This window comes from Strix uralensis, chromosome 32 (assembly GCF_047716275.1).
Source record: "Strix uralensis isolate ZFMK-TIS-50842 chromosome 32, bStrUra1, whole genome shotgun sequence".
Taxonomy (NCBI): domain Eukaryota; kingdom Metazoa; phylum Chordata; class Aves; order Strigiformes; family Strigidae; genus Strix; species Strix uralensis.
Window position 1 is genome coordinate 797066 of NC_134003.1, and position 132389 is coordinate 929454.

General features: G+C 55.8%; 11 protein-coding genes across 34 annotated transcripts in view; 4 read left to right on the forward strand and 7 right to left on the reverse strand.

Annotated features, from left to right (window-relative positions):
• Positions 1 to 3345: 3345 nt before the first annotated feature.
• Positions 3346 to 10191, reverse strand: SSR2 (signal sequence receptor subunit 2). 2 transcript variants are annotated; one of them, XM_074853416.1, is made up of 6 exons: positions 9825 to 10191; positions 5826 to 5980; positions 5155 to 5253; positions 4673 to 4781; positions 4474 to 4551; positions 3346 to 4157 (listed from the first exon to the last, which is right to left on the reverse strand). In XM_074853416.1, the coding sequence occupies exons 2-6, from the start codon at positions 5978 to 5980 to the stop codon at positions 4047 to 4049; spliced, it is 552 nt and encodes a 183-aa protein (XP_074709517.1). In that variant the 5' UTR covers positions 9825 to 10191; the 3' UTR covers positions 3346 to 4046. The 2 variants fall into 2 exon arrangements, with proteins under 2 accessions (XP_074709517.1, XP_074709516.1); XM_074853415.1 differs by lacking the exon at positions 9825 to 10191 and adding an exon at positions 7663 to 7800.
• Positions 10192 to 12873: 2682 nt separating this feature from the next.
• Positions 12874 to 22585, forward strand: CCT3 (chaperonin containing TCP1 subunit 3). The gene is made up of 14 exons (XM_074853180.1): positions 12874 to 13009; positions 14240 to 14301; positions 14782 to 14832; positions 14928 to 14990; positions 15569 to 15665; positions 16065 to 16182; positions 16368 to 16554; positions 17848 to 17997; positions 18471 to 18603; positions 19068 to 19149; positions 19687 to 19867; positions 20133 to 20378; positions 21420 to 21551; positions 22225 to 22585. Exons 1-14 carry the CDS (start codon positions 12979 to 12981, stop codon positions 22327 to 22329), a joined length of 1638 nt encoding a protein of 545 aa, XP_074709281.1. The 5' UTR covers positions 12874 to 12978; the 3' UTR covers positions 22330 to 22585.
• A 217-nt stretch (positions 22586 to 22802) lies between these two features.
• Positions 22803 to 27734, forward strand: GLMP (glycosylated lysosomal membrane protein). The gene is made up of 6 exons (XM_074853181.1): positions 22803 to 22895; positions 24143 to 24400; positions 24694 to 24876; positions 25023 to 25241; positions 26139 to 26416; positions 26703 to 27734. The coding sequence occupies exons 1-6, from the start codon at positions 22818 to 22820 to the stop codon at positions 26869 to 26871; spliced, it is 1185 nt and encodes a 394-aa protein (XP_074709282.1). The 5' UTR covers positions 22803 to 22817; the 3' UTR covers positions 26872 to 27734.
• A 1732-nt stretch (positions 27735 to 29466) lies between these two features.
• TMEM79 (transmembrane protein 79) lies at positions 29467 to 33812 on the reverse strand. The gene is made up of 4 exons (XM_074853215.1): positions 33681 to 33812; positions 30493 to 31320; positions 30080 to 30293; positions 29467 to 29815 (listed from the first exon to the last, which is right to left on the reverse strand). Exons 2-4 carry the CDS (start codon positions 31223 to 31225, stop codon positions 29611 to 29613), a joined length of 1152 nt encoding a protein of 383 aa, XP_074709316.1. The 5' UTR covers positions 31226 to 31320; positions 33681 to 33812; the 3' UTR covers positions 29467 to 29610.
• Positions 33813 to 34741: 929 nt separating this feature from the next.
• SMG5 (SMG5 nonsense mediated mRNA decay factor) lies at positions 34742 to 67689 on the forward strand. 2 transcript variants are annotated; one of them, XM_074853409.1, is made up of 22 exons: positions 34742 to 34929; positions 41384 to 41482; positions 42113 to 42236; positions 42897 to 43053; positions 46714 to 46803; positions 48109 to 48198; positions 49075 to 49153; positions 49729 to 49854; positions 50308 to 50376; positions 52298 to 52506; positions 52648 to 52785; positions 53883 to 54584; positions 56422 to 56591; positions 56853 to 56928; positions 57606 to 57781; positions 58834 to 58992; positions 59212 to 59271; positions 60200 to 60359; positions 61309 to 61399; positions 62006 to 62080; positions 62404 to 62542; positions 62904 to 67689. In XM_074853409.1, exons 1-22 carry the CDS (start codon positions 34853 to 34855, stop codon positions 62985 to 62987), a joined length of 3150 nt encoding a protein of 1049 aa, XP_074709510.1. In that variant the 5' UTR covers positions 34742 to 34852; the 3' UTR covers positions 62988 to 67689. The 2 variants fall into 2 exon arrangements, with proteins under 2 accessions (XP_074709510.1, XP_074709511.1); XM_074853410.1 differs by lacking the exons at positions 61309 to 61399; positions 62006 to 62080; positions 62404 to 62542; positions 62904 to 67689 and having other exon boundaries at positions 59195 to 59271.
• Positions 67690 to 67811: 122 nt separating this feature from the next.
• PAQR6 (progestin and adipoQ receptor family member 6) lies at positions 67812 to 74000 on the forward strand. Of its 4 annotated transcripts, XM_074853413.1 has the most exons (8): positions 67812 to 69312; positions 70496 to 70604; positions 70839 to 70951; positions 71717 to 71922; positions 72001 to 72127; positions 72359 to 72455; positions 72569 to 72713; positions 72878 to 74000. In XM_074853413.1, exons 2-8 carry the CDS (start codon positions 70554 to 70556, stop codon positions 73147 to 73149), a joined length of 1011 nt encoding a protein of 336 aa, XP_074709514.1. In that variant the 5' UTR covers positions 67812 to 69312; positions 70496 to 70553; the 3' UTR covers positions 73150 to 74000. The 4 variants fall into 4 exon arrangements, with proteins under 4 accessions (XP_074709514.1, XP_074709512.1, XP_074709513.1 ...); XM_074853411.1 differs by having other exon boundaries at positions 71717 to 72127; XM_074853412.1 differs by lacking the exon at positions 70496 to 70604 and having other exon boundaries at positions 71717 to 72127.
• Positions 74001 to 75166: 1166 nt separating this feature from the next.
• Positions 75167 to 76032, reverse strand: BGLAP (bone gamma-carboxyglutamate protein). Of its 2 annotated transcripts, none has more exons than XM_074853336.1 (4): positions 75947 to 76032; positions 75626 to 75670; positions 75459 to 75525; positions 75167 to 75308 (listed from the first exon to the last, which is right to left on the reverse strand). In XM_074853336.1, exons 1-4 carry the CDS (start codon positions 76020 to 76022, stop codon positions 75179 to 75181), a joined length of 318 nt encoding a protein of 105 aa, XP_074709437.1. In that variant the 5' UTR covers positions 76023 to 76032; the 3' UTR covers positions 75167 to 75178. The 2 variants fall into 2 exon arrangements, with proteins under 2 accessions (XP_074709437.1, XP_074709436.1); XM_074853335.1 differs by having other exon boundaries at positions 75167 to 75311.
• Positions 76033 to 77092: 1060 nt separating this feature from the next.
• Positions 77093 to 80929, reverse strand: PMF1 (polyamine modulated factor 1). 4 transcript variants are annotated; one of them, XM_074853333.1, is made up of 5 exons: positions 80706 to 80929; positions 80483 to 80588; positions 79934 to 80034; positions 78601 to 78796; positions 77093 to 77676 (listed from the first exon to the last, which is right to left on the reverse strand). In XM_074853333.1, the coding sequence occupies exons 1-5, from the start codon at positions 80912 to 80914 to the stop codon at positions 77617 to 77619; spliced, it is 672 nt and encodes a 223-aa protein (XP_074709434.1). In that variant the 5' UTR covers positions 80915 to 80929; the 3' UTR covers positions 77093 to 77616. The 4 variants fall into 4 exon arrangements, with proteins under 4 accessions (XP_074709434.1, XP_074709432.1, XP_074709435.1 ...); XM_074853331.1 differs by having other exon boundaries at positions 79865 to 80034; XM_074853334.1 differs by lacking the exon at positions 77093 to 77676 and adding an exon at positions 78091 to 78306.
• Positions 80930 to 82062: 1133 nt separating this feature from the next.
• On the reverse strand, positions 82063 to 94707 carry SLC25A44 (solute carrier family 25 member 44). Of its 13 annotated transcripts, XM_074853061.1 has the most exons (7): positions 94621 to 94689; positions 93074 to 93203; positions 91984 to 92005; positions 90152 to 90262; positions 89075 to 89809; positions 85258 to 85385; positions 82451 to 84719 (listed from the first exon to the last, which is right to left on the reverse strand). In XM_074853061.1, exons 5-7 carry the CDS (start codon positions 89694 to 89696, stop codon positions 84528 to 84530), a joined length of 942 nt encoding a protein of 313 aa, XP_074709162.1. In that variant the 5' UTR covers positions 89697 to 89809; positions 90152 to 90262; positions 91984 to 92005; positions 93074 to 93203; positions 94621 to 94689; the 3' UTR covers positions 82451 to 84527. The 13 variants fall into 13 exon arrangements, 5 of the variants coding, with proteins under 5 accessions (XP_074709162.1, XP_074709161.1, XP_074709160.1 ...); XR_012626710.1 differs by lacking the exons at positions 91984 to 92005; positions 93074 to 93203 and having other exon boundaries at positions 82451 to 83359; positions 83714 to 83770; positions 83867 to 84719; positions 89075 to 90262; positions 94621 to 94707; XR_012626712.1 differs by lacking the exons at positions 91984 to 92005; positions 93074 to 93203 and having other exon boundaries at positions 82451 to 83359; positions 84270 to 84719; positions 89075 to 90262; positions 94621 to 94707.
• A 915-nt stretch (positions 94708 to 95622) lies between these two features.
• SEMA4A (semaphorin 4A) lies at positions 95623 to 109103 on the reverse strand. 2 transcript variants are annotated; one of them, XM_074853056.1, is made up of 15 exons: positions 109041 to 109103; positions 101658 to 101798; positions 99925 to 100085; positions 99737 to 99799; positions 99544 to 99642; positions 99039 to 99147; positions 98800 to 98916; positions 98535 to 98665; positions 98278 to 98447; positions 98048 to 98198; positions 97719 to 97908; positions 97517 to 97632; positions 97267 to 97433; positions 97069 to 97181; positions 95623 to 96961 (listed from the first exon to the last, which is right to left on the reverse strand). In XM_074853056.1, exons 2-15 carry the CDS (start codon positions 101794 to 101796, stop codon positions 96327 to 96329), a joined length of 2361 nt encoding a protein of 786 aa, XP_074709157.1. In that variant the 5' UTR covers positions 101797 to 101798; positions 109041 to 109103; the 3' UTR covers positions 95623 to 96326. The 2 variants fall into 2 exon arrangements, with proteins under 2 accessions (XP_074709157.1, XP_074709156.1); XM_074853055.1 differs by lacking the exon at positions 109041 to 109103 and adding an exon at positions 103242 to 103392.
• Positions 109104 to 109660: 557 nt separating this feature from the next.
• Positions 109661 to 132389, reverse strand: part of LMNA (lamin A/C) — a 25670-nt gene continuing 2941 nt past the window's right edge. For both annotated transcript variants that reach the window (XM_074853070.1, XM_074853071.1), the window contains exons 2-12: positions 116267 to 116423; positions 116012 to 116137; positions 115728 to 115898; positions 115513 to 115638; positions 115087 to 115307; positions 114793 to 114997; positions 114543 to 114650; positions 114289 to 114408; positions 114103 to 114201; positions 112239 to 112493; positions 109661 to 111126 (exon numbers count right to left, since the gene is read on the reverse strand). In XM_074853070.1, the coding sequence (XP_074709171.1) occupies positions 111094 to 111126; positions 112239 to 112493; positions 114103 to 114201; positions 114289 to 114408; positions 114543 to 114650; positions 114793 to 114997; positions 115087 to 115307; positions 115513 to 115638; positions 115728 to 115898; positions 116012 to 116137; positions 116267 to 116423 (1621 nt within the window). In that variant the 3' untranslated portion in view covers positions 109661 to 111093. The remainder of the gene's footprint in view (positions 111127 to 112238; positions 112494 to 114102; positions 114202 to 114288; positions 114409 to 114542; positions 114651 to 114792; positions 114998 to 115086; positions 115308 to 115512; positions 115639 to 115727; positions 115899 to 116011; positions 116138 to 116266; positions 116424 to 132389) is intronic.

Below are 132389 nucleotides of genomic sequence, written 5' to 3' on the forward strand. Positions count from 1 at the left end.
TGATACGATAGACAGTATTGAAATTATCTCCCAAACTCAAGAACTCTGTGTGGATGATTCTGCCCTGGATTTGGCTGAGCGAGCTCTGCACATCAGAGGTTTACGTGTGAGATAAACTCTGCTGCTGTAGTCCCACAGTTGTAATCCCAAAGCTGTAATCCTGCTGCTTCTTGTCTTGATATTTCAAGGGAAAGGAGGTTTGGTTTTATGATGTCAGCTAGCAAGAATCCATGAGTTTTAGTCTCTGTGTGAATTCTCCTTTCTGTAGATGATTATCACATTCCTGTAATTTGCAAAGTGGTCTTTTTGCAGAATTAGAACTTTCCCTTGAATATTATGAGCTTGACGTTTGCAACCAAGTTATTGCACGTGGTGGGTCTGACCTTCTTCCAGTGGTCTGGAGGTGAAGATGGCCACTGTGAGAGCAGAGCAGGTGGGACAGAGCGATCTTGTCTTGGCTCACCAGAGTATCCTTCTAAACAGCCTTCCAGCTAGCTCGTCTGTCCCGGTATGTGCCCATGCTCTTTCCCAGCTATGACCAACCTGATTTGTAGTAAAAGAGACTGTAAAGGCAAACAGGAGTTCTGCGGTCCAAGTCTGAGTTTCTGAGATGTCTTTAACTCCTCAGAGGAGTTACTTGGGCTCTCTGAGGATGTCTGTATCCTCTTCTAATAAGTTGAAAATCTTGAAAGAATTCTTATAAAAGAACAAAGATGTTCACACGCGAGCTGCATCTGGTCTTTCTAAATGCACTATCTATGTTGTGGAAGATGGATTTTTAGGTAATAAGAAAATGAAAGCTTGATTGTAAAACTTGCACATTTCTGTTTGGGTTTTTTTTGGTTTTGATCGGGATCATACTTCTCCTTTAAAATATAATTGGATCCATTAAGTTGGCAGTGGGCATCTAACGCTTAAGGGCAGGCCGTGTCTTTTCAAGTGCATTGATTTGAAAATTGAAGTTGGCTTGTCTCTGTTTGATGGGCCGCTCTCTAAATCAGAGTAATTAACTAAACTAAAGATTAACAACAGAGAGTGGGCCTCAGAGCTTGGAAAGCGTGTGTCATGATTGCCCTTGTGCCACTTTTGTGCTGCTCGCTGAACTATTTTTGTTGGAGAGTGTTTGGATTCAGGAATTAGTTTTTACATGATACTGGATACTTCGGAGGATGAATAATGAGAGCCTTTCTGCTTCAGTCACTAATTCCTATCCAGAAGAGTTTCACAGTGACCATAAGTGCTGGCTGCCTCCTGGCTGTCCTCCATTCTGCACTGAAATCTGTTTATTGGCAGCAGAAACATTTCTCTGGTACAGAAATTACCACCACAAGCACTCTCATTGCTCTAGGACAAAGCGTAATGCAAACTTCAGGTTTCCAAGCCAATTTAGGAGTGCTTTTGTTATTAATCTACAGATTAATAACTTTTGATAATAGAGTTGTGTTTCTTAATGAAAACTGTGTTACCACTATTAGTTGCTGTTGATGGTTCTCAGGAGCAAACCACATGTTTTATTTCAGGTTTCACTGTACCCAGGAGACAGGTGGATACTGGAACTGAAGTGAGAGTATGTGATCCCTGTGTGATCACTACAGGAGTTTATGACACAGACAGCACTAAAGTGTATTTATCTGATGTGAATATGTGTTTAGTTAACAAAGAGCAGCTGCCAAAGGGAGTGCCATGATGAATTGTGTTAGAGATATTTAGCACTAAGATATTTAGCACTAATAAGGAAATGAGAGAGAGAAGGAGATTAACCCTTGCTGTGTTACTTCAGTCTCTCACACTTCTATTCACATTTCATCCACTCCTTACTGTGTTAGAAACCTCTACAGAAACACACGATTCTGTGAGTGTTTGTGGAAAGGGCACCAGGTTTTCCAAACTTCACTGATCTTTGTCAATTTGCAGAACCTGAGAATAAGTCACCACTTCTCTAAGGATCATTTTGAAGAGCTCCTGTCTTCTCATAATGGGTCTTACCATATAGTTCAGCCCCCTTTAAGTCCTGGGAGGCCGCTCTAAGGTCTCCCTGGAGCCTTCTCTTCTCCAGCTGAACCCCCCAACTCTCTCAGCCCGTCCTCACAGGGGGGTGCTCCAGCCCCCCGAGCATCTTCGTGGCCTCCTCTGGCCCCGCTCGAGCAGGTCCGTGTCCTTCTGCTGTTGGTGCCCCCAGAGCTGGACCCAGCACTGCAGGGGGGTCTCCCAAGAGTGGAGCAGAGGGGGAGAATCCCCCCCCTCGCCCTGCTGCCCACACTGCTCTGGATGCAGCCCAGTTGTTCTGGTAACTGAGGCACAGCGCTCACTGCAGCACGGCCTGGGATTTCTCAGCTGTCACCACCATCCCGCTGAGCGTCCAACAAGCGGCCGGAGCAGGTGACACAGTGCCCAGGCACAGCCCCCCTCTGCGAACAGCCACTGCCTCCCTGCCCGAAGCTCGGGGCAGAGATCACCCACCTCTCCCCCCTTGCAGGGGCTCACTGTGCCTCTACCTCCCCCGCAGGAAAAGGGCCTTGTGGGCCCTCCTTTCGCCCTCTCTTGGGGAGGAGTGGCTGAAAGCTGCCAGTCAGAGAGGGACCTGGGGGGGTGACTGATTGATAATGAGCCAGCAGTGTGCCCAGGTGGCCAAGGCCAATGGCATCCTGGCTTGTACCAGCACTAGCGTGGCCAGCAGGGACAGGGAAGGGATGTGACCCCTGGGCTCGGCACTGGGGAGGCCGCCCCTCGATGAGTGGGTTCAGTTTTGGGCCCCTCACTCCAAAAAGGCCATTGAATGACTCGAGCGTGTCCAGAGAAGGGCAACGGAGCTGGTGCAGGGTCTGGAGCACAGGTCTGATGGGGAGCGGCTGAGGGACCTGGGGGGGTTTAGTGTGGAGAAGAGGAGGCTGAGGGGAGACCTCCTGGCCCTCTGCAACTCCCTGAAAGGAGGGTGCAGAGAGGGGGGAGGAGTCTCTTGAGCCAAGGACCCAGCGGCAGGCCAAGAGGGAATGGCCTCAAGCTGCGCCAGGGCAGGGTCAGACTGGCTCTTAGGAAGGATTTCTTTGCAGAAGGGGTTGTTGGGCGTTGGAATGGGCTGCCCAGGGCAGGGGGGGAGTCCCCATCCCTGGAGGGGTTGAAGAGTCGGGTTGAGCCAGCGCTGAGGGATCTGGTGGAGTTGGGAACGGTCAGGGTGAGGTTCATGGTTGGGCTGGAGGAGCTTCAAGGGCTTTTCCAACCCAGATGATTCTGGGATTCTTCTGTTTATTCTCCTGATAGCGATTTATTTTACTGACTGTATGCCCATCAGCGGCTCCTGAAGGCAGCCAGCTGCCTCCAGGACTTCCTGGTAAAAGAAAGGCAGGCTTCTTTCACGGTGTTCATTTTATTACAAAAGCCTCAGTACCTCAACACACCTCCACCCTTACAGAGCAACCGGAAAGAACAGAAACACAGCAAGGAACTGCTCACCAAAATACAATGGGGCTTCCTAGAGAACAAGCATCGACAGGGACCTCCCATGCCCCAGCTAGCGAAGAAGCAGCTCTAACGCCTCTCGCAGAAGGTCTATTTGCCCCCAGATCTCCTTCCTAGCAGCATTCCAGCGAGGCAGGCCATGCTCGGAGGAGCGGGACCCTGAGGTTTAAGACATTGGAGGAGGCTGCAGCAGGCCAAGAGCCGTTTGGCTGAGCAGAGGCTGGAGGGCAGCACAGATGTCAGAAAGGCCGCAGAGCTGCGCCCCCCAAACAACCTCCTCTACGTGTTCACACATTTGTATCACCGAGGCACTGGGTCTGCAACGGAGCGAGGTGTCTCCGAATATGCAGACAAGGGAGTTTGGGATTTTCGGTTGGTTTTTTTTTTTTTTTTTTTTTTTACTTTTACTCATTTCTTTTTTAAGATGTAGAAGGCAACACATCACTGCCATGGAAGTGATCAATCCCCTCTTGCCGACAGGGCTGGGGCACAGCCCAGGGCAGCGCTTTGCTGATCCCAACACACCTGCTGTTCTGGGTGCTGGGATGTTCTTTCCTGAGCTCTGGGGTGCTGGTGGCATTTGACTTTGCTCAGTTCTTTTTGGTCTTGGGGGTGTCGTACTTCCTCTTGCTCGAGTACCACAGCAGCAGCGGGATCCCGATGGAGGGCAGGGTCATCACACCAAAAGCTGCCCAGTCCAGCTAGAAGGAGAAATTGTTAAAAAAAAAAAAAAAGTCAAATCGTACAGGTGAATCTTGCAGCCATCAGATCTAGTCTCAAAGCTTCTGGCTCAAATCCCACAGTGCCAGCTCCTTCAGAGAGGCAGCTGGGATGAAAACTCTTTGATTTTTCTGTGATAAGTTTCTGGACAACTGATACAGATTCTTTACAATCCATGTTGGTGTTTTCCAGGTGACTGCAGCACCAACAAAACACACCACAAAGTGGCAAAAAGCCGCTGTGCTGGGTTGCAGAGTTGCTGCGATGCAATTTCAATTACCAACGAAAGGTACTTACAAAGTGAGGGGAGAACCTCCTGTCAAACTCGCGCTGAGCCAAGATTCCTCCCTGCCCAGGAGCACTAGTGAAACCAACCTGAAAAAGTCAGGGGGAAAAAGATATTTGCCACCTTTCCTTCTTGTAACAGAGCCCGCGTGGTGTAAGAGTGCAGGGACACGCGTCCCCCTGTAACAAGCATCCTGAAGAGTTGACTCACCACAACCTGTCCACCCTCCTGCGCCAGGTACGTGATGGTAGCAGAGGTGAAGTTGAAGTAACCAGCTTTGAGAGGCCGCAGAACCACAGTGTGGGACACGTTACTCGCTCTGAGAGCCGTGAGTTAAGGAAAATAGTTGCATTTCATCAAAGGAAGAAGAGTGAGGAGATAAGTAAAGGTGGATGAGTCAGTGCTGCTGACAGATCCGAGTCCTCTGCGGTTACAGACGTCCAGACCCATCCAAGGCTGCTCCAGCTGCTCCTCCCTCCCAGGCAGATGAATTGCACCAGGACCTGGCCCTGTTTGCAAGGAACTTCTTTATTTTAACAGCACCTTCAAGGAGACCAGAGATTTTAATTCAACGCCCTGCCCAGGGTCTGGCACGCTGGAATTTCAGTGACAATGAAGGAAGACGGGAGAGCTACAGGATGCTCAGGGGGAAGGAGGAGTGACAGGAGAAATTTCACAACATGAAAAGATACGGAGCGATCCTGTCCCACTTGACGTTGAGCATCCCAGAGACAATGCCAAAATCTTCCGGGGGGAAAGAATCATCCGACAGCTCCACATCTAAAGCAGCACTAAATGCAACAAAGAAAGGGGTGAGAAGAGTGTCTTAGACTTTGCATTCTACTCACAGGGAACTGCACCAAAGAGGGATGACAGTTCCACACTGAGACTTCAGCAGCTGCAAGAACTGATTTTTGAACCATAAAAAAATCACTAATAGAAGATGGAGAGGAGAGTGAAGGTGTATTACAGGGAGACTGCAGAAAGAGGAAGGCAAAGCTGAGAAAAATTACAAAAAAGGTAGGAATCCAGATGTGAAAAATAGCTCACAAAGCCAGGAAAGGAAGGCTGCGTGCATGGGGAGCAGAGTGTCACAAGACACAAAAGTAACTAAACCAAGCTGGACCAACAGCCAGAGCAGCCACGAGGTGAAAGCAGGAAACAGCAAAAGCAGGGACAACAGAACAGGAAGAAAAAGGCAAATTGCAGGGTCAAACCTTCAAACGCTGTAGGTAAGCTCAGAGTTAGGGAGAGCAAAATTAACAGCACATCATGGAACCTAAAATAGTCTCAAACCCTGCAGACACACACACACATGTAACGTTTGCTCCGGGTCAGTACTAGAAGCCTGGACAAGGTTTACCTGGAGCCGACGTTGTAGATGTTGTACTGCAAAGTCAAGTCCTTGCCCTCCACTGCGTATCTGTTTAATAAAGATTTGGAGGCCAGGAGCCTGGCGCCTTCCTCACAGTGGGCCACATAAAACAGGGCAAACACAGCGAGAATGAGGAGCTTCATCTAGATGCAAATGAAAATGGAATGTCATTGGTAATTTAATTACAGAATCATCTAGGTTGGAAAGGACCCTGAAGCTCCTCCAGCCCAACCATGAACCTCACCCTGACCGTTCCCAACTCCACCAGATCCCTCAGCGCTGGCTCAACCCGACTCTTCAACCCCTCCAGGGATGGGGACTCCCCCCCTGCCCTGGGCAGCCCATTCCAACGCCCAACAACCCCTTCTGCAAAGAAATCCTTCCTAAGAGCCAGTCTGACCCTGCCCTGGTGCAGCTTGAGGCCATTCCCTCTTGGCCTGCCGCTGGGTCCTTGGCTCAAGAGACTCCTCCCCCCTCTCTGCACCCTCCTTTCAGGGAGTTGCAGAGGGCCAGGAGGTCTCCCCTCAGCCTCCTCTTCTCCACACTAAACCCCCCCAGGTCCCTCAGCCGCTCCCCATCAGACCTGTGCTCCAGACCCTGCACCAGCTCCGTTGCCCTTCTCTGGACACGCTCGAGTCATTCAATGGCCTTTTTGGAGTGAGGGGCCCAAAACTGAACCCACTCATCGAGGGGCGGCCTCCCCAGTGCCGAGCCCAGGGGTCACATCCCTTCCCTGTCCCTGCTGGCCACGCCAGTGCTGGTACAAGCCAGGATGCCATTGGCCTTCTTGGCCCCCTGGGCACACTGCTGGCTCATGTTCAGCCGGCTGGCAATCAACGCCCCCAGGTCCCTCTGACTGGCGAAAGGAACACGAACAGGACAACTAAGCATTCACGTGCAGCAAGACATGAGCAAGTGTAAACTGCACAGCGATACTGATACAGGATTATCACAAGCTGGCAGAAAATTACCCTCCTCACAAGCCTGCAACTGCCCCCAAAACACTTGTACACTTTCTGCAGGGATGCAAGAAGTGGCACAGCGGTGTCCCCGACCAGCAGGCATGGAAGAAGTGACAAAGGTTTTCTCCCTTTTCAAAGCCCCGCAAGTACCACTCCCCTTTATCACATCTCAGCGATGGGCAGAGGTCTCAGATCACAAAACCTCTTCTAGTAACTTTCAGAGCAAAAGCTCTGGCAATTAAGTTTCACCAGTTTTAGCAATTAACAGTTAATTGCCATTGCCAAGCACAGCAGCTTTCCAGCAGCGTCTTACACAACTTCTCCCCAGCAAATTCTGTATTCTTCTCAGAGAATACCAGCTCCTCATTTTCAACATTTCTGCTTTCCTATTTCCAGCCACTTTCCTATTTCCAGCCACCAACTCCCTCCAGCGGCCTTTCGTTGCCCACAAGTCCCTGCTTCAGGCCACGTCTCCCTTTCCCCAAGCCCAGAGGACGAGGAGACCACACGGCCACTCTACGTGCAACCCCTCAGGAAACCTGATGGGCTTTTAAACGCAAAAACTGCTCCTCACGCGGCAGAGCCTCCTCCCCTCTTAATACCCGCGGACCCTTCAGTCCTGCCCTGACACAGCCTTCACACCAGCATTTCCCCCCACACAGCCCGGAGACCCAAAGATAAGCTCAGAGATCCTGTTCCATGCAGAACAACCCCCCGGTTTCACCAACTGCTGCCCGCGGGAGTCCCGGACACGGACGGCGAGGCCACCGCCACAAATCCGGGGACACGCGCACGGGGACGCGTCACTCCCCGGCGCCCAGTCCCTCCCCACGGAGCCCCAAGACTGCCCGCGGGCCCCTCACCGTCGGTGCCCCGCGGAAGACCGAGTCAGCGCAGAGGCCGCGGAAATACCGCGAAACGGAAACGGCGTCTGCGCGGCGGCCCCGCGGCACGCTGGGAAATGTAGTATCGACCCGCCACGGCAGGGTGGGGGGGGGGGGGGGGGGGCGCGCGCTCCGCGCATGCGCAGAGCGGCCTCCTGCTCTGTGGCTCCCCGCGGGGGGAGGCGGCTTGAAGCACCGTCCTAGGACCTGCGGACAGAATTCCGGAATCCTCTGGGTTGGAAAAGCCCTTGAAGCTCCTCCAGCCCCACCATGAACCTCCCCCTGACCGTTCCCAACTCCACCAGATCCCTCAGCGCTGGCTCAACCCGACTCTTCAACCCCTCCAGGGATGGGGACTCCCCCCCTGCCCTGGGCAGCCCATTCCAACGCCCAACAGCCCCTTCTGCAAAGAAATCCTTCCGAAGAGCCAGTCTGACCCTGCCCTGGCGCAGCTTGAGGCCATTCCCTCTTGGCCTGCCGCTGGGTCCTTGGCTCAAGAGACTCCTCCCCCCTCTCTGCACCCTCCTTTCAGGGAGTTGCAGAGGGCCAGGAGGTCTCCCCTCAGCCTCCTCTTCTCCACACTAAACCCCCCCAGGTCCCTCAGCCGCTCCCCATCACACCTGTGCTCCAGACCCTGCACCAGCTCCGTTGCCCTTCTCTGGACACGCTCGAGTTATTCAATGGCCTTTTTGGAGTGAGGGGCCCAAAACTGAACCCACTCATCAAGGGGCGGCCCCTCCGAGGTGTCGGAAAATGATAAAGGAGCAAAAACATAGCAAAAGACAAAAAGGCAATGTTTCTCATACAATCTGCAGCTGAGAAGGTTTGGTTTGGTGACCAGGATCACTATTGCTATAAACAAACTTACGGTTGCTTAGTTCTAGAGTAGAACTATTGTATTGTTAAGATTTATGATCAACAGAATGGCGATCTGAAATTGTGCTGTAGAAAGTACCTATTTTTGTGTCCTTTAGGTGAATTTAGCTCATTGTAATAGGAAAACCACACTTAAGTTACAGCTTAAGTTACCCACCTCTTCAGGAAGCCCCCCACTCTTTGAGCACACATACATTAATAGGTAGATACTGTGACTTTAAAGGAATAAAACTAACAAAGAGGTGATATTGTGATAAAACACTAAGCAATACTTACGTGTAGAGATGTGTGTTTGTGTGTTCAGAATCAAACAAATACAGTGCATGTTTGGAACTTGGTGTACTGGCCACTGTGGCTGCCCAGCACCATTTTCTGTGTAGAACTGTCACAAATGTCACTCCAAAAAGGCCATTGAATGACTCGAGCGTGTCCAGAGAAGGGCAACGGAGCTGGTGCAGGGTCTGGAGCACAGGTCTGATGGGGAGCGGCTGAGGGACCTGGGGGGGTTTAGTGTGGAGAAGAGGAGGCTGAGGGGAGACCTCCTGGCCCTCTGCAACTCCCTGAAAGGAGGGTGCAGAGAGGGGGGAGGAGTCTCTTGAGCCAAGGACCCAGCGGCAGGCCAAGAGGGAATGGCCTCAAGCTGCGCCAGGGCAGGGTCAGACTGGCTCTTAGGAAGGATTTCTTTGCAGAAGGGGCTGTTGGGCGTTGGAATGGGCTGCCCAGGGCGGGGGAGGATTCCCCATCCCTGGAGGGGTTGAAGAGTCGGGTTGACCCAGCGCTGAGGGATCTGGTGGAGTTGGGATCTGTCAGTGCTGGGTTAATGGTTGGACTAGATGATCTTCAAGGTCCTTTCCAACCTGGATGATTCTGTGATTCTGTGAAATATGAATTTCTTGACTCTGTGTTTTAACTGGCTCTTTGCACACTGGGTGAAGAACCCTGGTTTTGAGACAACATGAGGAGAACACAGAGTGCTGCCCCTGCCCTACCCCAGACCCCACAGCCCCAGGGGAGGGCCCCAAGCCCCGCAGCAGAGCCGGCCCGAGCACGGCAGGGACACGTGGCAGGACGGGCTTGCACCAGGAAGGTGCAGCTGAAGGAATTCTCCTTGCCAGGACTCAGTGTCCCCTTAGGCAGAAGGGGACAAGTGGCCTGACCCTGTGATTTGGGTTTGCGGGAGGCTCATTGCTGAAGTTAGTGCTTTGGGAAAGAAAACAAAGCTGCCAAGCAAGGGTGTAACGCAGGGAGCCAGAAGGCGGCCATACCTCCCCTCCTCTGACTACTGCTCATGTTTCTCTCCATCTGTTCTTGAGGTCAGTATGATTCTCCTCTTATCTTCTTCTTGAAGAGCTTTGGGAACAGGAGGGACAAAGAGGCGCCGTCCCCACTTTGCTTTCAGTTAGTGACCAGCACGTAGAGCAGAAGCCCGATGACCACCATGACTCGCAGGAGCACCTCAACGAGGAGCAGCAGCACACCGACGACGATGATGGCCAGCAGCTCTGCCCAGCTCACCAGTGCTGCCAACTCCATAGAGGCTCTGTGAAACGAGGGAGAAGAGGATGAGAGCAGCGAGCAGGATCTGGGTTAAATTCCTCAAACATCAGGTGGGACGCCTCTCCTCGTGCACAGACCCAAAACTGTATCTTCATGTATTAGGGATGCTCTGTTTACCCAACCCCACGCCAGAGAGGCTCCACCCTTCTGTTTCCCACAGATTAAGAAATGTCGTGACCTCCCTGTTACAAAACCAGTAACAAAACCGAAAGCCACTGGGCCTGATTTTCAGTGCTGGAGGAAGCCTTGAGAGGTGACCTGTTCCCATGTTTCTCAGGCAGTTGCCTGCAGACCTCTGGTGGGAGAAGGGCCACGAATCCCCACCTCGGAACACATATTCTCCCTCACGCACACAAATGAACAACCCATGAATCCACCTCTCCAGGGCCCAGACACTGGCTCCATGTATCAGTTCTTTATCAAAATTCCCCACTCCCAACCTTTCTGAAAAGTTCTCCATACACCCACTTTCGTCTTCCCCTGCTGAAGCACACACGGCTTATCCAAGCTGCAGACTATGGAAAGCATCACAGAGCTTAAATCAACGTACACTGAGGTGGTGTAACCTTAGGCTGGGCTTCTCTTTCCCACACCTCAGCAGGGTTTGCTGCAGTGCCAGGATAGACTAGGACCCCATCACTGAGAAAATACCAGTCCTTGGCCTAAGAAGCTTAGAGCTTCTAACAAAGAGGCTTGAATTTTGCTGCAAAGCACCTTACTCACGCAGCTGCTGGCTATCAGCGGTTAATGCATCCAACCTACTTCTACATGTTTTTATTCCTGGCTAACTGTTGGTGGGTCTGTGTGAGCAGGTAACCATGAGAGAGGAAGACAAAGCCTTGTTACTGAGCTAAACAATTTGAGGGGACGAAAATCCCAGAATCCCAGAATCTTCTTGGTTGGAAAAGACCCTGAAGCTCCTCCACTCCCACCATGAATCCCACCCTGACCGTTCCCAACTCCACCAGATCCCTCAGCACTGGGTCAACCCGACTCTTGAACCCCTCCAGGAATGGGGACTCCCCCCCTGCCCTGGGCAGCCCATTCCAACGCCCAACAGCCCCTTCTGCAAAGAAATCCTTCCTAAGAGCCAGTCTGACCCTGCCCTGGCGCAGCTTGAGGCCATTCCCTCTTGGCCTGCCGCTGGGTCCTTGGCTCAAGAGACTCCTCCCCCCTCTCTGCACCCTCCTTTCAGGGAGTTGCAGAGGGCCAGGAGGTCTCCCCTCAGCCTCCTCTTCTCCACACTAAACCCCCCCAGTTCCCTCAGCCGCTCCCCATCAGACCTGTGCTCCAGACCCTGCACCAGCTCCGTTGCCCTTCTCTGGACACGCTCGAGTCATTCAATGGCCTTTTTGGAGTGAGGGGCCCAAAACTGAACCCACTCATCGAGGGGCGGCCTCCCCAGTGCCGAGCCCAGGGGTCACATCCCTCCCCTGTCCCTGCTGGCCACGCCAGTGCTGGTACAAGCCAGGATGCCATTGGCCTCCTTGGCCCCCTGGGCACACTGCTGGCTCATTACCAATCCCCCCCAGGTCCCTCTCTGACTGGCAGCTCTCCAGCCACTCGTCCCCAGGCCTGTAGCCCTGCTGGGGGTTGTTGTGGCCCAAGGGCAGCACCCGGCATTTGCCCTTAGTGAAACTCCCCCAGTTGGCCTCAGCCCATCGCTCCAGCCTGGCCAGGTCTCTCTGCAGAGCCTCCCCACCCTCGAGCAGATCAACACTCCCACCCAACTGGGTGTCATCTGCAAACTGACCGAGGGTGCACTCGATCCCCTCGTCTAGATCATCAGTAAAGATGTTAAACAGGAGTGGCCCCAAAACAGAGCCCTGGGGGACACCACTCGTGACCGGCCGCCAACCAGATTTAACTCCGTTTCCCACAACTCTTTGGGCCTGGCCATCAGCCAGTTTTTTACCCAGCGAAGGGTGTGCCCATCCAAGCCATGAGCAGCCAGTTTCACCAGTTGAATGCTGTGGGAAACGGAATCAGACAAGCTGGAAACTTTTCTAGGCACACAGGCTGTGAAAGGCCAAGCGACAGCGGCTTTGTGCCCTCTTGCAATTAGCACTGAACGACTGGAGGGGCCGGACCCACAGTGCATCGTGATAGAAATGGTGCTGTGGGGACGCCTCCCGGCTGCAGGGCGAGGACCTCAGCTCCGAGGGGACGCTAGAGCCTCCGCGGCACTGGGAGGGTCTCAGGTCGCACCACGAGACGCCGAAGGGGCCGCGGCCGGGGAAGGCCGCGACGGGCGGCCGCGGCCTCAGAAACTACCGCTCCCAGCGTGCCTCGCGGCAGCGCGCCTCTCCCATGATGCACCGCGCGGCGGGCGAGACCACAGCACTGCCGGGAAAGGGGGTGGGCGCTCAGGACTTCCCTCCCACACGGGCTCTCAGAGGCCCCGATCCGCCTCCCAGCCGGCCTGTGCAGCCTCACATCCCGCAGCCGGGGACTTCCAGGTGCAGTGGGGGGCGCAGCAGGAGAATGTCCCCCCTGCGGCCGCCCGATGGTGGCTCCTCCCCCCCCTTTGCGTCAGTGCAGCGATCCCCCCTCCGGCGGCTCTCGGCGCCGGGATTCCACGCATGCGCAGTACCGCGCGGCACCGCCCAGCGCTGCACGGCCCCATGCGCTGGGGCGTCACTTCTCAACCGACCATGCTGGGAGGGGCGGGGAGGGGAGGGGGGGGGAGCGCCGCCTCCTTATTGGACGCCGGGCCGGCGGCGCTGGGCGGGATTGGTCGATGCGGGCGGGAGGCGGGGCAGGAGGGTCGCGGCCCGGTGAAGCGGCAGTTCTCGGCGCGGCTGCCTCGCGGTCGCTGTCTCCAGAAGGTTCCGCGCCCGCCGCCGCGCTCGAGCCGCCGCGATGATGGGCCCGCGCCCCGTCCTCGTGCTCAGTGAGTGCCGCCGCCGCCCGGGCCGCGCCCCGGGGCTGGGGGGCTGAGGGCAGGGCGCCCCTTTCCCTTCTCGCGTTCCCCGCCGCCATGTTGGGTTCCCCCTCGCGGCCGGGCGCTCCCTCACAGACGCTCCCCCGGGGGGTTCCGCTGGGCTCCGGCACGCCCTGAGCTCCCCCCTCGCTGTCCCTTCTCACTCCCCGCAGACTCTCCACTGCCCGGTCCTGAGGGGCCGTGCCCCGCCCCCCCCCAGCCGCCGCTCCACCCGTGGCCCCGCTTTACTCCCTGCGCGGGAGGTCTCAGGGCATCGCAGCCCCCGCTCCTCATTCCGCCTTTCCTGGCGGATCTTGACTCCTCTCAGCTCTTATTTCTCCTCGCGTGTTTTTCCTCACGTTGCTTTGTGCTGGCCCTTTGAGCCCCTCACACTGCGTGATTCACCCTCCAACACGAGGCTGTCCATGGGGGTTTATTTCTGCTTGGCTTTCTCATTCTCACTCTCCATCTGCTCCGCTCACCGGCAGCCCAAGAGAAAGGCTTTGCAATAGGCCTCCTTACCTTCTTCTTGGTGCTGCTTTTACCGTTGCTTCCTTTTCTTCTGTCTTATAAATCTATTAGCACAAAGATCCACTCCTGAAGTAAATCTGTGCTCATCCAGCCTAGGCTTGTAGTAACAGAAAAGCAGCACCAAAACTAGAGATTCTTCAGGGCAGACCCTTTTGACAGTTACTCCCCAAATACAGTTGTCAGCCTGTGGCTGCTCACCCTAATCTACCACAGGCCGAGCAACACTAGTGTATAAAACTTAATTTTAAACCTGTGTTGTACTTGACGTGAGCATCTGTAACTTCTTTTTGACTGGAAACTGCAGCAGTTCCTAGGCTGCGTGGGATCTTGCAGATCCTAGTGATTCACTGCTGTTTGGTTTTTCTTGGGGGAATAGGTTGTATTTTAGGGTTGGAAAGTTTTGTCTCAGTTGAATTGTGATGCTAATCAGGAATTCTGTTATAATAAGGAATGTTGTTTTCACTGACACTTCTCTACGAATACGTTTTCTTACAGTGGCTGTGGTATACTGTAAACTCTTAATTTAGAACTGATCGCGTATCAAGTGTGTGTGACTGAGAGGGTATCTTTGCACTGTCAGTATCACTGTTTCAGTCTTGGAGTTCTTGGTAAGAGCAGATTAAAGTTTATTTATACTTTAATATTTTTTTTTTTTCCTGTGTGCTTTAGGTCAGAATATGAAACGTGAGTCTGGAAGAAAAGTCCAGACTGGAAACATCACTGCTGCTAAGGTACCATATTCTTATGTCAGGCTATTTGGATTCTTTTTCTGTGTGTGTGTGGTATTTACTGTGTGTTATCTTTTTTTAGTGTATGTGCTATATTTGAGAGGGAAAACTGGCTCTGAAGCATGTTTTCTGTAGTCTATGTGAATCCAGAGTAAAGCAGCATAGAAAATGAATTTTCAGTGTTATAATAATAGGTGCAATGTAACTGAACGTGGAGGGGTTTAACCCACCAAAACCTCTTTCTCTGCAAAATTTGTAAGTGTGTAATTTCTAACATCTGATTTAGATAATAATTTACTGTGGCGCCAGTGCCCTTATAACCCCCGTGTTCTCACTCCCACACAATTCTGCTGCATCTAAGCAAGCGCAGGATCATTGGGTCACTTAAATTTTGCACTGGCTGCTTGTGTCATGTAGACTGTGGGTTTTTTTTAGACTTTTCCACGCCCTCCTTTATTGCCTCATTTCTTTTGTTCGTCCTAGACTATTGCTGACATTATCCGAACGTGTTTAGGACCAAGAGCTATGATGAAGGTGAGAACTTTTGCTGAAATACCTCTCTGCATCCTGGCTAGAAACACTACACGTGCTATAGGTCGGTGCAAATATCGTTTCTCTTCTGGTTGCAGATGCTTTTGGACCCCATGGGTGGGATTGTGATGACCAACGATGGCAATGCTATTCTTAGAGAAGTAAGTTTCTCCTTAAGGATTGTCATGCTTAACATGTGAGCTGGAATCTTCCAGGATACGGTTACGTAGCTGCCACTATTCTGTCTTCTGTCTTGAGAGCCAGCAAGTATTAAACAGCAGTACTGAGACTTGCTGGGGAGGAATTAAATATTTCCAGCAAGTGCTCTTCCTCCTCAGAAAAGCAGGTTTGATCCCAGGGTGGTGAATTTTCATGGAGGTTTTACAAAATGGACGTCAATTCTATGGTAATTGTAGCCATAATCACTTGCATCAAAACCTTGTGAGTAGATGCTTGCTTTTACAATGCCAGGTAATTAGACCAAGAAATCGTTGTTGGCTTTTTGGTGCAAGTGCTGTTAAAACAACATCACAAAAATGATAATGCCTGAAAAACCGTGGGAGACACAATATTGTGAAATACAAGGGCTTATTTTTGGTCTCAGAAAGAAAAATCTTTGCTGTAGTAGGGCAGAATGCCTTTGATGGTTTAAAAGGTGTCGTATTTGTTCCGCTGAGCGATGCAAGAAGTTTCAACTTTAGTACCGTGGAACAAAAACATACCCCTTGCTCCTGTACAGATTCAAGTCCAGCATCCAGCTGCAAAATCAATGATAGAGATCAGCCGTACGCAGGATGAAGAAGTTGGAGACGGGACCACATCTGTAATTATCCTTGGTAAGGAGAGTGAATAAGACGTGCTTTTTGTAAAGGGTTATGGCTGAAGTTTGCTCTTTTTGCTCACCAGAGCCCAGTAAACGTGCCTTAATGAGACAGATATTTGTTATTTACCAACCCTACAACTGATGTTTGGGGGTTTTTTTACCACGGAAGAGACTGCTTGGTTCATTAGACCCTTAGGTGATCACCTAAGGAAAGAACACCACTGGAAAATTGTGGTTTTTCCCTGAGATAAGCTCAATTAAGTACAAAGAAAGGTGTAGATAACAGTAGAGCCCTCTGTATGGAGAGCAGATACTTTTTATCTGGTACGCTGTTCTGCTGTCTTGACTTGATTGTTATAACAACTTACCTGGGGAATTTTGATGTCTTGGGGTTGGTTTTTTTTTTTTTTAGCTGGAGAGATGCTCTCTGTTGCTGAACACTTCCTTGAACAGCAGATGCACCCGACTGTGATCATTGGGGCTTATCGTAAGGCTCTGGATGACATGATCAGTATTCTAAAGAAAATTGGGTAAGTATGGGCTGTTGGGAGTTAGAAGGGATGTGGGGTTTCTGTCTTGCTTAAAGATGATTCTCCAGGGAATCATGTTAGTGAAATACAATTTAAGGTAATTGGAGAGAGACTCAATGGGATTATGAATAGATTGTAGCTTGGAGTAATACTCAGTTTACTGTTTGGTTTTTCCTTTCTGTCAGCACTTCAGTGGACGTGAACAACAAAGAGATGATGCTTAAAATCATAAAGAGTGCTATAAATACCAAGGCAATAAACCGCTGGTCTGACTTGGCCTGTAGCATTGCTCTTGATGCTGTTAAGACTGTGGAGTTTGAAGAAAATGGCAGAAAGGAAATTGATATTAAAAAATATGCAAAAGTAGAAAAGGTGAGTGTGTCCCGAGCCATTTCTTATCTACGTGCCCCTTTCTCATTCTGAACAAGCTGTTCTTAGGATGCAGTGGGAAGAATTTTCTGCTACTGATCTGCAGTCCGCAGACATAACACTTAAAGATACTTCAGTCGGTGCTCTCAGACTTGCTGGTTTGCAGTGAAACCAGGGACAGTTATTTCAACACTCTGAGAATATTTGTCAAAAAGATTGTTTAAGTTGTTTTGATTTCCATCTTCCAAACACATGGTGCCAGGCAGTAGGATGTGAGCAGTTTCTCAAGTTCTTCCGTAGCTCTGCAGAGAGACCTGGCCAGGCTAGAGCGATGGGCTGAGGCCAACTGTATGAGCTTCACTAAGGCCAAATGCCGGGTGCTGCCCTTGGGCCACAACAACCCCCAGCAGGGCTACAGGCCTGGGGAGGAGTGGCTGGAGAGCTGCCAGTCAGAGAGGGACCTGGGGGGGATTGGTAATGAGCCAGCAGTGTGCCCAGGGGGCCAAGAAGGCCAATGGCATCCTGGCTTGTACCAGCACTAGCGTGGCCAGCAGGGACAGGGGAGGGATGTGAGCCCTGGGCTCGGCACTGGGGAGGCCGCCCCTCGATGAGTGGGTTCAGTTTTGGGCCCCTCACTCCAAAAAGGCCATTGAATGACTCGAGCGTGTCCAGAGAAGGGCAACGGAGCTGGTGCAGGGTCTGGAGCACAGGTCTGATGGGGAGCGGCTGAGGGACCTGGGGGGGTTTAGTGTGGAGAAGAGGAGGCTGAGGGGAGACCTCCTGGCCCTCTGCAACTCCCTGAAAGGAGGGTGCAGAGAGGGGGGAGGAGTCTCTTGAGCCAAGGACCCAGCGGCAGGCCAAGAGGGAATGGCCTCAAGCTGCGCCAGGGCAGGGTCAGACTGGCTCTTAGGAAGGATTTCTTTGCAGAAGGGGTTGTTGGGCGTTGGAATGGGCTGCCCAGGGCAGGGGGGGAGTCCCCATCCCTGGAGGGGTTGAAGAGTCGGGTTGACCCAGTGCTGAGGGATCTGGTGGAGTTGGGATCTGTCAGTGCTGGGTTAACGGTTGGACTGGAGGATCTTCAAGTTCCCTTCCAACCTGGATGATTCTGTGATTCTGTAACGTAAGTCAGCGTGCTCTTAAAATTAGATGCATCTTAAAATTAACTGGATGCATCATGATTACTTGAGAGAGTTTTCCTTTATCAGTACATGGGATGGATAGTTTCAGGAGCAGATACACAGGTTTTCATCGACCAGACTGACTTGCCTCATTTTGCCCCTTTCTTGTGTCTGTCAGATTCCAGGTGGTTTTAGTGAAGACTCGTGTGTTTTGCGTGGAATCATGGTGAATAAAGATGTAACTCACCCCAGGATGCGTCGCCTTATTAAGAATCCACGCATTGTCCTTCTGGATTGCTCGTTAGAGTACAAGAAAGGAGAGAGCCAGGTAAAGCAAGTCCTGTTAGAGATGTCCAGAGTGTTTGATTTAAGATTAGTAAAGTGAAAAAACCCAGATAGGTGGATAAAAGCCTGAATGGCAAAAGGCTCTTCGTGTTCTGCCTTTCAGAGACCTTTTTCCCATGTGGGCTAATTCTGCTGCAGGGTCAGTACCCTGGAGAAAAAAGTAGAAAAATGTAACTGAGGCTACAGTGCTTTTACTCACTGAAGCAGCTACAGTGATGGGGGTATGTAAGCGATGGTCAAGAGTCAGACATGTTTCTGTGCTTTAATGAACATTAATGTTCAACTGACACAGTGTCACCGTTTATTTGGTCAGTATTTTTCACTGTGTAGTTCTCCTTAACCTCTTGCCCAGGCAATGTCGGAGGAGTTCAGATCACTCAAGCCAGGGGTTCTGTGTGTAACTCGGTGAAGGGTTGGGAGGAATAAAGTGAGATATTTCCACCTCTTTCTGCGCAGACTGATATTGAAATAACGCGGGAGGAAGACTTTGCCCGCATCCTGCAGATGGAGGAAGAGTACATTCAGCAGATTTGTGAGGATCTGATGAGAGTCAAGCCAGATCTGGTCATCACAGAAAAAGGAATTTCTGGTAATAACACGTTGATCCTTCTTAGTGTTGAATTCAGCTTAATAAGGTTCGTGCTGTGTTAAATGCACCGTTCAGTAACTTCAAAAAAAAATAAAAACCCCAAACCCAAAACCAGCCATACAAAAAAACCCCACAAACCTGATTTTGAACACGACCCTGGTTTTGTTTTGTTTTTTAGCTTTCTAGCGAACAGGTCTACATTGGAGGCATTGAAGTTGAGATTTCCTTGTGAACATGGACACTTACAATAATATTTTGCTTTTCCAGCATTTGGAAACGATACCAAAGTATAAGTGAGGATGAGTCCAGCAAACTGGGAAGCTGCTCTGTAACTTTGCCTTGCAGCTTGGTTTAAGAAGCTACATTTAGTTTTTTCTTGCCATAACCCTTTTTACTTTAAAGACACATTGAGTTTGTTTTCATAGCACTGATTCATCAATAAAACTGCACAAACCTGATTTCAGATCTGGCCCAGCACTACCTGATGAGAGCCAACATCACCGCGATCCGCAGGGTGAGGAAGACAGACAACAACAGGATCGCCAGGTAAACGCTGGCTCCCCGCTGCAGCCTGTTCTTGCTGTCTGTGGCTTGGAGTTTTCATTCTTGTCTCACCCTTTCCCCGCAGTTTTTATTTGATTTTTCATTCCTGTCTCGCCCTTTCTCCCCAGTTTTTGAGTTTTCTTTCTTGTCTCACCCTTTCTCCCCAGTTTTTATTTGAGTTTTCATTCCTGTCTCACCCTTTCTCCCCAGTTTTTGAGTTTTCTTTCTTGTCTCACCCTTTCTCCCCAGTTTTTGAGTTTTCTTTCTTGTCTCACCCTTTCTCCCCAGTTTTTATTTGAGTTTTCATTCCTGTCTCACCCTTTCTCCCCAGTTTTTATTTGAGTTTTCATTCCTGTCTCACCCTTTCTCCCCAGTTTTTGAGTTTTCTTTCTTGTCTCACCCTTTCTCCCCAGTTTTTGAGTTTTTATTCCTGTCTCATCCTTTCCCCCTAGCTTTTATTTAGAGTTTTTATTCCTGTCTCGCCCTTTCCCCCCAGTTTTTATTTGTGAGCATCTAACCTGACTGTTGTTGGGGTTCTAGGGCCTGCGGAGCTCGCATCGTGAGTCGCACAGATGAGCTGCGGGAGGAGGATGTGGGAACTGGAGCCAGGCTCTTTGAAGTTAAAAAAATAGGAGATGAGTATTTTGCCTTCATCACTGATTGCAAAGACCCCAAGGCTTGCACTATCATTCTGCGTGGAGCCAGCAAGGAAATCCTAGCAGTAAGTTATTACACGTTCTGCTTCCCCCTCCTGTCCTGTCACCTTCGTGGTGTCAGTAAGTCATCGCTTCCTTGTGAGCCGCTTTTGGGGGCAAATGAAGCAAGAGTGGGTTTCCTCTGAGATCTGGAGCGACAAAGAATTCCCATCCCATGGGCTGAACTGTACAGCGAGGCAAAACCCGCGTGCTGCAGGAGCCAGCCCCGCCGACTGGGGTGTGCCACAGATCCCCGCGATCCCTAAATCTCTACTTTTGTGCCCATTTCAGGAGGTGGAGCGCAACCTCCAGGACGCCATGCAGGTGTGTCGCAACGTCCTTATCGACCCGCAGCTGGTGCCGGGCGGGGGAGCAACCGAAATGGCTGTTTCCCACGCGCTGACGGAGAAATCCAAAGGCATGACGGGGGTGGAGCAGTGGCCCTACCGTGCGGTCGCCCAGGCTCTGGAAGTCATTCCCCGGACCTTGATCCAGAACTGCGGCGCTAGTACCATCCGTGTGCTGACCTCGCTCAGGGTAAGGCACGTGGCGGGGGCTCCTCGGAAGAGATTCGGCCCTTTCCTGCCACGTCCCACCACTCAGCGCCCTTCTGGGAGCAGCTTTTTAGTAATTAAGAGCTTTACATTAAAAGAAACCTGTGTTGAGGTAACCGAGCCGTTGAGGGCGATGTAAAGACTGTCGCTGCTTCTGCGTTAGCTGGGCTGCAGACACTTTTACTGCGGTTTTGTGCCAAATTTGAAAGCATGAAAATGGAATTAAATAGCTCGTTTGAGGTACCAGAGTTTAAAAACAAAACAACAAAACCCTGAGGCTGAACAAAATCAGAATCTTTTGAGTTCAAATTTGAATGGTGCAGGACAGAATATCTCCCAAGTTTTAACTTATGATATAATTAAGTTTTTTGAGTGGTGCTCAGCAACATGCTGTATAAACTTCAAACCCGAAAATTCTCATGATGATTTTGGGCCCCTCACTCCAAAAAGGCCATTGAATGACTCGAGCGTGTCCAGAGAAGGGCAACGGAGCTGGTGCAGGGTCTGGAGCACAGGTCTGATGGGGAGCGGCTGAGGGACCTGGGGGGGTTTAGTGTGGAGAAGAGGAGGCTGAGGGGAGACCTCCTGGCCCTCTGCAACTCCCTGAAAGGAGGGTGCAGAGAGGGGGGAGGAGTCTCTGGAGCCAAGGACCCAGCGGCAGGCCAAGAGGGAATGGCCTCAAGCTGCGCCAGGGCAGGGTCAGACTGGCTCTTAGGAAGGATTTCTTTGCAGAAGGGGTTGTTGGGCGTTGGAATGGGCTGCCCAGGGCAGGGGGGGAGTCCCCATCCCTGGAGGGGTTGAAGAGTCGGGTTGAGCCAGCGCTGAGGGATCTGGTGGAGTTGGGATCTGTCAGTGCTGGGTTAACGGTTGGGCTGGAGGAGCTTCAAGGTCCTTTCCAACCTGGATGATTCTGGGATTCTGTGATTTACTGTTTTCCTGAGCCTGTGGTCAGTTTGAGTTTCCAGAAGGTGAATTTGCTGTGAATTTTTACTCTGTTGGTAGTGACTTGTCATTCTGTTTACAGGCAAAACACACTCAAGAAGGCAGCCAGACGTGGGGAGTGAACGGTGAGACCGGAGCCTTAGTTGATATGAAGGACCTGGGGATCTGGGAGCCTTTAGCAGTCAAACTGCAGACCTACAAAACGGCCGTAGAGGTGAGGAGAAGGCGGGGGGTGGGGGGGGACAAAAGAGCCTGTGTAGCACCACCAACCCAGCGGGGTGCGGGCTGGGGTCTTGGCTCGCCGATGCCAAGGGATGCAGCACCCGTGGGAGCCCGTACTCGGGCTTTTAGAGGGGCTGATTTTTGATTCTGTGGCTAAAATTTGTTGTGTTCCATCCCACCTTTTTCTACAAACTGTTCAGACTAGTCTCTCAAGGATGGGCTGAGAAATTCAGCCCCAGCAATGTGCTGGAGACTAATTAGTGGCCCTGGGAGCTTCTGCCCTCTGGAAGGTCCCAGCGGCCTCGCGTAAGCTGCCCTCCCCCTGCTCAGAGACCCCCTTTGGGGCGTTTGCTCGCTGGTGTTAGATCAGAGGTGGTTGGTCAAAGGGATGTTTTGTCCTTTTGTCAGCTAAAAATAATTGTAAAATAATAATTGTAAAAATAATTGTAAAAATAAATGTCCCCTTTTCCACGGGGCCTCCCCGCCAGGTGCCCGAGCCTGCTCCCCCCTGCCTGGGCCGGGCACCGTGTCCTTTCCACGGGAGAGAATCATTTCCTCCAAGGCCGATGCTGCTTTGGTGTGAAAGCTGAGCAGATTGGATATTTTTTTTTTTTCTTCTTTGTGATGAGCTCTTGACTAGATCTGGGTGTGGGGTTTCTCCCTAGACTGCAGTTCTCCTCCTCCGCATCGATGACATTGTTTCGGGGCACAAAAAGAAGGGGGATGATCAAAGCAAGCAGCCCGCGGCACCGGAGGCAGCCCAGGAGTGAGAGGGGACACGTCGCTGATGGAGGAACCAGGCGAGAAGAGCTGGAGGGAGCGACCCGGGGCTGAGGCTGAGCTGGGGGGGAAAGTTTGTCTAATGTCTGTGGGAGGGATGGGGGAAAAAATAACCCACCCCCCAGAAGTGGGGGAAGGGCGGATGTGTCATGTGAGAGCCCCTGCTTTGGGTGGAGATACTAATTTAAGTGGTGGGACTGTAACTTCTCCTTAACTGTTTGCCTCAAAATAAACCACGTCATTTCAGCCTGTCTGTGCGTGGACGGAGGGGAGGAGGGGGATGGAAATACCTCCCTGCCTCTGCGCAGGGCAGGGCGGCGGGCCTGGGGACGCCCCTCGCGGCCGCTGACACGATCTCTCCACCCCAAAAAATCTCTTCTGAAGGGCGGCGGCTCCTTTAAGAGGGTTCCGCGCGGCCCCTTTAAGGCGGGGGGGGGCGGAGGTCTCCGCGCGGTCACGTGAGCGGGGGGATCGCAACATGGCGGCGCGCACGGTGCTGCTGAGCGCGCTGCTGGCGGCGGCGGCGGGGCGGGGCGGGGCTGCGGGCGGCCGCCAGGTGAGCGGGGGGGGGCCGGGGCGGGGGGGGCGGCTCTCGGGGCGGCCGCCGCGGCCTCCAGCCTCTGCGGGGGAGCTCGGCCCGCGCGTAACCGCGCTCCGTGCCCCCGCGGGGCTGAGCCCGCCCGATCGCGGTGATGCGTGGCCCACGGGGAGGGGGGCGGGGAGGAGAGGGGCTGCCTCGGGTCTCCCGGCCGCGGGGCTCAGGCTGGAGCTGGAGGGGACCTGCCCCTGTCTCAGTCCTGCGCGTCAGTGGGGACCCTGCGCTGCCAACCCCGGGCCTGCTGCCCCCACCCCGCCGCGTCCCGGTGCCACCCACCTCCGTCCCTCGTGTCCCCGGGGGCGCTGGGGGCCCCGTGGCTGTGGGCAGGGAAGTGGTTTCACTGCCGGAAAGCGGGGCGGGAAATGCTGACCCAGCGTGTTTAGCAACACCCGGGCCGGGGCAGGACTTGTCGCCCGCAAAACCTCACGGTGAGGCCGAGGCAGCTCATGTCCCTCGTCTGACCAGGGAGCTGCGTGTCCGGAATTACCCCTCGCTGGGTGGGACCGAGCCCCGCTGAGACCTTCCGCTGGGGGCTTGATTGCCAGCCGGCTCAACAGGAGCCAGCAGAGTGCCCAGGGGGCCAAGAAGGCCAATGGCATCCTGGCTTGTACCAGCACTGGCGTGGCCAGCAGGGACAGGGAAGGGATGTGACCCCTGGGCTCGGCACTGGGGAGGCCGCCCCTCGATGAGTGGGTTCAGTTTTGGGCCCCTCACTCCAAAAAGGCCATTGAATGACTCGAGCGTGTCCAGAGAAGGGCAACGGAGCTGGTGCAGGGTCTGGAGCACAGGTGTGATGGGGAGCGGCTGAGGGACCTGGGGGGGTTTAGTGTGGAGAAGAGGAGGCTGAGGGGAGACCTCCTGGCCCTCTGCAACTCCCTGAAAGGAGGGTGCAGAGAGGGGGGAGGAGTCTCCTGAGCCAAGGACCCAGCGGCAGGCCAAGAGGGAATGGCCTCAAGCTGCGCCAGGGCAGGGTCAGACTGGCTCTTCGGAAGGATTTCTTTGCAGAAGGGGTTGTTGGGCGTTGGAATGGGCTGCCCAGGGCAGGGGGGGAGTCCCCATCCCTGGAGGGGTTGAAGAGTCGGGTTGAGCCAGCGCTGAGGGATCTGGTGGAGTTGGGAACGGTCAGGGTGAGGTTCATGGTGGGGCTGGAGGAGCTTCAAGGGCTTTTCCAACCCTCATGATTCTGGGATTCTGGGATTCTGCAGGTGTCGATGCAGTACAACCCTGGCTGGAACAACTCCTCTGTCAACCTGCTCCACGTGCGGGCGGTGGGGCCCAGTGACACCCTGCACTACATCTGGAGCAGTATCGGGGCCCCCACGGTGCTGCTGGTGGCTACGGAGAGCAGGACCAGCTCCCTGGGCATCAACTGGACCCAGCTGCTCTCGCCCGCTCCAGCGGGTGCCATCTGGATCGACCCTCCCAGCAGCATCATCTACTCCACTGCGGTGGTCTTCACCAAGGTACCCCTGAGGAAGGTGGCCCTGCCCCAGGAGAGCTGCCCCATGGCGGAAGGGGCGCAGGGTGTTGCTTGGGGCAGAGCAGGTCGGTCTCAGCTGCAGCAAAACAGCCCCTTGTGTGTTCTACCCTGGTTATCTCCGGCTTGAGCTGTGATGGTGCCTTGAGACGTTTGTTTTCTGTTTGTTTTCTGTCGGTTTTCTGGTGGCAGTGGCAGCCCGTGGACCGTAGCACGAAGCGGTGGTGTCCACAGCACCTGCTAGTGGCTCCCAGCCCCTCTCCCCTTCCTTCTCCCTAGGTGTTTGAGTACAGCGAGGCCCAAACGCTGGAGGAACTCTTCTACCCCACGTACGACCTGTCTGACTTTTCCTGGGACAGTGTCAATCACACCCTGAACCACACAGCCCTGATGGCCGAGTTCACGGGCATCCCGGCCGCCGACCCCAGCGGCAGCTTCTCCAACGGCAGCCTGGCGTTTCGGGTAAGGCCACGGGGGCAGAGAGGGGCTGGGATGCTGCAGGAGAACACGGTGAATATCACGTCCAAAGCACCTTCTGGGGAGGGAACGTTGCTCCTTGGTGTCCCGTGGGGTGACTGTGGTGTCCCTCTGACCTGTGTCCCCTGCAGGTGACAGCCTACGAGGCCAGTGGCCGTGACAGGCCCCTGCCCAGCCTCCTGCACACAGCAAACAGCTCTAAAGTGGAGTTTGTCCTGGCCGGGGTGGCTCCGCGGGGCAACAGCTCCCGATTTGTGCTGGAGGTGGCCACGGTGGAGGAGACGGGGGTGGCGCAGAAGCTGCGCTCGGCGCGCTCCATCGATGACGAGTACACTCCCACCATCTTCGAGGTGAGCGTGGGGTGAGCACTGGGCGTGGGGACATCCCCTGCTGTGGGAACGAGGGTGGGGGTGACGTGGGGCAGCCCGGACAACCTGTGGCTCCCCACTGTGGCCATGAAGACCATCTGCACTTGGGCCACAACAACCCCCAGCAGCGCTCCAGGCCTGGGGAGGAGTGGCTGGAGAGCTGCCAGTCAGAGAGGGACCTGGGGGGGATTGGTAATGAGCCAGCAGTGTGCCCAGGGGGCCAAGAAGGCCAATGGCATCCTGGCTTGTACCAGCACTGGCGTGGCCAGCAGGAACAGGGAAGGGATGTGAGCCCTGGGCTCGGCACTGGGGAGGCCGCCCCTCGATGAGTGGGTTCAGTTTTGGGCCCCTCACTCCAAAAAGGCCATTGAATGACTCGAGCGTGTCCAGAGAAGGGCAACGGAGCTGGTGCAGGGTCTGGAGCACAGGTCTGATGGGGAGCGGCTGAGGGACCTGGGGGGGTTTAGTGTGGAGAAGAGGAGGCTGAGGGGAGACCTCCTGGCCCTCTGCAACTCCCTGAAAGGAGGGTGCAGAGAGGGGGGAGGAGTCTTTTGAGCCAAGGACCCAGCGGCAGGCCAAGAGGGAATGGCCTCAAGCTGCGCCAGGGCAGGGTCAGACTGGCTCTTAGGAAGGATTTCTTTGCAGAAGGGGCTGTTGGGCGTTGGAATGGGCTGCCCAGGGCAGGGGGGGAGTCCCCATCCCTGGAGGGGTTGAAGAGTCGGGTTGAGCCAGCGCTGAGGGATCTGGTGGAGTTGGGAACGGTCAGGGTGAGGTTCATGGTTGGACTGGAGGAGCTTCAAGGGCTTTTCCAGCTGAGAGGATTCTGGGAATCTGTCATCTCCTGCCCTCACCTCACCGCCGTTGCTCTCCCTCCACCAGATGCTCTCCCTGGTAGCCGAGTCCCAGAACGGCAGCTCCACGCTCAGCTTCCTGCAGTGGAAGGCGACAGCCTACGGCTCCCAGACCCCCAGGCGCGAGGACAACATCCAGTGCCGCTCTCGTGGCCTGCAGGCAGCCAACTGGACCCTACCCGTGTCCAGCATTGTCCGTGCCTACTTTGGGGAGGGGGTAGGCAGCACCTACACCGTCAGCGCCATCAATATCTCTTTTGGGGGAGAGGATGGAAAGGTTTACCAGGAGAAGCGCTACCTTAGCTGGTGAGTGGGGTCCGTTGTGCGTGAGATGCTGCTCTCCCAGCTAAGAACTGGGGGGAAATGCGAGGTTACAGGGTTTATCGGTTTTATCTCCTTTCAAAAGTGTGTGTTTTCTTATAATCCTGTAGCCAGGGGTTTTGCAGTTTACTGATGCTCTCCCTCACTCCTCCCCCTCTCCTGCCAAGAAATCCTGATCTGGCCCTGTCAGGGTAGAAAGCCCTGGATATTCCCCCCCTGGGACACGGCTGATCCCCACCCCACGGCTGATTTATCTCCTCCCCTCCCGCAGGTCAGCGCTGCTGGGCTTCGGGCAGCCCCCTAAGGACACCTTCTCCCCCCTCGTCATCTCCATCATGGCGGTGGCACTGGGGACCCCCATGGGGATGCTGCTGGTGGGCAGCTGCCTGGTTCTCTTGGCCCAGAGGAAACGCTACTCTGAGTACGAGCCCATCAACTGAGTGGGACACTCTCTGGAGAGACCCCCAGGATCCTTCTTGTCGCCAGGAAACGACCGCGGCTGCTGCAGGGGCTCCAGTGTCTGCAATCTCTTCTCTGTCCTCCCTCTGTCCCTGCAGTCCAGCCTTGGAGGGGACCAGGGCAACATTTGCAGCAGTTGCCCACGTCGCATATCGCTCTGTCCTGCTCCGTCCCACTGCCCAGATCCTGCATCTGATTTCACTTCTTCCTGTTTTTTCCTGGTCCGTCCAGCCAAGGGAAGTGACTAGCAGGAGTTGGTCAGGGTCACCTTGACCCGCGGGATGATCCTCCTCCTCCCAAGGGGTAAAACCACTGTTGTGTGTCTGCAGCAGCCGGGGCTGGGCCCTTCCGGAGCGCTCCAGGGTTCTTCGGGTGCCTCCAACCCAGGAGCAGGGCTGCAGGACAGGGTTGGGGACCAGTTACTGCTCCTGCCAGCGTGCAGGGTGCCTTGCTGCTTCTCGCTGTGCCGGGGGCATCCCAGGACAGCCCCCCTCAACCCAGCTGGGCCTCACAGACTCCCCAGTCCCCAACAGGCACTTTCTGCTGCGCTGGCCTCGGTGAGGGCTGCTGGTGCAAGAGGGAAACCCAGTGCTGCTTTGCAGCAGCTGCTTGAGCTCAGGTATGTCCTGTCAGCCCATAAAGGGCTGATCCAGCCTTGCTGTTGGCTGTTGGCTCTGCAGGGCTGGCTCGGAGGTGCTATCCAGGTGCTTGAAGCCATGGGGCAAGCGTGGTCTGTGGCTGCTGGGTGTTTGCAGAGGTACCCTCTCACTTGGGGGTGTGCTGGGTTTTCACGTTCTCCATCACTGACTTGTCTTCGACCAAATAAAGTGGATTTCTAAGAGCAGTTTCTCGTGGAAACACTGCACTACGGGTGAGTGCGAGGAGAGCAGCTCTGGGGTTTCACAGGGTGCTGAAGCTCAGCAGGAGCCAAGGTGTCAAAACACCTCTGAGAGGACGGAGGCTCCCTGCCCCTGGATTGCCAGTCAGAGAGGGACCTGGGGGGGTGACTGATAATGAGCCAGCAGTGTGCCCAGGGGGCCAAGAAGGCCAATGGCATCCTGGCTTGTACCAGCACTGGCGTGGCCAGCAGGGACAGGGAAGGGATGTGACCCCTGGGCTCGGCACTGGGGAGGCCGCCCCTCGATGAGTGGGTTCAGTTTTGGGCCCCTCACTCCAAAAAGGCCCTTGAATGACTCGAGCGTGTCCAGAGAAGGGCAACGGAGCTGGTGCAGGGTCTGGAGCACAGGTCTGATGGGGAGCGGCTGAGGGACCTGGGGGGGTTTAGTGTGGAGAAGAGGAGGCTGAGGGGAGACCTCCTGGCCCTCTGCAACTCCCTGAAAGGAGGGTGCAGAGAGGGGGGAGGAATCTCTTGAGCCAAGGACCCAGCGGCAGGCCAAGAGGGAATGGCCTCAAGCTGCGCCAGGGCAGGGTCAGACTGGCTCTTCGGAAGGATTTCTTTGCAGAAGGGGTTGTTGGGCGTTGGAATGGGCTGCCCAGGGCAGGGGGGGAGTCCCCATCCCTGGAGGGGTTGAAGAGTCGGGTTGACCCAGCGCTGAGGGATCTGGTGGAGTTGGGAACGGTCAGGGTGAGGTTCATGGTGGGGCTGGAGGAGCTTCGAGGGCTTTTCCAACCCGCATGATGCTGGGATTCTGTGACTCCTGCCCTGCAGCAGCGTGTGGGGCTCTGGGGTGGTTTTGCCTCTGAGCCATGGGCTCAGCGTGAGCCCAGGCCGTGGGCCACGTCTCTGCTGAGAAGAGCATTTGCCAGAGCCAGCCTGTTCCCATTCTCTGACTGCGGTGGGGCAGCTGCAGCCGTGATACAGCATTCAGGGATGGGAGGTGGGACAAGCTGAACACTCGGCAGATCTAGGGATGGAGGGGCTTCCCCTTCATTGGGTGGATTTTTAACTGTTTTGGGTTATGCCTGAGAATCGGAAAACTGAGACAATGAGACGTGCATGGGGCTGGACTCCCGGGGGTCCCTTTGTGTCTGCAGAGGACTCCGAGGTGGGGCGCAGCCTGGGTGCCCGTTCTGCGGGAGGATCGGCCGCCCCCAGCTGCAGCAACCCTGGTGCTATCTCCCCCATCCCGGCTTCTCCCGCCTCCCTCCTTGGGGCAGGGCTCCCTCTCTCCTACCCGGCCAACTGCTTTGTGAACCAGGTGCTGAACCTCCCGCAGGAGGAAGAGGAGGAGGGAGCAGCTGGGCGGGACTGGCCACCCCACCCTGCAGGGAGCCAGGAGCAGGGTGCGGGGCTGGCGAGCGCTGGGAGATGGACAGTTGGGGGAAACACCATTTTTTCCCCTCTTGGAAACATCATTTTGGGGCTGGATGCTGGCACACTGTGGGCGAAGCTACCAGCAGTGATTCCGAGGGGAATTTAACCCACCCTCCGCAAACCAGCCACAGAACCACTTGGTGAAGGGTTTTATTGGGCAAAGCCAGCTCCAGCAGCTCAGTCAAATCCCACCCCACCCCATCCTCATGGAATGGGGCTCCCTGGGTCTTGCTCCGGGCCCCGTTCGCCCTCCTGCAGAAAACTCCCAGTGCAGAGGGTTTTGTCGGGCGCCCAGCAAAACCTTGCCGGGTCCGGGCAGGGAGCAGGGGCCCAGCCAGGTCTGCCCACACCCCTCCACCTTCAGGGCTCACCAGACAAGGCAGCGAGGAGAGCTCAACCCCTCTGCACCGCGGGGTCCAGGCACCCCATCTCCCCGGGGCCTCCCTCACCCCCAGTAGCGGAGTTTGGCCCCGCTGTCCTTGGAGCGGTCCTCGGGCTTTGGCGTCGCCACAGCGAGGAGGTTTTCGGGCTCCAGGACAAACATGCTGTAAAGGTTCCAGAGTAGCATGGCCAGGAGGGGCAGGAAGGTCATGGTGAAGCCGAAGGCGCGGAAGGAGCGCCCGATGGCGTACGACAGCCAGTAAATCAACCTGGAGAGGGCACAGAGGTGCGGGCTCAGCAAGGGCGATGCCTTGGGGCCGGCACCCAGCTTTGCTCAGGGGTTCTCACCCCAGCAAGGGTTTGCCAGGCGTGGAAGTGGGATGGAGCAACCCTGCCCCTGTGCCAGCTTTCCTGGTTATTGTTGGCCAGGTGAGGCACTACCGGAGCCGGAGTTTGCACCAAGGTGTGGTGTTTGCACCCCATTTGCACCCCAGGCACTGCCGCAGGCCAGGGAGGGTAAAGAAGCCACTTACCGGGAGATGGCAAAAAGCCCCGTGAGCAGGGGGATGAGCTTGAGGACCTCCTGGGGGAGGTAGGTGGCCAGCACAGCCATGTTGAAGAAGTAGAGGATGAAGAGATGGACAGACTGGGAGACGTAGGTGCGGTGGATCTCCACCTCCCGCTGCAGCTCCCCGAAGGGCTCCAGTGCGGAGGAGCAGAGGCGGGAGATGCCGCTGACGATCATCCCTGGGGGGGCAGAGAGAGGGGCTGGGAGTGAAACTGCGCTGGGGCCCGAGGGCTGGGGGAGATGCAACGGGGTGGGAAAACTCAGTCTGCTGCTCCTGGTGGGAGCAACGGAGCTGCAAAGAGCTCAGCGCCGGCTCTACGCACCAACCCAGCCCAGCGATGGGGACAAAGGGCTTTTTACACCAACCCCGCGGCTCACCCAGAACGATGGGGAACGTGGCAAAGGCAGCGCAGCGCAGGGTGTAGACCAGGCGGGCGCTGACGGTGGGCAGCAGCGGGGCGTCAAAAGGCAGGAAGGCGTAGGCCCCGTAGATGAGGCAGGGGCAGAGGAGCAGGGCCCCCACCACTGAGGCCACGGCCTTGAGGTTGTGGGTGCCGCAGTCCCTGGCGCACGGGCACCGTGGCCCCTCGGTCGGTGGCTTGGCCGCTCGCCCCTCGAAGCCCAGTGGGTCCCTGTAGCGCGAGGGGCCGAGGGGAAGGAAGACCTGCTTCTGGCGGAGGCAGTCGGCTCTGTCGTTGTGGGGGACGTGGCCCCCCTTGCCCTCCTCCCGGGGCCACGGGGCAGGTTGTTTCTTCTGCTTGCCAGGTGTCCGCTCAATGCACTGTGGGTCGATGGGCACAAAGACGTGGGCCGCCATCACGGGTAGCCCGGGGGCTTCCTCATCTTTGGCCTCAGCTGGGGGGCAGGTGAGAGCAGCCTCCTCAGGGTCTTCACGGCCTCCTTCAGGACTTGAGCGCCTCTTCGTCTCCGCCGGCTCTGGCTGGCCCTGGGTGCTGTGCTGGGACCGGTCCCATGGCAGGGTGGCATCAGGGTCCCCTGGGTGTTCATCCAGGGCTGATGGCACCTTGTCCAGGGGGGCAGGCAGGGCCACCTTCCCCAGCTCCAGCAAAGCCACCTCCTCAGGGGGCAGGATGGGGTCAGCAGCAGCCATGAGAGTGCTGGGGATGCAGCTGGGGGCTGGCAAGAAACTCTCCTGCGTTTTGGGGTGTCGAGAGTGGACGAGGTTCCTGTCCTTTCCGCTTCACCCTGTGCCAGGAGAAAGAAGACAGATAAAATACAGCAGAAACGAGAGGTTTGGGGTCATGCACGCAGCCGCTGTTACAACATGAGGTACAAATAGCGCTGAGGGATCTGGTGGAGTTGGGAACGGTCAGGGTGAGGTTCATGGTTGGACTGGAGGAGCTTCGAGGGCTTTTCCAACCCAGATGAGTCTGGGATTCTGAACTGGTAGCTGCTGCCCCTGGAGTCCCCATCGCCTGCCTGCCCTTCCGCTGGTAGGAGAAAGCAGAGCCCAGCGTCCCCGTGCTCTCACGCCCTGCCAGCGCACCCAGCCCACGGCAGCGGGTTCAGGGCTCGTGTTTCTTACTGATGTCCTGAAATTTGTGTAGGATGATGCTTCAGGTAAAACATTCTCACCGAACTGCAGTAATGTATGCACCTTGCTGGAACACAGACCATTTTGCCTAGTATAGCTTCCTTCTCGACCTTAATTCCCCGTTGACATCCTTCCAAAGATGAAGACCCAATGGGCAAAAATCTAGATTTTTCCTGAAGGAAGCTGCTCTTCTAGACTTCATCCTCACCCCAAAAGTCTCCTTTTAACTCACAGTGCTCAGTCTCACATGTCTGTCCTTCTCTGCTTCGGTGCTTGAAAACTTTTGTTTAGCAAAGAATTTGCTTTCAACCTACATTTGACTTCCTGCTCACATCAGGGAGTGACTGCCTATCTCCTCCTTCCCCTGCAGGTCTGATCGTAGATGCTATACTACTAAAACCTCGTTATTTTTACAAAAATCTACTCCAGTGCAGTATGAAGCGTTATAAATAATTAAAGAAACACTAGAGTTGTCAAAATAAATGAACAAAGTGCACTTTGAGAGGCATGCTCTTGGCTTATTGGGGGTTTGTTCAGTTAGCAGTTGAATCTCAGACTTCAGTCCCTGGAAATATCCACCAGAAATGCAACAGTGAGCCTTTGTCTTTCTCCCAGAGTCATCTAGGAACAGGGCTGGACATCAAATATCACGTATAAAACACCAAGTGCCAGTCTCCTCTTGGCCTTTCCAGGCAAAGCAAGGACTGAAAACGCATCCAACCACGCATCCAACGCCTGTGGGCACCGCTGCCCAGAGCTGGGCGCCTGGTGAGCCCCGGGTCTGGCTGCAAAACAGCAGCAGCCTGGGAATTGCTTCCCCACCTGGCCAAATATCGCAGGGCACGAGCCCTGGCACGGGGGGCAGCTGGACACTGCCTCGCCGATGCAACTGCCTCCACCCGCGGCTCCGTCCCATGCCAGATCCGTGGGGAGATACTTGGGGAGAGGTGGCCAGGCCGTGTCTAGGGACCACTAAAGCCAGGATGAGCCAGATTTGCTGCCTTTTGTGGCTGAGATTGATCTGGGGCGGGCACAGGAGGCTGCTGGGCGCCACTTGCGGTGGGGGAGCAGGAAATCCAGGCAGAAATCTCACATTTTTCCTCTCTTAGCAGGGGATCCCTGTCTCTTAGCCCGTCCCAGGTATTGCTGGCTGCAGGTATGAAAATCTCTCGCTCTCTCTTCTGGGCACATTCGTCCCTGCACCCCCAGAAGGACCCGTGGCCTGGCCACAGGCGTGGGGAAACTGAGGCACAGAGCGGCACAGGGCTTCCTCCAAGGCCCACACAAGGGAGTGGGGCTAAAGCAGCTTCCTGCGCCTCACAGAATCACAGAATTGGCTAGGTTGGAAAAGACCTTGAAGATCATCCAGTCCAACCATTGACCTAACACTGACAGATCCCAACTCCACCAGATCCCTCAGCGCTGGCTCAACCCGACTCTTCAACCCCTCCAGGGATGGGGACTCCCCCCCTGCCCTGGGCAGCCCATTCCAACGCCCAACAACCCCTTCTGCAAAGAAATCCTTCCTAAGAGCCAGTCTGACCCTGCCCTGGCGCAGCTTGAGGCCATTCCCTCTTGGCCTGCCGCTGGGTCCTTGGCTCAAGAGACTCCTCCCCCCTCTCTGCACCCTCCTTTCAGGGAGTTGCAGAGGGCCAGGAGGTCTCCCCTCAGCCTCCTCTTCTCCACACTAAACCCCCCCAGGTCCCTCAGCCGCTCCCCATCAGACCTGTGCTCCAGACCCTGCACCAGCTCCGTTGCCCTTCTCTGGACACGCTCGAGTCATTCAATGGCCTTTTTGGAGTGAGGGGCCCAAAACTGAACCCACTCATCGAGGGGCGGCCTCCCCAGTGCCGAGTACAGGGGCAAGATCCCTTCCCTGTCCCTGCTGGCCACGCTAGTGCTGATACAAGCCTCGCACGCCTCCATCTCCCCACTCCCAGCCCCACTCCTTCGTCGCCCCACGGGACACAGGAGGAAGCTGGCACCAGGCTCCCCTCGCTGCGAGACTTACTTGGGAAGAAGTGGGGGGCCATAGGGCTGGGGGCCGCGCAGCAGCGGAAGCTCTGCTGGGAGCCTGCGAAACGCTTCCACAGTCTCTCCCCGCCGCCGTCTGGACTTCAAACCAGTTTAACCAGCTAAGGTGGGGCCGGGCTGAAAGGGGCAGGCACAGCAGCCTCGCCCGACGCGGCGCTGAGCCCGCCGGCGGCCCCTCAGCCCTGGGCTGGCCCCGAGCCCTTCCCGTGGCCTCAGCGGGCCCCTCCATGGCGTGGGGCAGCCACCACGTAGGAGCAAGCACCAGGCAGCGCGTCCCCCTTCGTGGGGCGCCGGGAGGGCTGGGGCCTGGTGAAGGAGACGCCCCAGTGTTTGTCTGCCATGGGACAGGCCAGGATCTCTGGGCTGCTCCTGCGCGAGCCGTGGCCACGCCGAGGGGGTGAAGCGCCAAAGGGATGGGGAGTCCCTGCCCCAGCCAGCAGCACCTGGTTTTCATGCTACATGGCGGCATGAAGGGACTCCCAGGACCGGGGAGGGAGGGATTCCTCCCACCCTTCTGTCCAGCTGGGCCGCCCACGGCCCCCACAGCGATGGTGGCGCCTGTTTGAGCCCCCCGAGCTCCAGGCGGCCCTGAGGCGCCAAGGCAGAGGGACGCCCACCCCACAGCTCTGCCAGGCCCGTAGCGTGGGGCAGCCACGGGGAGGGCCCAGCAGGTCCACAGGGAGGGCCCAGCAGGCCCACAGTGGGATCCCGCAGCAGCCCTCAGGCCCGGCTACCAGCGCTGCTGCCCTCATCCAGCGCGCAGGGCGACTAATAAAGCTCATTGACTGACGCCGGCGCGGCCGCCATATTGCCAGCACTAAGTGCTGGCGCGGCGGGCGCGTGTGTGCGCGGAGGGGATGGCGGAACTCTCGCGAGATGACGCCGCGCAGCCGCCATATTGCCAGCACTAAGTGCTGGCGCGGCGAGAGGCGCGATTCTCGCGAGGTGAGACCGGCCCCGCCGCCGCCATGTTTGCCCGCCGCTCGCCGCTCTCGCGGCAAGTCTCGCGAGAACTGCGCGGGGCAGGGGGCAGCCGCGCAGCCATGGCGGCCGAGCGGGGCCGGGGGCGGCGGCGGCGGCGGCGCGGCCGGTGCTGAGGGGGCGGTGGGCCGCGCCCGGACGGGCTGGGCCTTGCCCTTGCCGGGCGCCATGAGCCAGGGCGGCGGGGCCACCGGCGAGAGCGGCGAGCCGGAGGCCAAGGTGCTGCACACTAAGCGGCTGTACCGGTGAGGAGAGGGGCATCGAGGGAGGGGAGGGCGGGGGGAGTGTGAGGGTCCGCGGGGGAGATGAAGGGGGTCAGGGGAGATGAGGGGGCCGGGGAAAGGAGATGAGGGGGTCCGGGGAAACTAGGGGGGCCAGGGGGAAGAAAGGAGATGGGGCGGGGTCCAGAGGAGGTTGGGGAGGGCCGGCGCGAAGGGGGGGGGGCGATCGGGGGGAGATTGGGGGGCCCGGAGAAAGGGGCTGGGGAACCAGGGGAGTTTAAGGAGACCAGGGGGGAGGAAAGGAGATGGGGGGGATCCAGAGGAAAACGGGTATGACAAGGGTGAAGGAGATTGGAGCGTGGGGGAGGACGGGGAGCTGGGGAGACTAGAGAGGACCAAGGGGAATGGGGTCGGGGGGATTTAGGGAAGATGGAAGGGAAAGCGGTGGGGGAATTAGTCAGGGAAGATTTAGGGGAGCTGGGGAAGGAGATGGCAGAATCGAGGAAGGACTGGGGATTAACGGGGAGAGGTGATGGGGGTGGGATCCGGGGGAGATTGGAGGGGAACCTGGGGAGGCTGGGGGAAATCAGGGGAAAGGGGATTGGAGGGATGTTCAGGAAAGACAGGGGAAGGAGTTGTCAGGATTTAGGGAAGATTGGGGGAAACAGGGCAAGGGGATGGTGGAATTTAGGGAAGATTGATGTGAAGAAAATTGGGGAGAATCCAGGGGAAGTGGGCAGTGCTAAGTGAAAGGAGAATGGGGAAATTTAGGGAAGGTTAAGGGGAAGGGATCCAGAGGAGATGAGCAATATGTGGTGTGGGGGGTGGTACTGGTGAAAAAGGGTATGGGGCATCCAGGGCAGATGAGTCAAAACAAAAGGTGGTGGGGAAAGGAGCTGTGGGGGATCCAGGTAAGATGGGAGAACAGTGGAGAAATGGGGAGAAGGCAGCAGGTGGGAGGGTAAGTATGGGGTCAGGGGGAAGGGGTCGCGGAGCACCCAGGGAGATGGGTCAGGACATGGGCTGTGGAGGAAGGAGTTATGTGGGATTCAGGGAGGTGGGTAGGAGATGGCGGGGGCTGAGGGCGAAGGAGGGTGTAGGGATGCAGTGGGATAAGGGCAAGATGAGGGGGTCTCTGGCATTGGCAGTAGACAGGGATTGTGTGGAAAGTGCTGGAGAAGAGTGTGTGATGAGCAGGAGCTTGAGCCACGGCACTTTTTGGCTGTATGGAGGGCAAGACTGCTTTAACTGCAGATCTTCCCAACAAAACGCTCTCTGGGACTCCACTCCCGCTAACATCTCTGCACTGTGCATTGGAAATAGTGTCAGAAGATGGGATTCAGGAAATAATGATGGCCTTGATCAGCTCAACCCAGCAGGGATGAGATGCCACGCTGTCAGCACTGAGGTGCCTGTCCTCTGCTCTGCTGATGACCTGTTTTGTGAGCGTGGCTCAGAAATTGTCCCCTTCTGTCTCAGTTTCTCCATTAGTAAAGCAGATTCATAGTGGAGTTTCAGCAGTGGCAGCGTGGTTTCAAAGATGAGCAAAATGATGAAGGCAAGAGATGGATTTTATGTTGGGGTCCATTTTCCTTTTGTCTCGATGACTTGCTCGGTGACAGTGGGCATGTCCTTTCATCTCGTGTCCTCCTCTAAAGCAGGGCTAGGCTTGCCTCCCTCAGAGATCCGGCAAGAGCCTTGCCCAAAAGTCCAAAGCAGTAATAGCAGGTTTGAGTGGTAGTTACTAGAATTTGCTTGTTTCCGTGATGCGCTTCGTACAAGCACGTTCCCTGCGCTTTGAAGTTCTTTTAGGTGCATTTCTTTTTCCTATTGCGAGGTCAGTGGTAAAACACAGTGGCTTGGATTACCCGAGGTGTGGGCTGCCTCGTCGTGCTGGAAGCGCCTCCGGGGCTGCGGAGCTCTGTATCTGCTGTCACGCTGAGATACCCCATTTGATCTTCGGGGTGGTTTCCCACGGCTGCTAGTGCAGCAGAACGCCTTGCCCACTGCCACCTGAGGTGTGGTGGACAGGGTTGGAGAGGGTGTACGTGCTCCTGCTTGCAAAGTAGAATGCATTTTGTTTAAACCGTCTTCTTCATGGTTTGTGGTCGCAGTGGCCCAGGCCTGTGCGTGCCGCTGGGCTCACCTGACGAGCGGTACCTCACTGTTCCTCTGGAGCTCGCAAGGGAACGTCCCTTGATCGGACATGGGAATGGTCATCAAGGCAAGGAATTGATTGTTTTCTGTTTAAATTGTTAGGGCAGAATAAGGTGTGTGGTTGCTTTATAGCATTTTTACAGCAGAAAAAGAAAACCATGCTCCTGTAGAGATGGCTCTTCTTTTCGCTGGAAGTAAATACTGCGATTTTAGGGCAGGATTTATAATACCTGCAGTGGCCGCAAATTTTCTTGCTACGTAGCTGATAGCTCTCTTAGCAAGCTTTCTACCTTAACAGTCTCTTGTCAATTCTTCTCTATTTCAGCCCGAAGTTCAGTTAGATGAAGCGGTAACTTCCTGTCCTCTAAGAAGCACGTTGTACTTTGTGTGATGGCTGACTGTCTCTGGAAACTTTTGGCCATCGGATTAATCAGTGCCTTTGAATCGCAGATGTTTGAATGGCACAATCCCAGCTATAAACTGTGCTCACGTGGGATCAGCTTTGTGTCTGCTTGTGAGAGCAGTGGGAGCTGAGCTCAGGTCTCCCTTGGCCACTGGAGTGTCCTTTTGGATTTGAGGTTGCCCATCACTGTTTGTAGAACGGTCGGTCTTTAATCTTTTCCATTTAACTCTTCCTGGATTGATAATCCCCAAGTTTCACTTCAGAACGTGGCAACTGGATTATCCTGGGAGGTGTTTTACAGTGTATGTTTTAGCGTAGGATGACTGGATTTATTTTACTTCTTTTCCGGATTCTGGGTAACCATTAGCTCATTGGCTTTGCGTTACTATTCTTGCCTGCCAGCCTTGTTCTGGGCAGTATTATTTGTGTACTGACACATGCCAGAATACAAATGAATGGCTGCAGTACTTTTTCCCTGAGAAATGTCTTACTCCTCAGAGACTGTGGCTATTAGTGACGTATTAAATAAAGAAATAGAGAGAGGACAAATAACCCTCCCCTGCTGTCTTGCCCCATCCCGGAATGTTGATGGCACAGAAAGAAAGTGATAGATGAGTGTCTGCGTGGCTGAAGAGGACTTCGCGTTGGACCATTTCCACCCTGCTTGGCATGATGTGCTGTACTTGGTTCTTTTAATAGACTGGCATCTGATTTGCCTCCTCGGTGGTTCTGATGTGCTGTCTGAAAGCAACGTTTAAGCCCAGCAGGTATAAAAATGGGTACTGGGACAAAATTTGGCCTCTTAACTGCCGAGTAAAATTCAGTCCATGGTCTCAAGCCACCCAAGGCACAAATGCTAAATTGCATTTCAACCAGTGCATGGTCTGTAGCGCCTGGCTTGATGTTTCCTAACATTTGTGAAGTGAGGCTGGCTCCTGTACCTTTTTGTCCTCACCGTGTCCCCTTTCCTCACCACTGCGGACACAGGATCCTTGCAGGTCATTGCTGGCTGTCACAGATTCTTTGCTACTCCTGCCTCGACCTCCTGCAGCAGCACCAGGAGCTCATGCTGAGAAGAAGACATTTTAGCTGTCCATTTGCTTGCAACTTGGAAAGTGGGTTCTGGCAACTGCTTTTTCAGTAATTTCTGTCATTTCACGGGTGTGCTGCGCAGCATCACGATGCATTTCTGTCACTGCTGAACTCAGGAGGATTCTTGAATGAGGTTTTGTGACCCCCTTTTTTTTTCAGATATTAAAAAAAATAGAGGCTTGTTTGGCATGCGAGCTACTGAGCAGTGAGAGAACCTGGACCATGTGCCCATAAAGGAATCTGAATTGGTTAAGTGGCGGGAGAAGGAGTCGGTGTTGAACCTTCGAGTACAGTTGACTTGCACGTGAGGATTTGGCCGCACGGGTTCACACCTGCACATGTGACATCCCATCCTAAGGGCTGACCGTGACCTTGGATGCAGGTGTCAACTGTAGACACCGCAAAATCATTTCCCACCTTGAGGTGTCGGTGACATGTGAGCTTGTGTCAGACACAGCAGCTGCCGATTCGGTGCCCAGCGAATGCGTTTTTCCAGCTATTTTGAAGATGTAGAGACTGCCTATTTTGGGAATAGAGGATCATAGTTTTCCTATACTTCTCTCTGGGAATCAAATGAGTCAGCAGTTCCCTTTTCTTCTGGTCACCCTTCTGCATAGGAAACAAATCGGTTCCCTGTGAGCCACAGTTTGTTTCCTGCTGCAGCGCTCACTGCAGAGGGTCTTTGAGAGATATAGTGACAGGACATTAATCACAGGTTGCAGTAAGGATTTGTTTATTGCCTGCTGCTTTGTGGGGATCTATTTTGGGGAAACTAAACGTGGCCGGGGGGGGGCTTGTTGGGTTTTTTTCTCTCCCCTCGGTATGCTGTGAGCTTGGATGAATGCCTTTTACCTGTAAAGTATTTTACTCGCTTGCCTGACTTGCTGGTGAGGGTATTGGGTTGTTAGAGTTTGCAAAGGACCTTCAGGCCATGTGGGAAAGATGCTTGTGAGCAGAAGTGGCTGTGGACGTCAAGGTCAGTAGCAGACTTCTGTATGTGGTTCTTCTCTATTCTTGATTTTCTTTATGATTATTTAGAAAGAAGTTGGTTCAACTCTGTGGTGTTTTGACCTTCCAAGCCATTGTGTAAGACAGTCCTATTCCCTACACTCCTCTTCTTCTGTCCGGTTCTGGTTTACTGAAGACAAATGAGATTTCCAGTTATCCTTGGATGAAAGGCTTCCTGTGACATAGCATGAGATGGCACACTTTGAGCTCCTGAACGTTCTGATTTTTTTCCAGGGAGGTTCCTTTTGGTTTGTGAAAGGAGATTTGCCTTGCTAGTAAGGGGCTGGTATATGACACAGTTGCTTTGCAGTAGTATCTGTAGTTTTCAAGGAAGTGGTGGTGGTTTCAGCCTACCTCCTTAGCATATGGTTTTGCATGCTTTTGCTTGCAAATGCCGTGCAGGTGCCCTGTGTTCAATCTGGCCACCATTTGTGCACGTGCACAGAAGAAAGGTTCGGTCATTGCGTTGTGCTGCGGGTGCGAGGAGGGAGTTTGCATTCTGCAGGTGATGGAGGTTTCGGGGAGAGGGAGCGGGCTGGTATCCACATCTAACTGTTCTGCTTTGCAGAAATTTGCTCTGATCAGGTCTGTCTCATTCTGCATTTACAATGCATCTTGCTTGTCTTCAGCTTCTTGTTGGAACAGCTCTCCGTGTGCGGCAGGCTCAGCTGTAGGAGCGGTAAAGGTATTAGAGCAAACGAGGAATGGCAGGTAGATAGATGTGAAGTTGAGGGGGAGTTTGATAGTTAATGGCTGGGGATGGCTTGGAGGATGTAGTTCTTAAAGAGGAACTTGTAGAGTCAACAGCTGGGAAAAGTTCCTTTCAGGAGTCAGTTTATTGACCTCACATACAGGCTTAACAAAGGCAGAGGTTTAGAGATGATCTCTCTTGGTAGGAAGGGTTTAGCATGGCTGGTCAGTTTTGGTTTATTGAACTGTCCATGAGGTATTGATGGGTGCTTCCTGTCAGCACTAATGCTTCTCTAAGTTTTATTTCACTGCAACGTTCTGGAATTGTAGTCTGAGCTTTTAAGTGCTTGAGATTTTACACACGGTGTGGTATTCCTCCTCCAGGAGAGTCTGGGGCAGTGATTCACAGTAGTATTTTTTTTTTTTTGCATGACTCAGGGGTCTGGGAGGTTGGTTGGTTTGTCCTTTAGCTGGCTCTCAGGGGAAAAATCTCAAAAAAATTCATATTTTAGGCTGGTTTTGACTATCTCTGTTACCTATCACTGAGAGATCTTTAAGGACTTTAATCAATGAATCACTGTAATGAAGATCAGGAAGTTTTGGCAAATGAGAGTGACATGAGTTGCCTTCTTTTATAGACAAGTTGTTGAGGAAACAGGAGTTGGTGGAGGTTTGACTCTTACCCTATCAAAACACTAATTGTTAGAAATAAATTGATTTTTTTTTTTTATTCATAGAGTTTAAGATGTTGAAATTAATCTGAGTATGTATAGCATGATTTAATTGCTGAGGGTAAAAGTTGCTAGCATGTCCAAAGACCTTTCTGGCTCTGCTAATGTAGAAATAATTGACATTTTTGACCAGACAGGCAGTGGTAACTGGTGATTAAACAGCTGATTTCCAGCAAAATCATTACAGTATATGTAACTCTGCTTTTTTCTTCTTTCCATAAGTTTTTCAAAATAAACTGCAGAAAGGAAATCTGTTAATATGGTGTGGTGGTATAATGCAGCTTGCTAATAATGGAATTAACCAGGCTAGTGTGGTCTGTGCAGACGTTCCAGATCTCATGAAATAATCCCAGATAACCTGCTGTTCTGAAACTCTTCTGTCTGTGTTACCCTGCAGAGCGGTGGTAGAGGCCGTTCATCGTTTGGATCTCATCCTTGGGAATAAGGCGGCGTATCAAGAAGTGTTCAAGCCAGAGAACATCAGCTTGAGAAACAAGTAAGTTGGGCAGGGCACTTGTTTTTTTGGCCGGGGAAAATCCTTGTGAAGCGACACGTGGAGGTATTGAATCTGCAGTTTCACAGTGTGTTTGATTTGTAGAGCACCTGTTGACCTCCAGGTTTTTGAAGCAGAGGCTGGATGTTTGAACAGCACTTCGCCGTGCAGTCCGTGGCTGGAGGCTCTCGTGGGTGTAGCTGTCATACAGACAAATCATCTTCATGTTGGCCAATGCCTTCCTTTGTGATTATCTTTAAAAAAAAAACTCTTGGTGAAGAAACTTCTTATATGGGTCTTTTACCAGGTTCAGAGGGTGCCTAGCAGGGATGATTTTTCTGACTAATTTTTTTAAGCTGTCAAGACAATTGTGACATGACTGCAATTTAGGCAGTTACTGATGGCCAGCTGAGCCGAGGTGGCTGGTGAGGTGTACGTACGGCTTTTCCTGACACTCTCGTGTGGGAGTGATACAAGCTGTACCATCACCAGATGGCCTAGTAATGAATTCAGATGTAATGATCCATAATGACCATCGTAGTGAATTCAGATCCTCCTTTTCCGTGCTTGTGTAGCGGCAGCTGTATTTGAAGCTGCTGTAGCTAAATATGAATTCTCTGCTGTCGATCTCAGGCTGCGGGAGCTGTGTGTGAAGCTGATGTTCTTGCATCCAGTGGATTATGGAAGAAAAGCAGAAGAACTGCTCTGGAGAAAAGTTTACTATGAAGTTATCCAGCTCATTAAAACAAATAAAAAGGCAGGTATCTGCGGCTCTGGCATGAGAAAGTCTCTGGCTGTGCAATGGGCGAGACAAGGTGAAAATTTTCATTTGCTTGGAGAAGTTGTGGTCTGAACCCAGGGCAGGAAGCCAGGCACTCCTGGGTTTGAATCACGGAGCTGCCATACCCCTTTTGTCCAGCTGTAGGCAGGTAAGCTGTAATGATCTGCTGAGAGAGCTGCCATTGCAGAGGATAGTCAGCATAATCTGCTTAATTTTTGTCTTCCCACCTTCAAAAGACTTAAGACCATTGTTCTACATAGAGGTATAAGAGGCTTTGTCAGTGCTGATTGTTTTTACTAGAGTTTATCACTGGAGAACACTCCCAGTATTCACACTTGTATTTTGTAATGCTGTGAACTCTCTCCTGGTGCTGTGGTTGTCTGAACGTATTCAAGGTGCTCTAACCAGACACCTTGATTTTATTTATTTGTTGTTGCAGCAAGTGTTTCTCCTTGATGTTGACCCTTAGTAAATACCACTAGATACAACGTTGAGCAAGAGGAGGTACAGAACTGTGCAATACCAGTTACAGCTGAGCTACCCACTGTCTTGCTTCATACTTGGTATAACTTGGGTGGCCAGCCTCAAATGTTACCGGGAACTTTATTAACATATTCTCATTTTTCTTCCCTCCAGCACATTCACAGCCGGAGCACTCTGGAGTGTGCGTACCGCACTCACTTAGTTGCTGGCATAGGATTTTACCAGCACCTTCTCCTCTACATCCAGTCTCACTATCAGCTGGAGCTGCAGTGCTGCATTGACTGGACACATGTGACAGACCCTCTCATAGGTCAGTGCTCCGTGTGTCGGACCCAACCCCAGGCAGGTGGCTTCCCCATGTGCTGGTCCATCTTTGATTCGGCGTTCAAGGGATTATCTTTTTTTTTTTTTTTTTTGATTAGCCAATTATCTGTTTAGAACAGCTGCTCTCTTCTCCATAGCACTGTTTTGGTTTGTTTAATGCTAAACTAGGGAAGAAAGAAGGGTTTCTAGCAGGAAGAAAATGCTGCTAGAAAATTCTTTAAGTGTTTGGTGATGGTAGATTTTTATGGAAAATTGAAGAGCACTTCTGGCTGTACAGAATGTTTTTAGAAGCTTAATTAAAGCAGACAGACAGGCCATTGGGGGAATAAGTTCTTGAAATCAACAGATTTTTGTCAGGACGTGCTATTCACTAGATGTGAGATATTGTTCCTCCTCTTGGTGCCCCTTCTATCTGTGCTCCCTTCATGTACTTCCTAGTTGTGGCTTTGAAACCGCTATTGAATCTTGGACTGAGAACATGAGGAAGCTCCTGTAACACAGTAAGGTGTGTTTGCTGTTTTGGGTAACTGCCTCTGCACATGCCCCTAGATGCAGGGTAGTTTTGAGGTATCTTACCTGTTAGGGGAGGAAGAATGAGAGTGTTTGTAGTCTTGAAACAGCTCAAGGCTGCGTATGCATTCATGTCCTCCGTTACCTTGTAATAGTTTGTTCAGGTTCACTCCTGGGTTGTGCTCAGTGGCCTCAAGACACCTGTTTCTGTTCAGGTGGCTCCAGGTGAGAAATGGAGCCTCTGTATGTTTTGTGAACTGTATTAGCGAGGGTTTAATTGACGTTCTTAAGGCGGGTGGGGGGGAGGATGGCAGAAACTGGCATAAGAGAAGTTAGTATGTCTTTAACAATAGAATGTTTTAGTTGCTGCTATCCTATTCTTGGTTCTGGGAGATGGTTGTATCATGATTGGCTTTGAAATGTCACTTTAAAAGGCAGATGTCCCTGGCAACTGTTGCTCTGAGAAATGTATCTCAGTACTGCAGAATTAATAAATTCTCAAAATGCGCATTCCAGATGGGTTTGTACCCTGTGGTGCGCGATTGCGTTTGAAAGGCTCCCCCCATTCAGGTCTCTTAAGGTGTTTAGGCTCTTTAATTAAAAGAACGCAGCAGGCGAGTATGTAACTGGATAATAGAGATGTAACCTTGCATACTCAGAAAAGATGGATGTGTAAGAGTCCTGTATGAACTACAAATGAGGGTGGACACAACTTGATGGTACTAGATGGGAGCAAGAGGATTCAAAGCGAAAAAGAAAGGGAAGGCCTTGTATTTGTATAATGTAACTCCTCCAGCGCCTGCTAGTGAGTGGGAACCATCCCTCACGGGTCACTTCAGCCTCCAGATTTCACTTCCACTCTTCTAAACTAAGCTAAGAGGGAAGCAACTCAGACTGCAGGCTAGACTGGTCTTAAAAAATCTTCTTTTGGGATTCCTGGTTGAGGGAATTTTCTCCTCCAGAAGGTGGAAGTCCTTGGCAACAGGAAGACTGAACCTAGACTGAATCCATGACACTGGCTGCCCAGCGCAGCCGATGCTCTCTGGAGAGGCCGCGTGAGCACGGTCACCGTTACCGCCTGGTCTCTGGCTGGGGAGAAGGTGCTGATGGCGAGGTGGGGGGCATGGTCTCGCCAGTGTCAGCCCCTCCCAGGAACTGAGTCACGTTTGATGGCTTAAGTTAGTTCAGATCAGCTGGCTGCAGCTTTCCCCTGTTGCTTTTGACACTTTCCACTGCCTGAACTGCTTTTTTTTTTTCTTTCTGTAAGTTCAGTGTAGATTAGAATAGACTGTTTCAGTTGGAAGGGACCTACAAGGATCATCTAGTCCAACTGCCTGACCCATTCAGGGCTGACCAGAATTTGGAAGCATGTTATCCAAGTGCCTCTGAAACACTGACAGGCTTGGGGCATCGATCACCTCTCTAGGAAGCGTGTCCTAGTGTTTGACCACCCTCTTGGTAAAGAAATGCTTCCTGATGTCCAGGCTAAACCTCCCTTCACAGAATCATCTAGGTTGGAAAGGACCTTGAAAATCATCTAGTCCAACCGTTAAGCCAGCACTGACAGTTTCCAACTCCACCAGATCCCTCAGCGCTATGTCGACCCGACTCTTGAACACCTCCAGGGATGGGGACTCCCCCCCTGCCCTGGGCAGCCCATTCCAACGCCCAACAACCCCTTCTGCAAAGAAATCCTTCCTAAGAGCCAGTCTGACCCTGCCCTGGCGCAGCTTGAGGCCATTCCCTCTTGGCCTGCCGCTGGGTCCTTGGCTCAAGAGACTCCTCCCCCCTCTCTGCACCCTCCTTTCAGGGAGTTGCAGAGGGCCAGGAGGTCTCCCCTCAGCCTCCTCTTCTCCAGACTAAACCCCCCCAGGTCCCTCAGCCGCTCCCCATCAGACCTGTGCTCCAGACCCTGCACCAGCTCCGTTGCCCTTCTCTGGACACGCTCGAGTCATTCAATGGCCTTTTTGGAGTGAGGGGCCCAAAACTGAACCCACTCATCGAGGGGCGGCCTCCCCAGTGCCGAGCCCAGGGGTCACATCCCTTCCCTGTCCCTGCTGGCCACGCCAGTGCTGGTACAAGCCAGGATGCCATTGGCCTTCTTGGCCACCTGGGCACTCTGCTGGCTCATGTTCAGCCGGCTGGCAATCAACACCCCCAGGTCCCTCTGACTGGCAGCTCATTCCCACGCGTCCTATCACTGGATCCCGGGGAGAAGAGCTCAGCACCTCCCTTTCCACATCCCCTCCTCAGGAAGCTGCAGCAAGTGATGAGGTCGTGCCTCAGCCTTCTTTTCTCCAAACTGGACAAGCCCAAAGTCCTCAGCTGCCCCTCAGAGGACGTGCCTTCCAGCCCTGGCACCAGCTGTTTTGCAAAGACAGTTTTGCCCAGAGGCAGTTCTTCCTATCCAACTGCAGCTGTCCTGTCTACAACACAGATTTGCTGTCCTGATTTTAACTTGTTTTAATTGTCTTCCTCCCTTTTTTTTGGTTGGCCAGTCCTAAATCTAGATTTCAGTCTTGAGACAGAGGATTTGTTTCCATCTTTGATGTCGGGGAGGGTACGTCCACGTTGTACGCTACTGCCAGGTACAAGTGTGCTCAGACTTTGTTCTGGCTTCCAGGGATTTGCGCCGGCTCCTATCCAAAGGTCTCATTAGCCATGCTAACAAAATCAGCCTCTCGACAGGCCTTATTAGCTTGTGCTCAATGCTGTGTTAACATGATCACGTGGCTTGTAGACAGGAATTGGCCTTTGTCCTCTCATCTGAGTGCAAATGGAGCCAGCTCTCTGTGGCATACCTTGTAGACAAAGTCTGAGTGACAGTCACTTCAGTGACTCTTAGGGATGCAGTGAGGTGCACTGCCCCTAATCAGCAGGGAATTGAAGGGGGAGTGGGTGAGCATCAGTGTCTAGATGTATTTTCTACATTTATTTTTCACATTTTGACGACAGGAGTGAACCGGTGCTGGTCTATAAGATGCCACAGACAGCAACCAACAGTGTGGTCTGACCACGTGGTCTCTGTTTTCATCTGGTGAAATGTTGGGTGTCTCAGGCAGAGGTGTAGGCTGCTCGTGTGTCTTTCCAGCAGCCTTTATCCCATCGTATATTTGATTTCATATTTCTCATGTAGGCTGCAAGAAACCTGTGTCTGCATCAGAGAAGGAGATGGAGTGGGCACAGATGGCATGTCACAGATGTCTGGTTTATCTGGGAGATCTAGGTAAGAACAACGTTGCCTTTCAGGGCAACCTTTACTACATTAAAAGGTGGTGCCTGTGCAGTGCTGAGTCCATCGTTGTTAGTCACCAGCCGTAGTTACTTGCAGACACTGGTTCTCAATGACTGGTATAAGCTGAAATCCTCGTGGATGAACCGCTACAAATTGTAGGAGCTTTGTTTTTTGGGCAAGTAGATGAGGAATTTCGTTACTGATAAACAGCTGTATCCATGGCTGTGTAAGAAGGGAAACCTTTGCTTTTATTTATGTTGTTTGGACAATGTGAGGGGAAACTCCAAGTGGGCTGACTTCTCAGTTCAGACTTGCTTTAAGGTTGCCTTACAGAGCCACTGTCATCGGCACAAGTGTGACTGAAAATCAGCTTTGTTAAGCAATATTGTGAATCAATCCAGGCCACTGCACAAGCCCCAGGTTCTTTGTCATTGTGTCTGGCTCCGTGTCATCCTTTTTAAAGCAGACGTGTCTATCCCACAGTCACGACCTGCTGAAGTGTGTGTGGTAAGCGTGTCAGCTTCTTGCTTGTGAACACGTGGGAGTGAAGGCAGTGAGAAAACATGTAACTGTGTGAAAAACAGCTATTTGAAGTGTGGCGCGGGTAAATGTGCTTGACATGCAGCAGCCTTCAAGCTCTTGAAAGCTGTTTGGCATTATTGTTGTGCATGAATAGGCCTAAAAATGGCATTGCAGATAAACGTCTTATGGGGGTAGTAAGAAAGATTTACCTGACTGGTGGGAGAGAAATGTGCTCACCTCTTCACAATGCTTTCACCTGAGGTTTCCAAAACACCTATTGTTGTCCAAAAAAAAAAAAAATTAAAAATTGATCAAGTCCAGTCTAGCCCCAGCCAGGTATTTTATTAGGGCAGCTGCCTCGCTTTAGGTTTCACCCTCTGCTGTAGTAGAATATGGTCTGAGGTAGTGGAAAATGGAGCACAACTCTGAGTTATTTCAAGGATAAATGAATCAGCACTTAACACATGGAGCAGAAGAATTTCTTCCTTTTGCTTACATGCTGCCACAAGTGTTGAGGGATATCCCCTTTGCTTGAAGTGGCAGGGGATGTGCTGTGCAGAACAGCGCAGTTAAAAGCGCTTCAAACGGGCTGGCAAACTCCCTGCATTTCCATGTTTTGCCAAGAGCAGTTCTTCTTTGATGGAGTTGTTGACTTGGCCAGTATTTCTAGTTTTGTGGTATTTTTAATCTGTAGGGAAGCGCTGCTTCTCTGCAGAAGGGAAGAGAAGACACTGCCTTCTGGTTTCTGATGCGCTGTGTATGGTTTTCTTTCAGCTCGCTATCAGAATGAACTGGCAGGTGTGGACACAGAGTTACTGGCTGAGCGGTTTTACTATCAAGCCCTTTCTGTTGCACCACAAATTGGTGAGTTACCATTAATTTTAGGGTTGTTAAAATTGTGTTGCCGCAACCTAAAAACAATACTCTGTGATAGTGTGCTGGTCGGGTTTATATCCTGCTGCTGAGAGAGGAATGGTTTTATCCTCTGGTTAAAATTGTTTCCTTCTTTGAGAATCTCTGTTGCTGGCAAGCCAAAGAGAGGAGTTAAAACAATGACCTCTTCAACAATGACTTCGATTTACTCATCTGATAACCTCTGAGAAGCTCAGACTTTCATGAATGTGGTAAAGTGCTTTCTGGCTAAGGGAAGATCCAGCTGTCTGTTGCCAGAAGCAGAACGTTATTGGTCATCTCCCTCTTTTTACCCCTGCAAAATAACCTCACGTGCTGCTTTTTCCTTCAGAAGTGACTACCTTATGAGAACACATTGTAGCAAGAGTTGAGGGCCTGTCTTATCTTAAAAAATGTGTGATTCCAAAAAAATGGTTTCTCTGTGCTGTCTTGGAAGAGTTCTCACTGACTTATTTGATAGGCTGATCCCAAATACCAAAAAGTGACAAAAAAATTATGTACCACCGTGAGTTGGAACAGAACTCTTAAATGCTGATGATGTCTGTGTCAAGAGGAATACAGAGTCAAGGCCATGGCATTATTAATACAGAGGACGAGGCACTGTTTGCTCTGCTTTCTTATGTAGATAACTGGCAGGAAGGATCTAAAAGCACTATAAAACAACAAAAAAACCCCTTGGGTGGCAAAAGGATCGAGTATTGCTGCTTTACTGCTTGTGTCTCCTGGCTTCCCTCCTGTGTGGAAATGTAGTGAGAGGGAAAGGATCTGCTTTTGAGCAGGGTTGTTGAAGAATTGTAAATGAATTCCCTTGCCCCTCTCTCGTGACAGGCATGCCCTTTAACCAGCTGGGGACATTGGCAGGGAGCAAATACTACAATGTGGAAGCTACCTATTGCTACTTACGCTGGTGAGTGTCTGTGAGGATCTTGTCTTCCTGGACAGAGAATCAGTGTACTGTGGTTGCTGGTGCCAGATTCTTTTCTCCTTTCCTTTGCACTTGTGACTCTTTCCATCAGATGAGGTTCAGGAGAGGGGGAAGAGATGGGTTTATTTCACCCTTGAGCAGGACTAGTAATAAGGAAGAGCCTTGGTCATTAAAATCCATGCGTAGGGCTGCACTCAAAGGGCAGCTTTTCAGCTGAGACCCTCTGCCTGTGCTAGAGCCAGGTTTGGAGGGGAGCGGAGGTGCCGAGCAAGGTGCCCCGCATGGTGAGGTGGGTGGAATTCAGTTATTTGAACGTGGCCTTAAGGCACAGATTTGGAAAGGTGTGTAAACATCGCAGGTGGAGCTGTGGTGCAGCTTGAAGTGGGGTTTGCAGACATCAGTGGGAGTTAAGTACCTCAACATGTTCAGACAAAAGCACTAGGTACCTGTCTTCATGCTTAGATGCCTGCATAACTTTTTAGTGAATTAAAGCCATAAAATGTGAGCAACCTTGTGGCGAAGTAACTTTTTTGATGTGTTGTGTTTCGGTATCTCAGTATCCAGTCTGAAGTGTCCTTTGAAGGTGCCTATGGGAACCTGAAGCGGCTGTATGACAAAGCAGCCAAAATGTATCACCAGTTGAAGAAATGTGAAACCAGGAAGTTGTCTCCAAGCAAGAAACGGTAAGAGGGAAAAGAAAAAGAGAGGGGTGCAGGCTGAGGGTTTGCAGTGCCCCCAGGGTCATCCTCTGGGCTGAGAGGAGTGTTTTTCTGGGAAGGGGGAACTGGTAGATGGCCAGTTGGAAACAGTGACTGTTCCCAGAATTTTGAGAGCTGCAGTCTAGACCCCATTCTTGATCTCTCGGGTCATAATTTCAGGAGAAAAGTTAAATGCTGGCTAGGTGTAGAGTTTGAAGTGAGAGATTTGCTCGCTCTCCCCTGGAGCTTGTGACTGTTCATGAGGGTTGAGGCATATTGGTGAAAATTAGAAGTGTGTGAGCCATCTCTTTTCTCCAGTTTCATCAGAATGTAGTTTTCAATTGTGACCTGATGTACCTATTAATAGAGCTCTCTCAGTCTAGTCCATCTCTGTGACAGCGTACCTGCTTTACAGTGTTTTCTTCTCAATCTTTTTAGAGGCAAAGACATTAAGAGGTTGCTGGTGAGCTTTATGTACCTGCAGAGTCTTTTGCAGCCAAAGAGCAGGTAAGGTTGCGACAGATTATATCTTCTATTGATAACTCGCAGTAGCAGGCATTCAGAACTGGAAGAGACTGTTCCCTGTAGGATAATAGAGCCTGTGCTGAGGGTTTCTGCCAAAAGGTCCATGACTTTCGTCTTCTAACCTTGCAGGGAGAGTGGAGAAGATTGTCTTCCAAGGGAGGCTGAAATACCAAAGGGTTAAATACTTTGTGACTCTGGCTAAATCGAGCCAGTAGCTGAGTGAATGTTGAACTCCTGAGCCTCGTAGCTCGTCTCTGTGCTGTACAACTGCCTTTGGTGGGTTTTTTGCCTTGTTCAGTCATCAAATGCTTTTTCCTGGCAAGCCCTGGATTTAGACTGATAGGACAGCAAAGAGTCACTGTCTGTACGTGTGCAGGGCTGTTCATGGCGTTTGGAAATCTGTAACCAAATACCTCGTTCAAAGAAACAAATAGCATAACCTGTTCATGTTAGAATAAATGGAAAGCTTTGTACAGCTGTCTGCTTTTTTTTTTTTGCTTTTTTTTTTTCTTGGATGTTCCCTGTCTCTGCTGGGAGGTTTTCAGGTGATTGTAAATTAACCTCTTAGTGCTTGAAATAGAGCACATGTTTTGAAGGGCTTATACACAGCACTACAGTTAAGCTCCTCATGGAATAGTTTAGGTTGGAAGGGACCTTCTAGAGGTCCAGTCCTCCCCCAGAGTAGGGTCCACTGTGAAGGTGGCTTCAAATGTGAAGTTGGATGAGGTTGCTCGGAGCCTTATCCATCTGTGGTTTGAGTGGATCCAAGGACAGACATCCCACACCTCTCTGGTCCCCCTTCCAGCACATCTAGTCTCATTTTCCTTTTCTGCAGCTTGTACCCATTGCTTCCCTTCCTTTTGCTGTGCACCGCTGAGAAGAGGCTTACTCAGGTCCTCTATAACCACCTATTTGGCATCTGAAAACAGAAGTTTATACCCCCTGAGCTTTCTCTCTTTCAGGCTGAACAAACTCAGTTCTCTTTGCCTCTTCTCATACATCATGTTCTCTATTCCCCTTGACAGTCCTCTGCTGGACTAAATCCACTTTGTCAGTGTTTTGTTTTAGTGTTGTGTGAGTTTATTTTTTTTCTTTTTTGGTATTGGGGACCCCAAGACTGGGCGCAGTACTCCAGATGCCATCTCGTGAGTGCCAGAGAGAGGGGGATAATCATTTTCCTCAACCTGCTGGCTGTGCCCTTGCTAATGCAGCCTAGCACGGGATTAGCTTTCAAATATTGACTTATAGCAGAGTGGAACTTCAAGGCTTATTTAATATCTGCTTAACACATATTTAGCACATAAGAAAATTGGAAATTCCTTCAATTTCCCAAGCACATTGCCCCCTGAAAAGGATTTGCTAGATTTTGCAGATGGGTTTATTTTGTAACTAGGAGACTCCCATAGCCCATTATACTGAATGCTGTGGGTGCTTCTTTTGAAGTAGCTAATAGCTGCAGAGGATTTTGGAATATTCTTACAGGGCTACAAGTTAGATCCATGGCAGGAAGAAAAGTTGAGTCCCCAGATTGTGCGCTGCAATGCTCCAATGAGCAGTGGATCCAAAACTTTTGCTACTTTTAGCATTGGGGTGCCCTGTGTATCTCAGTGGCTCCTGCCTGAGCTGCCGGGGAAAAAGTCATATTTTTTGGACACCCATCTCTTTGCAGAGAGGTGCTCTAGTTATTGTCTTTAGTTTGGCAGCTGTGGGGAGGAAAACATAATCTGATTCATCTTGCTTGCTTCCCATAGCTGTTGTTGCCTGCAGTATATTCCCTGGTGCTTCATCCTGTCGAGTGCTAAAGGAAGGCCTAACTGCCAGCTTTGGTTCAGTTTCCATGCAGACATTGCCAGGAGCTTGAGTCTTGAATAATAATTCTTGTTTATTTTTCCCTCTTGTTAAGCTCTCTGGATTCTGAGCTGACATCTCTCTGCCAGTCTGTGCTAGAGGATTTCAACCTGTGCTTGTTCTACCTGCCTTCTCCTCCTAATCTGAGCTCAACTAGTGAAGATGAAGAAGAGTATGAGAGTGGCTACTCCTTCCTGCCTGATCTCCTGATCTTTCGCATGGTGATCATCTGCCTTATGAGCGTTCACAGCCTCAAGAGAGCAGGTAACCAGTGCTTTATTCAGCTATTCAGAAAGGTAATGATTAACGTTCAGCAGTCCAGTTAGGCTGAAGAGGTTGTAATTGGCATTCATGTTTTGGACTAGTGGTCAGTCTCCCCCACCTCATTGCGCTGTCTTGTTGCAGGTTCAAAGCAGTACAGTGCAGCCATCGCTTTCACTCTGGCCCTCTTCTCTCACCTGATAAATCACGTCAATATTCGCCTGCAGGCAGAGCTAGAAGAAGGGGAAAATCCAGTCCCAGCCTTTCAGAGTGATGGCACAGGTAAGAGCAGACACAGTATAAGCTGGATCTCCTCAGCTGCCTGCCTGTAGGGCTGGCTTTTACTTTTCTCGCCTAAATCTCCTGGGCGTGGGTTTTGTAGTGTAGTGCCAGAGTGGTGGTAGAGACATCTTGATCTTTGCCTGCTGGACTGAAATCCCCAAAGATGGGTGATCTGCTGAGACAGTCTCCACTTTGATGCTCTCTGTGAGTATCAGCATCATCACAGGATTAAAATGCCACTTTCCTTGTTGTAAGGAGTTACCTTTCTGTATCTCTTGGCAGCTCGTTCATCATCTGTTTACCCCAATCTGTGCTCCTTATTTTCTGTCTCTATTTGCTGTTATTTACTGGACTCTTTTCTCCTCCGCTGAGGAGATGATCTCAGGTGAAACACCTGGGCAGAGCAGTGTCTGGGGGAGGCAGGGCCTGCTCAGCATACCTCATCTCTGCTCAGACAAAAGCAGATCTTTAGTTTCTGGGGGATCCTGTTGAGCAGAGAATAAAACTGCTGAATCTTTCCTCTGCAAACAGTCAGTTTGTAATATTTCACAGAACACAGGACTGGAGTTTTCCTGGTGAAAAGCAACAATGAATGACTCCTCCCCTGCATGGGTTTTGAAGCTGTTAGGGCTGCTGGAAAGTCTGTGAGCATATTGGTTAGGGAAGGGATTAGGTCAACTCTAGTAGATTAGGTCTAGTTACAGGCTGGAGTGGCTGGTTTGAGCAAGCTGACTGGCACATGCCCTTGCCCTGCTTGGTGGGTCGCTTGGCTCTCAGGCTGTAGAAAGCTGGGGAAAAGATTTGAGATTCAACTGTGTATTTTACGCTGGTCTAGCAGCATTCAGCACTGAGGCTGCCTGATCGTGGGGCAGCGCATTTTGGGCAGTAGGAGTCCAGGCTTCCTGAGTCTTTCTGGGCACCTTTTAGAAAGCGAGTCGTTCTTCTGGGGTTGCCGTTACGTGTTCTCTGGTTAAAGACACTAATAGAAGTGATGGCTGAAATTCGCAGTAGTGCTGCCCTGGGCTTAGGGCTGGCAAGCAGCTTGTGTGACGTGTTGGGATTTTCTTAACTTGTGGTCTTGTTGCAAATGCCTGCAGATGACCAGGAGCCGCGAGAGCCGTTGAACTCGATTGAGAAGGAAGCTGAAGCTGACTTGGCCAATCATCAGCCCAGCGAGGAACAGCGGAAGAATGACTGCAAGAAAAGCAAGAAATACTCCCGCCTCTCCTGTCTGCGCCGCCGCCGCCACCCCCAGAAGGTGGATGAGAGTGACCTGAGCGAGGGCTTTGACTCTGACTCCAGTCAGGGCTCCATAAAGGGCAGCGATGGCTCAGAAAGTGGCTCAGAGAAGAGCGACGAGGAAGCAGAAGCTGCTTTTGATGTGGAGACGGACTCTGACATGAACAGCCAAGAATCTCGGTCCGATTTGGAGGACATGGAGGATGAGCCAGGTGAGGAGGGAAGCGGCCGAGGCAAAAGCGGGCCCAAAGAGGCCTTAAAAAACTGTGTGGATGGCAGTGGGCTGGGGGACTCCAAGAGCCCAAGCATCTCTAAAACTGAGGCTCCGGATCCAGCAGTGAATGGGCCAGCTTCCCTGAGCACTAATGACGCAAGCATAGCCAGTAATCTCCAGGCCATGTCCACCCAGCTCTTTCAGACCAAACGCTGCTTTCGCTTGGCTCCTACTTTCAGCAACATCCTTCTGAAACCGAACAGTGAATCACCCATCTTGAAGGATGGAATAGAAAGCAAGCCATGTGTCAACGGAGATCTGGAGAAGCCCAGCTTGGCAGAGCAAGGTAAGGATCAGCGACCTCGTTCAAAACATTCGTCGTTGCAATTCTCTGTAGAAAACTGCAAGCTGTAGCAGTCTGTCTGTTAAAATTCACATTTTCCCGTGGTGCAAGTTTTCCTTTGGCCAGGTTTGGAGGAGCAGGTTGCCTAAGTACTGGGCAGGTCTTGGGTGTTTCCTGAAGGAGGAGGTTTACTGCCTGACATTCAGGAATATGTGCACTGAGCAAAGGAAACACCTGCAGCCTGCCAGGTTTATCTGTTGCTCTGCTCAACAGGCTAAATGCCGAGCAGCTCTGATAACACAGAGGATAATTCCAGCAGGTATTAAAAATTCAGATTATCTTCCTTTTTCCCATGTGAAATGTCTGTAATCAGACACTTACTAGTGCTTCTGGTGATGGAGAGTGCAGATGCAGTCCAGGAGGTTCTCCATGAGATGTTAGATTGTCAGCTCTGCAAAGCTCTTGTAGGAGCTTGTGTGTAAGATGTGACCTAGGTGCACGCGAGAGGAGTCGAGGGCCTCTCTGTGACCCTCTGAACACTGCCTGGCCGAGTGCTCGGGACTGAACCAAACTGCAGATGCACAGCAGGTGGAGCTGCAATGTTTCTATTACCATGCGACTTACACAACTGAGTAATGTTCTGGGAAAAAAACAGCTTGAAAGGGAGATCTGATGCACTACAGGGAGTTGTTTGTATTTCAGATAAAACCACATGGGCCTGTTTGGTCTTGTTTGTCATTCCTCCCAGCTTCCCTGGAGCAAGGAAACATTTTTGCATCGTGCTGCCAAATTCAGTGGGCCTGCAGCACTGGCAAGATTCAGGCTTTGCCTGGGCCAGGATTTGAAGGGGAGTATTAGATCATGTTAATGTTTACTGGCTCCCGGCACTGCTTCCTAGCCACTTGAAAGAGATGGGGGTGAAGGAAGAAACAAATGATTTTTGGTCTGTTTAACGTTTTCCTTCAATGGGTTACACAGATGTTGCAGCTCCAGGAACCTATTTGAATAGTGTGGCCATGATACCTTTATAAATGTAAAGAATGAGAGGTTGAGTGAGCCAGGTTGAATGAATTAACTCATGTGCTTTTTAGCTTTGAGCTCTCCTTGCCTCAGCCGTGCTGTTTCAAAACTCAAGCTATTTAATGGTCTTAACAATCTATCAGGGATGGTTTCGGAATAAATTACTTCCTCCCTTTTTTATTCTGAGGGTTTATTGAATGATAATTGCTGTGCTAATAGGCAGAAATGACTGTGCAATTAAAATAAGGGACTGGAGCAAAAGGTGTTGTTGATTCCCAGATTGCTGCTACCTTGACCTCGGGTCGCTCACGTAGCCAGGATGCAATTTCCCTGGCAGTGGCTCTGAGATCCTCGGGTCTGTAGAATTACGAGATTACAAAGCATATTCAGTATTTAAACAATCACCTGGGCCCTGGCTCATAAAATAGCCCTGCAGTTGCCTTCTCTTGCACAGCCCAAAGATCGGTGTGCCGTGACCTAACCAGGGATCGCTGGCTCTGTTCTCCGCAGTAAATGAAACGGTCCTTGTGCCAGCACGTGCTGCTTCCCCTGCTGTTAGTGAGCGTCTCGGAGGCTGCTGCAGGGGTGAAGACATTCGCCAAACTTTCGCAGGGAGATTTTAGCAGTCTTCTCCCAGTGAAGAAGAAAATGCAACAGTGATATGCTCTTATCACAGGGGACAGGGAGTTGATTTTATGAGGATGTGTGGAGGCACCCAGAAGTTCAACTCGTACCAACCCAGTGCTCTTCTCGTACCAGTAGCGCTTGGCTCCTCAAGGGGTTTTATGCCTGCTATCCTGCTTTTCCCTTTGTTTCCCAGATGATGTGTCTGACTCTGAGGAAAGCATTTCAAGTAGCAAATCCTGCAGGAATGAGCGATCCCTTCAGGAGAAACTAGAGATCGTGACCAACGAAGGGCTGCTGCTCACTGTCAAGGTGTTCCTGGACTGGCTGAGGACAAACACGGACCTCATCATCATGTGTGCTCAGGTGGGAACTGCTTGGTGTCCAGCTCCCCTGTGCGGGGACACCAAGGGGATATTGAAGCTACTGTCCCAGTCCTGGACAGAAGGTGACTGTAAATACCCCACCAGCTGAATATAAGATAATCTTGACCTAAGAAGTGTAGTGAAGTTTACTCTTCATAAAGCATTCTCGGGTGTGTGAAAGATGCTGGAAAGCAAAGTGGCCTGGTTATTGCATACGTCTGCCTTGACATTTTCTGTGGCCTCTTGTGTTTTGTTCCTGCAGAGCTCTCAGAGCCTGTGGAACAGGCTGTCTGTGCTCCTGAACCTTCTGCCTTCTGCTGCAGACCTGCAGGAATCAGGTACTGGAGAAGGAAGTGACAGTGTAATGTCTCAGCAAGCCTAGTCGTCAGTGATTTCATGGTGTGTGATAGATCCCGGGGTGAGAGATTTGCCAGTAGCAGTTTACTTATAAGCACAGTGGGAAGCAACATCACGTGTGTGTTTTTGTGTTTAAACACCATTCCAGTTAAATACTGTCCCGTAGACTTCAGCTCTGTTAATGTGTTATATATGGCTGACAATATACTGAAACACTCCTGTGTGCATAAGTCTTTGTGTGGCCAACGTGATTGGAATTAACTCTCAAGACCATAAGTAAGGGTATTATTTTTGTCATGGCGATTGTGGAAACTAGTTTTGAAGCTCCAAATGCTCATGATGTGGCCTGTACCTCAGCCCAAAGATCCCCATGGTTCATGAGAAGCATAGTTTAAACAGGGATGTTTGTCTGTCGGAACGAATGGGAAAGCTAATCCCCCCCAAACTACAGTTTTTTGAAGTGATGTGCCTCAGCAGGCTGTTTGGGACAGTTACTCTTTATATTGTGCGTGGCCTTTTTGTTCCTCCAACACATGCTCACAGTACACGTGTAATTTAAAGCCTTCACCCTTGATCATTACAGATTGTGTGCCTTAAAGCAGTTCTCCTCTTGTTTAAGTCACCATATATTGCTGTGCTTCCCCTCCATCCTCTCCAGGGCTGGCCCTGTGTAACGAAGTCAAGGACATCCTGAGCGGCGCTGAGCTCCCAGACCTCAAAGCCAACTTGCTGCTCCCAGAAGATGTGGCCCTGCGGAATCTTCCCCCTCTGAAAAATGCACACAAGAGGTTTAACTTTGAGCAGGACCGGCCCATTTTCTCGGCCGTTGAGGAGGTGAGTCAGGGCAAATCCTGAATCTTGGCACAAGCTTTATGTCCCTTTCTGGGGGTACAGCCTGTCTTGGCTGTGCAGATGATGTAGTTCTTTCTTGCCAAAAAACTGAGGATGGGTTCGTGTTATTGGTGGGTGCTGTAGTCATCTGTTTATCCAAAAATCAGCGTTCAGAAAATTCCCTGCCAGAGTCATTATGAAAGGAAGCAGAGTCACGTGTTGACAGCTTTGCTCCTGACCTCCCTGCCTGGGCAGGAGAGTTGTTATCTCTGCCCTGCCCAGAGTGAAGGGAGTTTGGTTGGAGCTGCAGGATACTTCCTGTGATCCTTCTCTAGTAAATGCAAAAGTCGGTGAAATCTCACTTCACATGCCACACTGTGCCCTCGTGCAACACTTCTGTCTGTTTTCCCAAGCACAAAGGGCCAAGGTCATTGTTTCTGGGTAGCGGAGGTGTGCAGAAAAAGGTTCTTCTCTTCTTTTGCCTTGCTGGACCAATCCGCTTCCTTTGGAGCAGGGATTAACATTTTCTGCCTCGATTTGAGGGCACCGCTCTGACACGTGACGTGGGACCCACGTTTGTTAAATCCCAGTCCGGCGAGTTGAGCTCTCGAATGTCACCTCAAGCTGCTGGGGCAGCTGGAGCAGAGTGCAGCGATCTCACATCCCACGTGAGCTCACCGTTTGCTGCCTTTGTGCAGCAAGAGTGGTGCCTACCCCAAAATCAGATATAGATTGTTTTGTTTGATTTCCTTTTCCCAGCACTGAGGGCTTGAGCAGAGATTTGTGGGGGAGAGCCTGTTGATGTTTTCTGCAGTCTTCGCAAGTTGGGGAAGCCCAGACTGCAAGCACTTCCAAGCTTTCTGTCCAGCTGTAGGCTTTCCTGCTGTCTCTTGTCTTCAGAAGCACATTTTCATCAGAAATGTTCCCTTTAGATTTTTTTTTTTAATAGCGGTTTCTGCCTTTTCCAAAAGCGTGAGCTGCAGGGTCGGAGCTGGCTCAGGCTACAACCCCCATGGGGAGACATGGCTGGTGATTGCCTGTCTGCTTCTTTGCAGTCTGTTGTTCGGATTTGCTGCATTCGGAGCTTTGGCCACTTCATTACCCACTTGCAAGGCAGCATCCTGCAGTTCAACTCGGAGCTTGGGATCTTCATCAGCATAGCACAGTCGGAGCAAGACAATTTGCTGCACCAGGCGCAAGCCCAGTTTCACATGGTGAGTTGGCAGAGGTGGGCTAATTCTCTGTACTTGGCACAATTTCCTGTAGATTACTATTAGATTGTAACTATAATCACAGATCTTTAGTGGGAGGTCAAAGTTTTGCTCCTTAAAGCTACTTGGGTGTCCCCTTTTCACCCTGTTTCTGGAAGCGTGTGCTAGTGTCAGCTTGTGTGTTTCCTGCTAACTGATATGGAAGTTTGTTTTTGTAACTAGGCTGCAGAAGAAGCTCGTCGGAACAGGCTAATGCGAGATATGGCTCAGCTTCGACTGCAGGTAGGAGATGGCAGGTTCCAGCCTGAAAACTGGCAGGGTAGTGGCTGAAATGTCTGAAACTAGGAATCAGAGAATACCAGCTTGGAAGGGATCTCAAGGATCATCTGATCCAACCTTTCTGGCAAAAACACAGCCTAAACAAGATGGCCCAGCACCCTGTCCAGCTGAGTCTGGGAAGGGAGAGCTCTCTGCTTCCATCCCACGCACAGGCAGTAAGTCTGTTCTGCAAAGACAGAATCATAGAATATCTTGAGTTGGAAGACACCCGTAAGTCCCTGCTCCTCGTAGGGCTACCTAAGACTAAACCGTCTGCCTAAAAGCATCGTCCAGATGCTCCTTGAACTCTGACAGGTTTGGTGCTCTGACCGCTTCCCTGGGGAGCCTGTTCCACTGACTGACCACCCTCTCAGTGAAGAATCTTTTCCTAATGTCCAACCTGAACTTCCCCTGATGCAGCTTCGTTCCATTTCCTCGAGTCCTATCACTGGTCACCAGAGAGATCAGCACCTCCCCCTCCACTGCCCCCCTTGAGGAAGCTGTAGACTGTGATGAAGTCACCCCTCAGCAGCGAGGTCTCCCCTCAGGTTTCTCTCCAAGTTGAACAAGCTGAGTGACTTCAGTTGCTCCTCCAAAGTCTTGCCCTCTAGACCTTTCACTCTCTTGTTTGCCCTCCTCTGGGCACGCTGTAATAGTCTGATGTCCTTATACTGAGGTGCCCAAAACCGCACACAGCACTTGAGGTTGGACCACACCAGTGCGGTGCAGAGTGGGACGAGATCACCTTCCTCTGACCCCCTGGCTGCATCCAGCTCTGCTCCGTGTGCTGGGAGGTTTCACGGGCCTGATGGACCTTTGCAGGGCGAGTCTTGCCCTGTTAGATCGTTTGTTTTAGCGTAAATACAAAGCGAGTGTCTGTGTGTTTTTTCAGCTGGAGGTTTCTCAGCTGGAGGGAAGTCTCCAGCAGCCCAAAGCGCAGTCAGCCATGTCTCCGTACCTCGTCCCGGACACCCAGGCCCTCTGCCAGCACCTGGCTGTTGTCAAGCAGCTGGCCACCAGCGGGAGGTTCATAATCATCATCCCTCGAACAGGTACGGGGACTCCACAGCAAAAAAACGAGCCTGCCTTCTGCTCATTCCAGAATCATAGAATCATTTCGGTTGGAAAAGCCCTCGAAGCTCCTCCAGCCCAACCATGAACCTCACCCTGACCGTTCCCAACTCCACCAGATCCCTCAGCGCTGGGTCAACCCGACTCTTCAACCCTCCAGGGATGGGGACTCCCCCCCTGCCCTGGGCAGCCCATTCCAACGCCCAACAACCCCTTCTGCAAAGAAATACTTCCTAAGAGCCAGTCTAACCCTGCCCTGGCGCAGCTTGAGGCCATTCCCTCTTGGCCTGCCGCTGGCTCCTTGGCTCAAGAGACTCCTCCCCCCTCTCTGCACCCTCCTTTCAGGGAGTTGCAGAGGGCCAGGAGGTCTCCCCTCAGCCTCCTCTTCTCCACACTAAACCCCCCCAGTTCCCTCAGCCGCTCCCCATCAGACCTGTGCTCCAGACCCTGCACCAGCTCCGTTGCCCTTCTCTGGACACGCTCGAGTCATTCAATGGCCTTTTTGGAGTGAGGGGCCCAAAACTGAACCCACTCATCGAGGGGCGGCCTCACCAGTGCCGAGCCCAGGGGTCAGGTCCCTTCCCTCCTTGCTGGGAAGCGAGCCCCGTGGGCCGAGGTGGTGGCTTCCTCTCCTGCTGCTGTTGTCTTTTACTTCAGCTGGAGCAGTTGTAACGCCGTTGCCACATGTCACTGTCGGGGCCTGTTTTATGTGTGGCCCGTGCTGGGAAGAATCCAACATAGTGTATCGATGAACATCTGGGAAGAGAGAGGCCCTGCTTGCCCTTCACTTCATCTGCCTCCTGCGGCAGCCGCTGCTGCTGCGCATCACAGACTGTTCAGGGCGATGAGGAATTCTTGACACATCTGGATGAGTTTGCAGCAGTAGAGCTGTAAACCAGATGTTCTTTTTTTTTTTTTTTTTTCTGTTAGTGATTGATGGCTTAGACTTCCTGAAAAAGGAGAACGCAGGTGCTCGGGACAGCATCCGGTATCTGGAGGCAGAATTTAAAAAGGGAAACAGGTGAGAATGGGGGAGTGATGTGATTTGCCCTTGCTTTTGGTGTATTTTGGGGTGGAATAAAATGTTAATGGTGGGAGCAGGCGCTGCATCCCTTGGAGCAGAGTGAGGAGTGGGCCAAGGAAAAGCCAGGCCTCAGGAATGCGCTTGGCAGGAGGGAAAGCAGTGAAGTAACAGATTTGGCAGCTGGTTCTCCAGATGCGCTTGTAGCTGCTGCTGAGCCATGAAATGTAGCTGCTTCTGAGGACCGGGGGGAGCTGCATCTCTTTATCAGAGCATAAAACTGAGCAGTGCCTTTTACTGATGCCCTGGGAGTGCTGGAAGAGCTGTACGGCGCTATTGCCCAGGGTAGCTGCAGAAGGACAAACGGCTCTTTCTGTGAAGACAAACTGCATCTTCAAGGCCTGTGTTGGGGCTGGTGAGCTTTGAAACACTCGTGGTATTGTGACCTGCACCCAGCTGTGGTGATAAGGGTGGAGGTGATCTAGAGGATTCCTTGGGCAGGGCTTTGGGTGGTGTTTTGGTTGATAAAAGGGTGGACGTGCCGTAGAGCAATGACTCCAGTCTGTGACACGGCCTCTCTGAGCTCAGTGACTGATCTTTCCTCAGGTACATTCGTTGCCAGAAAGATGTTGGGAAGAGCTTTGAGAGGCATAAATTGAAGAGACAAGATTTAGATGCCTGGTAAGATTACAACATCTGGAGATGCCTGAGCCCGATTCCCAGCAGGCAGGTGGCTTTGGGGAGAGGTGTTAGCACTGGGGCCCATTGTGCAGCGTGCTTGATGCTCTAATAATTTTAAAATTTCTTAGAGTGTTAGGGCATCCATCTGTGCGTCTCGCATAGCACCAAGTGTTTGGTGCTAAGAAGGGTCTCAAAAAGCCCTCAGCAGGCAACAGAGAAACAGTCCTGCTCTCCCTGTGTCCTCCTGAGCATATGAAACTGCACAAACAAGTGGTCTTCCCCCTGATTTTTCCCCTCTGTTTCTATTTTCTTGCGTCTGGCAGGAATCTCTATAAAATACTGGACAGCTGCAAACAACTGACAGTGTCCCAGGGAAGCGGAGATGACGACACCACGGGAATGGTCACCATCATCACGGGCTTCCAGCTGGAGGACCCAAGCACGTTCTCGGCGCCCATGCAGGTCGGTAGCTCTTTGGCTGTGCTGAGCTTCCTAGCAAGATCAAAATCTGGTTGACTTTTTAACGTTCCTGCCTTGGGTAATAACTGTCCTGGATTTCCCAGATTTCGAGATTCCTGTTTCCTTGAAGGCCCCTTGATTTCTCATGTTTTTGTGGTGCAAAGTATCCTGGGGGAGGTGGGAGAAGTAATCTGCGTGTCTGCGCAGGCCTCTCGCTCCAGAGCAACTGCAGCATGGAGGAGGATTGAGCCTTTTAGCCAGGGCAAACTCTGCCTGAGAATCTCCCAAGTTGTGAGGGGCAGACTTCTTGACAGGGCAAGAAAAAAAAAAAAACAAAAAACGTTTTGTCTCTGTTTGTTTGCAGTCTGCCATCCAGGCAGCCGCCAATGCCAGTGTAGAAATAAAAAATGTTCTGGAGTTCTACAAGCAGTGGAAAGAGATGGGCTGATGTTCGGAAAGGCATCGGGTTGGTGTACCTTTCTCTCCCCCTCTCGGAACGTGCAGCGTCTGAACAAAGGAAACAAAAATCCGGGCGATACTTAGAAACGAAGAAGCAGCAGCAGCAACAATAACAAAAATATCTACCAAAAAAAAAAAAACCAAAAAAAAAAATCCAATTTGGGCACGCACACAGACACCCTCCACCTGTATCCCCACCAGACGGCTGTACATCTCCGACGGCGCCAACTGCTCTGAGAAGAGAGAGGCACCTCGGCACGGCCGAGGCAGAGCTCTGCCCTTCTCCCAGTCGGCAGAGATGGGCGAGAGACGGGCAGTCATTCATTCCCCCCTCATTCCTCCCCAAAGCTTGCTTGGTCACCTGAAATGGGCAGGCAGCTTCGAAAGCGTGGACTTGACTTCAGTGAAACCAAACCAGCGCAGCAGAAATGGAGCCCTCCTAGCTTGGGAAAGAAGATCCAAAGAGTGTTTAGCTCTTGCTTGGCAATCTGGTGACAGGAAAGCAGATTTTTTTTTTTTTTTTCTCCCCTCCTTTGAATTATTTTTCAAGGGTTTTTTCCTTTTAATTCTTAGTTTTTATATATATAAATAATATTAAAAAAAAAAAAAGTCGAGTTCCTTTGGGGTTCTGGATACTCTTCCAATGTCAGAGAGAAAAGGAAACAATTATGCTATTTAAAAGGGGGGGAAAGCTCTTAATATAATTTTTTTTTTCTTTGAACAAGCATATTTATTTCCTTTCCCTGTCCCCCATGGAGCGGGCTCAGTGCAAAGGGATTTTGGCCTGCAAGGAGAGAGTAGTCTGAAGTGCACATCCTTGCTCTCCTTACAAGCTGCATGCTTCACGAGCAACAAGAGATTGGCTGGGCTGCTTGAGAGAGGTGAAAAGGACTCTGCTCCTCCTTCCCCAGTCCCTCCCACTTCTTTGCTTCCAGCGTAAGACCTTGGAGAAAAGGAGTGGAATCCAGCGGAGCTGCTGGAAGAGAGAGAAGAGCCGTGTGGGATTTAAACACCGCTAAGGCTCAACCACTTGGCTGGAGTGCTGTGACCCTGGGTTGGAGCAGACATCTCCAAAGGACCCAATGCCTCTTCTTTTTTTTTTTTTTTTTTTCCTTCTAAATCTTGCAATGAGGTGTGGAGGACGAAGGAGGATCTCAAAGCCATTATCTCTTCTGCTGGTTGTTCCGACACACCACTGCTGCTATGCCATGCTAGAGAGGGTGGCAGAACTCGAGTGTTTGTGTCCCCCCTCCTCGCATCCCTCTGGAGACAGCGCAGTGACTGCCGCTGCCCAGGAGGACTGAGCTCACAAACCGTTCAGTGCTTTTAGCATCCCAAAAAAGAAGGGATGATGCTACCTGGACAGATGCTGGAAGAGCTAATTTCCCTGTGAGGGACCTTTCAGACCTCCATCCTGACAGCATCTCAAGCAACCTGTGTCTGACATCCTGTCACACGCCGATGCTTGGAAATGAAGAAACGGGTTGCTCCCGGGACAGCAGAGCGGTGGGAACGGCCTCTTTGTAGTTCATCTGTGTCAATGTACTCAAGAAACAGATGTCTCCATCCACACGAACTAACAGCAGCTATGCAAGTAAAAACCACTAGTCTTCTACGTTTGCGTGTTTTTTCACGTGGGCCAGCCAGAAGCTGCTACGAAAGGGGCATAATACAGACAGACGAGTAACATACTCCAATCTGTGCAGACTTCCTAGCATGATGCATTGTACTGGAGTGGCAGGATGTTCCTTGTTTTCAGGTAAAAACTAAAAAAAAAAAAAACCAGCACAAGTCCCAGAGGATTCATTTATATTCCAGTTTCAGTTCCTTTGCAGCATGCAGCCTCGTAGCACAGCAGGGAGAGATGCCGAGCTTTAAGTTAGAGCTGGAGCTGGCCCTACGAGGTCTGTACCTTGGGGTCTGAAAGGCAGGTGGAGGGGCTGGAGTGGCAGGATTTCCCTGCAGGTTTTTCCTTTTGCAGCTTCTCCTGAAACTCGTGGTGCTTTTCTAGGCTAAGCCAAGGAAACGATGTAAGCAAGAACGGCAGGTCAAAGACTCTGGCTCATCTTGGGTGTTCTTAGAGATCTAAGATGGGCTGTGAAGCTTGTCAGTCCCTCTTTCCTCCAGTGCTACCAGTGTTTTTATTTGAAGCCATTTGTTTAGCTCATTATTTTTGTTTGATGGGATGGGAAAAGAAAAGAGAATCATCTTGTGGGACTTATCCTTCAATGTATGAGCCAGAGCACAGTCCCCTCCCCTTTGCCCCTCAGTTGATGCCGAGGACGCTGCTTGGTGATGGTGGAAGCCTGGCTCAGTGGGGTGGATAGCTGGTGGGCTGTGTTGTTTTTTTTTTTTCTTCCAGCTGCTTAAGGAAACCCTCCACTGCCTTGCTGCAGAGCCCATCAGAGGGATCTGCACTCTGCAGCTCCTTTCTGGAGGTCTGCTCGAGCTGAAGCCTGGCTGTGTTTGCCATCTGGAGAGGCCCAATTGTCATTCCCTTCTGGCTGCGTAGTTGGGGTTGGTCAAGGTGAGAGAATTGCTGGGCTGAAATCAAAATCAGGAGGAGCTGGAGGCATTCCTCAGCTCTGCTCTGGGCCAGGTATTCCCTTGGCCACAGCTGGATCTTGAGGGGAGAAAAGAGCAATGCAAATAAAGCAGCAACCAACAGGGAATGCCTGTGGCTTGTGCCTCGGGTCGGATGGCTCCCAGGCTGCCGGGGGTGCGGGATGAGAGCTGGGAGCCCAGTGCTGTGGGCTCAGGGCAGCAGATGAGGCTGGTGCTGTCACTGCACAGACAGTGCAGGGGGTCACAGTCCGGTGCAGGAGACTAACCCAGTCCATCCATGTCCTGAATCAGACTGGTGGCCTGTCAGGGCTGGACACAGAAGGCAGTTTAAGAACAAAAGTAAATAAACTTGATGTTTCTGTAACAAGACGTTGCTTCTGAGCTGCAGTGAGCCCACTTTGGGGCCACGTGGTGAAATCAGAGGGCTTCTTTCTAAAAGGCAGCAAGGTTGTTGCCTTACTTTCCTCATAACCATCCCTTAGTAAGTGCCCTGGTCTCCTGAGGGGGGGGTGTTTAATATTAACACAGAGGTTTTGCACACCTGGAGAGGAGGAAAAGGCCCTTCGACGGGGATTCTTAACAGCCCAGTGGCATCTTTCAGTACATCGTACCTCTGGGCTGTGGGGAGGGATAGTAACCTTTTAAAAAAGGCACCTGAAAGATCCCTGTGCAGGGCTTCCTCTCCAGAACATGCAACTGTGGTTGAGGACCTGATGAATTATTTTTTATTTTTGGATGCGCATCCCCAGTCAGAGATACACGAAGCTGAAAAAGTGGGAGACTTCAAAGCTCTGGAGCAACGTAGCGGCAAAGCAGCCTCAGGGAAGGTGACGAGCTCTGTCCCCTTCTACTGGAGGCTCAACTTGACTTCTTTAAGATTGGGGTAAAGGAAGACACTTCTTACCCCCAATCCCAGCACTCACGAGTTGGAGTCTCCTCCCTGGGTATAAATTGATGCAGATCTGCTACGTCCAAGGGTTAGTGCCAGTTTGCCCCGCACAGGATTTGGTGCATCGCTTCCAAATCCCACCCCAGAAGCCAAAAGCAGGGGGCTGCTTTCCCCGGCCTGTTACGTTGGTTGCTGATGTGAAGCCGTTCTCCAGGGCTAAAGAAAACTTGAGAGATCACTGGGGACGCTCCGTGTATCCCGGCTCCCTGCTCTGCCCGTGGCTCCTGAGCCCTGTGGCTGGGCTTTCCCCAGAGTTTCCCCCAGCCTGCCCCTGCCAGCCCGGGGGAGAGCCGCAGCCTCGTGTCATACAGCGATGGAGCCTTGTGAAAGCCAGCTCAGGGCCGGTGCTATTTCTGTACCAACTCAAAGCTTGCTAAAACCAGCTCCAAGCTAGTCCCAGAGCTTCCACTGTGCTGAGGAGAGCAAAAAACAAAACAATCTTGTGGGCCGAAAGCGTTGGTTTTAATGTGGTGTTGTGTGTTTCTTGGGTTTGATTTTTTTTTTTTTTTTTCTTTTTGCTACCACCATGTTGAGCTCTTGGAAGTTTATGGGGTGACCCCGAGCTGGGGGAGCGCGGGTTTGTGGTGGTTGAGGCTCGCTGGGTTTCCCGGGGTGGCAGTGCAGGGGCCGGGGGCTGTCCCCAGGCCGTGGCTGGTGGCCACAGTCGCTCTGGTGCTTGTTGGACTTGTGCTCGGTGGTTTCACGGGCTGTGCCAAGCGCCTCTTCCTTCTGCTCTGATCCCTGCTCGGCTCGATGCCACCTGCAATGCCTTGGATTTTCGCTTGCATCTTAGATTTTTTTTTTTTTTTTTTTTTTTCCTTCTTGACATCCAGCAGAGCTTCCCAGTCTGGCTGGGGCAGAAAACAGGGTGGGGAAAACGGGGCGGCTGTGAGAATGGAGAAGGGCAGGAGGGTTGGCACAGGAGCCCTGTGCCGCTGGTCCTGCCTCTCTGTCTGCTGGCAGGGAGAGGACTGTTGCTTGGTTTGAGGCGAGGGACAATCATCTCTCCCTCAGTCCTCCTTTTGTAGCACAAAAAAAAGCCCAGCCTGTGGATTTGTGCTTAGATAGCTCTGGCTGGGGGACCGATGGGACGAGGAGGAGCTCGGGGGCTCTCACGGCATGTGTCTTGACTGTGATCCGAACACATTGACTAGCTTAATAAAATACAAGATGTTTGTACCTCTTGTTTTGTGGTGATTCCCAGCCCGGGTTTCTCCTACGCGGCCCCATTTTTGATACGTGAATCATACGTGCACTTTGACCAAACTTTCTGCTTTTCAGAAAAAAAAAAAAAAAAGCGTTGCCATTCCCAGCCCCTTTGAATGTTGAGTCAGGTGAAGGAAGAAGGTGAAACCCTTGGTTTGCTTTTGATCTGATGGGATGAAATGTAGGTGGGTCCCTTCCTTATCCCTCTAACAGGACTAATTTCCTTTGTTCCTCTCCCCTTTGCTCGCTGCCTTTGTGCGTGGGGACAGATTCATCCTCCTGCCAGGGCTCTGCACGTCGGAGCATCCCCAACCCCAGCGACATTGTGATCAGCAAAAAGAACCGCAGTGGTTTATTGGGTGTCTTCTCAGGGGGGTTAGAAATGACACGTTATTTTAAAATGCGTAACTTCTAAGTGTTGATTTAAGAGGCTTGGTTTTGGGGGCAGAGCTGAGCCTGTGAGGGTCCAGGCCAGGCACTGGTGACACGGAAGCTGGGGGTGGTGTTTTATGGCGGGGGGAAAACCTTCCACTCCCTGTATTCGTTCCCACCAAAGCTCCTTTATTTGCTCTGCTGGTGGAAAGCCTTGAGCCAGGCACTAATATAATTTACTCTCCCTCTCCAGTTCTTTGGAGGCTGCCAGCAGTAGGAAAGTCGGAGAGGGAGGTTGTGAAAAGGCGAATCTGCCTTTTAGTTCCTAGTGGGAGAAGGAGCCGTGGGCGACTTCTTCCCGCGGGGCGAGACGTGCCCTGCGTCCCAACGCCGCTGCCTGCCGTGGCACAAAAGGGACCTGTCAGCGCCAGCTCTGTCCCCTCCAAAGGGGCTGGAAACGCCTCTTCCAGCTTGCGGGGGCCGTGCCCAGAGGCTGCCCAGCGTCGATGGCCTCGGCGGGGGCTCTGATGTGCCACCTGCCTCCTTAAAAACTCAGTGCCTTCGTTTCCAGGCAGCTTCTTGCTGCAAGAGCTGCCCCGGTGGGGCATGAACTGAGGGGTTTTTTGCAGAATTGAAGCAGATTAAAACCTTATAGCGCTGATGAAGAGCTGGGCCTCTGTCCTTGGAAAGCCCCGGGAGCCTCCCTCTCACCGGCCGCTCCCCCCCCTGCGCCTCCGCTTCTGCTTTCCCTGTACAGAAATGCCATTTCTCTGCCCCGAGTAGGTCCCCACGCAGGGTTTGCTGCGCTTCACACAGGTTATTTTGAGGGGCTTTTCAGCCCCAGGACCTGCACCCCTGCGTAGATACAGCAGGTCCCTTTGCGGGCAGGCTCACGGGACCCCCAAACCCTCACGCCGGCCGGAGAAGCACCTCTCAGCCGGTGCTGCCGGTGCCCCAGAGCCCTGGGTGCAGCTCAGCCCCGGCGCCTGCGGATTTGAGCTGCACGTCGTGGGGTGCTGAGCCAGGAACATGAGCCTTCTCGGGAGTAAATAAATCCCCAACGCTGGGAGCTTGGACAGCAACGATCCCGCTCACGGTTCAACCCTCCACCTCCTGAACGGCGGCTCCATCCCACCGCGGCGCCGACGCCTCTGCTGGCATTTGCTCCTGGACTGAGCCTGAGCCACCTCCAGCCCTCGCTGTGCCAGCGGGACGCTCTCAGGTCAGCCGGGAATGTTTTCCCAAATTTAATTTTGCTTTCTTCACCTTTCCCCACCTCCTGGGTCTCTGCGGCGCTCGTGGGGCCCCGTGGTGTAACCGGGTGGGTGTTTGCTGCGGGTCCCTGCGTGGACCTGGCACTCGGCTCCCCCGGCTAAAGAGCTCGTTGGCATTTAAAATCTGATGCCCAGAGCCACTTTCCCGTAGTCCCACCACCGTCGGAGCAGCGGGGTCTTGCACCCAGGGGGAATTTGGGGGGATTTCAGCCAAAGGCAGCAGCGTGTCCAGCACAAAGTTCCCTTTGAGCCCCCGCAGAGGCCCCGGTTGCCCCGTCCGCCAGGGAGGGACCCTCTGGCCACTTTCTGCTGCCGCAGCCCGGGAACGCGGCCGGGGGAGGTGGGTGGTGAGCGGCAGCCGTGGGGCTGAGACCCCCAGCCTGCGGGGGGGAGGGGGGGAGGCCCAGCACGGTGTCACCCACCATCCCACCAGCGCTCCTCGCCAGCTCCGCTCCTGCCCCACGCAGGGTGGTGGGAGGTGTCTCCAGACCCTTTTAGGTTGCTTCTTTTTTTTTTTCTTTTTTTTCCTTTTTCTCCTCCTTTCTAAACCACTGGGTGAGTTTTGGGCTGGGGGTTGACAGGGGACACTCAGGATTCCCCTTGTGCTTTCCCCATGCCGTGCCTCAGTTTCCCCACTGGGGAAACCCTTCCCCAACCACCAAGTTCTGTGTCCAGCTTCACCCTGGCCCCTGTGTAAACCTCCGTGGCTGGGCCAGGGCTTGGGGGTCTGCAGGGCGTCTGTGGGGCTTTTCCCCCTCCGTGGTGGCCCGGTCCTAAGCCTAGTTCTACCAGGGACAACCCCAAAGCAGGTAAATGGGGTCAGGAGCCTCCGCGGGGACGCGGTGGGGCAGGGCATGAGGGCAGGATCTGGCTCTTTGCTGCAGCCCCCCCCCCGACTGCTGCCAGCCCCCACCCATGCCCCCCCTGTCCTGGGCCTGGGGGGCCCGATCCTGCTCAGATACCCCGCCATCCCCCTCACCCTCCCCGTGGCTCTCTGGAAGGGTGAAGGCGGGGAGCTTTGCCAGTCACATCCCTGGAAAAAGCCGCTGAGCTGAGCCGAGAGTCGAGCCAGGGCAGCTGTCCCAGCTCCTGCAGCCCCCTCCCCCAGTGGCCCCTGTCCCATCTCTGCAGGCCATGGGCTGTGGCCCAGCGCCCTGACACCTCTAGCCCCGAGTGCCTCAGCCCCACCATGCTGACGATAAAGCTGCCGCAGATCTTCAGGGTCCATCAGGTGCCGCGGGTACGTGTGGCTGGGTGATGGTGGGGCTCTGCCCTCAGGTTTTCCTCTCCCCGAGTTCCCTCATCCAAGGTGGAAAATCACCTGGGGGTCCCCACCCAACCTTGCTCCAGCTGGTGAGACGCTCCCAGCGCACCCTGCCTCAGTTTCCCCACCCACCACGAGGCCAGAGCAGCTCTCTGGGGCTGCCCCACTCCCCCCCCGTGTGTCTCCTGACCAGCCCCGCTGTCCCCACAGATCTTCTGGGAGGATGGGATCATGTCAGGGTACCGGCACCCCAAAAGCTCAGCCCTTGACTGCGTCCTCAGCTCCTTCCAGATCAACATCTGGACACACTTCCTACCGACCTGGTGGGGATGGGGACAAGGACAGAGACGAGGACGTGACTAGAGTGGCGATGGGTGTGGGGATATGGGATAGTGACAGGGACAGAGATGGGGAGGGGGACAGGGACAAGGAAAGAATGGAGATGGGAATGGGGACCGGTTTTGGGCACCTCAATCCGAGAGAGATCTCGAGGGGCTGGAGCGAGGGCAGAGGAGGGCAACGAGCTGGGGAAGGGGCTGGAGAATAAATCCTGTGAGGAGCGATGGAAGGAGCTGGGATGTTCAGTGTGAGGAGGAGAAGGGGAGGGGAGACCTCATCACTCTCTGCAGCTCCCTGAAAGGACGTTGTGGAGAGGTTGGTGCTGGTCTCTGCTCCCAGGGAATTAGTGACAGAACGAGAGGGAACGGCTTGAAACTGCAACAGGGGAGGGTCAGGCTGGACAGGAGGGAAAAATGTTTCCCAGAAAGAGTGGTCAGAGAGTGGAATAGGCTGCCCAGGGAGGGGGTGGAGTCCCCACCCCTGGGGGTGTTTAAGGGCCGTTTGGATGAGCTGTGGGGGGATGTGGGGTAGGGGAGAGCTTTGTAGAGTCGGGCTGAGGGTTGGACTCGCTGATCCCGAGGGGCTTTTCCAACCTGAGTGATTCTGTGGGACAGAGACAGGAGTGGGGATGGGGGCAGGGACGGGGCCAGGCGTGACGATGAGGAGGGGCTGGAGGTGGGAGTAGGGACAGGGATGGGGACAGAGACGGGGAATAGGGACGGGGATGGAGCTCACCCCTGTGCCCGCAGGTATTTCGTGTGGCGCTTCCTGGTGCTCTCATCCTCCCTGGACTTCTGCCGGGAGCCCCACCACTGGCCCCTGCTCATCTACCTGCTGCTCGTCTGCCTCTACCCCTTCGCCTCCAGCTGCGCCCACACCTTCAGCTCCATGTCGGCGCGCGCCCGCCACATCTGCTACTTCTGTGACTACGGAGCCCTCAGCCTCTACAGCCTGGGTGAGCCGCTGCAGGGGGCCCGGCGCAGGGATGGGGACAGGGACCGGGAGCCACTGGCCCCCTCGTTTTTTCTTGCAGGCTGTGCGTTTGCCTACGGTGCCTACGCAATGCCCGACCACTGGGTCAGCGGCGTTTTGCACCGTTACTTTGTCCCCGTGGCTGCTTTTAACTCCTTTGTCTGCACCGGCCTCTCCTGCTACTCCCGGTATGTTTTGCGGAAAAAGCACCAGAAAAGCACCAGTCCTGCAGCTGGGTGGAAACTGGGGCTGGATGTTTCCTCCTTCTCAGCTTTGGGGTCTCTGGGGTGGGTCCCCTTGTGCAGGCAGCGGGTGTGGCCCAAAGCTTGCAGGGTCCTCGCTGCAGGGGCTGACAGGAGTCTATGTCCCCCCTCCCCAATTCCCCCTCCCCAATTCCCCTCCCTTTTCCCCCTTCACAGCTTCCCTGAGCTGGAGCATCCCCGGCTGAGCAAGGTGCTGCGCACGGCGGCTTTCGTGTACCCCTTCCTCTACGACAACATCCCGCTCTTCTACCGGGTGAGTCGGGGTGTCCCGGGGCAGGCTGCTACCACCACGGGGGTCCCGGGGTGCTTCCAGGGGTGGGGGGTGTGTGTGTGCGTCCCCACCATTGCTCACCCTCCTCCCCACAGCTCCTCTTCTGCTTCTGGAGTAGCTGCGCCTGGAACGAGGCCGTGGCCGGGTACTGCTACCACCTCCTCTTTGCGCTGCTCACCGGCTTCCTCTTCGCATCCCACCTGCCCGAGCGCCTCGCGCCCGGCCGCTTCGACTACATCGGTGAGCAGCAGCCCCCAGTGCCTCCCAGTGCCTCCCAGTGCCTCCCAGTGCCTCCCAGTGCCTCCCAGTGCCACAGCACCTGCCCCCAAAGCAACCCCTTGCAGTGGGAGCTGGGCAAGGAATCCCAGCACCCAGGGGTGCTGTTGGGCCTCTCACCCCGACAGGACACAGCCACCAGCTCTTCCACATCTGCGCCGTGCTGGGCACCCACTTCCAGCTGGAAGCCGTCCTCAGCGACGTGTGCTCGCGCCGGGCCTGGCTGCGGGGCCGCCTGCCCGCCCCCGGGCTCCCCGGCACCTTCGGCACCGCCGGACTGGCCCTTTTGGGCAACGCCGCCATCATCGGCGCCTTCACCGCCGCCTTGCCGCGGGCCCCTGGCAGCTCCGCCGGCCCCGCAAGCGTCCTCACGGAGGCTGGGTGCCGCAGGGAGCCGTGACACTGCGGGGTGAGTGGCTGGGCTGGGGGCACCCAGCTGTCCTGGCACCCCCAGAGCTCCTCCCCTGGCTCCAAGTGTGGGGAGAAGAGGGTGAGGGGCTCAGATGCCTCAGTCCTGCTGTTGGGTGTCTTGGGGTGTTATAAGAGGAGGTGCCCCCCCCTCCTCAGTCCCTCAGCCAGCGAAGCTGCACCCCCCCCATTCTCCCTCTTCGTGCCTCAGTTTCCCCACTTTTAAAATACAGCTAATCACACTCATCACTGCAGGGAGGGCACTGACCCATGTAGCAGCCCCCCATGGAGGCGCCCAACCAAGGCCTGGGACCCCCAAATCCCTGACCCAAGCAGGTCCAACACAGTTACCCTGGGGACCCGTGTGTGTCTGTCTGTCTGTCTGTGCGTGATAGTCACAGCCCAGCAGGGCTGAGGTGCAGTATTGGTGGCCCCACTGTGGCGTTCGTGGCCCCAGTGCAGCGGCGGGGCCATTGCTGGGTGCTGGGGGGCAGCTGAGGGCTCTGGGCCCCGGGGCTGGAGGCAGAGAGAAGGGTTGAGTTTCAGTGAGGGCAAATGCCGGGCTCTGCCCTTGGGCCACAACAACCCCCAGCAGGGCTACAGGCCTGGGGAGGAGTGGCTGGAGAGCTGCCAGTCAGAGAGGGACCTGGGGGGGATTGGTAATGAGCCAGCAGTGTGCCCAGGGGGCCAAGAAGGCCAATGGCATCCTGGCTTGTACCAGCACTGGCGTGGCCAGCAGGGACAGGGAAGGGATGTGACCCCTGGGCTCGGCACTGGGGAGGCCGCCCCTCGATGAGTGGGTTCAGTTTTGGGCCCCTCACTCCAAAAAGGCCATTGAATGACTCGAGCGTGTCCAGAGAAGGGCAACGGAGCTGGTGCAGGGTCTGGAGCACAGGTCTGATGGGGAGCGGCTGAGGGACCTGGGGGGGTTTAGTGTGGAGAAGAGGAGGCTGAGGGGAGACCTCCTGGCCCTCTGCAACTCCCTGAAAGGAGGGTGCAGAGAGGGGGGAGGAGTCTCTTGAGCCAAGGACCCAGCGGCAGGCCAAGAGGGAATGGCCTCAAGCTGCGCCAGGGCAGGGTCAGACTGGCTCTTAGGAAGGATTTCTTTGCAGAAGGGGCTGTTGGGCGTTGGAATGGGCTGCCCAGGGCAGGGGGGGAGTCCCCATCCCTGGAGGGGTTGAAGAGTCGGGTTGAGCCAGCGCTGAGGGATCTGGTGGAGTTGGGAACGGTCAGGGTGAGGTTCATGGTTGGGCTGGAGGAGCTTCAAGGGCTTTTCCAACCCAGATGATTCTGGGATTTGGGCTCAGGTGGGGGTGCAGGGGGCTGGCAGGGGCCATGCGGGGGGTGAGCCAGGCAGGTCCTGCACTGTAGCCTCTCCAGGAGCTGCGGCCGGGGCTGTGCTGGAGATCAATTTGGGGCAGGGGCGATTCATCACCCTGGGTGGGGTCCCCGCAGCAGCATTGCAGGTGGTTTGGGTGGGGGAGAGGAGAGACAGAGCCCAGCAGCCCCCAGCACGAGGCACACGCGTGTGCGTGGTGGGTGTGCAAGGGAGGGCCGGGGTCCCGTGGCCATGGTCTCGAGCTCCTCACACCTCCCCCTGCAGCCCCAGCCTTGATGAAATGGTGGTTTGCTACGGGAACCCGGCTGCTGGGAGGGCGCAGGGCTCCGGGGGGGGCACATGGAGCAGCCCCGCAATAACCCCGCGCTTGGGACAAGCATCTTCTTTAAATTAAACTGGAATAATGGTGGTGCAAGCGCTGGGCTCATCATTGCCCGGGCTGGGCGCTGGACACCTTTGGGTGCTGGGAGAGGGAGGTCCTGGGCCTCGGGGGTGTGATGTGGGGTACACCCGCTGCGCTCCCCCCCCCCTCCCCGTGCCCTCAGCCCAGGAACGAGCTGACTCCACCATCTGTGCATTTATTTCTTTCCACGGTTAACAGAAAGGGGTGTAAAAGGGGGGCTGTAGGGTGGGGGTTGGCGCCCCTGTGGGGCCGCAGCACGGCTGGGGGGGCCGGGGGGGGTCAGACGGGGCCGTAGAAGCGCCGATAAGCCTCCTGGAAGCCGATGTGGTCGGCCAGCTCATCGCAGGCGGGGTTGAACTCGCACACCTCGCGCTTGGCCTCCAGCGGGTCCCGCACGACCCCGTAGACGCTGCTGGGGACAGATGAGGGATGAGGAGGGTGGTGGAGGAGCCCCGGGGGCGGGGGGTCCAGGATTTCAGCTGGGTGGGGAACGTGTGGCCCCGTCGGTGTCACCCGGGGGGGGACACAGGCTCCCCTGCGCAAGGGGGCCAAGCGCTACCTGTCATAGACGTAATTCCTCTTGTGTCTCCGCGCCAGCTCGGCGCTGGCACGTTTGGAGACGAAGGCTGTGGGGACACAGCGAGGAGGGGGGCGGTCAGGGGGGGCTGGGCCCCCCCCATCCCTGTCCCCGGGGCAGCAGGGACGAATCCCCCCGCGGACACTCACCTTCAGAGCTGGGCGAGTCGTCGGCGCTGACGGAGCGGTCGGCAGCTGAGGGACGAGCGGGTGACTCGGGAAGACCCCACGCAGGCTCTGCCCTCACCCCGCTCCTCCTTTTGCGGGGGGGGTCTCACCCCCACCCTGCTCCTCAACCCTGTGCTGTCCCCCCTCACCCAGCCCCCCCCACCTGGCCGAGGGAGCCCTGATCTCTGTCCCCCCGCTCCAGCCCCACACCCTCCCCTCACCGAGGCTCCACAAATCTCCCTCCAAGCCCCTCCGCTCCCTCCAGCTCCTGGGGGGACCCTCCCCACCGCCCCCCCCCCCTACCTCTGCGGCAGAGGCCGAGGGTCAGCAGGGCCAGGAGGGTCAGCAGGACCAGGGGCTTCATGGTGCTGCTCCGCATGTGCTCGGGGCTCCCCGGGCGCCTTTTATCGGGCGCTGCGCGAGGAGGGGCCCGCGGCCCCGCCAGGGCTATTTCCAGCACATCCGCCGCGGCCGGGAGCCGCCAGCGCAGGCGGCAATTGTGGTTTTGGGGTGAACCCGGTTCCCCCCGTGACCGGCCAGAGCCCACAGGGAGGGAAACGCGGCCCCGGGCCAGTGTTTGGGCCCAGCCCTGCCGGCCTGGCAGCACCCCAGTCCCTAACTGGGGCTGGACCCTAACCCGAATGACCCTAACGCTAAGCTCCCAGTCCCTAACTGGGCTGGGAGATGGGGGGCACTGGTGGGACTCCCCACTGCCCTCCCCAGTCGTTGACTGGTCTGTCCCAGTTCCCACCGCTGGATCCCAGCAGGGTTGCTGCCACGCTGGGAGAGTTTCCTGCCAAAACCTGTGGGGATTTCCTCTCCACACAGGGCCAACGGGCACTCACTCGGTGGCCAATTTTTGCCTCGGGGACCAGCGCGTCCTCCCTGTGGCATCGCAGCCCCCGGCCAGGGCTGGCGGCCGTGACCGCGAGAGGCCGCGCAGGCGCCCTTGTCCTTGCCCTCCACACGCTCTCCCGTGCCACATCCCACCCGGGCAGCGCCGGTTCCCAGAAACGAGGCCTCGGAAAGATCCAGCACCTCTTAAAACCCCCAAACAGGGGTTTGTAAGAGCAACAAGCGTTTTGCTGGTGTGGTTCAGGCACCGAAGCGGAGCAGAATCTCTGGTTCATCCCTGTTCACCTCCTGCTCTCCACAAGACCCCAGCAGTGCTCAGGGGGCTCCCCGCCTCCCCAGTTTGCTCCCATTTAACTCCAGAAAGGCTCCGAGCAGCGGGAGCTCCCAGGGCCGCCTGGGGTGACATTCCTCTTTGGGATCCTGACCGCTTTCCCGACTTTCAGATCCTCTAAATCCCAGCCCTGTCTTGAAAAGCGGAACCGGAGGCTTTGGGGCGGAGGAGGAGAGAAATGCCCAAGCCAGAGCCTTTGTCAAACAAACCCATAAATACAGAGTACGCGGGCCAAGCGCACACAGCGGGAGCCAAGACCGGGGGAACAACAGCTCCAATTTATTTAGATTATAATGCAGCGAGGGAAGGCTTGTTTACGACAGAAGGAAAATATGCCTAAGTCAGTCAATCGCAGGCTCTGGCTGCCTGTAATTGAAAACAGAGGTCTGTGCGTGGTGGAAACGGCCACCGTTGTTCTCAGAATTTGTTTTCCCCACCCCATGGGGCACAGCCTCTCGCAGGTGAGCAGAGAACCCGCTGCCCTGGGCAGATGCGGTGTGGGAACACTCACAATCCTCCTCAGGCTCGGGAGGACGCTCCTCGTGACCCGCCCAGCCCAGAGGAACGACCTTTCCTTCATTTTGAAGAAAATCCTCACTCACAGGGATTCCCCAACGCGTTTCCCCGGCTCGTGAAGCCCCGCCGAGGCCGTAAAGAGCAGCTCCAGAGGGGTGAAACCGAGCCCAAAAGTTTGGTTCTAGGAGTCAACGTGGAGGTTTCACAGGAAAATATTCAACCCCTTTGCCACGAGGCCACACCGGCGAGGCAGGGCGCGTCCCCGGCTCCCTCACGCCGCGGTCCCCGGAGAACCGCCCTCGCTGCTGGGAGGGGGCAGGTTGGAAAATAACTAGGAAAAAAAAAAAGAATAAACAGCAACGAGGAACTTGACGCGATAAAGCAGCTGCTGACACGGCTGTTCTGAGGGGCCACGGGCAGATAAATTGTTTAAAATCACAGATATTGAAAATGAATGTGGCAAAAAGTCCGACTGTGGCAGCTCCAGCTGCACAAAGTGCCACGGCAGCATCTACCCGCCCGCGGGCTCCGTGTGCTGCAGCTCCCCGGCCCCTCACTCCTGCGCAGGAGGCACCGATCTTTCTCTAACGCACGTCTAAGATACCATCAAGGCCACAAATTTGGCTTTAGTAAGCCAGAATCAGGCCCGTTCCCGCGCTAAAGCAGCGCGCTGGCTGTCAGATCTGAAGGATTCTCCCCGTTGAGCCGAGCGGGGAAATAGGAAATTCTCATCTATTTCCAAAGATCCTGATGCGTTCTTTTTTATTTCTTCACAAACTTTGATCAAATTGTGCAAGTCCGGCAGCTTTTCAGTCCCGCTGCAGGTTTCTTCTGGCCTGACAAGAGGAGGCTGCGTCTGCCACGATGATAAACCCCCCCCGCAACACGCAGGATCTTCCCCCCGTCCTCACTGCGGCTCCTTGAGCGTCGCCATCAGTTCTCGTTGCTCTTTACTAATTGCCTGGAAGGAAAACAACCGCCACTGGACTCAGCAAAGCGCTTTTCTCCCCAGATGCCAGCGTTCAGGACCCCGAGCGTCGCGCGCACCGCCGTCCCCCGCGCGGCCGGAGCACGACCCGCTCATCCCACCCGCAGAAACGTCCCAGCCACCGCACACAGAAAAACATCCAGGACCTCCAGTGAAACGCCCAGGCCCAAGTGGCTCCTGGTGAGGCCTTTGATAAGTGGAGAGCTGCAGAACCGTGCTTCTTGCACACTGATGCTGCAGAGAGGTTTATTTATTTTTTGTTTTTACCTGCCAGGCATGTTTGCGAGCTTGTATCAGCTGCTGCAGCTCTGCGATCCTATCCCTCCCCGCAAGCACGGACTCCGCCACCTTCCTGTTCTCTTCCTCCTTCTCCTTTAGGATTTTCTGCAGGTATGCCCTGTGCTTCAGGAGGTACGGCACCATGGCGCTGCAAATATCCTCTTCCGGGATCCCGCTGGGACGCCTGCGAACAAACCGGGATGTGAAGCCACCAGGCAGCAACAATCCTGCACAACAACTTCTGTCACACACCTCAACTTAAAGTTCCACCGCTGGAACGTATCAGCTCAGCGGCTCCTCCGCCTCCGGATGCTCGAGGACAGCTACAACACGCGCGTGTAAAGCCCCCAAGGGCACACACAAAGGGAACGGGACGAGACCTTCCCAACTCTGCCGTCTGTGAGGCCTGGAGGCGGGCAGGGTGTAATGAACTTCCCCAAATGCAGAATCACAGAATCACCTCAGTTGCAAAGGACCTCAAAGCTGCTCCAGTCCAACCATGAACCTCCCCCTGACCGTTCCCAACTCCACCAGATCCCTCAGCGCTGGCTCAACCCGACTCTTCAACCCCTCCAGGGATGGGGACTCCCCCCCTGCCCTGGGCAGCCCATTCCAACGCCCAACAACCCCTTCTGCAAAGAAATCCTTCCTAAGAGCCAGTCTGACCCTGCCCTGGCGCAGCTTGAGGCCATTCCCTCTTGGCCTGCCGCTGGGTCCTTGGCTCAAGAGACTCCTCCCCCCTCTCTGCACCCTCCTTTCAGGGAGTTGCAGAGGGCCAGGAGGTCTCCCCTCAGCCTCCTCTTCTCCACACTAAACCCCCCCAGGTCCCTCAGCCGCTCCTCGTACAACATGTGCTCCAGACCCCAGAAACAAGGAATCCTGATGATACTTTTTGATTAAAACACCCAGCCTGCCTTTAGGGCGGGCAAAAGGCAGCGTGTCCAACTTCCAGTGCCTGCTGAGGGCCTGAGCAAGGCAGCCCAGCCAGAAGCGCTTGGCTATTAGCCACCAGCTGTGGCTAAAACATGCCTTCAGCCTTTTAAATTATTCAGAATCGAGTTTACCTCCCTCTGGCCTCAGCAGCACTAATCTCTTTGCGCTGAAGAAGGACATGACCTAGAGAAGCGCAAATAAAACTTATTTTCGAACGTTTTCGATGCTGTTAAGGTTTTTAAAATTTTTTTAAATCTCCTTGCAGCATAAAGGCCTACAGGACACATCAACACGACCCAAACATTGCACGGGAACTGACTTTCGCCCTTGAAGGAATGTGCCTCCACACACGCGCTCCCCAGACCGCCTTCCACAAGACCATCCATACCACGCAGGCTCTTCCCGGTTCTTTGCCTCCTCCACGATCTTATCCAGGGAATTAAAGAGCGGCTCCAGATTTCCTTCATCCTTTACCTCCTGGATCTCCTCCTGTGAAGGAAGGACACCGCAGGGATTCAGCAGGGCCCAAACCGAACTGACACAGACATCATCCTGCTCATGAGCCCTCGCTTTTCCCTGGATGAAGGCTACGTCCTGGGAATCACCAGCTATTGAGTCACCATCCCTGGAGGCATTTAAAAGACATGTAGACGTGGCGCTCAGGGACAGGGTTTAGTGGTGGAGTTGGCAGCGTTAGGTTTAAGGTTGGACTCGATGATTTTAACGGCTGTTTCCAACCGAAATGATTCTACAGCTCTTCCTGTGGAAGACAGAGAGGTCTGGAAGAATCCCTGGGGAGCAATCTTAACTTTCTGGTTTTGCCATTCAAGAAATGCGTTTGCTGCCCTTAATACCAAGCAGCGCAGTGCTTTTACACCGAGGGCGTGAAGCCCCTCCGAAGGCACGCACAGCCCCGAGCCCCTGCCTCCCCCTTCACCTTGATGGACGTCTGCAGCTGGGATATAAACTGGTCGTAAATGCTCCTGGTCATCTCGGGCTGCAGTTTGTAGAAGCAGCAGTAGCAGTTCGCAAACCTCTGGTAGCTGCAAAACCGGAGGGGCCGGGGGGTCACTGCAGGGGGCCGGGGCCTCCCCGCGGCACGGCCCGGCCAGGCCAGGCCGCGCCTCTCACGGAGCGGCGAGACCCGGCCCCCGCCTCACCTCCCGGCCGCCACCAGCTTCTCCAGGAAGGTGTCCACCACGGTGGCGAACACCTGGGCGCGGCCCGGCGCAGCCGGTACGGACGGGCCGCTCTCGCCACCCGCCGCAGCCTCCTCAGCGTCGCCCCGCGCCGCCGCCATTTCCAGCCGCCCGACGGCCCCGCCACCGCCGCCCATTGGCCGCCGCCACCGCCCGACGGCCCCGCCCATTGGCCACCGCCACCGCCCATTGGCCGCCGCCGCCGCTCATTGGCGGTTGCGCGGGGCCCGCCCCTGCTCACTGCGCATGCGGGGAGCGCCGCGCTCCTCCCGCCCCTCCGCAAAGCGCGAGGACGCGCCCTTAGGGGCGGGGGCGTGGCCAAGCGCCAGGGGGCGTGGCCACGGAGAGCTCAGCCCACCCCCGAACCAGGGCAGAATGGCTTAAGCATAAAAACCCCCAAAATAATAAAAATCACAGGGGGCTGAAATGCTCCATCTGTCGCACGAGGGCAGGAAAGGGCGATCAGCACAATAAGCAGATCACGGGGTTAACCCCCGCCCACGTCTGCTCCCAGGCAGAATTAATAAGGGCAAATGCCGGGTGCTGCCCTTGGGCCACAACAACGCCCAGCAGGGCTACAGGCCTGGGGAGGAGTGGCTGGAGAGCTGCCAGTCAGAGAGGGACCTGGGGGGGATTGGTAATGAGCCAGCAGTGTGCCCAGGGGGCCAGGAAGGCCAATGGCATCCTGGCTTGTACCAGCACTGGCGTGGCCAGCAGGGACAGGGAAGGGATGTGACCCCTGGGCTCGGCACTGGGGAGGCCGCCCCTCGATGAGTGGGTTCAGTTTTGGGCCCCTCACTCCAAAAAGGCCATTGAATGACTCGAGCGTGTCCAGAGAAGGGCAACGGAGCTGGTGCAGGGTCTGGAGCACAGGTCTGATGGGGAGCGGCTGAGGGACCTGGGGGGGTTTAGTGTGGAGAAGAGGAGGCTGAGGGGAGACCTCATGGCCCTCTGCAACTCCCTGAAAGGAGGGTGCAGAGAGGGGGGAGGAGTCTCTTGAGCCAAGGACCCAGCGGCAGGCCAAGAGGGAATGGCCTCAAGCTGCGCCAGGGCAGGGTCAGACTGGCTCTTAGGAAGGATTTCTTTGCAGAAGGGGTTGTTGGGCGTTGGAATGGGCTGCCCAGGGCAGGGGGGGAGTCCCCATCCCTGGAGGGGTTGAAGAGTCGGGTTGAGCCAGCGCTGAGCGATCTGGTGGAGTTGGGAACGGTCAGGGGGAGGTTCATGGTGGGGCTGGAGGAGCTTCAAGGGCTTTTCCAACCGAGAGGATTCTGGGATTCTATAATATTCTCGGTTAATGAAATAAAACGATCAAGCCTGAAGAATTCAAAAGGGGAAGAGTAATCCATGTTCAGCACCAAAAGAGAGGGAAAAGCAGTAAATCTCATTCATTTTTCCCTTGTCAAGATGCTGATTGTAAGAGCTAACCAGAACTAACCACGGCTTGTAAAGGAAGATCTGGACTTGCAACTAATCCATGGTTTCAGGTACCACACCTGCTCTAGCCTGGTTTTTTTCTGGCTTGTTCAGCTCTGCACGCTGTCACTGTCCCTGTTTTTTCAGGCAGCCTCGGCTGGTCAGGTCCCTCCTAGTGCTCCTCAGAAGGTGAAGTGCTAAAACCAAGAACACAGCCTTGTGAAATGACAGAAATTGGCTGAATCCCCTGGAAAATGCACTCACCGAGACTAATGCATTTTTAAACTCAGGCGTCAAATTGAAGGTCTCTGAAGTTTATTAGTTGTCAACAACTTCGCTGGTTACGAGAGGAATATTAAGCTTGAGAGCGTCTCCCTACGTTTGTGCTGTCTTGCCACTTCTGTGACACACACCAAGACTCACCCTGCTGGTAACCAGCAGAGGCTGGTTATTATTATTTCTTTTAATATTGGTATTACCACCGGCCTCGTGTGAGAACGGCGCTACCGTACGCTCAGGATACCTCCTCGCAATCTTGCGATGCTGCTGTTCCACTTTTTAGAGCGGAATCCGCTGACTGGTGTTGTCTTTCAAACAACAAAAACGCGACAGAAGAGCCACCTGCAGCACGCGCTGCTTGACCAGCTCTGTCAGTGGCTCAGGCACACATCACCTTATTTAACGCTGCGAAAAACAAAGGTGGGATTAAAAGGCTTTTGATGACTCAGCTGCAACCCCATTAAAGTGTCTTATAACCATGTTCTGCTCTTAAACATAAAAGTCCCTCTCCAACTTCAGCAGCATCTGTCTGTACTTGTTCCACCTCCAGCAGAAACTGTGGCACATCCAGTCTCTGCCTGGGCTGAACTGCAGACGTCGGGATGAAGGTAAGAACCACACTTAGCAAGTCCCAGGTGGAAAAGACGCCGGGCAGCAGCCACAGTTCGGCAGGATCGAGGCTACAACCAGGAATCCCTCGTTACGGCAGCGGGATGGACAGAGGCGCCGAGACATCTGTTATTTGGAGGCGTCTCTCTCGCCTCTCAGACACACAACTAACCTGGGTGAGCACCACGCGTGGGCTGGCATCAGGAGAGGCAAATCTCAACTACTGAGACCAGCAGAGGGAAGTCAAACTGTTCCTTCCTTCCTCCTCCCCAAGGAGCAGCCTCTTGCTTCATCACTCGATTGCAAGTTTGCATCTGGTAAAAAGCACAGGCCACAGCTCAGGGTTTTGATCCAGCAAGAGTGTGCAAAGAATCATCCTTGCCCTTCCCAAACAGGATAAGCAGGATTTAAACTTACAAAGTATTAGTGAACCTTACTTCTTATTCAATATGAACATGCCAATCAGGTTTGAACTGGATCAAAAGCCAGTACAAGCGTTTTTTTTTTTCCTTCCCCACCTCACATCCAGTTGGAGCTCTAATCACACTCGGTTCTCCTCTCGGCTGCTGGCAGCACAACAACCTGACACTTCCAAACACTTTGTGCTTAAACTAACTAAAGGTGGGAAGTGGCAGCGGCCACCCTGAACATGCAGTATTGACACTCACATTGAACAAGGCCACAGAACAACCACTCAAGTCCCCCAGAAATCAGAATAAGCTTCCCTAAAATAAAAAAAATTAAATAACAACAGATTAAAAACATCGGTTAGGTGTCAAAATTGCCATCAGCTAGTTACAAACAGCCAGCTCAACTCCTACCTTGCCTACCAGCCAGCTTGCTGTTTGAAGGATGAGAGATAGGAAACATTTTCCAAGAACATACAAAAAAGGTATGTACAGATCTATTCAAAACGCAGTAAAGAAGGTCTTAAGTGGCTCCAGGTTACTCTCGTCTCACATCTTCTAGAAATAAATGTGGGTGATTGGAGAAGTTTACTGGTCTATTCTATTTTTTCCAGCTTCCCACAGTACAACTGCAATCAGCACCCAACCCACCAGAGGGCTCTGCTGCAGCCTGTTAGACTCCCCTCCTCGGAAGTCTGGCAAAAATTAAAATAATTTAAAGAATAAACTGGCTTTTTGCTTCAGCCAGTAAGTCTTTAATTTAAAAAAAAAAAAAAAAAAAAGGGAATTAAGAACTTGCCAGGATGCGTTCACACACCTGGCTGCTTTTGAATGAACTGTCACAGGCAAACAACATTGCCAAAGGTCACATTTTGATGGTTTTAAGCAGAAACGGCAGCAGAGCATTGTATTACAATCAAATCTGAAGAGGTGAATTGCAGTCGCTCTTGCTTCTGCCTTGTACTGTGAAACCAGCTAGAGACAAAGGAGACAGCAGCCGCCTCTCCTGAGCTTTCAACCATGACAGTCCAAATTCAGCGGGTTCAACGGAAGATTTCCCTTCCAGCAGCTGCCTCTACCAGTGTCTCGAATCCACCAGCTCCGGGCGGAGGCTCAGCTTCTTCAGAGTTTCATACCCCACCACGATGACGATGGTGGAAGGAGTTGCCGAGATGATGCGAGCAGAGAGGCCTTTAGTCAGGCCCCAGGGCCCTTCCTCCGCCATGAGCTGTCTGAAGGTGAGGATGATGGAGCTCTTGCCTTCCACCTGCAAAGCCAGAAGAAATATTCACCGAGCTGCCAGACTTCATGCTGAGCTGCTCTGGGGTTCTGCTCCAATTGAAGACTCTAGAGACTACAGATCAGCCTGTCCAATAACCTTGATCTAGTCTCCAGAACTCCCCGAGGGGGGGAAAAAAAAATAAAGTAAGAAATCCTAAAGGGGCAGCAGTAAGTGGGATTCTTAGATCTGTCTCCTCCTTCCTCCCATCTAGAAGGGGCTGGATCAACACAACAGCTCAAGTCTCACTAAAAGCTGCTCGAAGCACCTCTCCTTTTCGGAAGGATGCCACATCTTCTGGGGAACCTCATTTGAGGCAGGCGAAGCCAGCCTCGCTACCTGAGCCGCCTCCTCTTAATGCTGACTGCAAATTAAGCAGCACGGTATCTAGGACAGAACAACCTACGAACTGAGAGAGAAGGGGAGCAGTTTACCTGAAGCCACAGAGATCAAAGAGCCGAGACCGAACCCCACCCCTGCGTCATGCTGCTGTTGCAGACAGACGTGCCGAGCAGGCTGAGCTTACCTGAACCCGAGCCCTGATGACATCCATGGGGTTGGTGAGCGTGGAAGCTGTCGCAGCTGCGAGCGGCCCCGATATAGCTTGCAGGAGGAGATGGGGACAGTCCTTAGGAGTCAAGCTCGAAAGCTGTTCTGGGAACAGGAGAGAGAGTAAAATTTCAGACGAACGGCTGCTTATCCTTAACTCCACCTGCTAATTTAGACTGATTTGCTGGGGGCAGAATCCCTGATTTACAACCTGTCACAGAATCCCAGAATCTGGGTTGGAAAAGCCCTTGAAGCTCCTCCAGTCCAACCATGAACCTCACCCTGACCGTTCCCAACTCCACCAGATCCCTCAGCGCTGGCTCAACCCGACTCTTCAACCCCTCCAGGGATGGGGACTCCCCCCCTGCCCTGGGCAGCCCATTCCAACGCCCAACAACCCCTTCTGCAAAGAAATCCTTCCGAAGAGCCAGTCTGACCCTGCCCTGGCGCAGCTTGAGGCCATTCCCTCTTGGCCTGCCGCTGGGTCCTTGGCTCAAGAGACTCCTCCCCCCTCTCTGCACCCTCCTTTCAGGGAGTTGCAGAGGGCCAGGAGGTCTCCCCTCAGCCTCCTCTTCTCCACACTAAACCCCCCCAGGTCCCTCAGCCGCTCCCCATCAGACCTGTGCTCCAGACCCTGCACCAGCTCCGTTGCCCTTCTCTGGACACGCTCGAGTCATTCAATGGCCTTTTTGGAGTGAGGGGCCCAAAACTGAACCCACTCATCGAGGGGCGGCCTCCCCAGTGCCGAGCCCAGGGGTCACATCCCTTCCCTGTCCCTGCTGGCCACGCCAGTGCTGGTACAAGCCAGGATGCCATTGGCCTTCTTGGCCCCCTGGGCACACTGCTGGCTCATTACCAATCCCCCCCAGGTCCCTCTCTGACTGGCAGCTCTCCAGCCACTCCTCCCCAGGCCTGTAGCGCTGCTGGGCGTTGTTGTGGCCCAAGTGCAGAAGTCACCCACAGAACGTCTAAGTGGTGCTTTCTAGACCCACCAGAAGTTAGCAACACGCAGGGAGAAAGCCCGTAAACACCCCGGCAGCTCAGCGCTCCATCACGTAGCCTCTGGTCAGCTCAAACACAGACTCTCAGACCCGCTGGGCAGAAAAGGCTTGTACGTCCCCAAAACAGAGCATGGAAACGTTCACCCCCCCTTTAAAAGGCAGAGGGGGGAACCTTTAGAGAAGACTATCAAAAGTTGTCTGCAGAGATTCGTGCGGATCCAGGAAGCTGTCACTGCCACAGAGCTCACTGTCACAGAGATATCCCCACGGTGTCCCGCCGGGGGATCTCCAAGGAGAAAAGCGCTGGGCTCTGCTCGTCCCAGGGATTTCCTCACTCTGCTCCTGCTACCTGGCAACCGGGATTGGAAACTCCCACACTTTTACCGATTCAAGTTGTAGGGAAGACAGTCCAAAAGTCCCAGTTTCTTTGGGTGATGCGGTGGTTGTGTCTATCTGGTGAGAGGGAAGGAAGCTGCTCTGTTTGCGACCCGGAACGCCGATCGGAATCACTGCCAGCAGTGTACTTTGAATGCCGAGGAAGGTCCAGTGACCCGGGCTGCTGCCAGCCGAGACCAGCACACGACCCAGGGACAGAGGACTAGAAAAAGCAGCCAAAGCAGAGATGTACTGACAGCCGGGGCTACATTTACCATCAGACTTAGTCTTTCACTGCAGAAGACTAGGAAAGAGAGCAAACACCTGAAAGAGGCAAGCTCCGTTCTGTCCAGATCAACTTGCGTGTTCTTAGACGGCCACTTTTGAACCCTTTTGCCATGAAAGTCTTACAACTGATACAGTGGATTTGGTATTAAAATTTTTTGATGTGGAGAGCAAAGGGAGCACTCCCAAAAAGCTCAGGCTGGACCAACATCCCAAGCTGCTGTTGCCATTTAAACACAGCAGATGCGTAACCGACGCTCCTCACTGTCACCAGACTGGGCCCGCTCTGAAAAACAAACTAGGCATTTGAGACACCTGTATTTTTAAGAGCAGGTGATTTTCAAGATATACTTTAAGCCTAGTACAGTGAAATCTAAGCCTCTCATTATCATCACTTTTAGGCAGATTGCTACTAGGTAAATATTAGTCTAAAAACCACATGCAAAGCTGCACGACAGAAATCTAAAGGATTATCAGGGGAAAATAAGTAAATCGTAGCTGGGCAATATCTTTAGTATTTGGGAACACCCTGAGGATTACCAGAGCTGAGCTAGGGAGAGAACATACTGTTAAGTGGAGTTTTATATCACAAGGCTTGGTGCCAGTTTTAAAGCTCTGGAAACTGAACCATGATCTTAAGGCACAAAACCACAGAAGAGTCACAGTCAACAGCTCCGTGTCCGAGCGGAGAGCGGTGACGAGTGGTGTCCTCGGGGGTCGTGCTGGGGCTGGCACTCTGTAACAGCTTTGCTGGGGACATGGACAGCGGGATCGAGGCACCCTCAGCAAGTTCACTGACAACACCGAGCTGTGTGGTGCGGTGACACACTGAGGGAAGGGATGTGCCATCCCAAGGGACCTGGACAGGCTGGAGAGGTGGGGCTGTGTCAACCTCGTGGAGTTCAACAAGGCCAAGGGCAAGGTCCTGCCCATGGGTGGGGGTAACCCCAAGCACAAATCCAGGCTGGAAGAGGCGTGGCTGGAGAGCAGCCCCTGGGAGGACTTGGCGGGGTTGGTGGGTGGAAAACTGCCTGTGAGCCAGCAATGGGTGCTGGCAGCCCAGAAAGCCACCCATGTGCTGGGCTGCACCCAGAGCAGTGTGGGCAGCAGGGTGAGGGGGGGATTCTCCCCCTCTGCTCCACTCTCGGGAGACCCCCCTGCAGTGCTGGGTCCAGCTCTGGGGGCACCAACAGCAGAAGGACACGGACCTGCTCGAGCGGGGCCAGAGGAGGCCACGAAGATGCTCGGGGGGCTGGAGCACCCCCCTGTGAGGACAGGCTGAGAGAGTTGGGGGGTTCAGCTGGAGAAGAGAAGGCTCCGGGGAGACCTTAGAGCGGCCTCCCAGGACTGAAAGGGGCTACAGGAAAGGGGGGAGGGACTCTTGATCGGGGGGAGGGATAGAATGAGCAGCAATGGTTTTAAACTGAATGAGGGGAGATTTAGATGAGATCCAAGGAAGAAATTCTTCCCCATGAGGGTGGGGAGGCCCTGGCACAGGTTGCCCAGAGAAGCTGTGGCTGCCCCTCCCTGGAAGGGTTCAAGGCCAGGTTGGATGGGGCTTTGGGCAACCTGGGCTAGTGGAAGGTGTCCCCGCTTGGGGCAGGGAGTGGGAACTAGATGGACTTTAAGGTCCCTTCCAACCCAAACCATTCTGTTATTTGGTTTTGCTCTGAGACTTGTAGCTCTAGAAGTTTTTTTGCCATATACGAGACTCCCGAGTCAATGTGAACTGAAGGACAAATTATACTGACACGGTGGCTTCAGAACTCTGCCCAGTGCCAGACAAGAACCTTCCTCACTTCCATGCAAAGTCAGCATCGTTTGGGATTAGTGGAAGAGAAAGTTCAAGTAGATGTATCGAGTCCCTCTTGCCTAGAGCTATCTAGTTTTAAGTCCTCTAGCACTGAGGCCTCTACTCTTTGACTCCACATTTAAAACAACGCCCTGCTCAACCTTCCACCCAACATCCGCAAAATTCGTTTAAATTGGACACAGCTTTTTGTTTTGGGGTTCTGCCCCCACCCCAAATCAAAGAGAGAAAGCAAATCACACTGGGTCCAGAGTTTCAGAGTGGATCTGGGGGGCTTCTAGGTCTCCTGGGGTAAGATACATTCAAAGTCTCCTTTCACTTACCGGCATAGAAGTGGTAGAAGGGCCACCAGACCGCACTGTTGGGAATATAGGTGAGCAGCGAGGCCACGTAGCCCCTGTAGAAGCCTCTAAAGCCATCGGCCTTGAAAATCTGTACAATGATGTCCTTGGTTTGGCCAAAGACCAACATCCGCTTGCCATCTTGGTTCTGCACCTTAAACCTGCCCATGCTTTCCCCTTTCCTCTGCATCATGAGATGCTGGGAGATGACATCGATGGGCACCGTGATGCTCTGGGCCACCAGAGAGGCTGAGCCACCGGCCACCAGAGACTTCACAGCATTGTTGTTGTTGTACCGTGACACATACTTTCGGGTGAGCTCATACGTTGTCACATAGCACTGGCCAGAGATCAGGGTGAAAGTGTTGACCAAAAAGCCACGGTAGAGCCCAGCTGTCCCTTCTGTCCGCAGGATTTTCACAAAAGCATCAAAAGTCCCGTTGTATAGGCTCTTGCCCTTCTGAACCTGCAACCGTGTCCGGATGAGCGTGAAGGGGTAAACGCTCACCCGGATCATCATAGTCATGCAAATCCCAAACACGTAGAATTTCCTTTTGTCCAGGTGCTCCCACTCGATGATGGGGATGTTGCGTTTGTCCTCCATGACTCCTCAGAGTGGGGTAGGAGAGGTGGCGTGTCCCAGATCTACCTCAAAAGTACAGAGTGGATCCAGGCTCAGCCCTCCTGTCTTGACCGACTAGGCTGAGGCGCTGGCATCTGAAACGAGAGACACTTTCAGTAGAGGACGAAGCACCTCAGTTAGCTAAAGCACCCTACCTCACCTAACTCTGCTGATTTTCCTGCAGTACGCAGAGTGCCCTTGCGTAAACCATTCTGCTGGCAGAGCGGCGGGACCGTAACCTCAGCGAGCGGGGCCGTATCACGCGGCTGACGGCGGCGCCTTCTGATGTCACCGTAGCTCGTTGTTAAACTCTAACAGCACACGCGGCACTTCTCACGATGGTCTAGACTACTCTGCTGCAAATCCAAGCTTGCCGGACTTTGCAAAGCGGTTTGAGATCCACAGAGGAAGAGCTTTGTCCCAAAAGCAAGCGCTACCTTTTAACGAGCACGCAGGAACATGGACCGTCAACCAAAGCAGCTTCTCCCCAGTCATTCCGGGTTCGGGATGCTCCTGGATGTCAGGGTGTCACTTGTCAGTCCCAGGCTCTGTACAAAGAAGGAAGCGACAAGTCTCCATTTGTGTTCCCAGATTCCTCGCACAAATGAGACAAGTTTTTCTGGGCATTTCCATTTTGACTTTCCTAAAGCTGGAGGGTGATGTAAGCCAGGGAAGGGATTGGAAGGGAAGGGAAGGTCGTGAAAAGAGGGGCAGCAATGAGAGAACAAGGCAAAAACAGCCACATAGAGTGTCCATGTTGATGACTGAGATCCTGAAAAGAAAGGGTTAAAAGTCCCCGCTCAGGGATCTCTCAGCTGAGCAGGGCCTAACTGCGCTTTTCAGCTAAGGCGAGCAAAGTTCATCCTCACTTCCAATACCTCATCATCACTTCTGGGAACGCTCACAAACCTGCCATCCCTCCAACCCTGGCAGCATTCAGAGTGCCGGCAGCGGAGGGATGAGGAGGGGAGGGCCTGGCTCAGCCTCCTCCAGCAGCCCCTGCCCCTGGCTCCTGCCCTGCTGCGCTATCGGCGCGGCTCATCCCGTCCCAGCAGCTGCTTCCCCAGGACAAGACTCTCAGCAGTTCCATCCGCTGCCCTTTTGGCTGTAATTTGCTCTAACTTGGTGTATGATTAACCAAGCTTGAAAAGCAGCTGATCTCCTTGCAGGGCCGGGTATAGACAAGCAAAAAGAGAAGAGCATCTCAAAGAATCACCTCAACGTGAAACGGATTCCTCCACTGACCACGAGGATTTTCTTTCCGTATCACAAAAGGCCTACAGGTCTTCAGGAGTAACAGAATACTAATTTTTTAGAAAGGGCTTGACTGCCGCTGCATCCCAGCTTACATTTGAGGCAAACGGGTATTTGAAGTCCGTGCAGAGGCACGAGCTGAGCTGTCGGAGAGCAGAGCAATACCAAGCAGCTCCACTCGCAAACGCAGAAACTGGCACAAGCGTGGCCGAACCAGGGAACCGAAAACAGATTCAGTGTCGACTGAGTGAGAACTCAAATTTAACACGAGATGCAGTCGACATCGTACACCGATTTGGGGGCTGTTTTATGTTATCAGGTCAGGAAGACCACAGCATAAACGTCTCCCAGTTGCAGACTTCGTGAAGAGCTCAAAGAGCCAAGAACCATCTGGTTAGAAACGCAAGAACAAAACAATGGCAATTATCTACCTCTGGCACAGAGAAGAAATTACGATTATGAAATTATGGTAGGGGGGTGCTACTAACAGCCCATTTCATTGCCTATCTGCCAACAAAATATTTGCTTAACATCAGTAAACAGTGTTACAGGCTGCCATGGCTCCTGCTGATGGACAGTGAAGTTAAAAATACCCAAGGGCATCCGGGTCCAACAGAGAGGGTGGGGGAAGCCCTGTTTTACCGAGCACAAAGAAAACTACACTTCATTGTTACAGTCAATTGACTTGACAGATAACGCAGAACAAACACCATGGCTTGTCTAAACAAAAGTTGTATTGCTTTAATTATAATTACAGCATTGCTAGTTCACTAATACAGGCATAATTAGACGGCATAAAGCTTCCTACACAGGAATTACCTGCACACAGCACCTACGAAAGCATAATTTTGTTCTTGTTAGGAGTCCCACTAGCTTAATATTTTATAAAAAAAAAAGTCTAGCCAATGCAATTTTCTGGTGAAGCCTGAGGGTTTGGTCCATACTCCAAATTCCTCTGCCACCCAAAACCTGAACCATACGCAACAGAGCTCCCCACGTCAAAGGTAAGGTGTACCTGCTAAGAAAAGTCCTCAGTGCTGCAATAAGGGAAACAAATAAATAATAATTAAAAAGTATCCCTGATTTTTATTTAGTTTTATGTGCTACAGTGCTTTGTCTTTAGAATTTTACCCTCCTTGAGGAAATAACTGTACTTTCTTTGGACTCTTACTGATTTCATTGAGGATCTAAACTAGAAAGCCAACGTCACTTTACAGAATCACAGAATCGTCTCGGTTGGAAAGGACTTTGAAGATCATCTAGTCCAACCTTTAACCTGGCATTGGCAGTGTCCAACTCCACCAGATCCCTCAGCGCTGGGTCAACCCGACTCTTCAACCCCTCCAGGGATGGGGACTCCCCCCCTGCCCTGGGCAGCCCATTCCAACGCCCAACAACCCCTTCTGCAAAGAAATCCTTCCTAAGAGCCAGTCTGACCCTGCCCTGGCGCAGCTTGAGGCCATTCCCTCTTGGCCTGCCGCTGGCTCCTTGGCTCAAGAGACTCCTCCCCCCTCTCTGCACCCTCCTTTCAGGGAGTTGCAGAGGGCCAGGAGGTCTCCCCTCAGCCTCCTCTTCTCCACACTAAACCCCCCCAGGTCCCTCAGCCGCTCCCCATCAGACCTGTGCTCCAGACCCTGCACCAGCTCCGTTGCCCTTCTCTGGACACGCTCGAGTCATTCAATGGCCTTTTTGGAGTGAGGGGCCCAAAACTGAACCCACTCATCGAGGGGCGGCCTTACCAGTGCCAAGTACAGGGGCAAGATCCCTTCCCTGTCCCTGCTGGCCACGCTAGTGCTGGTACAAGCCAGGATGCCATTGGCCTTCTTGGCCCCCTGGGCACACTGCTGGCTTTAATCCCAGGGCCCACGAGCAAAGTTCCACCTGCGGGGAGGTGAGGAGGGAAGGCATCCTGGCATCACCAGGGATGCTTCATGGCCACAATTCTCACTCTGCCAAGATGAGAATTTTGCTCAGAGCATTTATTCTTCCAGAAATTAAATCCAGAGCCTTTCTCAGAGCAGTGATCCTGTCGTGCCCAGTTTCAGTTTGATGATCTTTCGGGGAGATCGATACAAAAGTAATTGCTAAATCTCAAAAGAACTGACCTGCCCTCCAAAATGAAATACAAGTACGGCAGCTTCCCTCCCAGGTCACAGAGCCATTCTGTACTTCAACACTCGAAGTTTCCACACCAAAACTACACTTCAATAGATCTATACAGATGGTGACTTCTCACTATGAATAGAAAAGCATTTCTTGAGTTTCTGCCTAGAAATTAAAGCAGAGGATTACCAAGCAGACTGCACCTGCTTCTGCTCTCTCGTTAGTTTGTTGTCTGACCTACAGGATACAGCTTCAGTCTTCTAAACACAGACCACAACTTAGTATGACACCCCCCCCCCCCCGCCAATTTATCTCCTCTTTAATTCAGCCCTATCAATCTGTTCTCCAAACCGTTTTTGCTGCAGCTGTATCTAAACATGATTCTTTGGCAAATAAAGACAGGGCCTTTGTGTACCCCTGGCCAAGGATGTCTCCTGCTCAGCATACTAATGCCTTCGCACGCCGGCCTGGGAACCATCCAGAAGCAGGCGGCGAGGCCGAGCTCCAACCACTGTACACGGTTGCCTGTGGAGATGCTCTCAAGTGGGAAAACACGAGATCAAACAAATCCACTACAAGTCTCTCAAATTTGAAGCCTTTTATCTGTGCCACGCTACGCCGAACCCGCTCTAAGTAGGCAGCTCCGCTTTCAGTCTTTACCGTGGCGCTCCTTAAATTTACCCCAGGATTGAAGCGGATATAAAAACTGCCTCGGTGATAATCAGAGGCCCTCCGTGAGCGGCTGGCTCTCTGTAAACGAGGCGGAGGCACTCGAAGGCCAGCGCTTCCCAACACACCCACAACCTCCCGTACGCTGGAGCTGGGCAGCTGGCGCAGCCACCCGCCCTCCCACCTTAGAGATGAAGCCATCAGTGCTTATGTTTGGCCAGGCAAAAAAAAAAATCCGATGTGCTCTAAAAGCGGCGAACACGTGCAAAGTTTGGTACGGTACCCGCTCAAGGTCACCGTGTGGATGAGCAGTTGTGCGGACGCGAAGCCTTTCCCAGCGCCGCGGTTTCATGTCGCTGGCGTGTCCCCCGCTCTCCCCCCACGCAGCTTCGCGTCCTGCAGCCCCCCGACGGCGCAGGGAACCTCCATCCCCTTCCCCGCCTCCACCCCCTTCCCCGCCCGCCCCTGGGCTCCTCGGCAGCGCAGCACCCACCTCCTCACCCAAAGGGATCTTGCACCAAACCGCCTCCTCCGGCCTCTCCCCGCGGCCCGGCCCCGCGCTGCCCCTCACCCCAGGTTCCCTGCAGGCCCCGGAGCGCCCCCCGCCAGCCGCCCCCCTTCCGCTGGCTGCCCCGGGAGCTCCCCATCACCCACCTGCAGCGGACCCCCACAGCCAGCCCCGCACCCCAACCCCCCCGCACCTTCCTAACCCCCCCCCAGCAGCTGCCCCCCCTCCACCATCCAGCCGCCCCCAGCACCGGCCCCGAGCCGGGCCACCACCGTCCTGCCCCGCCGCCACTCGCCCAAGCTAAGGCCTCCGAGCCCCCCCGCCGCCTCTTGCCCCGCTCCCCGGGCCCGGCCTCCTCCGCCGCCCCCTCACCTCAAGCCGGCGGGCGGGAGGCCCCCGCCCCGCCCCGCCGCCGGCCGGTCCCGCCACCCCATGGCCGCTCCCCCCCGTCGGTGGCCGCCGGCCGGAAGTGAACGGCGGCAACACGTCGGGGCGTCGCGCGCCACCCGACCAATCAGCGCCCGAGCACCGGCGCCATCTTGGGGAAGGGCTGACGCCGCTCCGGAAGAGATGTCGCCCACTTCCGGCCACAGTAAAGAGGGCGGCGGCCCCTCAGCCCCGGGCGGACGCGCGGGGAACGGAGTGCGCATGCGCACAGCGGGAGGCCTCGCCTGCGCCCTCACCTTAAAGGGACAGCACCGAATTACACATCTTAAAGGGACAGCGGCCCCTTAACGACTGGGTTCGACTCCTGTCTTCCACGGGAAGAATTCACGTGTTGGCTGGTGGAAGGGCAGAGGGCGCGGCGGGGTGGGGAAAAGAGCAGAGATGCACTGAAAGTTGAAGTTGGAGGTTGCAGAAAGCTGGGGATGAGCCTCTTTAATCAAGTAATAAGTGATAGGACAAGAAGGAATGGCCTCAAGTTGCACCAGGGCGGGTTTAGACTGGGTATAAGGAAGGATTTCTTTGCAGAAGGGGTTGTTGGGCGTTGGAATGGGCTGCCCAGGGCAGGGGGGGAGTCCCCATCCCTGGAGGGGTTGAAGAGTCGGGTTGAGCCAGCGCTGAGGGATCTGGTGGAGTTGGGAACGGTCAGGGTGAGGTTCATGGTCGGGCTGGAGGAGCTTCAAGGGCTTTTCCAACCCAGATGACTCTGGGATTCTGTGAGAGGACGGGAGTGATGGGTGGGGGTAAGAGGGACATTTCCCCCTTCTGGTGGGTGTGTGGGTCTCTCCCTTGCCCCTCGTTGCACATACACACCTTTGCACACCCCCATGTTGCACAGACGTGCACACCCCCCCCACACCCCCGAAAGCCTGAGAGGGGCCTGGCACTGCCCTCCTGGGGCTGCTCCTTGGACCCAGCAGCACAACGCAGTAGCTTTTCCTTTTTAATAAAAAAATCAAATGTACAAAGAACAGGAAAATTTACAGCTGGTTTGTCTTAAAAAAGAAGGCTCAACACCATCAAAAAAGCAGCAGGGGCCAACCCTGGGGGGGGCAGCTGGTGAGAAGGGGTGGGGGAGGCCACCCCCATGGCTGTCTGCGGGTCAGGGCGATGCGGTGTCCCCCCCATCCAGCACCCAGGGCGGTGGGGAGCGGGGTGGGGAGGTCTGGCAGCGCAGGGTGGGTGCCCGTGGGATTGGCTTTCCCCATTTTGGAGCTTTTATGGATCCCAGGGGTTTTTTCCTGGGGTGGCACCAGTGTCAGCATCCACCAACTCCGCCCGTCCCCACCCCACGGCCTTGCCCCACGGCTACGTCCTGCCCTCAGCCCCACATCTTTGCCCCATGGCCATGTCCCTCCTCTGTGCCCACGTCCTTTCCCTGTCCCCATGTCCTTCCCTCGTCCCCTCTTTCCCCACATCCCACCTCCTTGTCACACCCCACCCCCTTGCCGCTTCCCCCACTGCTCCCAGGGCCCCATCCCACCCCGCTGCCCCTCGCCGCTACCCCAAAATGTTACCTTATGTTAAAACACGCGCATTAAATTAAAAAAAAAAAAAAAAAGAAAAAAACTTCACATTCATATCACCCCCACACCCCACTCCTTCCCCACGGTCTCCTCGACCCGGTGGTGCTGTCACACCGTGTCCCCCGCCGGGACGCGGAGCCTGTTGTTATCAGCATCTATATCCCCATCAAGCTGGAGGCAGCAAGCGCGGGAGCCTTCCTCCTCCTCCTCCTCCTCCTCGGTGGGGACTTCGGGTGCTGGGGGCTCTCTGGTTCCCCCATTGAGGGGTACCTTCTCCCGGCGCTGGGATGGGGGGCTGTGGGGCGTGCTGCACCCCCGCACCTTGCTCCTGGCTTTGAGCTGGTCGTGGTAGGCGAGAAGGGCCAGGCAGGCGGCAGCGGCCAGCGTCACGGCCAGCAGCACGGTGACGGTGACAAACTGGGGCCAGTAAGACCGGGGGGGGCCACGGTCTGAGGACCCCCAGGCCAACCCCTCCTCAGCCAGCCCGTCTGGCTGGGGGGCCGCCCCACTGGGGTCCTGTAGGTGGTAATGAGCCACGGTCCAGGTGTAGCCATTCTCGGTGGCCTGGCACTTGTAGGTGCCAGCAGTCCCCCGTTGCATGATGACCACCAGCGTGTGGTCAGGCAGCAGTGTCGTGTCCCCCCGGCCCCCCCGGCCCTCGGGCTTCTGCCAGCTGTAGGTGGCCAGGGCAGAGCGGCGGGGGCACGGCAGGCGGACCACGGCGTTAAGTGGGGGGCTGAGCCCTGTGGGGTGCGGAGGGGGAGAGCAGGGTGATGCAGTGCACCCCACGTGCCATGTGTCCCCACCCCGCTGCACCCTCACCCCGTCCCGTCGCGCCCCCATACTCAACCCTCTACGGCGGGATCCTCCTGTGCCCCCCCGGCTCGGGGCACGGCCGCGCTCCTCCCACGGGGGCACACGGTGGCCGGGCTCCCCGTCTCGATGTCCTGCAGCCACGTGCTCCTGTGGCCGGGAGAGCGGCATCAGCATCCCAGTCCCTTCCGGATATCCCCCTTCCCATCCTCATCCCGCTGCCTCTGGGGCTCACGTGTCCTGGGTGGGGGCGGCACGGAGGGGCTGGCAGGAGCCCTCGAGGCTGTGCCAAGCGCAGTACGGGTCCCGCGCCAGCACGCACTCGGCGCAGCTCCGGTGCAGGCTGCAGTTGGCCAACGGGACTTGGAGGATGCCACCGGAGTAGCCCACGTAGAGGATGCCCTGGGGAGGGAGAGGTGCAGCGCTGAGCCTCCCCCCCATCCCTCTGTACCAGGCTTGGGGTGGGTTCTTGGGTCACCCCCTACCTTCCCCGGGGCCAGCAGTAGGTTCTTCACCGGCTCCGGTGTCCCGAGGAGCTGGATGCTCTCCACAATGTGGGGACCCCCAGGCAGCTCCACTGCTTTGTGCAGGAAACCCTCCGCTGCGGGGGCACAGGGGACATCACTGGTGTTTTGGGGGGGGCGAGGGGTGACCAGGTGCCCTGTGTGTACCCCCACATAAACCCACCCGTGGCCAGGAACATGACACGGTAGGTGGCCCCCGAGACGCCCCAAATCTCATCCACTGCGATGCGCGTGTACGTGACGTCCGTCTTCACCAGCAGCGGCCGCCCCTGGGTGGGTGACACCTTCCCGTCCATGAGGAAATGGTCCTTCATGAAGGTGAGGGCTTTGTCGGAGGAGGGACCCATGGAGCACTGCAGGGAGAGAGGAGCCATGGGGAAACTGAGGCACGCTTGCCACACCACCACCATCTCACCCCAGTGCGAGCACACTGGGCAAACTGGGACAGACACTCCAGGAGGGTCTTGTCCCCCGGGAGTGGGCAGCACTCACGCTGCCGGGCCGGGGATTCATGTCCGGGCCACTGTAGACCGTCCAGCGGGAGCTCTCCTTGTTCAGCTCCTTGTACTTGCCCTCGAAGACCTTTTCCAGAGCCTCCTGGCTGTAGGCACAGACGGCTGCGCTGCCTGCCCTGCCCGCCTGCCTGCAGGGACAGCAAGGTGGGCGTGGGGATGATGTGGGTCCCCGGTGCACCCGCAGCACCCCTGGGTGCTGGGACTCACCACTGCGAGGTGAAGACGGCGTAGAAGTCGGCACCACCGTCGCGGCGGGGCAGGGCGAAGGCGTGATGGATGACGTTGAAGGGGAAGTGGCCGGGTTGCGAGCAGACCAGCTGGGCCTTCAGGAACGTCGTCCACTTTTTCTGCAGCACCTTCTCCCCCCCGACATCGCTCTGCAGGAGCCGGGGGGATGTTCAGCCCTGGGGTGACAGGAGCTGGGTACCCCCATCGTCGTCCTCCGTCATGGTCTTTGCACCCACCTTGCAGACACGGGCCACCCGCGGCACCAGGAGCCGCTCGAAGAAATCAAACTCGTCAGCCGTCTCCTCGAAGAAGAAGTAGACCTTGTCATCTCCCGGGATGCTGAAGGAGGCCACGAAGGCGGCGTCGGCTGTGGGGCACAGCCAGGGCGGGTGGGTGAGGAGCTGGAGCGAGGTGGGGGGGCTGCTGCAGGCACCCCCCAGCATGGGGAGGGTGAGGGGGGGACCATGGGAGGGTCCTCCCAAGGACCATCTCCCTGCTCACCCGAAAGCCAGCGGAGGAAGGCGTCTGTCTTGAGCAGGGTCCGGCTGCCCAGCGAGCGGGAGATGATGGGCTCGTTGCCCTGGAAGTTGTTCATGGTGCCGGCGTAGAGCTCGCCGTCTGCTCGGGGACGGGGTCGGGGTGAGCCATGGCAGGGACACTTCCCCTCCATCGCTGTCACCCCCCCAACTCCACCCCAGGGATGGGTGCCCACCCGTGGGGGCCACTGGCCCCATACTCACCCACCAGCAGGGCCGTGTAGGTGTGCTGGGGGTCAAAGGGGCACTGGCCCTTCCCGTCCAGGAAAGGTTGTCCTTTGCCGCTGGACATCAGTGTGAAGTTCTCCAGGTGCTGTGGGAAAGGGGAGAAAAATGAGCCGACGGAGTTAAACCAAACCCCAAATCTGCAAGAAACGGCTGCGGACTCCCTCTGGCTGTTCCCCACATGCTCAGCAAGTGGGGAAACTGAGGCAGAACAGGCTGCCTGGGGGCACCCTGGGACCCAAAATCCGGGGTTTACCGCCTGCATCTGACCTGGCACCACGGGCTCCTTCAGTGTGTGCAACGCAGAGATGCGCCGCAGTGCTGGGGGGCACCCGGCACTCCACAGCCCAGGGGACTCCCCGTGATGCAATTAGCTCCAATCCCCCATCCCGCTGGGCCAGTATTTTGTGGCTCCTCATGGCAGTGCCAGAACATGTCTGGAGAGTCCCCCTTGTCCCCGTCCTTGGCGGCGGGGGGCACTCACAATGTAGGTGCACGCGGGGCTGAAGGCGTAGGTCCCGCAGACGTAGAGGTGGGTCTGGTTCAGGGCTACGAGGACCCGGATGAAGTTGAAGCACTCGGTCTGCGGGGGGGAAAGAGCAGAGGTGGGGGCTGAGCATCCCTGCAGCTCTGTGAGACCCACCCCCCCCACCGAGCCCCCCATAGTGCTGTCTCACCTCCTGGCTTTTCTTCTTAAAAGCACACTCGGAGGTTTTCTCGGCCGTGGGTCCCCACAGAATCTGTGGAGGGAAGGGAGAAGGTCCCCAGCTGCTGAGCCAGGCTGTGACCTCCCAGCCCCAGTGGGGAAACTGAGGCACAGTGGAGGGGACCCCCCCCGGCCTCCTCAAAAGCGACTGCTGCTCACCGAGGCTTTGGCATGGATGGTGCCCGGGGTGCCGACGGTGAGGGCCAGCACCCGGTCACGGGCCCCCACGTACAGTTCCTCCTCGCTCTCGTGCAGGAGGAAGATGTCGTAGTGGGAGACGTTGTCTTGGCTGAAATGGGTCAGGGTCCGTCGGGGGTCCCCTGGCAGGAGCAAAGCGGGGTGACGGGGGCCAAGGGACACACACACACACACACGTGTCCCAGCACTATCACCACCATCAACCCCGGGCGGATGCAGCAGCAGCAGCAGCTGCCACTGCGGCTCGTGTCACCTCTCACGTAGGAAACGGGGTGTGCTGCTTTGCCCGCGCGTTGTCATCTTCACTTCCCCCTCCAGGCCCCCACCTCTCCCCGCCTCCCTGTCCCCTCTTGGTCCTGCTGCAAGAGCTGGACACCCCCAGGCTGCAAAGCCTGCGCATCCCTCGTCCTCTGACGCTGCTTTGCTGTCCTGTAAGGAACAGAGTGCACTTTTCTCTCTCACAGAATCCCAGAGTCATCTGTGTTGGAAAAGCCCTTGAAGCTCCTCCAGCCCCACCATGAACCTCACCCTGACCGTTCCCAACTCCACCAGATTCCCTCAGCGCTGGCTCAACCCGACTCTTCAACCCCTCCAGGGATGGGGACTCCCCCCCTGCCCTGGGCAGCCCATTCCAACGCCCAACAACCCCTTCTGCAAAGAAATCCTTCCGAAGAGCCAGTCTGACCCTGCCCTGGCGCAGCTTGAGGCCATTCCCTCTTGGCCTGCCGCTGGGTCCTTGGCTCAAGAGACTCCTCCCCCCTCTCTGCACCCTCCTTTCAGGGAGTTGCAGAGGGCCAGGAGGTCTCCCCTCAGCCTCCTCTTCTCCACACTAAACCCCCCCAGTTCCCTCAGCCGCTCCCCATCAGACATGTGCTGCAAGCTCTGCCAGTGATGCTCTGGGACCACAACCACAGGGCAATGGTCCCTTTGGGGGATGCACCACCCCAGGGTGCCAGCCTGAGGGGGTTTACAAGCCCCCCCAGTGCCCTCAAGCACAGCTGGGGGCCGCAGGCTTCTCGTTTGACCCTGATGGCCACCAAAACAGGGAAAAAGAAAAGGGAGGTTTTGCAATTCTCAAATGGCTGCATGGGGAAGGGGAAGTGGCAGCGTGGGCCCGGGGAGGGCACAGCACTGTCATGGGGCACAGGACTCTCCTGCCTGCCCAAACGCCGCCGTCCCACGGCACCGCCAAACCCCTTTCTTTACCACCTGCCATTTGGCTGGACACGCAGGCAGGACGCCGAGGAGGCGGCTTTTTCTGCCATCCAGGGTGGTCCTGAGCAGATCCCCGGGTGCAAAACCACTCTTCTAGAGCTGGCACCCTGGGGTGCACCCAGCTCCCACTCCCAAAGGGGTTTGGGTGCCAACCAGCCTCATTACATCTGCCCCCGCAGAGGCCTCGTAGCTGTTCACATCACCCGGCTGCCACCAGCGCCCACCCCCAGCCCCGTAGCTGCCTTCCCACAGTCCCAGCCCCACACCGGGCTAACGAGAGGGCTAATGAGAGGGGTAATGAGAGGGGTAACGAGAGGGGTAACGAGGCGGGGAGGCTGGGATGGCGAGCAGCCCATGGGTCCCTGGTGCTGGCTGCTCAACCCTGGGGACCGATGCTCTCCCAAAGCTGATGTTGTCCCCGCTCCCCAGCCCGGATTGTCCCCGTCCCCTCCCTTTGGGTCTCTCGGTGCCGTACTCACCGCTGGGGAAGGCGACGCGGGGCAGGGGCTCGGCGCAGAGCATGGCAGCCGGCATCACCACACCGCAGAGCAGGCGGAGGGCAGCTGTGGGCATGGCGGGGGGCGGCAGGGCTGCACCCCTCGAGGGTCCCAGCACCATTCCTGGGGGGGAAGGGCGAGGGTTAGGGCAAGCACTGCCAGGGCTACGTGTCACCGAGCGGAAACGAGCGGGGGGAAGCCAGCACCCGGCGTGGTGGCGGCGGGGGGGGGGGGGAGAGATCCTGGGGCCTCAAGCTGCATGTGGCCCCGAATATGAGTGAGCTTCCCGCTGTCACCGCGGCACAGGCAGAGACGTCCCTGCACCCTGCTGAGCCCCCTGCACCAGGACACCCCCCCCCCAGCACAGGGGTGTCCAGCTGCTCCTGCCTTTGCCCCCGTAAAGCCCCACAGTTCCCGTCCCCCATCAAGGATTCCTCCATGCAGCTCCATCAGTAGCTGGAGGGTCCATAAAATTAGGGGAGGGGGGACAGGACAACCCCCCACCTCTTGCAGCTCTTTTTGCAGCTCTTGCCGGAAGCAGTAGGGAAAGAGCAACGTCTCGAGGACCGTGTGGTCCCCAGGACCCCTCACGGGTGGCCATCGTGTCCCCAGCGAGTGGCATTACCTCTCCGGCGGGCGAGGACAGAGCTGGCTCACCTCCACCCCTGGAGCATCGGCACCCGGCAGGCGCCTGGCCCCAGGGGTCTGCGGCCAGAAGACCCCCACGGGCCCATGCCCAGCCGAGGTCCAGCCGCGCTGCCAGGCTCCCAGCCGAGCTCGTGGCAGGGCTCGCTGCAGCCCAGCCCAGCCCAGTGTGGCCCCGCCGGGGCACTACGGGAACCAGAAAGTCCTGCTGGAAGAGGACGAGCCTCAGCAGGTTGGGGCAGCGGGTGCTTGCTCCCGCCTCGCCTGCGTTACACCCCCGTGGGAGGCAGCGAAGCCTGGCGGAGAGAGCTGGGATGGGAGCCGGGGTGCTCTGCTCCTCCAACTGGGGTGCCCAGGGGCTGACGTGGGGGGAAATGGGGTGTCTGGATACCTGGGTCCCCTTCTTGGCTTTGGGGAAATCTTTGGGGCGAGAGCAGGGCAACATCATTTCTCCTGCTGAGAGGATCAACAGCGGGTCTCAGCGTCGCTCCCCACAAACAGCCTCATGAGGCTGAGCGTTGTCCCCCACAAACAGCCCCCCTGGGGCTGAGCATCACCCCCACAAACAGCCTCATGGGGCCAAGCATTGCCCCCCACAAACAGCCTCAGGGGGACAAACATCGCTCCCCACAAACAGCCCCATGAGGCTGAGCATTGTCTCCCCCAAACAGCCCCCCTGGGGCTGAGCATCACCCCCACAAACAGCCCCATGAAGCTGAGCATTGCACCCCACAACCAGCCCGTGGCTGTCCCGGCAGCCAGGCTCCATCCTCCACCCCACTCTGGGATGGCTGTGGGTGACAAACCCAACAAAGCCAAAGCCCTGAGGGTCCCCCCGACACCATAGCCACATCTGAGGTACCCCAATATCTCCCTCCAGACAAGGCTGAGGATCTTCTTGCCCTGCCAGGGCCTCCTTACCTGCCTCCCCCAGTGCCACCATCCACCCGCTGGGACACCGAGCCCCCGGAGGACAGCGCTGTCCCTGCCACCTTGCTTGGCCAGGACAGAAAGCTCCTTGTAAGCACAGAAAGTAGGTTACTCTGCCCCGGATTTCCCACTTGGCGAAGGGTTGGCTGAGAAACGGGGCTGCACGGAGGCTTGGACCGGCCGCATTGTTCTGCCCTGGGCCAGAGCCACCGGGGCCGGCGGAGGGGGAGGAGGGATGGGAAAGGGAGCGGAGGCTCCTCGGTGAGGCTGAAGGCTCAGGGGGACCATGACAGGGCTGGGAAAAGCCCCCAGAGTGTTCCCCCCACGTGAGCCAGCTCTGAGACAGGGTGTGAAGAGCAAGAGCAGCCTCAAGGCTGCTCCAGCATCACAGGGAGCCGAAGCTCCGTGAAAGCTCTGTCCTTCCTCCTCTCTGGGGTCCCCTGGCCAAAGTGGTCTGGGGACATGCTGGCAAGGGGCATTGCACCCCCCCTGCATAGCATTTGGAAGTGAGTGTCACCAAGGGCCTCTCAGCTTTGGGGTGGTTTAGTTTCCCCTGGTGCTTTCAGGTTCACCACGGCCGTGGCTCCGTGGGACTTGGTCCCCTGTCCCACCCACCCTCCAGGTTCCCTCCAAGCCAGGGAATATTACGCTGCCACTAAACACACACCCTCCCTGCAAAGAGCAATTTAACCCCCCTGGGGTGGTGCTCAGCGAGGGGAGACACGATGGTGCAGGGCAGATGTGACGCTGGTGGCCACATCAGCACTGAGACGGCCGCCAAGACTTTCCTCAGGCCTCACTTTCCAGAGTAGCTGGGAATTGGGGTCCCCCCGCAGCAGGGAGGAGGGTGGCCCTTCTCTGCCGCTTGATCCCAACCCCCTGCCCATGTTCTCCCCCCTCCAGGAGCATCCCCACGGCATGGGGAGTGCAGGGATGCTTCTGACACCCGGGCAGGAGACAGGGGCTGGGGCAGCCTGGCTCAGGCTGGGGGAGGCTCCTTCGATCCCCCCCAGAGCCGGAGCGGGAGTGGGTGTGGGGGAGATGGAAAGCAAGAGAGGTGGGGGGGATGCAGTAGGGGTAGGGGAGGCATCTTGGGGGTGCGGGGGGGAGATAGGGGAGGGATTTGAGAGGTGGGGGATGCAAAGGGCAGGATGCAAAGGGTGGTGACAGATGTGGGGTAGCGCAGGAAAGAGGTAGGAGGATGCGCAGGAGGGAACTGGGGGGTAGAGGAGATGTGGGGGGGTGCAAAGGAGCTGTGGGAGGAAGAAAGGGGGCTATGGGAGGGGGGCAAAGGTGAGGGGGCGAGGGGGGGGATGCAGCTGGGACCTCAGCCCCTTTGTCACAGCCTGGCAGCGTCAGAGCTGTCTGGGGGGTCCCCAAAGCCCGTCCCCACTATGGCGACTGCCCCCAGCCCCGGCTCTGCCTCACGGCCCCGCGGAGGCACCCCCAGCCCATCCCCCCCCCCCCCCGGTACCCGCTCCCCGCGCCCGGTGCCGGTGCGGTGGTACCGACCTGTGGCAGCACCCGCGCCCGGGCGGCCGGGGAGGCCTGGCGGGACCAGCATCCCTGCGGGGCCACCGGATCCTGCTCCCGTCGCCATGGCTACGGCTTACCTCGGCCGGCTCCGGCTGGCCTCTCCCCCCCCCACCCCTCCCTCCTCGCCCCCCGCAGCCACACACGGACACACGGACAGATGGACCCACGGCTGCGCCCCCTGCGCTCACGCACGGGCACGGGTGGGCGCACAGCGGCGTGAACGCTGCCACGGGCACGCACAGACCCGCACACACGCGTGAGTGTGCACATACACCCCCCCCCCACCGATGTGGACGGATGCCCCTCTGCACCCACATGCACACACCGGCCCACCCACATGTCCCGTCCACCTCCTCTCCTGACACGTCCCTGTGACCCCAGAACTACAGCGCATCCCTCCACCCCAGCTTTGCTCCCCCTCTCTTTGCACCGTGTCCCTGCACCCCCATCTTGGCATCCCTGTATCTGTACTGCACCCCTGCACCCCATCCCTGCACCCCCATAGCCACACTGCACCCCTGCACCCCATCCCTGCACCCCCATAGCCACACTGCATCCCTACACCCCATCCCTGCACCCCCATATCCTCACCACATCCCTGCATCCCCATCTCTGCACCCCCCTATCCACACCCCATCTCTGCACCCCAATATCCTCACCACATCCCTGCACCCCCATAGCCACACTGCATCCCTGCACCCCCACCCCTGCAGCCCCATCTTTGCACCTCCTTATCCACACCTTATCCCTGCACCCCCATCCCTGCACCCCCATATCCTCACCACATCCCTGCATCCCATCTCTGCACCCCCATACCCTCACCACATCCCTGCATCCCATCCCTGCACCCCCATATCCTCACCACATCCCTGCATCCCATCTCTGCACCCCCATATCCTCACCACATCCCTGCATCCCATCTCTGCACCCCAATATCCTCACCACATCCCTGCATCCCCATCTCTGCACCCCCCTATCCACACCTGATCCCTGCACCCCATCTCTGCACCCCAATATCCTCACCACATCCCTGCATCCCATCTCTGCACCCCCATATCCTCACCACATCCCTGCATCCCATCTCTGCACCCCAATATCCTCACCACATCCCTGCATCCCCATCTCTGCACCCCCCTATCCACACCTCATCCCTGCACCCCATCTCTGCACCCCAATATCCTCACCACATCCCTGCACCCCCATAGCCACACTGCATCCCTGCACCCCCACCCCTGCACCCCCATCTTTGCACCTCCTTATCCACACCTTATCCCTGCACCCCCATCCCTGCACCCCCATATCCTCACCACATCCCTGCATCCCCACCTCTGCACCCCCATCTCTGCACCCCCATCTTGGCATCCCCGAGTCTGCACTGCATTCATCACCCCCATCTCTGCACCCCCGTATCCACGCTGCATCCCTGCACCCCCATCCCTGCACGCCCATCTCCACACCGCACCCCTGCACCCCCACCTCTTCATCCCTGTCTCAGCCCCCCCCCGCTGCTCACCCGTCCCAGATGAGCGGTGCTGGCTCTGGCTGCCTGCGCTACCCGGCTTTGGGGGGTCCCAGGAGGGGGTTCGGGGTGCAGCCAGGGTCTGGTTCCAAGCAGGCCACACGTTCCCACTGCCACAGCACCCAGAGCCCCCAGTTTTGGTTAACAGCACTTCCCCCCTCCAAACTTCCCTTGCGGGGCAGCCTGGCCCAACTGCCGCCAGCAGATCCCACTTCTCCTTTGGAACCTGCCCTCCTTCCCCTTCCCGGCCGTGTGGGAGTGGGTGCCCTGAGCCCCGAAACAGGATCCCCCGCCATCGCTGCTTCCCCCCTCTGCAACTCCCTTCCCTGCACGACCTCAGGCAAGTCACTTAGTCCCCAGCCTGCAATTGCACAACCCTGCACGAGGCACCCTGGGAAGGTGCCAGCCCTGCTGCTTTGTGCAAGCTGGGGTGCCAGTACCCACACCCCCAAAAGCATCCAGGGGCCCCTTTCCACCCCATGAGTGCCCACGGCTGGGGAGCAGTCCCCCCCTCAGCTGCTCCCCGCTTTCTGCTGTCCCGGTTCCCACGGGGCTCGGGATGTTGGGAGCCTTTGCCGGGGAGTCGTAAGGAGCTTGTGACCGGTGCCTGCCGGCCCGCCGGCACCCAAGGCTTAGCTGAGGCCTGCGGTGGGGAGGCAGAGCTGCCCTGGCCCCCTCGCACCCCAAGGGTTGAGCTGTAGCCCCCCACCTCTGCCTGGGACCCCCAAGGGTGCCCTGTGGGTGTCCCGCGATGTGCAGCACCTTAGGGTGCAACCTTGGGGGGGTGGCAGCGAGCACAAGCTCACATCTTAAACCACCCTTGGGATTAACGGGGCAGCCTGACCTTAATCCCCCTGGGCACGCAGGGGCCTGGAGGGGGCCAGTGTGGGGCTCGCAGGGCCCCCAGCACCCGCTCAGCTGTGCCCCGGCCTCATAAACCTTGGTGGCTGCCAGACATCAGGGTCAGTCCTGGCTCTACCCATCCCAGTGATTGCTCCAAAACTCCCTTGTGTTAGATTTTTCTCCCCAAAAAGCCCGATGCTCTCCTGCGTGTGCCCCCCCGGGTTTGTTTGCCGTGCCCAAACCCCAGTGCTCCCACCCAGCCATGCGGCCCAGGGTGCCTCTGCAGAGACCCCGACGCTCAGTGCACAAGTGAGCGAGGTGGGGTCATGGCCACCTGCTCTGGGCTCCCGTTTGCCTCCCAGGGGAGCCCGGAGCTGGGCTCAGCCCCGTGGGGCTGCAGAAGGAGCTGGAGAAGCCCGACCCTGACTTGGTGCTTCAGCTGGAGCAGGGCTGGGGCTCTGCCGCAGGCGCTCGTGTGCACGGGCCCCAGGGGCTGGGCGAGGTCCCCGTGGGCCATACACACTCCCCATGGGCTGTGCAACGTCCCCATAGGGGTGTGTAAGGTCCCCATAGGGGTGTGTAAGATCCTCATAGGGGTGTGCAAGGTCTTCATAGGAGTGTGTAAGGTCCCTGTAGGGGTGTGTGAGGTCCCCATGGGCCATACACACTCCCCATGGGCTGTGCAACGTCCCCATAGGGGTGTGTAAGGTCCCCATAGGGGTGTGCAAGGTCTTCATAGGGGTGTGTAAGGTCCCTATAGGGGTGTGTAAGGTCCCTATAGGGGTGTGCGAGGTCCCTGTGGGCCATACAAGCTCCCTATGGGCTGTGCCACATCCCCATAGGGGTGTGCAAGGTCTCCAAGGTCCCCGTGGGCTGTGTGAGGTCCCTGTGGGCCGTACACGCTCTCTATGGGCTGTGCAAGGTCCCCATAGGGGTGTGTAAGGTCCCTATAGGGGTGCGCAAGGTCCTCATGGGCCATAAACACTCCCCATGGGCTGTGTAACGTCCCCATAGGGGTGTGTAAGGTCCCTGTAGGGGTGTTCAAGGTCCCCGTGAGGCCGCACAAGGTCTACGTGGGGCTGCGCAAGGCTCCCATAGGGGTGTGCAAGGTCCGTGTGGGGTGTGTATGGTCCCCACGGCTGTGCGAGGTCCCCACGGGGGCCGTGCAGGGACCCCACAGGTCGGGTGAGCCGTGGGGGCACCGAGGGCAGCAAAGGGACACAGAGCAATGCCGCCAGCTCAGCCCTTCCCGGTGTGACGCAGCCCGGCCGTGCCCGGGCGCCGTGGCGGGGCGTGGGGACGACCCGTGACATTTCCCTTTGCCTCCTGACCCCGTTTCTCCCCGCAGCAGGGCTGGGCAGGAGCACGAGGCCCCAGCAGCGTGCTTGGCTTCCCCCCGCCATTCCATAACCCGCTATTTTGGGCACAACCTCATGATTTTTGGGATCTGGCAGCACAAGGCTCGGGGTCCAGCTGGATTCCCCCGCCTTGGGGCTGGACGCGGCGCAGAGGGGCCGTGGTGCTGCAGCTCCTTGGCATCCCCAGCTGTGGGGGGCATCCCTGAGCTGGCAGAGAGATGGGGGGGCAAATGGGGTACAGGGAGGGGGTGACACTGGAGCTGGTGTGTCCCCTGCCACTCTGCGAGCCCCCCCCATTGTGACCTCTCCTCCTGGGAGGGGGCGTTGGGTACCTCGCTGGGTCCCCACAAACCAGCCCAAAGCTGGAAGGTGGCAGCGATGCCCCGGAGACCCCTTGGCACCCGCTGCCCTTGCAAGGCTCAGCCCTGCTTGCACCCATGGCCGGGGCGAGGTGACCCCGCATGGCTGGGGGGACCCAAGCATCGAAGCACTGGGAGGGGGGGTACCCCCAGAATGGGCACCCCGGACACCTACCTGGCTGTGCCTGCGCCCCGGCCGCCCGCCCGCGCTCCCTCACATCGCGGCTCCCCAGCGTTGTGCCCGGTAAAGCCGATTACCCGCCGGCTTTACGGCTCCCTCCTTCTCCCCGGCATCTCCTCCTGCCTCGCTCCAGTGCCTGGCACGGCCCCGGGGCCCGGGGAGGGGGGACAAGGGGGGTCCCCGTTCTAGGAGCAAACCTGCACTCAGGGGCTCACTCAGGTTCTGCACCCCCTCAGCCCATCCCATCCAGGGGGATGTCTGCTCCCCAAAACATCGGGGGGGGGAAATCTCTGAGCTCTCCCCCCCAAATTCCATCTCCCCCCCCAGATTCTATCCCCTCCCTGCCAGCCCCTCTTTGCATCACTGCCCAGGTTCGGGGGGCTCCTGGCCCCACAAGGACCCCGGGCACCCTCCTGGGTGAGCCAGGGTGCAGGGAGCCACCCCGCTTTCCCCACCCATGGCAGGGTGCTGACCCCCAGCCCCAGCTGCGGGGCTAAAAGAGATTCCATTCCCCCCCCCCGCCCCCCCAGGCCAAAAGCGAGCGTCAAGCTGGGGTGCAGCCAAGCCCCCCTCCAGCCCCCACCCCAGGACAGGAATGACGACAGCACACGGGGTGGGAAAGGTTTGGCTGTATTGATTCTGGAAGGAAATACAGGCAGTAATACAGAAGCTTTGCAAGCACAGATACATACGCAGTCTCACCAGATCCCGCCGGAGTGGGGGGGGCTTGTCCTGGGGGCCTGATCCTGCCCCCGGGCTGCACTCGAGGCAGGGGGTGCTGTGGGCATTCCCCGATCGAGGCAAAAAGCTGAAATCTCCATCAACGGCTGGGTGGACCCTTGCGGAGAGGGGAGCTGCCCGTGCCAGACCCCAAAATCTCCCTCAGCCAAATGAAAAAACTTCCTCACTGCCTTCCTGGCAAACCAGCCCTATCCTGGACTAAGCATCCTTGGCCTCATCCTGCCCTGAAATGGGCTCCTGAACTCCTGCCACCAGAGAAGAGCCCAACCAACCGCAGGCGAGAAAAACAGGGGTGAACCCCACTGGATGCGGCAGCCCCCAAAGAGGGGGTGCAAGGGGGGGGTCCCGCTGGGTCCGAGCCTGCGGGAGTGAGGTCCATCACCCCATCCACCAAATCCATGTGGTCCCGGGATGCAGCTCCGGTGGGTTTTCACTTCCCCTACTCCATCTCCCCTCAGTGCCGTGCGGGGTCCTGCGGGGCTCCCAGCCCTGCTCCGGAGTGGCCCCTGCCTCGGCTAAGGCACAACTCGGCTGCTTAAAAAACAACAAAAAAAAAGAAAAACCCCAAGGGCAAGAGGTGCCTCGGCTGGGAAATACAGTACGTGGAGTGATGGGAGCGCACGTGGGCAAGGGGCTGGGAAGGGGGCGAATGCCCGCACGGCCGCGGAGAGACATGGGGCATCACCCGCAAGCTGCCAGGAGCCCCCCACGCCAGCACGGAATTTTGGGTTCAGATCCCAAAAAAAAAGAGAAAAAAAAGGGTCGCAAAGGTGCTTGAGGCAGCAACCCTCCACCGCACGTGCCCACCAGCGCAGTCAGGGTGATCCGCAACAGCATCGGGGCTCTCAGCTCAGCCTGGGCCCCAGCACCGCTGCGGAGCCGCTCCTGCCGCCGCGACGCGCGCGGCTCCCATGGGGGTGGCTTTGCTTCTCCCAGTCCTATATAAAAAGCTTTGGCAAAAAAGTGATAATCTAAAGAGCTATTAAACTACAATCTCCTTCTGCATGGCTGTTTGGTAAACATAATTCCTCGGTGTCTTTGGCTGAAGTTTTAAAAAAATTTTGAAGCTGAAAAGCTTTTTTTTGTTTGGTTTTTTTTTATAGAAATAGATTTTTTCTTTACAAAAAAAAAAAATCAAAGCATCTTTTAGCATTTTTAATATATATATATATAAAATTTCTGCTATAGAAAACAAAAAAACCCAACCTTGGTTTTTGATACCATCTTTTTAAAGGAAAAGATTTCTTTTGCTTTGGGAAGAAACTAGCTCGAGATGGCCAGGAAACACAGGAATGGTGCCACCGAGTTACATGATGCTGCAGTTTTGCACAGCCTGAGCCTGGGAGGAAAAAAAGAAAAAGAAGAAAATTAATACAGCCCAGTGTTACCATCCATTTGCTCTGGCTGCGAAGGAGGCAGCAATGTCCAAGCGGGACCCTCTGGATGCCCAGTGTGGGCCCCTGGCTCTCGTCCGCCCTGGCCCTTGGGGTATAATAAATGCCCCCTGGCTTGGGTATTTATAGCACTGAAGTCAGAAATTTGAGAATTAGCAGTAATATATGAGGGGAATAACACTGACTAATATCGAGGGTATTAATATTCAAGTGCTGAAATATTCAAGTTACCAGCATGAATAATGCTGGGCAGCAGTGGAACGAGAGCTGCCGAGGGTGAGGGATGCGCTGGGGCTGCCAAAAGGGCCGAGCGTGGGATGGGTGGGGAGATGCTACAGACACCTCCTGCTCCAACCCCTCTCAGACTCCACCATCCCCTTGCAAAGAGGCTTGTGCAAGCCCGAAGGTGCCCGGGGCAAGAGGAAAAGCAGAGAGGAGGAGAGGAGAGGGCCCCTTGCTCCAAAAAGGCCATTGAATGACTCGAGCGTGTCCAGAGAAGGGCAACGGAGCTGGTGCAGGGTCTGGAGCACAGGTCTGATGGGGAGCGGCTGAGGGACCTGGGGGGGTTTAGTGTGGAGAAGAGGAGGCTGAGGGGAGACCTCCTGGCCCTCTGCAACTCCCTGAAAGGAGGGTGCAGAGAGGGGGGAGGAGTCTCTTGAGCCAAGGACCCAGCGGCAGGCCAAGAGGGAATGGCCTCAAGCTGCGCCAGGGCAGGGTCAGACTGGCTCTTAGGAAGGATTTCTTTGCAGAAGGGGTTGTTGGGCGTTGGAATGGGCTGCCCAGGGCAGGGGGGGAGTCCCCATCCCTGGAGGGGTTGAAGAGTCGGGTTGAGCCAGCGCTGAGGGATCTGGTGGAGTTGGGAACGGTCAGGGTGAGGTTCATGGTGGGACTGGAGGAGCTTCAAGGGCTTTTCCAACCCAGATGATTCTGGGATTCTGTGAAAGAGGGGAAGGCACCCCTGCAGTGGTCCCTTGTTGGGAAAGGATGAAGCAGGGAGAGGGTGGAGACCCAGCAGCGCAGGGACAGCCTGGAGCTGGGGTGTGGAAATGGCACTGACCTGCCTACGGGGGCTGGAGTTCCCCAGGAGGTAGTTCCTGGTCACCAGGCTCTCCCCAAGGCCGATGCCAGAGTCACCAATGCTGCGGTAGCTGCGGGTGACGGTCACGCTGGAGGTGGATGAGCCCGAGGACACGGTGTTGATGCCGGCGTTCTGGCTGCCCGACTTGTCGGCCGGCTGGCCACATGTGCCACAGACCACCGTGCGTGAGCGGAGGTTGTATTCACCGGGGTCCCCAGAGCCACCGCAGCTGCCCTAGATGGCGGGGGGGGGGGGGTGACAAACAACAAGAGGGAACGGCTTTAAATTGCAACACGGGAGGTTCAGACTGGACAGGAGGAAAAAATTTTTCAGAGAGAGTGGTCAGAGAGTGGAATAGGCTGCCCAGGGAGGGGGTGGAGTCCCCACCCCTGGGGGTGTTTAAGGGCCGTTTGGATGAGCTGTGGGGGGATGTGGGGTAGGGGAGAGCTTTGTAGAGTCGGGCTGAGGGTTGGACTCGCTGATCCCGAGGGGCTTTTCCAACCTGAGTGATTCTGTGGTTCTGTGTGATTCTGTGACCTTGAACACCTGCCCGAGCATCTTCTGCCTTGAGCACCCTGCCCTGAGGACCACGGTGTGACCCAGGAGGACTCTTCCAGTTAGTCTTCAAAGAGGGTTCACACTCCCCCCATCCTCTCTATCACGTGGTTTAAAAATAATAAAATATTATTATCATGATATTTATAACCCCAAATTACTGGGGCTGGCACATTGCAGACGGGTGAACTAGCCCTGCTGCCCCGTCCTTGCACCCTGGGCTCTCAGCACACCAGAGACATCCTAACTGTGCTCCTCCTGTGCTTATCTAAGAGCATCCTCTTCCTCGCTGCCTGGGAGAGCGCAAGCTGCTGCTTTCCAGCAGGAAAATCGCTCTTGGAAAGGATTCAGCCCCCAGCTGAATGGGCAGCACTGGCCCACGGGAGCTTGGCTCCTCCGTCCAGGGACAGTCGATATCCGTCTCGGCGTGGCTCTTCAGATCCCGAGAACTCGAAGGAAAGTGGATGATGGACGCCCCATCCTGCTCCTGTCACGCAGAGCTCCGGGGAGCGGCATCCAGCAGATTTTTCGCCAGCGTTGAGGCACAGCGTGGCAGTGGCGGTGTCTCTCCGTGCATGATTCCTGCGGGCATCTCATGGGGAGGACAGATCTCTCTTTGCTGACGGGCTGAGGGGGCTCCTGGGCTGCAGGCAGGGATGTTTTCTTTGATATGGGGAGAAGTGGTTGCAGCTCTACTCCTGGCATTCTGCCTGCTCTCTGCCCGCTTCTCTTCCTGGTGCGTATTTCAGCTCTGTGAGGGGAACGATGGGCTGAGAGGAAGGATAAAGTCACCTCTGGATTTGTTCCATCACCCCTGTGAAGAGGATGGAGCAGCTGCTGTGGAGAAGTGTCCATCAACTTCTCACCATCCCGTCCTCCACCTCCAAGCGATGCGAGGTACCAGCTCAGCCTCCCGCCCAGCTCCTCCAGCCCTTTTCGCAGCAGGTCAAGGTTGTGCAGGGTTGGAGATGGCTTCCAGCAAGGTGTAGTTGAGAACTCTCAATGTTAGGTTAACGGTTGGACTAGGTGATCTTCAAGGTTTTTTCCAACCGAGAGGATTCTGTGAAGGTCTCCAGAGCTTTTTTTCTAAGCAGTAATCTTCTCCAGGTCTGTTGGCTTCTCCCGTGTAGTTGTTTCCACAGCAGCCTCCCAACTGCCCTCTCCCATAAGGCCTGATCCTGTGTGATGCTGAGCTGCCTCCCGCCCTGACTGGGACCGGCCCCCAGCTCTCCCAGCATCCCCATGACGGACCCCCTGGGCCCGGCGCCTTCCCCAGCACGGTACTCACGTGGTGGTGGCGGTGGTGGATGTTAACTTCATCCTCATCCTCATCCTCATCCTCATCGTTGATGATCACGGTGCGGACCAGTTTCCTCATGGCCACCTCCTGCGGGGGGACAGGAAAGGAGTTGGGGGGGGTTGATGTCTGCCGACCCCCCCGTGCCCCGAGCTGGTGCTGCCGTCGGGCTCTCACCTCCCCGTTGGAGTTGATCAGGGCAGTGCGCAGGCTGTCCCCGGAGCCCCAGCTGCTCTGGGCTTTCCACACCACATTGCTGGGGGGGCTATGGGTCGCCCCAGCCCCTGAGGCCCAGATCTAGGGAGAAAAGCACAGAGAAAAGCAACGTTTTGGGTCTGCGGGTCTGTCCCCAGGCTCCAACCGCTCCGCGTCACCGATGGCCTGGATGGGTTTAGGATCTCGGCTGGATCCTTCCCCGGGCAGGGACTCACCGTCACCACCTGGCCAGCCTTCAGAGTGAACTTTGGGGGGAAGCGATAGGTGATGGGGGGGTCGTCTCCATTTTGTCGCTTGATCTGCCAGTTCCCCATCGCCTGGTCCTGTGGGAGAGAGAGCAGCAACCCTGAGACCCCCCCGTTCCTCCCCAGCTTGTCCTCGTTCACCTCCTGCCTGTGGGGTGAAGTGGGGCTGAGCTACACCACCCCCAGGGATCCCAGGGATCCTTCCCGAAGGCAAACGCACCTCGTTGGACTTATTCCTGAGACGGACGAATCTGCCCTCCAAGTCCACCTCCTCCACGCCGACGCGGCCGCTTGTCCTGGCGTGGTGGGAGAAGCTGGTCCGACTCTCGCTGTCCTCCAGCTTCCTCTTCTTGGAGGAGCCCGGGGTGGACAAGTGGCTACGGGAGGCACCTTTGTGGGAGGAAGGGCTGGGGGACAGCCTCAGCCTGGGCAGGAGGAGAAGGTGAGATGGAGTCAGCGAGCACACGAGGGCTGGGACCCACACAGCCCCTTGGGCGCGGCGCCCTGTGCTCACCGCTCCTCCTCGCCCTCCAGCAGCTTGCGGTAGGCGTTGATCTCCATGTCCAGAGCCAACTTGATGTCCAGCAGCTCCTGGTACTCGTCCAGCTGCTGCTGCATGCGCGCCCGCATCTCGGCCATCTCCCGCTCCTTGTCGGAGAGCAGGCGCCGGTTGGTCTCTCGTTCCCTGGCCAAAATATCCTCCAAATCGTGCAGCTTCGCCTCCTTGGCAGCCAACTGTGTGGAGAGGTCAGCGTGAGGTTAATGGTTGGACTAACGGTCAGTGTGAGGTTAATGGTTGGACTGGATCATCTTCAAGGTCTTTTCCAACCTTGATGATGATTCTGTGATTGTGTGAGGGAAGGTGAGGGTGGCTGCTCCACCAGGAGGAGACCATCCCCAGGGGTGGACATCCAGGGGGAATCCCTTGGTCCTGACTCACCTGCTTCTGCAGCTGGCTGACCTCAGATGAGAGGTTGTCGATGCGGATGCGGGTTTGCTGCAGCTCCTCGTGGGCAGCACCCACCATGTTGCTGTTCCTCTCGGCTGACTGCTTGGCATTCTCCAGCTGGAGGACAGGGTGGGTGGGTTAACGTCCTCAGCACCCTCTGCCCATCGGGGCGGGGAAGGGGACGGTCGCGTGCGGGTGCTGCTCACCTTTGCCCCGTAGGTCTTCTCCAGTTCCTCCTTGTAAAGCCTGATCTGGGCTTCGTGCTGGCTCCGCAGCTCCTGCAAGGCTTCAGAGAGTTTGCTCTCAAACTCCCGCTGCCGCCCGTTGTCGATCTCCACCAGCCGGGTCTCGTGGCGGCGCTTGGTCTCCCGCAGCTCCTGGTGACGGGTCAGAGGACACAGTGTCACCTCGGGGTGGGATGGGCTTTGGGGATGGGGACACGACGCAATCCCAAGCGAGCCCGGCACCGCAGCGGCACGTCGCGCCTCACCTCACTGTAAATGTTTTTCTGGAATTCAAGCTCTTCCTTCAGCGTCTGCAGCCGGTTCTCGGCGTCCACGCGACGCAGCATCTCATCCTGCAGCTGCTTCTTGGCTTCGCTCAAGGCGCTTTCCAGCTGCGGGGGATGAAGAAGGACGCTCACAGGGACCCACCACCCAGCTGTGCCTCTGCCCCCCAATCCCCTGTCACAGCGGGGACCTGGGGGGTCCCTGAGGCATTTGGGGACAGGGTTGTCACCACTCACCTTGGCCACCTGTGCCCTCAGGTCCCGCACTTCATTCTCCAGATTCCGCTTCTCGCCCAGGGCTGTGGAGAGCGCAGCCTCCTTGGAGTTAAGCAAAGCCTCCACATCCTTGAGCCGCGCCTGGGCAGTCAGCAGGTCCCCTTCCTTCTTGGCATTCCTGCAACCGGGATGGCACAGATGAGTGGCACGGCGGGGAGAGACCACACGATGCACCCCACACCCCCACCCCAAGCACCACGTCTGAACTTCTCTGATCACCTGAAAGAGCCGCAGGGTTGTACCCAACACCCACCTGACAAGGAACCAGTAGGTCCCGGCCACCTGGCGTGGCCAGCACTGGTTTGATACTGGGAAACAGAAAGGGCTGGGAAGGACTGGGTGAGCAGGAGGCGTCTCAGGGCTGTAATGTCCACGTGTGACACACACACCCACGGTGGCTGCACTGCTAGAGGTCAGGACAGCCCAGCCCATGCTGGAGAGGCACAGCGCGGTGTGGTGTGGCATGACACAGCCTGGTGTGACACGGCGTGGTGTGGCCCAGTGTGGCACGGCATGGCACAGCATGGCGTGGCGTGACACTGCGCGGTGTGGCAGTGTGCGGCGTGGTGTGGCACAGCACAGCATGGCATGGCACAGCACGGTGCAGCGTGACACAGCATAGCATGGTGTGACACCGTAGCGTGACATGGCGTGGTGTGGCACAGGGCAGCATGGTGTCGTGTGGCAGTGTAGTGTGACATGGCACACCACGGCGTGGCGTGGCACGGTGCGGGATGGTGTGATACGGTGGAGCACGGTGGCACGGTGCAGAGCAGTGTTGCAGTGTAGCACAGTGCGGCACGGGGCCGTATGGGGCAGTGACAGCTGGGGAGGAGCAAGGGTGCTGGGGGGTGCAGGAGCCCCGTAGCCAGAGTTGCCCCATAGCCAGAGCTGCTCCATAGCCAGAGTTGCCCCATGGCCAGAGTTGCCCCATGGCCAGAGTTGCCCCGTAGCCAGAGCTGCCCCATAGCCAGAGTTGCCCCATGGCCAGAGCTGCCCCGTAGCCAGAGTTGCCCCATAGCCAGAGCTGCTCCATAGCCAGAGTTGCCCCATGGCCAGAGCTGCCCCATAGCCAGAGCTGCCCCGTAGCCAGAGTTGCCCCATGGCCAGAGCTGCCCCATAGCCAGAGCTGCCCCATAGCCAGAGTTGCCCCATGGCCAGAGCTGCCCCGTAGCCAGAGTTGCCCCATGGCCAGAGCTGCCCCATAGCCAGAGCTGCCCCATAGCCAGAGTTGCCCCATGGCCAGAGCTGCCCCGTAGCCAGAGTTGCCCCATGGCCAGAGCTGCCCCATAGCCAGAGTTGCCCTATGGTCAGAGCTGCCCCGTAGCCAGAGTTGCCCCATGGCCAGAGCTGCCCCATAGCCAGAGTTGCCCCATGGTCAGAGCTGCCCCATAGCCAGAGTTGCCCCATAGCCAGAGTTGCCCCATGGCCAGAGCTGCCCCGTAGCCAGAGTTGTCCCGTAGCCAGAGCTGCCCTGTAGCCAAAGTTGTCCCATAGCCAGAGTTGCCCCATAGCCAGAGCTGCCCCGTAGCCAGAGCTGCTCCATGGCCAGAGTTGCCCCTTAGCCACAGCTGCCCCATAGCCAGAGTTGCCCCATGGTCAGAGCTGCTCCATAGCCAGAGTTGCCCCATGGCCAGAGCTGCCCTGTAGCCAGAGTTGCCCCGTAGCCAGAGTTGCCCAACCAAGGCAGCAGCCGGGCAGAGAAACCCTCGACGCCTTTCCCAGCGCTGGGAGGCTGGTGCCTCTCCCTGGAGCGGACGGAGGGCAGCGGGCGATGAGCCGGGCCGGGGGCTGTCCAGGCGTGGACACACCTCGCCACGAGCTCAGGCCACCGCCGTCCCCCGGCGGGTGCAGAGCAGTGGTGCCGGCCCCCCAGGCTGGGCTCAGCCTCCAGCACTGCCGTTCCGTGCCTCCATTCCCTCCTTGCTTTTTAAACCCTCCAACAGCAGGTCAAGGCCATTTCTTAGAAGCAGCAGACCCGAGACGCATCGCTGTGTGACCAGGGAACCTGATCCGACTAAACCCACCAAAACACAACCTGACGCTATTTTGGTAGGCCCTATAAAAAGACAAGACCCAATGCACTTTCTGGGGCCGTCAGCACCGGGCTGGCTCGCGCTGTCAGCTCAGGACACAGATTGTCACCCCACCGCCCTCAAAATCGGGTGTAGGACTCGTGGAGGCAGGACGTGCCCGGGGACTGGCGCCAGCTGCGGTGGCCCCTCGGCCGTGGGCGAGCGCTGGCCGTGTGCCGGCGCGTGGGGCACATTCCTGGGGCGGTGAGCGCGCACCCGCGCCATTAGATCATGGGTAAAAAATACCAAGGGAGGGGCTCGGGGCACAGACGGCGCTCAGCCCGTCCCAGCTGCAGGATCCAGCCCCGGGGCAGGACGGGGAACGTCGGCAGCGAGACGCCGAGGAGGTGCTGCCGCCCCTCCTGCGCACAGGGACCCCGGGACGAGCAGGGATCAGACTTGCACGTGGGTGGGAAGCTCCTTGCTTGGCCAACAGCAGATTTTCCTGCCTTTCTTTCTGCTTTCTGACCTGAGCCAGCACAGAGACGTTGTTCAGAGATATTCACACCGCGTCGGGCCCTGCTGGACTCGATTCGCCCCCTTTTTGTGGGGAATCCCGCTTTGCCGGAGCCGGCCGCCCAACCGCCACGCCGGCGGGTCCTTCCCATGCAACACGCTCCTTTCATGCCAGTGACTCATAGGACAAAAATGCCATCCGGGAGCCGATCCGGAGCCTCCTCGCCTCATTGCAAGCAACATTTGAGGCTGAGTTTTCCCATCTGACAGCAACTCGCTGTTGCAGCCAGCGTGGCCACCCCAGCACTGCTGGCAGGGTTTAATCCCGCTGTCCTCGACCGAGTTAACCACTCCGAGAAGATCCTGCCCTTGGTGTTTTGCTTCCGTAGCTCTTTGCTCGCTGTGTCGGCTGCAGGGGTACAGCTGGGGGGGTCACTGGCTCTTTGGGATGGGGTTCGTGGCACGTGCAGTGTTCAGGCACATCCTGGAGCCTCTGACTCTTTGGGGGACACCAGTGCCATTTATAAGTGACAGATTCGCCCTCTCCAGGGGCTGGAGGGATCCAGGCTCTAGGCAAAACACATTGATGCCTAGAAAATGGTAAATCCCAGAAGACTCAAGGACAAATCTCTTTTCCTTAAAAGCCTCCGGTGCTGAGCTCTGGGTTACACTGGGGAGGAGCAGAGACGGCAGCTCAGAGCTCTCCGGCTGGGCTGCAGCGGCCGTGGCGGGGCTGAGCTTGGGAGCAGTTCTGCTGGAAGGACGGAGGTGAGACAGACCCTGTCCTGTCCTGTCCTTTCCTCTGGTAAGTCCAGAGGTCTTACACAGCTCACTGCAACCTGAGCATCTCCACCCACGGGCCTTCAAAACACAGCCCCGACCCCGAACGCAGCAGCCACCAGATGAGATTCCGGCACACAGGCAAGTCCTCTCCCACCCTTGTGCCCACCCGTCCACGCAAACCCCTGTGGTCCCTGTTCCAGCCCAGCCAGGCTTTGAGTTTTCCCCTCCCGTTGGGTCCTGCTTTTATTTCCCCTGCAGCCTCCCGGGCTCCAGCTGGCGCTGGGCTAAAAATAAAAACTTTCATGGCAGCTGCGTTGTTCCCACTTCCCTCAGCGAGGGGACGAACAGGGACCTTCCTCCTCCTCCTCCTCCCCGGAGGGTTTCACTGGTCTCTCCATCCTGCCTGTTCAGAGCCTAAAAGATCCCAAATCCTCTGACAGCCAAAAGGGAAGCACAGACCCACGCTGAAGGGCTGCGTGCCTGCAGCCAGGGGACAAGGGCTCAGCGTCCCACAGGATTGGATCCCCTGTGCTGGCAGAGTCGGGTGTAAAAAACAAGCATTTATCGAAGCCAAGAGGAGAAAACACAACAGAGGCACCAAATCCTCAAGAAATAAACGTCTCAAGAGAAAAGATGGAGGGAAAAGGGGCCTCAAGACGTTTTATTTTTAGCTTTTAAAAGCAGGAAGGAGGAAAAAAAAAAAAAAAAGAAAATTGCAGCTGAGCTGCCAGAAAATCCAAATGTTAATGGAAAGTTGGAGCTGCTCTGACTGTACTCGGCACAGACACAGAAAGGAGCCTGCAAAGCTGACACGGTGGCTTCAAAAGGGGCCGGGGCTGAAGACCCTCAGGGTGCACAGTCCCTGCAGAAGGTTCAGGGACAGCCCCGCAGGGCAGCGCCCAGGATCTGCTCTTGCTTCCCTTCGCTCTGCCCCAAAATCCCAGAAATCTGGCGCATTCTGGGCTCTCCCTCTGGAAAAGCTGTGACAGGCCGGAGCCGTCGGAGCTCACGGGAGGCGAGCAGCTTTGGGCACGTGCCCCGCCAGGCTGGCAGAAAGGTGCCAACCCTCTCCAAGAAGCCAAAACCCACTAGATGCATTTTAGGAAACACCCTTTGGTTTCACCCTGCCCCTGATCACCACGAGCCATTTCTGCAGCACGAGGCGGCTCCCGCGGGATGGAAGGGGATCAACGGGGTGGTGGAGCCAGTGGAGAAACAGGCGTTCCCCTCCTTCCCAGCCTCCAAATCGCAGCTGCCCTACCCCAGAGAAGGTGCCAAGTCAGGGGAGCTCGCAGGCTCACGCCCCATCTCGAAATCTTTCTGCACGTCCCCAGGTTTCTTTCTCACCTGGCTGGCACGGAGCCGGGTGACACACCAGCCTGCTCCCCCGCAGCCCTGCCACAGGACTGGGGAAACACGACCCCAGCAAAGACTTTACGACATGTTTACGGCTTGGGAAACTGAGGTAAGAGAGGCATCATGTGCCCAAGGAGGTTTATGAGGGATCTGATTGCTGGGACGACCCAGAAAACCTGCTCTGCCCCACCTTGGCCTTGCTGCTTTGCGCTGCGCTGCCTCCAGCACCAGGGATTGGTCCTAGGGATCGCTCCCCCCACCCCAGGGATCGCTCTCCCCACCCCAGGGATCGCTCCCCACACCCCAGGGATCGCTCCCCCCATTCCAGGGATCACTCCCCCATCCCAGGGATTGCTTCCCCCAACCCAGGGATCACTTCCCCCACCCCAGGGATCGCTCCCCCCACCCCAGGGATCGCTCTCCCCATTCCAGGGATCACTTCCCCCATCCCAGGGATCGCTCCCCCCATTCCAGGGATCACTTCCCCCATCCCAGGGATCGCTCCCCCCACCCCAGGGATCGCTCTCCCCACCCCAGGGATCGCTTCCCCCAACCCAGGGATCACTTCCCCCATTCCAGGGATCACTCCCCCACCCCAGGGATCGTTCCCCCCATTCCAGGGATCACTTCCCCCAATCCAGGGATTGCTTCTCCTGCCCTAGGGATTGCTCCCCCCAACCCAGGGATCACTCCCCCATCCCACGGATCACTCCCCCACCCCAGGGATCACTCCCCCATCCCATGGATCACTCCCTCACCCCAGGGATCACTCCCTCACCCCATTGATCACTCCCTCACCCCAGGGATGGCTCCCCCGCCCCAGGGACCAGGACCCCCAGGACAAGCAGCAGGGACAGCGCGAGGAAGGGCGGTCTTGAGAAAACCTCCGCAGTGGGGCAATGGGAATGTGGCAAAGCAGCTTGTCCCAGCTCCTGACTCATCTGTGCCGCTGCGCCTTTGCCAAATCACCAGGATAAACACAGGCCGGTCTCCTAGCAGGGGAGCTGTAAATAGGCAGCCCGATGTATAGCGAGGACAACATCTGTACGGAGCCAGCATCCTGTTAGGCACCAAAACCGCTGCCAAATGGCAGCCAGGGGATGCCAGTGCTGGCGGTGCTCAAGGATGCACGGAAACAGCCCCCGCCCTCCAGCAGCGGCTGTGCCAAAGCCCCTTCCTGGTGCCAGGGTTGGTGCCGCACGCTCCTGGCACGCTCGTCCCTGGGGCTGAGGGGCTTGTTTAGCTCCACGGGGCCCCAGCGGAGCGAGAACAGCTTGTTGGCATCGACTAAGAGCTGGGCTTCCCACTCCTGGAATTGGGATCTGGCCTTTCCTTGCATCCTAAAAACAAACCAAAACTGCTGCTTCACTGGGAACCAGAAACGAGCGTTTCACAGGGATGCAAAGGGACCCCTCAGCCTGGGGTTCCCAAAGTTTTAGTCATTCCTGTCCCTCCACAAACAGAATCACAGAATCATCTGGGTTGGAAGGGACCTTGAAGATCATCTAGCCCAACCGTTAACCCAGCACTGACAGATCCCAACTCCACCACATCCCTCAGCGCTGGCTCAACCCGACTCTTCAACCCCTCCAGGGATGGGGACTCCCCCCCTGCCCTGGGCAGCCCATTCCAACGCCCAACAGCCCCTTCTGCAAAGAAATCCTTCCTAAGAGCCAGTCTGACCCTGCCCTGGCGCAGCTTGAGGCCATTCCCTCTTGGTCTGGCGCTGGGTCCTTGGCTCAAGAGACTCCTCCCCCCTCTCTGCACCCTCCTTTCAGGGAGTTGCAGAGGGCCAGGAGGTCTCCCCTCAGCCTCCTCTTCTCCACACTAAACCCCCCCAGGTCCCTCAGCCGCTCCCCATCAGACCTGTGCTCCAGACCCTGCACCAGCTCCGTTGCCCTTCTCTGGACACGCTCGAGTCATTCAATGGCCTTTTTGGAGTGAGGGGCCCAAAACTGAACCCACTCATCGAGGGGCGGCCTCCCCAGTGCCGAGCCCAGGGGTCACATCCCTTCCCTGTCCCTGCTGGCCACGCCGGTGCTGGTACAAAAACCCCATCCCCAGGAGCCTCGCCGGGACTTGCAGGCACATACAAGGCCCAGCGTGACTGGACCTGATCACAGCAGGTACCACCAGGAATTGGCTACAAATATTCCCTCACGAAGCCTTTCAGGAGCTTTTCTCCTTTTGCTGGATACGCCAGAGCAAACACCCCGCGCCCATGCGCCGTCTCCCCGGAGCCTCGCCTCTCATGATGGGAAAAGCAATTAGGCTTCATCAGCACTGCAACAAATCGATGCACATGGCCACGGCGCGGACCAACGGGCCCCCCTCACTGCTTAAAAGCCAGAGACATGTTTTCAGAGAATAAATAGTATATTAAAAAGCCTCACGCACCCTGTGCTGACTGGGGAGCCCCGGTGTCGCTCCCCGTCCCTGGGCTGTCACGCCAGTGCTGGTGACTCATCCCAGCCTTGGCCAGCGGCTCGAAATGGAAATCCCAAGTCACCAAGTGACGTCACTGTTTGGGCTGAGTCCCCCCTAGTAACAGGAGGGCTCTGTGGTTTTGAAGGGCAGATGGTATATTTTCTTCCTTTCTGGAAGAGAAGGGTCTGGGGGTTCTCATTGACAAGCAGCTGACCATGAGCCAGCTGTGAGCCCAGGTGGCCAAGAAAGCCCACGGCATCCTGGCTTGTATTAGAAATAGTGTGGCCAGCAGAAGCAGGGAGGTGACAGTCCCCCTGTGCTCTGCACTGGTGAGGCCACACCTGGAGGGTTGTGTCCAGTTTTGGGCACCTCAATCCGAGAGAGATCTCGAGGGGCTGGAGCGAGGGCAGAGGAGGGCAACGAGCTGGGGAAGGGGCTGGAGAATAAATCCTGTGAGGAGCGATGGAAGGAGCTGGGATGTTCAGTGTGAGGAGGAGAAGGGGAGGGGAGACCTCATCACTCTCTGCAGCTCCCTGAAAGGACGTTGTGGAGAGGTTGGTGCTGGTCTCTGCTCCCAGGGAATTAGTGACAGAACGAGAGGGAATGGCTTGAAACTGCAACAGGGGAGGGTCAGGCTGGACAGGAGGGAAAAATGTTTCCCAGAGAGAGTGGTCAGAGAGTGGAATAGGCTGCCCAGGGAGGGGGTGGAGTCCCCACCCCTGGGGGTGTTTAAGGGCCGTTTGGATGAGCTGTGGGGGGATGTGGGGTAGGGGAGAGCTTTGTAGAGTCGGGCTGAGGGTTGGACTCGCTGATCCCGAGGGGCTTTTCCAACCTGAGTGATTCTGTGGTTCTGTGTTACCAGAGGGGTTTTATAGCTGGAAAAGGGGGTTTTGCCGGCTCCCATGTAGGAGTCGAGGGGGGAACGGATGGAACTTTGCTTTCCACTGCCCACGCTGCGCTTTTGGGGGTGAGGTTTCTATCAGGCATACATGTCTGTGTCTGCACAGACAAGGGGCAGGATTTATTCTCCACAGACCTGTGCCCCGGCGTGCAGCGGGCAGAACAACTTCCCACCAGGTCTGCCGGTGCTTGCTGCCTGCAAAACCCCCTCTCACAGCTGCCCTGGATTTTTCCAGGGTGCAGCAAGCCGCAGAAGGCAGATGCAAAGAGGATGCAAAGAGCTGGGAAAGGGCAAGTGAGCATCGGTGGCTGGAAGCCAGCGGTGCCAGGAGCGGGCAGAGCCCAGCACGGCTCGTGGCTGAGCCTCGGGGACGAGCGAGCAAAACGAGGGCAGAATTTCCTGATGGATTCTCTTCGCCACCAAACCCCTGGGCTACCTGGAACAAGCAGAGACCCAGGCCTCCAGGCTGGGACTACATACCACCAGCTGAAACTTGATTTAGCAAAACTGATCCAGCCCCAGGTTTGTCCCCAGAGCCGCAGAGCTTGGCAATTTGTCTGCAGGGCGCACAGGAAAAAACCCGGCCAATGTTTTTGTCTCCGCAGGTGCCGAGGGGATCGGCTTACCCTGGGGTTTCCAGAGGGAGGGCTGGTTCCTCGCTTGCAAAATCCACATTTTTGATTGAAAAAAAAAAAAAATCGCAGAAGACTTTAAAAACCTGAACATCTCAACTGCTTGAAAAACCACAATCAAACACAGATCAATCCCCACTCGCAGCCCAAGCTCGGCATGACCCAAAATCATTTATTATGAACATTCCAGCCTGCTTTTTGGTGGCTTCCCGCAGATTTTGAATCAGGTTATCTACAAGCACTTGATGGCCTGGGCTTAAACCATCTTAAATATAGATTAAAGCAATAATGTCCTTCATCAGGAAAAAGGAACTCTCTGAAAAGACTGGAATTGTGCTGGAAAGACAATTTTTTTAGACATAGCTCAAATATGTGAATACACCTTCCACGTTGCTCACTTTCCACCTCCTGAGGACGAGGTTTCAGTGGAAAAGGCACAGGAAGAAAACTTGTTTTTCCAACCACAATTTACTAACAATTTGCAGTGTCGTGTGTAACATAAAAGCCTGTTTAACGCTTAAGCCTCCGTTTTGCCTTTGGGAAGAGGCGAGACTAAGGAAATCCAAAGTATTTGTCGCAATTCTGTGAACATTCACACTGATGACAAATGTGGTTTCATATCTTTAACATAATGGACAAATATTCCCACAACATCCACATTTTGGACTGAATGAAATTTAAGGGATTTTGCTCAGTCTTGACTATCTTACTCCGCCACAGTAAATTCCAGTTTTTGCAACAACTGGGTTCCAACTTTATGGGATGTTTTGTATGTAAATTATTTTTTTTTTCACCTTAAATGACTCCTAGTGTTGCATTTCCATAGAAATCCCAGAATATTAGAACGACTTGAACGCATCCTTCTCTTGGTGAAGCAGAAAGGCAAAGCCTATAAAACACCACCTTAAAGGATGAAGCCAAAGTGCAGGTTCCCAGGGGTTCCGGGGGGATTTGACATGGTGGGGGTGGCCTTACAAAAGCAGTTAAAAACAGTGAGCTGAGTCGCTCATATGAATCACGTCTTCGGGACTTGGAGCATTGGGGCAGGAGGGGAAAAACAGTCGTTAAGGTCGTGTTTTGCTGGGACCTGGCAGCTGGTGATGCAGCCAGGACTTGGGGCAGCAGAGAAGGAGCAGGGATGCAAATCCCAGCCCCAGGAGCGAGGAAACACGTTGCCACCATGCAAATGTGGCGGTGGCCTCCTTTCCCTCTGCACACACGTGCGGTCTGACGGCGTCCCGGAATGCAAAGCTCTGCAGCCCCTAAGTGGGGTGATGGAAAGCAGTGAGGAGGTTGTGGGGGCATCGCTGTCCTGGCTACGCTGCGGGGAGAAAGATGCAGCCTGGGCAGTGCTTGCTGTGTTACGGCTGGGAACGGGGTCCCTGGGCAAAACGGGACAAGGCAGGGAGGACCATGAGCCAGCAGTGAAAGAAGAAAGCCCACGGCATCCTGGCTTGGATTAGAAATAGTGTGGCCAGCAGAAGCAGGGAGGTGACAGTCCCCCTGTGCTCTGCACTGGTGAGGCCACACCTGGAGGGTTGTGTCCAGTTTTGGGCACCTCAATCCGAGAGAGATCTCGAGGGGCTGGAGCGAGGGCAGAGGAGGGCAACGAGGTGGGGAAGGGCCTGGAGAATAAATCCTGTGAGGAGCGATGGAAGGAGCTGGGGCTGTTCAGTGTGAGGAGGAGAAGGGGAGGGGAGACCTCATCACTCTCTGCAGCTCCCTGAAAGGACGTTGTGGAGAGGTTGGTGCTGGTCTCTGCTCCCAGGGAATTAGTGACAGAACGAGAGGGAACGGCTTGAAACTGCAACAGGGGAGGGTCAGGCTGGACAGGAGGGAAAAATGTTTCCCAGAAAGAGTGGTCAGAGAGTGGAATAGGCTGCCCAGGGAGGGGGTGGAGTCCCCACCCCTGGGGGTGTTTAAGGGCCGTTTGGATGAGCTGTGGGGGGATGTGGGGTAGGGGAGAGCTTTGTAGAGTCGGGCTGAGGGTTGGACTCGCTGATCCCGAGGGGCTTTTCCAACCTGAGTGATTCTGTGATTCTGTGTCCCAAGCGAGGCAAAACAGGGAGCAAGCTCAAGGTCTCCTCTTACCTCTCCAGCAGCACCATCCCACCCCATTTTCTATAAATCTGGGTACACAAAGCTTACAGGCAGCAAAATTTGCTTAAGGAACAAAGCAGGGGATTGTTGGATGCAGCTGCCACCCATCTTCCTGGGAACAAAAGGGTTTGCTATCCCGGCTCTGAGCGCAGATAAAGGCAGGCGAGGTGTTTACATTGCTGCAAGGTTTGTTTGCACGCAGGTTGTTTGCCCACTTCGGCCGCCGGCGTGAGTCACCGCGAGCTCCCGGCTGCACCGGCGCTGTCAGGGTGGCTGCCAGGCCGGCTCTGACGGCGACGCCGTTGGGAAAACGCAGCTCGGCGCAGGGATGGGCAGCGGGGAAGATGAGTGCCGGTGTTTTGCTGAGCTCTGCCAGCACAGCAGATGCTCCCAGCACACCTCTGCCTGCTCTCCCTGCCCGCACGTACTGTGCCAGGACGAAGCCCGGAGCGGCTCGGTGCGCGTGCAGGAAATAACCACTTCCCCACCAGCGAGGGCTGCAACGCGGCATCCCTAGAAAGTGCAATTTAACCCCAGTCGCTGCATGCACGGAATCACCTGCAAACAGGGCCACACAACAGCCTTCGGCCTCCCCACTACCTCCCTCCTGCTCAGCCCCACGTGCCCTCACAGCACTCACAGAATCCCAGACTCATCTGGGTTGGAAAAGCCCTTGAAGCTCCTCCAGCCCCACCATGAACCTCACCCTGACCGTTCCCAACTCCACCAGATCCCTCAGCGCTGGCTCAACCCGACTCTTCAACCCCTCCAGGGATGGGGACTCCCCCCCTGCCCTGGGCAGCCCATTCCAACGCCCAACAGCCCCTTCTGCAAAGAAATCCTTCCTAATATCCAATCTAAATACTTCCTAATATCTAGTCTATCCACTCGCCACAGGGCAAGCCCCAGCCCGGCAGCTTTTTGCGCTGGGTTGCCAAAAGCGGCGCCGCTTGCTAGCTGGGACACACATGCCACAGGTCTCTGCCCTGCGAACGGGGGCTCCGGGTGCAACCCAGTCTGCAAAACCATGATGCCAAGGAGCAAATCTGCCCTCCCCAGCACTCTGCTTCCCCCCTAAAGCCCATGGCAGGAAGGTTCAGCTTTACAAAACTCTCCCTAATTTTTCCCAGTGCCCGCAGGGCTGTGGGGAGATGACTGGGGGAGCGAGCGTGGCACGGTGCCCTGCGGGGGGGGCATCCTTGCACCCCACAGATGCTGCCGGGGAGGGGGTTATCTGGGAGCACCCGTCACACCAGGAAGGAAGGGGCAGGCGAGCGTGGCTGCCGGAGCGGCCGGGGCCTCCCTAAGATGTGTCGAAGCACGGCCCCGCCGCGGCCGCACCCTGCTCCAGCCCCAAGTCATGCAGCTGAGCGTGACTCATCTCCCTGCTCATGCTCCGCTGCAGGTCTCCGATCCTCCTTCTCCTGCCCCACAGCAACACCCCCCCCGTCCCCACGGAGGGGGACAGGCATTAAAAAACCCATGGAGAGTGGCACGGAGGTTTCATTGCCACCATTCACGCCTGCTTCACCACTGGGATGCAAAAGCTTTGCGAGCTCAGCCAGGGCTGGATCCAGAGCCCTCCCCAGAGCCACCAGCAAGCGCAGAGCCACCGTATTGCACGGAGAGAGGGACAAGTGGCTCTTCCCAGTGGGGAACTGGGAGCTGCAATGGGGCAACTGGCCACCCCCAGTGCTGGAAAACAGTCGGGTGCCCGTGAGCGCTAAAGCCAAGAATCCTTTGGGCTCCCACTCCTTTGAAGGCCACATGTTACTTACACATCCATGTCAAGAGCGTGGACTTTTGTTTTGGGCTCACATGACTCAGAACTGGGGCTTTAACGGAGAAAGCGCATCGCTGAACTGTTATTAAATAAAACCCTAACAAATTGGCACTACCTCTACTGCGGCAGGGAGACGCCAAGCTTTGCTCAGCCAGGGCTGGGGGCACTGAGCTGGGTGGCAGGAGGACGCGGATGTTGGAAGCAGGAGCCAGAGCAAGTGGCTGGAGGTGGCTTTTGTCCAAGAGGGTTGAGAGACCTCCGCTATCAGAAACTCTCCTACAGAAGTGCTTCTGAGCCACTCGCAGCCCCGATGCAAAAATTCAAAAGCTTCAGAAGAGCTGTTGTTTGCTCCCAGCCCCGGCTCCATCACCTCTCGGCACGGACACGGCGCCGATACGTGCGGTGGTGCAGCCCTGTAATTAAGCGGGGTAAAGTCCAGGCAGCGGGGCATTCCCTGAGCAAACTGCGCGGGCTGTTGGGGAACTTTGTCCCTGTTTCTATCGCATCTCCTGGCTCTAAACATGGGAAGGTAGAAAGAAAGCATCGTGGCTGGTGACAGCTTGGAGGATAACCACAGCCACAGGCGCCTTCACCTTCATCATGGAAAGGAAATTGGTTTACGATCGACAACGGGCGACGCTGACTCAGCACCGCTCAGGAACGGAGGTGTCCTAACCCCAGTCTGGTTTTGTGGCATCTCTGCGGGCTTGGTTCAATGCACTTCCTCAAGCAAGTTCCACTCCCTTTGGCTCTCCTGAATACCCACAGCCCCAATTTGCACCGTGGGGCTCATGGACGTGCCACAACCCCCCTTGGCACACCGAAACGGGGCTGCGGGATGGCCGGGAGCCGGGTGCACGGGGCTGCAGCTGCCGCCGCGCCGAGCGGGGCGGGGGGACCGTGCCAGCCCCTTGCAGTTGTTCAGCTTCACACTGGGGCTATTCAACCCTCGGCAGGGAGGGGAAGGGAGCGGAGACAGGTGGGCACCCAGCCCCGACACCCCGGTGAGGGGCTGCGGGTGACTTGACGGCAGCTGCGGACAGATACAGGTTTCACAGGCCTTGGCTGTCGGGGAACACGCCGAGGCAGTCGCAGGGGAACAGGCTCAGCAAAGTCACACAAACAGACAGAACGGGGAAACGGGCAACGTAGCTGGTGGCAGGAGAGCGGGAGGCGATTCCCAGCTCTGCCCCGGGGCAGCCCAGCCAGAATCCGCTGGGCTGATGCTTCCCAGCGCCTCCTCCAGCCCCCATTTTGGCCAGGGCCAAGGGGAGAACTCCGGTAGCTTCCTCCCAGCCCCGCTGCCAGCAGCAAGGAAGGAAACTGCAGCTCCCAAAGGGCACAAATTTAGCAAAATAAGGAGCTGGCAGCAGTCTGGCATGTCCCACCCTGGCCGTGGCACCTTCTTCACACGCCTCTGCCGAGTGCTGCACCGGGCACGGCTCTCGCTTCGGCTGGGCTCTGAAGTTTAAGTGTTAATGGGACTCAGACAGCTGAAGTGATGTGTGTGAGGCTGAAAAACACTTGTGGCAGCAAGCGTGGCCAGGGCAGGCCGGGACGCGCTGTGCTAGGCACCGTTTGGGGATGGATGCGCTCCCACACCAAAACAAGCCCCATTTCCCTCTGCAATTGCTTCTCTTTAATCCCTGAGCTCTGAGGGTAAGGTCCTTCAATTGCCAGGGTGGATCCTATCCTAAAAACAATGTTTCAGGCAGCAGGATTTCCTCTTGTTCCCCTCATCCCTGAGCACACACCAGGCAGCGAGGTGACGGCCCAGCCCTGCAGCAGGACGGGGTAACGCTCACATCTGGAAGGTGCCAGCGAACGCGGCCGAGCCACGAAACAAAAGTGCTGGAGCCTTTTCCTGGGGCCTGAGATCGTCCTGCTTGGGCAGCTGGGGAAAAAGGGGGGCTGAGAGTTTGCACAGACAAGAAATACCCCTGCAGAGAAATAGCCAGGGGCTAACAAAAACCTCAGCCTCGAAGAAATGGGGTTTTTGCCGCAGGGTCTGTCAGCGCAGGGCAGGCGTGTTGAGCCACCCCGAGCTGCCGGGTCGGCGGAAAATAAATCTGTCCAGAGCGCTGGAGACTCAGGGCAGCGTGTTTAAGAGGGTCCCCGAGGGGCATGGGGGGTCCTGGTTCCACACTGCCTGCTCCCCCAAAGCAGCACCCGGCTGCACAAGCTGTTCTTTGTTTGCTCCAAAAGGGCAAAGCCTCCGCAGAGCCAAACCGTTCCTTCCCTGGCAGGGTTTCTACAAGACAGAGGGGGGGAAACAGCCCAGGAGCCTGAGGTTTCTCCCCCACGCAAATGTTCCAGCACGAGCACATTGCTGCTAAAGGCGGCAGAAAAGCAGCGCCCTGCCCCGTGGCAAGGAGGCTTTTTTTTTTTTCCTTTTTTTTTTTTTTTAAATTTTTCTCAGTAAACGGGTCTCATTTACCTGCTCCTTCCTGGAAGGTCGTTGCTCAACCCCAGCACAGGGCAAGATCGACCTGGGATGGGGAATTGCTGTGGGGTTCACCCCAGCCTTCCTGGCAGCCTCGCTGATGCCTCCTTTGCTCTGCCCTTGGAGATGTCCCCCCCCACACCCACACCGACCTTTGGAAAACAGGAGATTTTTCCTCATTAGGGCCAGGGATGAGACGTGGGCCTGGGGAGGAAGAGGCGCTGCCAAGGCACCAGCTTAATTGGGTTAGGGGCTGCAATTCAGGAAGCCATCGCTCATCAGCCGCGCTGCTAACGAGGGCCTGGTTCCTGTTTCGGAGGAGGGAGCTGGCCACAGCACAGTCACCCCTTGCCCACGGGAGCGGGGCGCTGGGAACCCCCTCGGGGCTCCTCTCATGGGGATGAAGGTGCCCGAGGGCCGTATCCATACACCCTGCACCCTCAAACTGGGGCTCGCTCGTGCTGACAAACAGCCGTGCCTCGAGGATCTGGGATGAGGTGAATCCTCAGCGGAGCAAGACAAGGGCTACGGCTCCTGTTTTCACCCCGTTGAGTCAGGAGCCAGCTCATGGAGAGGGGGCGATGGGCAGGACCAGGGTGCAGAGCAGCTCTCCGCAGCAGCCCAGAGCTGTGCTGGAGCCTGTGCCCCCCCAAAACCACCCGTCTGCCCCTCACTGGGGATGGCAGGTCAGGGACAGCTGGGACAGGAGCATCTCAGGCTGGTCCCGGCTCTCCCCAGGGTCTGGGAGGAGACAATGCTCAGTGCTGCCAGCACCCCTGAGTCACCAGCCACCCTCACCGCACCCTCTGCTCCGCCTCAAATGTGGCTCTGGCAGAGCCAGTGGCCACACAGGGCTGGGGAGCCCACGGGGAAGCCCAGGGGCTGGGGACACGCGTGGCACAGGGCCAGGCAGTGGTGCCCGGAGCGGGTCCCTCGCCCTGGGGCACAGCCAGCAGCAGGCTGCACAGGGATGAGAGTCCTCGGGTGCGAGGAGCTGGGCTGGGCGCTTCGGGAAGGGTCCAGCCCCAGGGGAAGAGCAGCCGGCCAGGAATAGAGGGGTGGTGGGAGGCACAAGGCAGGCAGCTGCCTGCACCTTGACCCAGCTCTGCCCCAGGCTGACCCTCCTCC

Bases quoted from the DNA above. Each gene is read 5' to 3' on its own strand.
- SSR2 (XM_074853416.1), bottom strand. From the start codon at position 5,980: ATGAAGCTCCTCATTCTCGCTGTGTTTGCCCTGTTTTATGTGGCCCAC. The intron at 4,782-5,154 runs GTATCTTTTCAT...CACGGCTCTCAG, and splicing joins AAGTGGGACAGGATCGCTCC to AGCGAGTAACGTGTCCCACA. The intron at 4,552-4,672 runs GTGAGTCAACTC...TGACTTTTTCAG, and splicing joins AGGAGGGTGGACAGGTTGTG to GTTGGTTTCACTAGTGCTCC.
- CCT3 (XM_074853180.1), top strand. From the start codon at position 12,979: ATGATGGGCCCGCGCCCCGTCCTCGTGCTCA. The intron at 15,666-16,064 runs GTAAGGAGAGTG...TTTTTTTTTTAG, and splicing joins CACATCTGTAATTATCCTTG to CTGGAGAGATGCTCTCTGTT. The intron at 20,379-21,419 runs GTAAGGCACGTG...TTCTGTTTACAG, and splicing joins GTGTGCTGACCTCGCTCAGG to GCAAAACACACTCAAGAAGG.
- GLMP (XM_074853181.1), top strand. From the start codon at position 22,818: ATGGCGGCGCGCACGGTGCTGCTGAGCGCGCTGCTGGCGGCGGCGGCG. The intron at 24,877-25,022 runs GTAAGGCCACGG...TGTCCCCTGCAG, and splicing joins ACGGCAGCCTGGCGTTTCGG to GTGACAGCCTACGAGGCCAG. The intron at 26,417-26,702 runs GTGAGTGGGGTC...CCCCTCCCGCAG, and splicing joins GAGAAGCGCTACCTTAGCTG to GTCAGCGCTGCTGGGCTTCG.
- TMEM79 (XM_074853215.1), bottom strand. From the start codon at position 31,225: ATGGCTGCTGCTGACCCCATCCTGCCCCCTGAGGAGGTGGCTTTGCTG. The intron at 30,294-30,492 runs GTGAGCCGCGGG...CTGCCCCCCCAG, and splicing joins CACGTTCCCCATCGTTCTGG to GGATGATCGTCAGCGGCATC. The intron at 29,816-30,079 runs GTAAGTGGCTTC...TGCCCTCTCCAG, and splicing joins GGGCTTTTTGCCATCTCCCG to GTTGATTTACTGGCTGTCGT.
- SMG5 (XM_074853409.1), top strand. From the start codon at position 34,853: ATGAGCCAGGGCGGCGGGGCCACCGGCGAGAGCGGCGAGCCGGAGGCC. The intron at 57,782-58,833 runs GTGAGTCAGGGC...GCTTCTTTGCAG, and splicing joins TTTTCTCGGCCGTTGAGGAG to TCTGTTGTTCGGATTTGCTG. The intron at 62,081-62,403 runs GTAAGATTACAA...TGCGTCTGGCAG, and splicing joins AGACAAGATTTAGATGCCTG to GAATCTCTATAAAATACTGG.
- PAQR6 (XM_074853411.1), top strand. From the start codon at position 70,554: ATGCTGACGATAAAGCTGCCGCAGATCTTCAGGGTCCATCAGGTGCCG. The intron at 70,605-70,838 runs GTACGTGTGGCT...CTGTCCCCACAG, and splicing joins GGGTCCATCAGGTGCCGCGG to ATCTTCTGGGAGGATGGGAT. The intron at 72,456-72,568 runs GTGAGTCGGGGT...TCCTCCCCACAG, and splicing joins ACATCCCGCTCTTCTACCGG to CTCCTCTTCTGCTTCTGGAG.
- BGLAP (XM_074853335.1), bottom strand. From the start codon at position 76,022: ATGCGGAGCAGCACCATGAAGCCCCTGGTCCTGCTGACCCTCCTGGCC. The intron at 75,671-75,946 runs GTAGGGGGGGGG...CTCGTCCCTCAG, and splicing joins CCTCGGCCTCTGCCGCAGAG to CTGCCGACCGCTCCGTCAGC. The intron at 75,526-75,625 runs GTGAGTGTCCGC...GTGTCCCCACAG, and splicing joins CGACTCGCCCAGCTCTGAAG to CCTTCGTCTCCAAACGTGCC.
- PMF1 (XM_074853331.1), bottom strand. From the start codon at position 80,914: ATGGGCGGGGCCGTCGGGCGGTGGCGGCGGCCAATGGGCGGCGGTGGC. The intron at 78,797-79,864 runs GTCAGTTCCCGT...GTTTGTTCGCAG, and splicing joins ACATTCCTTCAAGGGCGAAA to GCGTCCCAGCGGGATCCCGG. The intron at 77,677-78,600 runs GTAAAAACAAAA...TTTTTTTCCTAG, and splicing joins CTCGCAAACATGCCTGGCAG to TTATTTTCCAACCTGCCCCC.
- SLC25A44 (XM_074853062.1), bottom strand. From the start codon at position 89,696: ATGGAGGACAAACGCAACATCCCCATCATCGAGTGGGAGCACCTGGAC. The intron at 85,386-89,074 runs GTAAGTGAAAGG...TCCTGTTCCCAG, and splicing joins CTTCTACCACTTCTATGCCG to AACAGCTTTCGAGCTTGACT. The intron at 84,720-85,257 runs GTAAGCTCAGCC...CTGGCTTTGCAG, and splicing joins TCATCAGGGCTCGGGTTCAG to GTGGAAGGCAAGAGCTCCAT.
- SEMA4A (XM_074853055.1), bottom strand. From the start codon at position 103,263: ATGGTGGCACTGGGGGAGGCAG. The intron at 101,799-103,241 runs GTAAGGAGGCCC...CTTCCCCCCCAG, and splicing joins GGTGGCACTGGGGGAGGCAG to GAATGGTGCTGGGACCCTCG. The intron at 99,643-99,736 runs GTGAGACAGCAC...TCCCCCCCGCAG, and splicing joins TTAAGAAGAAAAGCCAGGAG to ACCGAGTGCTTCAACTTCAT.